The sequence below is a fragment of the Entelurus aequoreus genome, linkage group LG17 (genome assembly GCF_033978785.1).
Source record: "Entelurus aequoreus isolate RoL-2023_Sb linkage group LG17, RoL_Eaeq_v1.1, whole genome shotgun sequence".
In the NCBI taxonomy this organism is placed as follows: Eukaryota; Metazoa; Chordata; class Actinopteri; order Syngnathiformes; family Syngnathidae; genus Entelurus; species Entelurus aequoreus.
This window is the reverse complement of record NC_084747.1, coordinates 38,407,660-38,529,555: the sequence shown is the minus strand read 5'-3', so window position 1 is coordinate 38,529,555 and position 121,896 is coordinate 38,407,660. Positions and strand designations below refer to the sequence as shown.

The 121,896-nt window shown below is 40.0% G+C and overlaps 4 protein-coding genes and 1 long non-coding RNA gene across 21 annotated transcripts in view; 2 read left to right on the top strand and 3 right to left on the bottom strand.

Annotated features, from left to right (window-relative positions):
• Nucleotides 1–1,780: 1,780 nt before the first annotated feature.
• On the bottom strand, nucleotides 1,781–71,745 carry adamts12 (ADAM metallopeptidase with thrombospondin type 1 motif, 12). 11 transcript variants are annotated; one of them, XM_062025673.1, is made up of 27 exons: nucleotides 71,612–71,745; nucleotides 70,046–70,238; nucleotides 69,850–69,969; nucleotides 64,618–64,828; nucleotides 50,670–51,028; nucleotides 30,880–31,057; nucleotides 29,806–29,996; nucleotides 29,654–29,737; nucleotides 28,764–28,888; nucleotides 27,629–27,778; nucleotides 27,309–27,452; nucleotides 24,096–24,240; nucleotides 23,929–24,021; nucleotides 23,691–23,836; nucleotides 23,443–23,612; nucleotides 23,209–23,342; nucleotides 22,688–22,808; nucleotides 12,699–12,943; nucleotides 12,428–12,569; nucleotides 10,790–10,916; nucleotides 10,501–10,711; nucleotides 9,461–10,435; nucleotides 6,257–6,409; nucleotides 6,003–6,179; nucleotides 5,792–5,938; nucleotides 5,556–5,709; nucleotides 1,781–5,494 (listed from the first exon to the last, which is right to left on the bottom strand). In XM_062025673.1, the coding sequence occupies exons 1-27, from the start codon at nucleotides 71,689–71,691 to the stop codon at nucleotides 5,379–5,381; spliced, it is 5,091 nt and encodes a 1,696-aa protein (XP_061881657.1). In that variant the 5' UTR covers nucleotides 71,692–71,745; the 3' UTR covers nucleotides 1,781–5,378. The 11 variants fall into 11 exon arrangements, 8 of the variants coding, with proteins under 8 accessions (XP_061881657.1, XP_061881658.1, XP_061881659.1 ...); XR_009821719.1 differs by lacking the exon at nucleotides 1,781–5,494 and having other exon boundaries at nucleotides 5,577–5,709; nucleotides 6,003–6,083; nucleotides 6,155–6,179; XM_062025674.1 differs by lacking the exons at nucleotides 69,850–69,969; nucleotides 70,046–70,238; nucleotides 71,612–71,745 and adding exons at nucleotides 54,835–54,928; nucleotides 55,004–55,066 and having other exon boundaries at nucleotides 64,618–64,791.
• Nucleotides 8,813–33,523, top strand: LOC133632883 (uncharacterized). The gene is made up of 3 exons (XR_009821722.1): nucleotides 8,813–8,918; nucleotides 31,281–31,366; nucleotides 33,400–33,523. It is a non-coding gene; the product is annotated as an uncharacterized LOC133632883 (long non-coding RNA).
• A 521-nt stretch (nucleotides 71,746–72,266) lies between the features above and the next one.
• agpat9l (1-acylglycerol-3-phosphate O-acyltransferase 9, like) lies at nucleotides 72,267–90,278 on the top strand. Of its 2 annotated transcripts, XM_062025682.1 has the most exons (14): nucleotides 72,267–72,424; nucleotides 72,607–72,774; nucleotides 72,849–72,915; nucleotides 76,843–76,991; nucleotides 77,073–77,218; nucleotides 80,504–80,578; nucleotides 80,685–80,774; nucleotides 80,850–80,943; nucleotides 81,025–81,140; nucleotides 81,984–82,039; nucleotides 83,152–83,237; nucleotides 84,913–85,041; nucleotides 85,167–85,246; nucleotides 89,723–90,263. In XM_062025682.1, exons 2-14 carry the CDS (start codon nucleotides 72,631–72,633, stop codon nucleotides 89,829–89,831), a joined length of 1,341 nt encoding a protein of 446 aa, XP_061881666.1. In that variant the 5' UTR covers nucleotides 72,267–72,424; nucleotides 72,607–72,630; the 3' UTR covers nucleotides 89,832–90,263. The 2 variants fall into 2 exon arrangements, with proteins under 2 accessions (XP_061881666.1, XP_061881667.1); XM_062025683.1 differs by lacking the exons at nucleotides 72,267–72,424; nucleotides 72,607–72,774; nucleotides 72,849–72,915; nucleotides 76,843–76,991 and having other exon boundaries at nucleotides 77,193–77,218; nucleotides 80,504–80,600; nucleotides 89,723–90,278.
• A 12,482-nt stretch (nucleotides 90,279–102,760) lies between these two features.
• myl7 (myosin, light chain 7, regulatory) lies at nucleotides 102,761–105,970 on the bottom strand. 2 transcript variants are annotated; one of them, XM_062024244.1, is made up of 7 exons: nucleotides 105,904–105,970; nucleotides 105,729–105,830; nucleotides 105,578–105,653; nucleotides 103,504–103,608; nucleotides 103,368–103,446; nucleotides 103,242–103,290; nucleotides 102,761–103,171 (listed from the first exon to the last, which is right to left on the bottom strand). In XM_062024244.1, the coding sequence occupies exons 1-7, from the start codon at nucleotides 105,904–105,906 to the stop codon at nucleotides 103,067–103,069; spliced, it is 519 nt and encodes a 172-aa protein (XP_061880228.1). In that variant the 5' UTR covers nucleotides 105,907–105,970; the 3' UTR covers nucleotides 102,761–103,066. The 2 variants fall into 2 exon arrangements, with proteins under 2 accessions (XP_061880228.1, XP_061880227.1); XM_062024243.1 differs by having other exon boundaries at nucleotides 105,578–105,830.
• A 5,814-nt stretch (nucleotides 105,971–111,784) lies between these two features.
• Nucleotides 111,785–121,896, bottom strand: part of gck (glucokinase (hexokinase 4)) — a 40,355-nt gene continuing 30,243 nt past the window's right edge. For 4 of the 5 annotated variants that reach the window (XM_062025666.1, XM_062025668.1, XM_062025669.1 and 1 more), the window contains exons 8-10: nucleotides 121,574–121,729; nucleotides 113,151–113,384; nucleotides 111,785–113,077 (exon numbers count right to left, since the gene is read on the bottom strand). In XM_062025666.1, the coding sequence (XP_061881650.1) occupies nucleotides 112,930–113,077; nucleotides 113,151–113,384; nucleotides 121,574–121,729 (538 nt within the window). In that variant the 3' untranslated portion in view covers nucleotides 111,785–112,929. The remainder of the gene's footprint in view (nucleotides 113,078–113,150; nucleotides 113,385–121,573; nucleotides 121,730–121,896) is intronic. The other variant, XM_062025667.1, reaches the window with a different exon arrangement.

Below are 121,896 nucleotides of genomic sequence, written 5' to 3'. Positions count from 1 at the left end.
CAACATCTATTTAATAATACCACCTTAACATTTGACAACCAAACAATTACACAAGGCGACTTGGTAAAGAATCTGGGTATTATCTTCGACCCAACTCTCTCGTTTGAGTCACACATTAAGAGTGTTACTAAAACGACCTTCTTTCATCTCCGTAATATCGCAAAATTTTGTTCCATTTTGTCCACTAGCGACGCTGAGATCATTATTCATGCGTTCGTTACGTCTTGTCTTGATTACTGTAACGTATTATTTTCGGGTCTCCCTATGTCTAGCATTAAAAGATTACAGTTGGTACAAAATGCGGCTGCTAGACTTTTGACAAAAACAAGAAAGTTTGATCATATTACGCCTATACTGGCTCACCTGCACTGGCTTCCTGTGCACTTAAGATGTGACTTTAAGGTTTTACTACTTACGTATAAAATACTACATGGTCTAGCTCCAGCCTATCTTGCCGATTGTATTGTACCATATGTCCCGGCAAGAAATCTGCGTTCAAAGAACTCAGGCTTATTAGTGATTCCCAGAGCCCCAAAAAAGTCTGCGGGCTATAGAGCGTTTTCTATTCAGGCTCCAGTACTCTGGAATGCCCTCCCGGTAACAGTTAGAGATGCTACCTCAGAAGAAGCATTTAAGTCCCATCTTAAAACTCATTTGTATACTCTAGCCTTTAAATAGACCCCCTTTTTAGACCAGTTGATCTGCCGTTTCTTTTCTTCTCTCCTCTGCTCCCCTCTCCCTTGGGGAGGGGGAGTTGCACAGGTCCGGTGGCCATGGATGAAGTGCTGGCTGTCCAGAGTCGGGACCTCGGGTGGACCGCTAGCCTGTGCATCTTGGGGACATCTCTGCGCTGCTGACCCGTCTCCGCTCGGGACGGTTTCCTGCTGGCCCCACTATGGACTGGACTCTCGCTGATGTGTTGGATCCACTGTGGACTAGACTTCCACAATATTATGTCAGACCCACTCGACATCCATTGCTTTCGGTCTCCCCTAGAGGGGGGGGGGGGGGGGTTACCCACATATGCGGTCCTCTCCAAGGTTTCTCATAGTCATTCCCATCGACGTCCCACTGGGGTGAGTTTTTCCTTGCCCGTATGTGGGCTCTGAACCGAGGATGTCGTTGTGGCTTGTGCAGCCCTTTGAGACACTTGTTATTTAGGGCTATATAAATAAACATTGATTGATTGATTGATAGACTCCAGCACCCCATGCGACCCCGAAAGGGACAAGCAGTAGAAAATGGATGGATGGGATGGAATTTGTCACCTTATGTTGAATCCTATAAAGACAGCTTTAGCAAACACTTTACCACTCAATTTTGAAATGTACTGTAATTAGTATTTGGTACACTGTATGAATGTGTGTAAGCTAACTCTTCTACGGCCCATTGTGCAAACAGTCAGATGAAGCAACACTCTGACATAACATGACAAGAGCTGTGTTAAACATGCAGCAGGATGGGTTCACCGTGACAACACGCAAACACATTCACTGATTGGAAGAGTTGATGCTCCACGTTGACCAAGTAATGTGTTACTACTTCCATTAGTGCTGACCAACTCTTGGTGTCTGACTTGAATAACAGCATGTGCATGATGCTTGTTTTAATCCGTCTCTGGTTATCTGGCACAGAGGAAACCTGGGGAAAATGTTGGCCAGATGAACTTGATCCCTGAACCTGAGCTTTGTGCTGCTGAGGCTGATGTTACACATCCTGCATCAGCATTGGGCATTCTGAGTTGTCCTGGTTGGAATGACCCGTCAAGGATATTATGTCATAAATGGTAAGCACAAACATCGTATACATTTATTGATAGAGAATATATGTACAAGATCATACAAAAACAGTAGCCATCTGGTTTTGGGGGACCTGAGAGGGATGACCCGCAACGCCTCTTTTTTTTAATTGGTCACTTTCACACCTGAGGAGCATCACAGATTCAACTACAGAGTTCTGCAGTTCACTTAAAGTGACTGTTTGCAACCCTCACATGGCTGCCTACAGAGTGCTAACTTTCGAAAGTGCTGTGGATTGTGAGCGTTATATTTCTGACAACATAAACTACGGCCCACTAAACACACACGCATTAATTATGTTTGTTCTCATGATAGCGATTTGGCAAAGTCCAGCTACTCATACCAACTATCATTAAATGTACTGTATTTTTCGGACTATAAGGCGCACTTAAAATCCTAAAATGTTCTCAAAAATCGACAGTGCGCATTATAACCTGGTGCACCTAATATACGGCATAATTCTGGTTGTGCTTACCGACTTCGAAGCAATTTGATTTGGTACATGGTGTAATGATAAGTGTGACCAGTAGATGGCAGTTATACATAAGAGATACGTGTGGCACCAGTAAACAACACCAAAACTTAAATGTTCCATTTATAATATAGCAGTGGTTCTCAAATGGAGGTACGCGTACCCCTGGGGGTACTTGAAGGTATGCCAAGGGGTATGTGAGATTTTTTTTAAATATTCTAAAAATAGCAACAATTCAAAAATCCTTTATAAATATATTTATTGAATAATACTTCAACAAAATAAATGTTTAGAATTAAGTTCATGAATCCAGATGGATCTCTATTACAATCCCCAAAGGGTGCACTTTAAGTTGATGATTACTTCTATGTGTAGAAATCTTTATTTATAATTGAATAACTTGTTTATTTTTCAACACGTTTTTAGTTATTTTTATATCTTTTTTTCCATATAGTTCAAGAAAGACCACTACAAATGAGCAATATTTTGCACTGTTATACAATTTAATAAATCAGAAACTGATGAAATAGTGCTGTATTTTACTTTTTTTTCTCTTTTTTTCAACCAAAAATGCTTTGCTCTGATTATTGGGTACTTGAATAAAAAAAATGTTCACAGGGGGTACATCACTGAAAAAAGGTTGAGAACCACTGTAATATAGAACCTTACACACAACGCTCAAAACTCTGTCCAAATGTTTTTAGTACGACTTCAGTAAGCTATGAAGCCACACCGCTTGATGGATTGCCGGCGCATTAAACATACGAGGACCGCAAAATGGCACCTATTAGCAGACATATTACCTGGTGTTTTGTTTCACAAAATTATACAAGACCTTCTGGTATCAGCTGATGTGTATTTGGGATCTGCATAAGTCCTGAAAATGTGCCCGCGTCCGCCATTGTAGTCATATGCTTCTTCTTTTTCTCTATCTTCTTACAGTATGTGGCATTCATCTTCCGTTGTTGCTATTTCTAATATAAAGTAGCGTAAAGTTCTTACTTATGTCTGTCAGTAGACTGGCTATCAAAGCGCTAAAAATGGTAGTGGGTTTAGATAATTCACCCACTGAATTTGAGCTATTAGAAGGTTCCGGTCGGACACATTTCTGAGCCACGGATGAGAAGTTCCATTCATTCATCCATTTTGATGCTTCGTTATTGATTTAAGTAAAGTCTGAACGTCATTTAAACAGTTAGCTCCATCTTTTGACACTTCTTCGACTCCCGTACTTGCACGCTACAAGGCTACAACAAAGATGATGGGGAGAAGACGCTGTTGAAGGTGAGCCATGTAAATAAGACCGCCCACAAAACGGCGCATCCTGAAGAGACGCTCAGAAAGCTACCACCATCACTTATGTAGACCAAAAGATAGTGTTTTAAATTTAGAAAAAAATCATAATATGACCCTTTTATCCATTCATCCATTTTATACCGCTTGTCCCTTTCGGGCCGTCATCACATGGCCAACACAAATAGACCCCTTTAATGCGCCTTATAATCCGGTTCGCCTTTTGTATGAAGATAAACCTGAATAGACCAGCTCATTGGCACTACGCCTTTTAATCCGGTGCGCCCTATGGTCCGAAAAATATGGTATAGCGTATCAAAATGACAACATGACTGCAAATTGTTAATTGCTTCAGAGCTCCAGGTATAGCGGTGGCCAACAGCCATTAACACCAGCCTTTTTCTTGGGCTGACAAACAATTTTTATTCCATATAATTGTCAAAAATATAAACTTTTTTAATGTTTTCTTTTAAACCATTAATGGTAACATAAGATAGCCGTGGGGTTCTTGTTGTGTTTTGGGGTTTGAAAAAAGTAACTTTAAACCAATTGCAAACAGTCACTTTAAGAGGAGTTGTTGAAACTTTCCCTCTGATTGATGTAAACACACAGTCCCAGCGCAATATTTGAAAACACAATGAGAACAATGTCTACCACACTAAATGCTACAGTATAAAAAGACAGATACAAATGTGATTTTTACATGCTTTGCTCTGCTTTTGCCAGTTTAAAATACACATTCAGCACCAGTACCGGTTAAGGCAAAGCACATTTGACGCACCAAAACATTTAAATGAATAAAATACGTGTACATCATCCAGTTTATGAGTAAGTAAAATTTGTGCTTGCGGTATTGCTATGGCATTCTAAAGTGCACCCCATGTAGTGTACAGTTTGCACCCTGCTGAGGAATCAGCCTAAACGTTAGTGCTAACATCATATAGTGTTCTCAGTGAAATACAGTAGAACCTCTAAAGTCAAATGGGTCTGCAGTTAATACATATGGGCAAGATTTTCAGAAGTTGTCAAATATTTCAGAGTCAAAACTGTCAACATTGTTACGTTAGATACCAACTCAGCAACCACCTAAAGCCAGCCAGTTAAAACAAGTGACTTGGGATCCAACTATAGAAGATCAGACTGACCCGCAAGTAATTTCTGTTTACACTTACAGAATTTTTAGTTTTTTCTTTTTTGCAGAATACCTTAAATAAGCAGTATAGCCAATGCATGTTTCTCGCAGTATATAATTTTTTTTTACTGTAGACTCCTTTGGTAACTTTTCTACTTCTGACCAGGTGAATCAGTCCTGTGCATTTTTGTTGACATTAATGTGTCTTTAACGTATCTTACTGTTACTAGTAAGAAATACGCTCGTTATATAGACAACCTTTGTTATTAGTATTGCTCTGTTAAAAAGACAATGAGTTGGCAGGACAATCCAATACCGGCTTCTGGTCCTTTGCTTTAAAAAAATGTGGTCCCCTGAACCATTGTGTTGAACTGCCCTGACCAAAGAGTTACTTTCATAACTGTGCTTTGTGTCACGTAAACAACGATGGCTGTGAAGAAAACATTTAATGATGGCCATGATTTGCCAAATGTTTACATTTTAAAACATTTTCTGTGCAAAAACTGAAGGCAGCCTCCTGCGGAACAGATAATTTTCACGATATGAGAAAGATTGCAAATCCAAACAAATGGGAAGTCGACCAGCATCACTGACTTTAGAGGTTCCACTGTCGGTCAACTATTTCCTGTTCCGCGTTGACGAATAACAGTAGCTGGGAGGTGCAGTGAGAGGATATACCCGTCTATGACCTACAGGTGACACAACACTGTCGTTGCACCGACCTGAAAGAGCAACGACCTAGCAGCTTCAGCTTGTCGCAGAAGCGAGAGGACATTGTGTTCTTTCTGCAAACTGGACCTGTTAAAGAGGGAATATAGCTAATTCAAGGCCAACTGAAAGCAAGATCTTTGTAACCAACCTGTGGTAGTGCGGCATTCCTGCGTGTTACACTTCCTGAACACTTCTGGTTTGGACATCTTCTCACAAAGGCTGTCTGGCATCACACTAGAATCCTCAGCCCTCACGCAGATGACGTCACGCAGCTGCTGACCTCCTCCGCAGCTTACAGAGCACTGTGGAGTCATAATATACACTTTTTGCAGCCTCCTTTTTATGACGGAAAATGCACATTATATATGATTGACTGTCTTAGACCTGCTCCCACTCTTCTGTCGTCCAAAGGGTACAGGACTTCAGGCTGCATGTTTCGGTGCTATTTGGCCTCAGTGTGGCGCCGCAACCATGAGGCACTGGACAGTACACCAGCCGTTCCCTCATACCCACACCACAGCTCCCGGTGCACTGAGTTAGAGAAGTAATTAATTAACTGTATTTGTGTACACATATGCCATTACACAGGACATACTGGTGCCCAGGGTGACACGCTCCAGTCTACACAGGCCTTTAGGGGGCAGATCAAAGCACTGACAGGTTTGCTCGACACCGCCTGACAATGGAAGGGTCGAAGAGGACGGTGACTCTGGGAATCAACGCACTGGACATCCCGGTACCGCTTACCCACTACCGCACAATGATCAGGACACTGTGGACAACATTGATCAGATACTGTATATTGATAGATTGGAGTTTTTTAGTATTTTAAGGACCAGAGGATGTTACCTTGCTCCAGCTGCCACTTTGCCACGTGGCACATGGCTGTAGATGGCAGGTGCGGGCAGGCTCTGGTTTTTTTGTGATTTCACAATCCTTGTCCTTCTGGGAGCTACAAGTGACAGTCCTCCATATTGCACCAATCCCGCATGTTGTTGAACACTGGAGTGGGACAGACAAAAACAAAGGGTTTCATCCACCATTTATTATTTATTCATTTAGTTTTACCGTTTGTTCTGTGCATTGGAAAGCTGGAGCTCATCCTAGCAGGCTTATGCCGCTTTTCCACTGCATAGTACAGATACGGCTTGACTCAACTCACAACCGTACAATGAGAAACTGTGAAAGCTAAGCTATATTAAATGCATTATTCAGAATGAGATATATAATATGGAATTGGAAAATTGTATCCAAGTGGAGACTGAAGGCATCAGGATAAATGGTCCACTACAGCAAAGCGAAGACTGAGGAGTACAGTATAATATTGCAGCGTCCAGACTAGCTAAGCACAACAACTGGGTAAACTAATGCCAGCAAGTGTGGAACGCCGAAGGACCAGAAATAATACAAACCTCGTTTCCATATGAGTTGGGAAATTGTGTTAGATGTAAATATAAACGGAATACAATGATTTGCAAATCCTTTTCAACCCATATTCAATTGAATGCACTACAAAGACAAGATATTTGATGTTCAAACTCATAAACTTGATTTTTTTTTTGCAAATAATAATTAATTTAGAATTTCATGGCTGCAACACGTGCCAAAGTAGTTGGGAAAGGGCATGTTCACCACTGTGTTACATGGCCTTTCTTTTTAACAACACTCAGAAAACGTTTGGGAACTGAGGAGACACATTTTTTAAGCTTCTCAGGTGTAATTCTTTCCCATTCTTGCTTGATGTACAGCTTAAGTTGTTCAACAGTCCGGGGGTCTCCATTGTGGTATTTTAGGCTTCATAATGCGCCACCCATTTTCAATGGGAGACAGGTCTGGACTACAGGCAGGCCAGTCTAGTACCCGCACTCTTTTACTATGAAGCCACATTGATGTAACACGTGGCTTGGCATTGTCTTGCTGAAATAAGCAGGGGCGAACATGGTAACGTTGCTTGGATGGCAACATATGTTGCTCCAAAACCTGTATGTACCTTTCAGCATTAATGGTGCCTTCACAGATGTGTAAGTTACCCATGTCTTGGGCACTAATACACCCCCATACCATCACACTTTCTGGCTTTTCAACTTTGCGCCTATAACAATCCGGATGGTTCTTTTCCTCTTTGGTCCGGAGGACACGACGTCCACAGTTTCCAAAAACAATTTGAAATGTGGACTCGTCAGACCACAGAACACTTTTCCACTTTGTATCAGTCCATCTTAGATGAGCTCAGGCCCAGCGAAGCCGACGGCGTTTCTGTGTGTTGTTGATAAACGGTTTTCGCCTTGCATAGGAGAGCTTTAACTTGCACTTACAGATGTAGCGACCAACTGTAGTTACTGACAGTGGGTTTCTGAAGTGTTCCTGAGCCCATGTGGTGATATCCTTTACACACTGATGTCGCTTGTTGATGCAGTACAGCCTGAGGGATCGAAGGTCATGGGCTTAGCTGCTTACGTGCAGTGATTTCTCCAGATTCTCTGAACCCTTTGATGATATTACAGACCGTAGATGGTGAAATCCCTGAATTCCTTGCAATAGCTGGTTGAGAAAGGTTTTTCTTAAACTGTTCAACAATTTGCTCACGCATTTGTTGACAAAGTGGTGACCCTCGCCCCATCCTTGTTTGTGAATGACTGAGCATTTCATGGAATCTTCTTGTATACCCAATCATGGCACCCACCTGTTCCCAATTTGCCTGTTCACCTGTGGGATGTTCCAAATAAGTGTTTGATGACCATTCCTCAACTTTATCAGTATTTATTGCCACCTTTCCCAACTTCTTTGTCACGTGTTGCTGGCATCAAATTCTAAAGTTAAAGATTATTTGCAAAAAAAAAAAAGTTTATCAGTTTGAACATCAAATATGTTGTCTTTGTAGCATATTCAACTGAATATGGGTTGAAAATGATTTGCAAATCATTGTATTCCGTTTATATTTACATCTAACACAATTTCCCAACTCGTATGGAAACGGGTTTGTAGTATTAATAGTAATTTTCACATCTAATTTACATTATTCAGTTAAACTAGTTTTATAATGTGCGAGGACAAATCATACACAATATCACAGCTAAACATAGAAATTGGACATTTTGAATACAACAAGCATTTCCTTTTTGATCAAACATTACTAATAGTGTACCAATAAAGTACCACAACAAAATGTTACAGTTTTCCAGACCTTTACTATTAAAAGGGCTGTTTGTAAACTTGACACAGATGCATAGAGGGTGCTAACTTTCTAATGTATTGTAAGCATTGTGTCCCGTTCACTTACGGCTCTTAGGACGTAATAGTGTACAGCATGTACGTGCATATGTAACACGTGCATGTGAATTAGCTTTGTGTGTTGTCAGCCAATGATAGCGACTTTGTTAGCTGATGTTACATATCCTATTTTGCAGTCACGTTGTTGTTATGATAGAATATACAAATTGTTCGTTGCTTCTATTGGACTGCATTTGTGTCTGTGCACGTGCTCTTTGCACATACATATTGGCAAGACAGGGTGAGTGATAAGCCTGAACGCCAATCAAATTCATCGGGCTGACATGTTTTTTTTATTCAATTGAATTAGCAATTGTGAAAAATAGAGATATTTACAAAATTATGTATGTTCTGGTCAACCACTAATGGTAACAAAAGTTTGCCGGTGGTGTTCTTATATTTTTTGGTATGGCAAATTTAACTATGAGCAAGTTGCAAACAGCCCCTTTAACTATCTTCAATTATTATTATGCTTTCATGCAAACTACACTCCAATAATTATGTGGGGTTTTATGAATTACCATCGTAGTAAGTTGAAGTTGCTGGTAGGATCCTCAAATTTGCTTAGCGTCTTGCTGTGTACTTTTGAGGAATTTCAATCTAAAAACCCTACCCATGTAATATGCAGACCTCAGCTTACTACAGTATGATAATTAATTATAACAATATCAATGGAGTGTGGTCAGCATTAGAACATAACAAAAATGTTTTTAAATGCTTGGAAAATAATGGCATCGCACTTTCTTGGTATAATATATGATGGCCCTAAATGTCTGCACCCACCTCACTCCAGTTTCCTACGACCCAGAACACTTCCATACTGACTGGCCCTCCCTGGTCCTGGGAGGGGCTGCTCCTGGGATTTGAATCTGGCTGATTCTGGCTGTCAGAGCGGTTGCCTTTGGAATGGGTTGGGGTTTCTTTGGCAGAGTTGCTTTTCTTGGTAGTCACTGTGGGCTTCTTCACTTTAATAACCTTAATGGTAATCTGGGGGAATGGTGCAGTACTGGAATGGAATGGAGCTTGTGTTGTGTTGAGACGGGTTTTGGGTGGAACCGAATGCAACTTCAACATGGGAGTAGTTAGAGGAACCCTGTGCATCTGGGGGCTGTATGAAGAGATGCGTGGGTTGCTGTCATGAGTGATCTTGGTAGTGACATGTGAGGTGAAGAGGGAGGATGTGGTGGCTTGTGTGGTTGTGTGCATGCAAGGAACACTTGTTTGTAAAGTGGGTGTGATGTTTATATGTGACACTGGTGTGGTTGATTTAAGAGAACTTTTGACCCAAGTAGTACCAACGTCCAGATCGATAATTCCCTCCTCCTCTCGTGGCCTATCATCTGTGATGTAGTCATAACCAGGACTGTTCATCACCACGTTTGGTGTGCTTCCATCCTCAACATCCACTCTTTCCTCTGTTTCTGTATTTTCCATACTTGTTGCTTTCCTCTGATTTTTCTCGACAACATTAATGTCATAATGATCGGTTGATGGGATCTTAGAGGTTGTGGCAATAACTGCTGTGGCTGAGGTCCTTGTGAGTGGGGGAGAACGCTCAGTAGGGTGGCTCTTAGGCAGGTAAATGCGGCGGTATTTAGGTGGAGGCCCAGGACGTCGTTGAAGCCTTGAATTTGGGCAGCTCTGCAGAGCGCACAGAGACCGGGTTCGTGGTTTGGTTGCAAGGTCGCACTGCTTTTTGGGTGCCAGAATACATTTCACGGTGCGGGAGCGAACTCCTCCTCCGCATGTCACTGGACACTGGGAAGAAGGCCGATTATGATATGATGAGAAAATTATGCTACATAATTCTGAAGAGAACTTACATCTTCCCAGAGTCCAACATCCCAATCTTGTCCACAAGGTACATCTCTGTTGCACGGCACAACAGGTTTAGGTTTGAGGAGGTGCTTGCACTCCACTGGATGGAGCACCCTTTCCTCACCCAAAACTGTACGGACACAAAGAACCGTACGCTTCCGCAAGCTGTCCGAACCACACGTGGCCGTGCACTGCTGCCAGCGACCCACCCACCACCTTAAAACAAAGGGAGAAGTGAGACAGAACGGCCAAAAGATTGATGAAAAATAAAACACTAATCAGGAAGATTTGGACCTGGCAGGACAATCTGTGGTCTTGCACCTTCGGTGTCTATCTTCTGGACGACTCTCTGGGTCACAGAGAGATTCGTCTACAACACCCAAATCCAACTCGAAGCAACGTGCAGGCTGGTGCTGCTCACCTAAGACAGACAGAAAAAAGGTCTAGCACCTAAGTCTGTAAAACTATAATCACAATCATCTTGTGATTATAGATCATATTATAGATCATGAGATGGTTTTATAAATAAAACCATCTCAGTAAAGCAGAATGAAACCAAACAGGAGCACAAACGCAGCGCATACAGTACCCCCACTAAGGCCTAGCAGTATCCCATGGCTAGGGTACTTACTTAGGGTGCTTGAATCTTAAATGACATGCACTATAGATTGCGAAAAGGTAGAAGATCATGATCAAGGTATACTATCTGGGATCAGAAAGAATCATTACCCTGAAATGTATATCAAGTAAGTGCTTTTTCCATGGTGATGCTGCAAAATACAAAGTAAGATAGAAACTGGATGTTGCTCTGCGTATCGCAATGACCAGTATTTCTAATCTTACACTTGCACTGCAGTCACAGTGGTAGATATCTGATTCATAGTTTAAAAGAATACATTTGAGTCACTTAAACCAAATAGTGTAAATCCAGCCTTTGTGCAAATGCTGAGAAATGTGATTGCTGAGTCAAAATATATAATATACAAAATATTGTAACTAAATAAACTGGTAATTATAACGCTAGTTAATACATTGCAGCATATTACATTACCGTATGACCTGAATATAAGATGACCCCTCTAACTTTAAGAAAAAAGTAGAGCCAAATTAGGTCCAAATTAATCTTAATCTTTTGAATATCAGTGAAATACCAACTGATGGATTCAAAAAAGCAATGAAAAATATGTCATATTAACTGCTTGACACTTGTTTGATGAGCCTCTGGTATTCGCTAACTTTCGAACAACATTTAAGACACTTTCAAGTGGTTTTATTTGTTGCCAGTTACTGGTGTGTGTGAGTGACAGGAGGAAATGCTCTGACTTGCTTGGGGATAAGTCATTTGGTGCCACTTGTTTGCATGTACTGTATAATACATCTACATAACCCAAAGATAAAAAGATGGGGTTTTTTTTACTTCTTTTTGAAGAAAAAATATTCACTTATATTTGGGTCCATACGGCAATACCCATATACAATACAAAAGTATGCCACCCAGAGAACCTGACATTAAATCCAATCAACATTAATAATCTAATTTGACTGCAATGATTATTCTGGTAATGTCAACATTATTTTAGGTGTACAGTAACATTCATGTGAAAAGGATTTTAACTTATGAGCATCATCACAACAATTCAGTCCTTAACTGATGAGGTAAAAATCCTAATTTGTGGCACAAGAAAGCACTATCGAAAGGCGAAATGTCTGAAAGGGTCCCTATTATTAAAAAAAACCAAAAAACTCCTTACCTATTTATAACTGTTTTTGTGTATCTTGGATCCCCATAAGTACCGAAAATCACGGACACATGTCGGAGATATTTATAGAACAATCTTATCTTCTTCCAAACTACATGTTGTGTATACCACAAGGAAGTGTTTTAAATGTAAGGAAAAAATCATCCCTTTAAACATCAAACACAGGACCCACCTAGTCCACAGGTAGTGCTGCAGTCTGTCCATGCGCCATGTCTCCACCAGTACATGGGTTTGACAACATCATTTTCTGTTTCTTTGGTCTTTTTAACAATGTACTCGTACTTAAGGCCTGGGTTCTTCTCCTGAAACAACAACTGGACAACAGCATGGATTATCATGCAAAGGGTCATAATGCCTATGATGGGCTTAGAGGCCATTCTTTATTACAAAGTATTACTATAATGTTGACATCCTTCAAGCAAGGAATCCTTAGGTGGGCATACCTGGAGCATGACTGGCTCTCTAGTGGGTCCAGGTGCGGTGAGGTTCTCCATGTTCCCACTACGTTCATAGTAGAAGGTGGTCCCACCAGCCTGGTACTCCCCATTCCATTGGATGATGTAGTTGCCGTTGAGAAAGTACTCCTCAGAGCCCTGTCTTCTCAGAGCCAGGAAGTTACCTGCCTCCTCAGTTTCCTTTACCAGGATGTCCCGCGCCCCCTCTGGTATCACCCCCACATCCACGTACCCTGTCAAAATCAGTAAGTGGTGTGGGAGTCACGGCAAGGTAATACAGTATATGGACCACCATGGCTTGTGGTGCACGCACATTCAGACGACTACAGCTTCACTTTGATCTTTAATAGAGGGTGGGCTCTGTCTGCGGGATTGGTTGGCATGTGTGTGTTCGGCGTGGGGGGCACTGCCCTGTCCCTGCTTTTTATTTTGTTTGGATGGGAGGGGAGATGGCGGAGAAACAAGCAACTGTGAGTGGAGTCTGTGGAGTTTAATGATGTTTGTGGGAAGGTGTGTGTGCGTCTTTCTATTTTTGTGCAGCAGGGGAGTTGCGGGGTGGGGGGTGTTGCACTTATGTCTAGGCCTTTTGAAGTGTTACACATTTGGGAAGCTGTGGCGAGCAATAGAGGGAGACAACATGGGTAAGAGCGACAGCTTTATTGTTTTTGGCTTTTTATCGTTTAAGCTGCATTTGCTCAATGTTAACCAATCAATCAGTCAATGTATTTCTATTTGAAACATGTTAAAACTTGACAAGCAAACATTTTTGCTCAAGTGTTCAACAGCCCAAAAGGAGTGGGAAGAAGCAGAGCTTGTCTGATCCCACCCATGTGCCCAAGCAGCATTCAAAAAAGAAAACAGAAAAGTAACCGAAGCAAGCAAAAACTACTCTGTGGGAAGAAACCTTGGATAAAACTCAGGCTCTTTTGGGTGGCCGTCTGTCTCAACCAGTTGGTTAGAGAGAGAGACAGTAGAGGGACAGAGGGTAGCGAGAAATAAGAAATAGCAATGTTCAAAAGGAATAGGATAAAGCAGAGCCTATTTGATTGTACCCTTATGATTTTGTCCCATCATGAGTATCTGATAGTGATATCAAACATTTTACTTCAAATCTTCTTTTGTATACTTTGTGAACACCATCTGCTTGTACTGTTTCTTGCTCATATCAGTACATTGTTTGAGTTCTTTACTTAATCCATTCCATAGTTTAATCTCACATATAAATGCTTTCAAAGTTGTGCATGTATATAAATGTTTTAGGTTCCTTCTATTCCTAAGATTGTATTTTCTTTTGTTGAGAAGTACTGTTGCATATTTCTGGGCAGCCCTGTGTTATTGGCTTTGTACATGATTTACTGTGTAGTTAAAATTAGGAGGTCAGCCGTTACAGCCAACCTCCAGACCCTATCTGTACTGTAAAGTTCAAATTTGAATGAGCAGTCACGCACGGTTCACCGTGCGTGACTGCTCGCCGTCTGTTCGCTGTTGCGAAAAAGCTAAGTAGCGCTCTATCTGTGTGCTTTTAATTGTTCTACAGCTTTCTTTATCACTTCTCAAACATTTTTAGTGGTACTATTTAACTTGCAAATCACCCGATCTCTGTCCCACCACCCTTTCCTCAGCTAGCTAGCTGCTAAGCTAGCGCGGAGAAAGGCAGCGCCGGTCAGTAAGAAGCTACTCCTACAGACCGCGACCACTTCCCTGAGGACAGCAGGAACTTCACTCGGTGACAGAAAACACTGTGAGTAATGGCTTCCTGCGCGTCTTGCACCATACTCACGGAGAGGGTGGCTCTGCTAGAGGGCCGTGTCCGCCAGTTAGAGCAGAGTAATGTCGTAACTTTAGATGTTGCGGACACATCTGCTAGCGTTAGCTGTAGCGAGCTAACTAGCCCAGCTTGTAGCAGTCCTAAGCGGCCTACAAGCTACGGTGTACCGGTTGAGACGCATAATAGATTTAGCTCTTTAGCTAGTCCTACACCCCAGTCTACCGGGCACCACACCTTAGTTATAGGGGACTCCATCACCCGAAACATAAAGCTTAGCAAACCAGCCACAATAAAGTGTATCCCCGGGGCCAGAGCACCTGACATTGAAGCTAATCTTAGGGAGCTAACTCGCAACAGGCCTAGTAAACACGTACGACAGGCTAATCGCACCACTAATTATGCGAATATAGTTGTACACGTTGGCTCCAATGACACTAGAATGAGACAGTCAGAGATTACAAAGAGAAACATAGCCAGGACTTGTGATCTCGCCAGAAAGATGTCCAGGCATCGAGTAATTGTCTCTGGCCCCCTGCCTGCGAGAGGCAATGATGAGAGATATAGCAGATTAGTCTCGCTTAACAAGTGGTTGGCTAGCTACTGTAGGCAGCAGGGACTAACGTTTATTGATAACTGGCCCTCTTTCTGGGGCAAACCAGGCTTGCTGATGAGAGACGGCCTTCACCCTAACCAGGAAGGCGCCATCATCCTGTCTAGAAACATAGACTACTATTTAAGTCTCACTTGACTGACTACACTAGAGCAAGCCCGGTCACAGGCAATTACAATGTCTGTTAGTCCGGGTGAGGAGTCAGTTAAGCTAGAACTAGCCAGCGCCAGGCTGGATAATCCATGTACGCATAGCAATTCTCTTAGAATAATACACAATTCACATAATGTTTTTTCTGTTGTGTCTGTGTCAGGGGTGGACATGCATTCTACTGAGGTGGCAAATTATGATATGTCCAGTCTATTGCAGCACCAAGCAAACAATCGGAAAATTCCCGTCATATCAATTCCTAGATATGGTCGAAACTATTTAAAGTGCACTACGCATAATAAACGCAACATAGTTAATATTGCCACTACGGATAATCTTAACAAAAACTCGTCAAAACAGCCCAATACCTATAATATGGGCTTTTTAAACATAAGATCATTGTCTCCCAAGGCGTTATTGGTTAATGAGGTCATTAGTGACAACAATCTTAACGTCATTGGTCTTAGCGAAACCTGGCTCAAACCGGACGAATTTTTTGCGCTCAATGAGGCATCTCCTCCTAACTATACGAATGCGCATGTTGCCCGCCCTCTTAAAAGGGGAGGGGGTGTCGCACTAATATACAATGAAAATTTCAACCTTACCCCTAACCTAAATAATAAATATAAATCGTTTGAGGTGCTTACTATGAGGTCTGTCACACCGCTACCTCTCGACCTGGCTGTTATCTACCGCCCCCCTGGGCCCTATTCGGACTTTATCAGTGAATTCTCAGAGTTCGTTGCTGATCTAGTGACGCACGCCGACAATATAATCATAATGGGGGACTTTAATATCCATATGAATACCCCATCGGACCCTCAGTGCGTGGCGCTCCAAACCATAATTGATAGCTGTGGTCTTACACGAATAATACATGAACCCACGCATCGCAACGGTAATACAATAGATCTAGTGCTTGTCAGGGGTGTCACCACCTCCAAAGTTATGATACTTCCATATACTAAAGTAATGTCTGATCATTACCTTATAAAATTTGAAGTTTTGACTCTTTGTCAACAAGCTAATAATAATAATAACTGCTATAGCGGCCGCAACATTAATGCTGCCACAACGATGACTCTTGCTGACCTACTGCCTTCGGTAATAGCACCATTCCCAAATTATGTCGGCTCTATTGATAAACTCACTAACAACTTTGACGATGCCTTGCGCGAAATTATTGATAGTATAGCACCGCTAAAGCAAAAAAGGGCCCCTAAAAGGCGCACCCCATGGTTTACAGAAGAAATTAGAGCTCATAAATTATCATGTAGAAAACTGGAACGCAAATGGCGCGCGACTAAACTTGAGGTTTTCCATCAAGCATGGAGTGATAGTTTAATAACTTACAAACGCATGCTTACCTTAGCTAAAGCTAAATACTACTCAAATCTCATCCGCCTCAACAAAAACGATCCTAAATTTCTGTTTAGTACAGTAGCATCGCTAACCCAACAAGGGACTCCTCCCAGTAGCTCCACCCACTCGGCAGATGATTTTATGAATTTCTTTAATAAGAAAATTGAACTCATTAGAAAGGAGATTAAAGACAACGCATCCCAGCTACAACTGGGCTCTATTAACACAAATACGACTGTATATACGACGGACACTGCCCTCCAAAATAGTCTCTCTATTTTTGATGAAATAACATTAGAGGAATTATTACAGCGTGTAAGTGGGATAAAACAAACAACATGTTTACTTGACCCACTTCCTGGGAAACTTATCAAGGAACTGTTTGTATTATTAGGTCCATCAGTGTTAAATATTATAAACTTATCACTTTCCTCCGGCACTGTTCCCCTAGCATTCAAAAAAGCGGTTATTCATCCTCTGCTCAAAAGACCTAACCTCGATCCTGACCTCATGGTAAACTACCGACCGGTCTCCCACCTTCCGTTTATTTCCAAAATTCTCGAAAAAACTGTTGCACAGCAGCTAAATGAACACTTAGTGACTAACAATCTCTGTGAACCTTTTCAATCCGGTTTCAGGGCAAATCACTCTACGGAGACAGCCCTCGCAAAAATGACTAATGATCTATTGCTAACGATGGATTCTGATGCGTCATCTATGTTGCTGCTTCGTGATCTTAGCGCCGCTTTCGATACCGTCGATCATAATATTTTATTAGAGCGTATCAAAACACGTATTGGTATGTCAGACTTAGCCTTGTCTTGGTTTAACTCTTATCTTACTGACAGGATGCAGTGCGTCTCCCATAACAATGTGACCTCGGACTATGTCAAGGTAACGTGCGGAGTTCCCCAGGGTTCGGTTCTTGGCCCTGCACTCTTTAGTATTTACATGCTGCCGCTGGGTGACATCATACGCAAGTACGGTGTTAGCTTTCACTGTTATGCTGATGACACTCAACTCTACATGCCCCTAAAGCTGACCAACACGCCGGACTGTAGTCAGCTGGAGGCGTGTCTTAATGAAATTAAACAATGGATGTCCGCTAACTTTTTGCAACTCAACGCTAAGAAAACGGAAATGCTGATTATCGGTCCTGCTAGACACCAACATCTATTTAATAATACCACCTTAACATTTGACAACCAAACAATTAAACAAGGAGACTCGGTAAAGAATATGGGTATTATCTTCGACCCAACTCTCTCGTTTGAGTCACACATTAAGAGTGTTACTAAAACGGCCTTCTTTCATCTCCGTAATATCGCTAAAATTTGTTCCATCTTGTCCACTAGCGACGCTGAGATCATTATTCATGCGTTCGTTACGTCTCGTCTCGATTACTGTAACATATTATTTTCGGGCCTCCCTATGTCTAGCATTAAAAGATTACAGTTGGTACAAAATGCGGCTGCAAGGCTTTTGACAAAAACAAGAAAGTTTGATCATATTACGCCTATACTGGCTCACTTGCACTGGCTTCCTGTGCACTTAAGATGCGACTTTAAGGTTTTACTACTTACGTATAAAATATTACACGGTTTAGCTCCAGCCTATCTCGCCGATTGTATTGTACCATATGTCCCGACAAGAAATCTGCGTTCAAAGAACTCCGGCTTATTAGTGATTCCCAGAGCCAAAAAAAAGTCTGCGGGCTATAGAGCGTTTTCTATTCGGGCTCCAGTACTCTGGAATGCCCTCCCGGTAACAGTTAGAGATGCTACCTCAGTAGAAGCATTTAAGTCCCATCTTAAAACTCATTTGTATAATCTAGCCTTTAAATAGACCCCCCCTTTTTTAGACCAGTTGATCTGCCGTTTCTTTTCTTCTCTCCTCTTCTCCCCTGTCCCTTGCGAGGGGGAGTTGCATAGGTCCGGTGGCCATGGATGAAGTGCTGGCTGTCCAGAGCCGGGACCCCGGGTGGACCACTAGCCTGTGCATCGGTTGGGGACATCTCTGCGCTGCTGACCCGTCTCCGCTCGGGATGGTTTCCTGTTGGCCCCGCTGTGGACTGGACTCCCGCTGATGTGTTGGATCCACTGTGGACTGGACTTTCACAATGTTATGTCAGACCCACTCGACATCCGTTGCTTTCGGTCTCCCCTAGAGGGGGGGGGGTTACCCACATATGCGGTCCTCTCCAAGGTTTCTCATAGTCATTCACCGACGTCCCACTGGGGTGAGTTTTTCCTTGCCCGTATGTGGGCTCTGTACCGAGGATGTCGTTGTGGCTTGTACAGCCCTTTGAGACACTTGTGATTTAGGGCTATATAAATAAACATTGATTGATTGATTGATTGAGAATAAAAAGGAAGTCTAAGTCTAAGTCTATTGATGTGTGTACTGTACCGTGAGGGAGATATGTATGCTTGTGGGGACTAATAATGCGATTAAAATTGGGGGACATCAAGGCCATGGTGGGACCCTACCATCCCAAGCCCCCCATACCCTAAGTGTCTAACATGTAGCTAAAATTGAGGGATGGACGAGCAGGGGACAAGTAGGAGGACTGGAGCCCCATAGAGGCATCCTCATCCCCCCGCCATATCTTCCCGCAGGACAATCCCTCGAAGTCTTATGTGTGTGCGTGTGTGCTATAATTAGGAGGAGCAGAGTGCGTGCGTGTGTGAAGTGAAGTGAAGTATATTAATATAGCGCTTTTTTCGAGACACTCAAAGCGCTTTACATAGTGAAACCCCTTCTACAAATCCTTTAAGCTACATTTAAACCAGTGTGGGTCGCACTGGGAGGAGGTAGGTCAAGTGTCTTGCCCAAAGACACAACAGCAGTGACTAGGATGGTGGAAGCGAGAATCGAACCTGGAACCCTCAAGTTGCTGGAACGGCTGCTCTACCAACCTAGCTACACCACCCCGTGTGTGTGTGTGTGTGTGTGTGTGTGAGTGTGTGTGTGTGTCTATGCTTGCGAGGGGAAGCGTAACAGCAGCCAGTTTGATATTAACTGTCAAAAAAATCAATCATTATTGGTGATGTCCTCATCGTCCTATGTATAGCGCCTGATAGACGCTACATGTATTTTCGATGAAATAGTCACTTAGTAAATAATGGCCTCACGGTCCAGCCGAAATCTTTGTATGTGTTGAACGATTGTCCAAATGCGGCCGATATGCGCAGGATATGTGCGAGAGTGGGAGTGGTGTCAAGTGAAGCAGAAACACAGCCTGGTAAATGAAGTGCATTTTGATTTTTGATTGTTAATTCGGAGCGGTATTATGGTCCTTTATTCCTCCAATGGATGTTGAAGGTGGACACCAAAACAGATTTTTTTTCCCTCAAATGCTTCAAATCTGATATTTTTGCATCAGATTTGGACCACATCAGGAGGTAGTCCAAATCCGTTTGCAATCTGACCTTTTCAAATGTGACTGCAGTCTAAACGGCAATTCACCTGTTTGGAACTTGTAAGTCATCTTTGGTTGAGGTACGTTATTCGTGTATGCCACACGATCACTTTCCTTTTTACAATTCTCTTCCTCCTCCTCCTGCAGTTGTTTTCCAATATCTGCCTACTTCCTATACACAACAGCCACCGCACAAACCCACTAACATGCTGATCTGTGGCGCCGATATTTTTCTCTGGTAGTAACGACTTCCTTGTTCAATTACAAAATCCAGTCAATATTCTTTGTTTTCACTTTATCGAACTGCACATTCAAGTGACGTCGAGGACACATTGGGGCCTGTGCGCGTTTATAATGGAGTCTGATAAAGATCACATTTTACTTGTCACCCGGAAAAAAATCTGATTTCGAAAAAATCAGATTTGGTCCACTTTGACCTGCAGTATAAACATAGTCCAATTGAAGCGATCAGAAGAGATTTGAAAGCTTTATGGAAGTCTCTTTTACCATTGTGTTACGTGTGGAGTAGACTACATCTAAATGCAATATAATGTTTCGCCTTCTCGGGGCACTGGACTTATTGCAGCCACAGAAGCACGTTGAGGCAAAAGTACTTAGGTCAATGAGAAAATACAGGCAATGCAGGATTTGACAGGGAACACCCAAATTTCAGGTTTGTTCCACCAAGAGTGCACACCTTAGATAAAGGCGCGCAGTGAAAGACTTATGTTTGCAACTGCAAAGTCTTTCTTCTTAAGCACATGGTAGAATAGCACCTGTGCTGTGCATTCGCGTCATGAGACATTTGCTCATCCCATCACTTCTATTCTTATGTATCTAATATCTCTAACTTACTGGACTATTTCTTATTTGGATTCATTCTGACTATTCACTTTGTGCTAGGTTGCCACTGTCATTAATGTTTGCGAGAGGAGGGAATAAATTAAATGATACACACACAAATTTAGTCACAGGCAAGCAAACTTGCGGTGATTTTTTGATAATTTTGAGTCTTTGTATTTTATGTATATTATAAATTGTGTCAGTAACCATCAACAAATCTGCTTTAACATACTATAATTTCGCTCCATGTGCATAGAATCATGCTGGGACGTAGAGCACATGCGATTGGCCGAGTGTGTGTACACCTTTATAGTACGAGTATAATGGAAAGACAAGTTGCCTCTATATTATAGGGATTGTCATATATATCTGATTTATAATACTAAAAGACTCACAAAATCCATCCACATATTTTCTATCGCAGGGGGGCTGGAGCCTATTATCCCAGCTGCACCCTGGACAAGGCACGGCCTCATCGCAGGGCCAACATTTCCGCATAAAAATTTATGATAAAAAAAATATCAATTTCACAGAGATTCCTGAGCCATTTGAGAGTCAATGAAGAAGCCAATCACATGATCTATGACGTTTACTTCAACAACCTACTACTCACGACATATTTCATCAGAGCCTACAGCGACTACTTTGGGACTAATTATGATCCAGAACCTTATATTTTTTAGCCTGAACACAAGGAGGATGAGCAACAAGTTTTAGAAGCCAAGTGCTAAACGGATGCAACTTGAGTGAAACACTTGATTCAGCTGAATTGCTAAGGGCTAAACATACAAACTAACCATAATACACCATAATAAAACAAACAGTTACTGCACAAGGTCCGCTCTCGCTGGGATAACGACCGACGGCACAATCACATAATCCTGTTTAGATGAATAAGTAGTCACAATCTTCACGAAGAGAACACAGGTGCCGCAACAAGCGTGTTTTTGTGTCTTTTTCGCCATCTCGGGGGATGTCAAAGTCAACCAGCCTCTCAGTACATAGCCACATTCATCTACTACTAGGTGAGAGGCATGATTTATAATCTAGAATTAACTTTTACAAGTTTTGAGACGAAGCGTGTCAGTGTGTCAACAATATAGCAGCCTAAACTAGCTGTTAGCTCACTGCCATCAATGCGCTGCTAAAATAAGCTGTCTGGGTTGGTGCTTATGATAACAATATCACTAATACAGTACTTGGTTAATATTCAGGTCACAACATGTAAATGGAGTATTGTTGGTGGTTTTTGAATGGTTATTTAGAGGGTTTTATGAGCGCATTAGAGTACCCTCAATCCGTTGACTCAATTATTAGCTATTTATTTATGATTTTGAATGTATAAAAAAAGAAAAACAAACATGTTATTGCCTTACATAGGGATTGTGAATGATACACAGCACATCTCTTTCCAATTTTTGCATATTTTCAGTATCACTAATCTGTGCAGTACGAGTCTCCCATGTGATGTCATTTTATCCCGACTCTCCAGAGATTGCAGAATATTTTGCCAGCGGAATATTCAAAATGGTCGTCTGAAGTTATGGTGTTTTGTGGATGGTATTTTCAAATAATCTGCAGATTGCAAATATAATTGGAGTTTAACGGACACATAAAACACAATTCATAATATGAAGTCAACTCGTTTTTTCATTATACTAATATTTAAAACACTGCAAGGTTTTATTGTATGATGGCGACAGCTTGACCCTGGAACTGGTTAATTTCATGATTAGTATTCTGGAACTGACAGTTTTTAAACTGGGAGGTTTCACTGTAGTTTACACTTTTACTTGCTCAAATATAATTTCCGGTGAACTCACCGAAGCCGTCTCCCTTGTCAAACGACCTATAGACAGTCTCACAGCTTTTGCCATCACCCAAACACACGCCACAACGATCCTCCACTGCATTGGAGTCGATGCCATAATCACAGCCCACCTCCTTAAGACAGAAACACACAACCATAAACACATTAGAGACTCACACATGGGTTACTTAAAATCAGAAGTATCCGTAATTAAGGAGTTTATTAAAATATTTTTATAAAATGAAATGATATATGAATGGAGTATCGCAGACCCCGACTAAACAAGTTGCAAAACTTACTCAGGTGTTACCATTCAGTGGTCAATTGTACAGAATATGTACTGTACTGTGTAAACTGTAACGATTCATATATGTATTCTCTTCCCTCACAATGTGCTGATAAAATTTGTTTGGCCTTTTTGATTTTTCAGTTAACCCTCAGTGGAAAAGGTTTGGACACCCCGGATTTATGATGTAAGATGTTTCATAGGTACATCCACTCTCTCTCTCTGAGTGTCTTACCCAGCCACACTACCTTGCACACTCCGTTGACACAGATGTTCCTTGAGTTGTTGTTCATGAAGCACGGTGTTCCGTCCGTCACAGTGTCGAGCATCTTCTCCGAAAAATACTCATTGACAGGTCGGCAGTGGAGCTCACAGGGATTTACTGCAGTAAAACGGGGGGCATATTTTTTTGTAAATGCTTCCCCCTACTGGAAGACATAAAAGTTCATAAATGGGCTTAGGGGATGTGTGGCAACACTTACAGGGGTTCGCCACAGGAATCCATTTGTAGAGCTCGTTGTGGTAGGGCACAGTGTCAAACTCACTACACAGCATTTCTCTAAAAGTCGGATTATTCTTCTGGCAGGGTTTAGTGTTACAGGTCCGATAACGCTTCCTCTCACCCGTACAGTACTTCCCTCCGAACTCCGGTCTGTGGAGGAGAGCCAAAGTATTTTGTAGAAGGCAGAACTATAAAACGAGTGCTACAAAGAGTAAAATTAGCTCTTACTTGGGGTTGTTACATTCTCTCTCAGCTGACTGAACTCCAGTGCCACAAGTCCTTGAGCAATAGGACCAAGTACTCCATTGTCCCCAGCCTCCATTCACCGTCTCAGGCAGTTTGCCCACAATGACACACTCTCCAGAGATACACCACTGAGGCAAAACCAAATTAAGTCTTTTACAGCCAGAGCACAATACAGAAGCATCATGTTAGGTCCACTTTTAGGGTTTGGCACCCAATCTACCTTCTCTGGTCCACAGCGCGTGCCATCAATAGGTGCGTCCAGTTTAGAGCGACAAGTGCCATTCACAGAGCACCAAAGAATCTGGCAAACATTCTAAATAATGACACAAATCTCCAGATATGAGACTATTATCATGCTTTCTCTTTAACTTGCTGAGTAATACTTACATCCACCTCTGTGCAAAAGGTGGCATTCTGACCATACTGGAGCTGACATTGATGGTGCGTGGTGTAGCGAACACCGAGGCGTGCCAGTGGGGTTGTCAGGTCTCTTTTGGAAGGACGATCATCCAGGCAGAAGCCCCATCCACGACTGAAAGACATAGAAAGATAATAAGATGGTAAACAAGAGACATTTTTGACTATTTTATTTATTTGTATGGCAGACTTCAGGGAGTCCCAGCAGCTTGGGAAAAATTAGGAAATGCAGGTAAAACTCAAAACATTTGAATATTGCGCAAACGTTCGTTAATGTCAGCAATTCAACTTCAAATATGAAACTAATATGTAATATAAACTAATTTCATGCAAAATGATATATGTCAAGCCTAAGTTATAATTTTGATGATCATCGCTTACAGTTTTTTTTAAACCCCTACATTTTCTGAGATTTTCAATTCAGGGTTTCCATAATTTGTAAACCATAATCATCAAAATTATACCAAAAGATGGCTTGAAATATCTTGAGTTGCATGTTTTGAGCCAATCAGTTTCACCTTGTAAATCTAATTGCTGGAATAAACAACTCCTTGTGTCATGATCTATTGTCCCGGGCCATATCTTTATTTATTTATTTTTGGTTATTATTGTCAATTTAGTGTTCTGTTTTGTCCTCAGCAGTCATTCCTCTGTTTACTTTTCCTGTTGCCTAGGGCACTGAATGGACACACCTGTCTTTAGTTAATGATTTGTGGTCCCACCTGTCACATCCCCTTTATTTTCTTTGTTCACCCAGCCTTAAGTTGCTGGATCAATGTTCGCCACTTGCGAAAAGTTACATTCATTTGCCACCCTCTGTCATTCCTAATGTAAGTTTGCTAGCGACTTGCTACGACACTTATGCTAGTTCTTTGTGTAGCTTTGCCGTAGCTCAACCATGCTAGCGGCATGTTTATCTTTTGTACTTTTGCCTTCGTCATTGGGATAAATCTTACTGTACGCTGCTTCTGCCACTTCCTTCTAATCCTTCCACATCCGTGAGAACACCACCCTCGCAGCTATGCGCCCCCACGATCCCAATACTTTTGCACGATATTCATATTTTTTGGGTTTCACCTGTATATTTTTTTCAAACAGGCAAAATAGATAGCAATATAAATAATATTTTCAATTCCTACGGTGACAGAGTACTGTAAATAGAGCGGAAAACTGTACTCCAAAAACAGTTGAGCCTGAGTAGACCCACACTTTAAAAACCCCTATGTTGCATGTTTCCTTGTCTTTCCTTAAAATTAAATACGTCGACAATTATACAATTAGATAATTGCATGGTTCTCAACTTATTTATAAGAAAACAGTGGCAGGCAAGAGTGCAGTAAAAAAAATGTAATCCAAAACTCAAGTAAAAGTAATGTATCACTTTACAATAGAATACACTTTTTAAATTTAGTTATATATTACCTCCACCAGGATGTTATGTAATCATGGCCATTAGTTTGTTGGTTGGTCTGTTAGATAGCAAAATAACTCAAAATGTTATTGGGGGCTTTTCATTAAACAAGCCGCCATCTTATTGCAGGGCCAACATAGATTAGCAGACAAACATTCACACTCACATTCAGACACTGGGGCTAATTTAGTGTTGCCAATCAGCCTATCCCCAGAAAGCCGAAGAACCCGGTGAGAACTGCATTCGGGATTTTGTTACTATTGGGTGGTAGGGCCTGGTGTAGGTCTGCGCTTTCCGAGTGCTTTTGTGGTAGGTCAATAAACACTTTATAAATCCTTAACAAACTGCTGTAACCCATATGTGATAGTGAGCTGCAGAAGTGAATTATACTTATAATTATAACTTATAAGTTATACTTATAATTATAAGTGAAGTGAAGTGAAGTGAATTATATTTATATAGCGCTTTTCTCTAGTGACTCAAAGCGCTTTTACATAGTGAAGCCCAATATCTAAGTTACATTTAAACCAGTGTGGGTGGCACTGAAAGCAGGTGGGTAAAGTGTCTTGCCCAAGGACACAACGGCAGTGACTAGGATGGCCGGAAGCGGGGATCGAACCTGAAACCCTCAAGTTGCTGGCACGGCCGCTCTACCAACCGAGCTATACCGCATTGATTATTTTATTTATTTATTTATTTATTTATTTATTATAATTATAAACATTGATTATTTTGAATATTAAACAAATATTATTATTGTGCATACTTGATCTTAATTTAAGCTTCTCAACAATAATTGTTGTCTCTTAAAAACTGGAAATAATGAGTTAGATACAAAACAACTTAAGTAATATTTATTGGGTTGTAACCGTAAATGTCAAAGCCTTATTATAGAGTGAAAAATATATCAACATTTACTAATATGTTATTTTAATCCTGCAAAACAGTAATAAAGTTACCGTTATTGTACCGTGATACTAAAATCTAAGCGTTTTTTGTCTAAGAAAATGTCCAATAGACGTCTACTGAGCTCCTAGTTATCAATATTGTATGTAACAGAATTTCCGGTTTTGTGTTTTTATTTTGTCACATCTGTTTCCTGTTTGGATTATATCATTACCTTTAAGGCTCTGGTAAGAAATTGCAAGGGAGCACACCTATGTCTATGATTTGTCATTAGGGATTGGTGTTTTATTTAGCTCAGCTGGGGCTTAAGCTAGTCACCGGAGATTGGACACTATTTCATTTTGTATTTAATTTTTATATATAAAACGTAGTATCATAGCACATGCTACATACTGTAGTACAGTTGGTGGTGGCTTGCACCTTCGGGTGCACCCTGCCTTTAAACCAAAAGAAGAAGAAGGAGCTAGTCGCTGGTTTATTAATTTTCCTGTGATTCTTGTTCTCTGTGTTCGCTTTCTTTGTTCCATGCTTTCCATTGCATCTCCAATAGCTGTTTTCCTTGTATCATTCCCCTTTTGGGGTGCATTCCTGTTTCCTCCTCCCATTGTGAGTTTATGTTAGCCCAAGCTGCTTTGTTATTTTGGTACGAAATGTTGGTCTCTCACCATGTCCTTCCTGGGTTAATGCTTCACAAAATGGGTTATGAAACCTGACACTGTTTGGATAAAGATGATAGCCTCTAACAGTCCGCAATGAGTCGACGTTTAGCTTCAGATATTGTAAACATGGTGGGCCAGTTTTTTTTCGAATCAAAAACTTTGAAATAAGACAACCAAAGGACCACAAAAGCTTGAATGTGGACTCACTCAAGGAAGCGTGTGATGTACTCCTTGGAGCAAGACGACCAAGTGAGAGGTGAACTGTCATACATCAGCTGTCTTGACATGATGAAGGGGTGCCTCCCTCCCAGCTCACAGTCGTTCCCCTGGCCGTCGTGATGAATTCCAAAGCTGCGCTCATACACATTCAACAATAAGAAGATCTGCTCTCTTACAAGAATAGCTTTCATTCTCTCATAGTGTATTGTATGTTGCTATTAACAAATTCTGAACAATCGCGGGAAAGATAGTTGCAAATGAAGCCCCCACATTAGGACGTACAGCTAACAAACCATTTTGACACTGACCTGTGACCCATCTCATGGGCAATGGTGAAGGCGACAGGTAAGCCTGAATCCTCGTTAATGTTGCAGCTACGGTGCGGTTGGCACATCCCCGAAAGGTGAGACAGGCCTAAGGTCTCACATGGTTGGTTCATCCCAGCACAGATGTCCTTCCTGATAGGATCAAGGCGTATTGAAGTAAAATATATAGTTGGAGTGAACACACTGCAATTCCTGTCTAAAAACTGGCAACTCAAGTACGTACCCCTCACAGAGAATGTGTTTAAATTAGTCTGGAGTGTGAATATTTAGTGTGAGCACAAGAGGTGGGAATCTTTGGGCAAATCATAATAAAAACTTTTCAAAACAGGTTACATTTAACAAAATCTCCTCCTGGCTGCTGACATACTGTACACGCAGTGTTGGCCACATTTTTTATTTTTTTTTAAATGTATTTTTTAAATTTTACCTACAAACAATCACAGAATGTTAATAAGTCTAATAAAAGGAAAAAGAACAACCCCAACTCCAACCCAATCACAGCTTTACAATAATTAGGATAGAAATTTACAAAGCAATTAAGAATATATACAATAATTAAATGGAATACAATAAAAAATAAAATAGAACAATGTATTAACATTATCAATAATAATAATAATAATAGTTGTTAAATGTTTTAATCAAAAAAGGGATCCTTAAAAAAATTACAACAAAAAAATACTTAATTTTTTTAATCGATTCTCGAAATGATAAATCGATTTAGAATCTTAATAAGTAGAAATCGCAGTGCACGTTAGACACCATGGGCTCCTCCACCTTTCTTACACTTGAGGATGCCCCAGAGGTGCCTAATTTGGTTCAGGTCTAGAAGAGACATACTTCATCATCTTCATCTTCTTAGCGTGTCATCTTTGAAGGCTTATCATGTTGGTAAGCTGCCTGTTGGAATTCATGTTCCCTGTCCATTCATGCATCCCCAGAATATGATGTTACCACCGCCACCAGCACTGTGCTTGAGTGTGTTACTTACTTGTGTTACCAGCTAATGAAACAAGTCAGTGTGTTAGGTCATGTTTAATGGAAAGTAGGACACATACTGTATACTCTATATACAATTTTATAAGCAAGTGTGCCTGTGTGTGCGTGGATTACTTACCTGGTGACCAACACAGCCACGTCATGATGGGCAGGATGCGTGTCACTCTGTGGATTTAAGTTCTTTTGCCAGGCACAGAAGCTGGACAAAGTGGTGTCTGCATGGTGAACGATCTTCAGTCCTTTCTGGGACAGCCAGCAGAGTTAAAAAATGCCATAATACCAAACATCCATGACAGTTAAGCTCAAAGGTCAAATATAATGTGTCTGTCAAATCATTTCATTATTTTTTTTCTGTACATTTACAACACTTCCTTGTGATCTACATAACATGTAATGGTGGTGCTTTGGTCAAAATGTTGCAGAGATTATGTTTACATACCACCTTAAAGGCGCTTTTCGGACTGTCTTAAGAATGCGCTGTTTTGCGGGAGGTCTTATTTAAGTGCTGTACTCCAGGCTAAGCCCCTTTCAACTGAGTCTCTACCCCGTCAACCATGTTGTAATTTTTAGCGCTTCCATATCAAGTCTATACTGACAGATGTAAGTTAAAACTATACGCTACTTTTTATTACAAATAGCATGTGCATTTACGAACCAGTCTGCCCCACAACAAGAGGATAGAGAAAAATAAGGAACTTAGCGACTACAACTGAAGAAAAATGTCGGACTCACGCAAAGCTCTGCGAGTAAACCATATATGGAGATATCCGCTGCCGTAGCTAACGTAAAATAGTCACTAAAGTCTCAAATTCCAAACGGCTTGTTTGGAGCAAGTTCGCAAGAAAGCAAGACTGTTTTATGAATATCTTCGCCATGCCACCAAGTTCACATTTTCAGGACATGTGGGGTTCCCAAATACACAAAAACAGGTGCTAACAGGTAAAAAAAAGTTGGTTTTGCATAATAGGACCCATTTAATGCAAAAAAACAACATAAATGTTTCTTTACCTCTTCTTCTTGTAGTAAAATCAGTCGAACCAAGATGACGTGGATGGCGTTCCCAATGCTGGCGTCATGGAAGATACCTGCCACCTTTCCAATATAAAATGAATTGAGTTAACAACAAGTGAGATATGAATGTGACAGAAGTATAGCCTCACCATGTTCATAATGGTGAAGATGTAGGACTCCACATTGTCGCTGCCATGATATTCAATGAGTTTGGAATCCGCCACTACCATGGTCTCCACCCAACGCTCCCTGCTGACCGAGCGCTGGGAGCGGGACTTCATGGGACGGTGTACCCTCTCCCATTCCTCCCGCTCTCTATCCACTTGTACATATTTGGCATCTGATGGACAAAAACATTAAATTAATTACAATTTAAATTAATTTAATTTCATTAAGTCATGAACGAAACAAAAGGTCACACGCACAGTGGACGCCCAAGGAAGAACACATTAAGGTTTGGTGAAGATCTGGATATAGGAGCAGTCACATTATTTCATCAATGAAACAGTTCACTTACCAGATCATAATGGTACTATATGTCTTTAAGTCATCCTCTATGAACTAAGATATAGCTTGCCAATTGCTGTAACCAACTAACTGAATAATCTCACTTTATTATCAAATTACAAGGTAAATTCTAATATTGCAATACAATTGGTTAAAAATGTACAAACTTTAAACCTTGTCATAAAACTAAGACTTTTTTCTTGAAAATATAACATTTTTGTCTTTAAAATATGCCAGATGTTTTATGTGCAACTTTTCTTTTAAAAACATTCTACTTGGTTTCTAAAATACGCAATTTTTTTTAAATGTGGAACTTTTTTCTCATAAAAATTGATTTTGTTCTAAAATACAGATTTTTTGAGGGGGGGAAATGTGCAACTGGTTTCCTTAAAAAATACATACAATTTCCTTTTCAGGCAAAACATTTTTTTAGAAATACCTGTCTTTAAAAACTACTTTTTTTTTTTAAATGCCTTGTTTCATGAAATGATATGTTTTTTTTCTTGAAAATATGCAAACTCATTCTCAAAAATATATTCAATTATTTAAAGAAAAAAAAAAAAAAAAGACTTATTTTTCCCAAAAATATACAACGTTATTTTCATAGGTTTATGACTTTATTACCGCAGTTTATACTAATCGGACACACACACAGCTTCTGCTGTTGCTAATGGGGATCGAAATAAATAAACTAAACTAAACTAAAAAATACACACCTTGAACTCCGCATGAACTACGTGCATGTCTGCCCTCCGGACTGCGTTTCTCCCGGTGTGTTGCCGTGGTAACTCTTGGGAGGATGATGTGGGGCTCTGGAGACCCTTCAAGATCACTTGGAGATTTGGGGAGTGGCTCAATAAAGAAGTGTCCCTCAGGCAGGGAGAAGAAGCCTCTCTGTTGAAAAAAAAAAGAGTAGATTATTGAATATGGGTAGAACTGATATAATGTACAAACGTATTTACAACAAGTAATAATCATCCAAGATTGTGGTGCTCATATTAAACTTAGACATTGGCTTGAACTACCTGCAGATTTCGGCCGTGTTAGAATTGTCAATATTCATCTAATGAGCTTATAACATCCTTCCATGTCTCCCTTTCTCCTTTCCCCCCTGCAGGCACCTCCTGTCTACAGTCATAGCAGCAATAAAGTGACTTCTTGCCAAGTATTCGCTACAAGTTCTTACTGGTGAAGCGCACAAAAGTACGTAGACACACGCCTTCAAGCACAAACACAGACAATTATTCAGGCACACAAAAGATGTTCTGGCTAGTTTTCTTTGGGGTTGACTATATAGACAACTTGGTGTTATGAATGTTCCACCGCTGACCCTGGTTCAGGGTCATCTTTATTAACTTGATTTTGAGTGCATATGTGTGCGTTACTGTGTGTCTGTGCGTGTGTGTGACGTTTTAAAGTCCAAACAAGCCTGGACTGCTCAGGGTTGAACTCCTCCCTCTCTTTATAAAAGATGACTGACTAGTGCTCTACACAGAAACAGCCAATCAAAAATAATGGTTTTATTGACACTTTCAGGAATGATTGTGGTGCAACGTGGCATCATACGGAAAACTGTGTCCAATAGTTTTCCCCTTGGTAATTAAACAAGGTGGCTAATCCGAGCCAAAAGCAGTTGCGAGAAATGAGGCCATGTGTTTGACTATAGTCTTGGTTTCATCTGTCCTGCTATTCTGCACTTTTGCACACTTTAGATGTATAGGTCAGTTTCATAAGCATGGGGGGAAATCAATAAAACATTTCATTCAACTTTTTGCACAGTATATCATGTTTCCTCTCGGGGGTGTTAATCCACCTGCTATACTTTGCAAAGAAGAATAGTGCCAGGCAGCTATTTCAATTAATTTATAAGTGGGATTTGATATGAGAAAGGGGCAGCAATCACTACAGTACAGGGGCAGGCTACTACAGTACTGCACATTGTTTTGCTGCTGTTTAAAAAAAATATATGCTGCTTACTCTAACATGATGTCTAAATATACTTTTTCCTTTGACTAATTCAAACGACTTAATCTATACTGGACTGTAGTAATTTCTCTTATTATATTCTACATACCTTTGGAAAGAAATGTGTGGGTCCTCTGAACAATGTTTGACACCTTTTTTTATTGATCAGTATTGATTGATGGTGTGAATAATAGAAAATCCTTTTTACATATGTCAAAAAAAAAACAAAAAAAAATCTCTGCATACAGACTGTTGTAAATATTTAGCATTTCATGAGACCATTTAACAGTGACTAAGTGGTACAAAATGGATGAATTGATGGATGGATTTAGTTTTTTGTATGTGATGACAGTAATGGCGGAGAAGAAAAATACAATAAACACCAGAGATGTGACTATTGGAGAAACATTCATAATCACAATCTATAGCATAGCCTTGGGTTTCATTGTTTTTTGTGTATATATTTTTTGTCTGAGGAATGGTAGAGGAGTTTTATGAATTATCAACTTATGTTAAATGCCAGTGTTGTATTGAATAAATCTAATGCTGCCTGGGGATCTGTGTGGCACTTACTGTAGTTTCACCTTAGCCATACTTGCCAACCTTGAGACCTCCGATTTAAGGACGTGGGGGGTGGGGGTGTGGTTAAGAGGGGAGGAGTATATTTACAGCTAGAATTCACCAAGTCAAGTATTTCATATATATATATATATATATATATATATATATATATATATATATATATATATATATATATATATATATATATATATATATATATATATATATATATATATATATATATATATATATACATCCTGAAAGTATGCAAACAAAACTGTGTTTAGATAATTGATACTTCAAACTTGCATAAATAAATCTTAAGGAATATAACATAACTTGGCTTCTGAGAGCTTCAAAATGTAATGAATAAAATGCTAAAGTTGTTGATAAACAAGCAATTATTTTAATAATTAAATATGGTAATTTTAAATGAATTATTATGATCATTTAAAATTAATTATTTCAAATGTTTATTTTAATGTATAATTCTATGGCTGGATGTAATAAGGAGTCAGAAAAAATACAAATAAAAATACAATTAATGTTTATGTTTTTAGCAAAATATAGTAAAAATGTATTTCGTTTTTGTTTTTTTAATTAATAAATATGTTTATTTTTAGGTAAGATAAACATAATAATACAATTTATCTCTAGTCTGGATGATTTAGTTCTTGTCACCCTGTTGTCCTTCACGTCTCTTCCCCAAGGATGGCTCCATGAGCTGGGCAAACGCCTGGAGATGCCCTACGTCAACAACACGGTCGGCGGCCCGTCGGTGCACAGCTCGTACATCGCCGCCCTCTACTTCACCCTCAGCAGCCTGACCAGCGTCGGCTTTGGCAACGTGTGCGCCAACACGGACGCCGAGAAGATCTTCTCCATCTGCACCATGTTCATCGGCGGTATGCCGGACGCCTCTTATGGAATAACGTGATTGGGCAGGCACACTGTTTATATCGTGGGAAAGAGGACGTGAAAAAGGGCTGTCCTCACTCAGGTCTGCATGGAGCTGGAGGGGGCGTGGCCTCCAGCTCCGGCTGAAAATCGGGAGATTTTCAGGAGAACATTTGTCCCGGGAGGTTTTCAGGAGAGGCGCTGAATTTCGGGAGTCTCCCGGAAAATTCAGGAGGGTTGGCAAATATGCCCTTAGCAGACACCAGTTTGTAATTGTTCAAGAGCAAACTGAATCAACAGCGCAACTGATGGTTTCGACGATTTTGCCTCCATTTCCTTAAGATTGTACGAGCACAACAAGATACATATTATAAAAAATCAACAATGGCTAATAATATTGTTATTTTAAGTACCGAATGTACGCAATGATTGAGATAACTACAGTTAAGGACGACAGCGCCTATATTTGGTTTGATCCTTTATGTAAATTAGCCTTGCGGTCATTTGTCCAGTACGTGCATTATAGGCTGCTCAGCACAATATGGTTAATTCAACTATAAGCCGACAATAATAAGAAAGAAGAAGAAATAAAAGTACACTGCAAAGAAAAAGTAAAGAATGGTTTAACAGTGGTTAACTTATTTTTATATTTGTGTGAGATTTGTGTGACTGTGGAGAATGTTAGAATATTATTTAAAACACTGATTGTACATTTATTTAAAGGTCATGACTCTTGATTAGAGAGATTAAAACCATTATAATTGATGTTTTGCGAAGAAAGTTTTGAACCAAATGGTCAAACAGTGTCACAGAACATGTGTTTGACCTTGGTGGGTCCGCTGGATTGTTTTTTGCATCAGATATGGGGAAAAACTTGACTGTTGATTAGGAAATTGTTCTTTGGTTACAAGCTCTAATGGACTCATCCACAAGGCATGCAAGCTGAAAATTCCCCTGCCATGTGGGGTGGGGGCAGTTCCCAGACGCTGTGTGCAGCACAAAACACAGCTGATTTCACGATGCTCACTCTCTCTGTGTGAACACATTCTCATGTCAGCAAATAAAGCTATACTCATTCCCCTTCCAAGACAGAACACACAATGCAGTGCATCCGGCAATTATTTACAACACTTTTTACACATTTTGTTACGTTAAAGCCTTATTCCAAAATGGAATATATAAATGTTTGTCCTTAAAATTCAACACACAATACTCCATAAGACAATGTGAAAAGTTTTTGTTTTTTTTGCTAAATTATTAGAAATTTAAAAAAAATAATCACATGTACATAATATTCACAGCCTTTGCTCAATACTTTGTTGATGCACTTTTGGCAGCAATTACAGCCTCAAGTCTCTTTGAATACAATGCCACAAGCTGCGCACACGTATCTTTGGGCAGTTTCGCCCATTCGTCTTCGCCAAGTCCTCTTTGCAGCACCTCTCAAACTGAATTTGTTTTTCAACTAAGATGTCTCTGAACATTGCTGCATTCATCTTTGTCAAGTCAGGAGGGTGATCAAAAACCAAATGGTCACTCTGTCAGAGCTACGGCATTCATCTGTGGATAGAGGAGAACCTTCCATAAGGACAACTGTCTCTGCCGCAATCCACTAATCAGGCCTGTATGGTATCGTGGCCAGACGGAAGTAATTTCTTAGTAAAAAGTTTGCCAAAATGCACCTGAAAGACTCTCAGACCATGAGAAATTCTTTGGTCTGAAGAGACAAAGATTGAACTCTTTGGCGTGAATGTCAGGCTTAATGTTTGGAGGAAACCAGGCACCGCTTATCACCAGGCCAATACCATACCTACAGTGAAGCATTGTAGTGGCATCATAGTGCTGTGGGGATGTTTTTCAGTGACGGGAACTGGGAGACAACTTAGGATAGAGGGAAAGAAGGTGACTTCCGGGTAAGCATGGTCGGTGCAAGACATGCGTAGCGATGGCTCCATGAAAATGTGACCTTTTTTATATCTTATTGCCACTTTTACTAATTCCAGCCGTCAACGCTACCATACTTTTTACTGACCTGTTGTATGTAGCTTATTTTTTTTGGATTGTGCCTGCGAATTCCGCGATGTCTGGCCGAAGGAAATCCGACAAGCCAGGATGTACATCTCCGGATCCAGATACCATGGAGAAGTCGGTCATCGACTCGGCCCTTTGTAAATGGATAAGTCAGAAGATGGACAAAATGCCATCCGACATCCTTGACAATTTTAAATCCGTTGTCAGAGAGGAGATACTAACGAGCTAATTGAACTCCGCACTAGCGTCAACAAGCTAACTGCCACCGTGGATCTCCTCTCTAAAAAAATGCGATGATCTAGAGGGCCGCTCGAGGTGGAATAATGTCTGAGTGGTGGGCCTCCCGAAGGGCTGTGAGGGCCCCCGTACGACTGAGTTCGATGCTCAGTTCTTGCAGGAGGTTCTGAAACTTGACAACAAGGCTATGTTGGACCGTGCCCACCGGACCCTCCGTGCCAGGCTTAGAGACGCCAAACTTTCACGGCTACTTGTTGTACGAGTGAATTTATTTCAAGTCTGGAACCAGATTCTGAGAAGGGTGGGTGAAGCTTCTCTGCTATCCTATATGGGCAAGAGGATTTACATTTTCCCAAATTTCCCCCGGCTGTGGCTCAGAAGTGAGCGGCCTTTTGCTGCGGTGAAAAAGAGGCTACATTCATGTCCCAAAGTGAGGTTTGGTCTACTCTTTCTGGTGACTTTGCGGATCACTTTATCCAACGGCCAGACTCACAGATTCGATGATCCAACAAAGGCAGTGGACTTTGTTGACAAAAACATTAAAATTGGAGTTGTCCCGGATTTGATCTAGCAGGCATGCTAGCAGGCCGTTGCCATTTTGTACCAAAAAAATACTTAGCAGTCATCCCAACAGAACACAGGAACTATACCATCTAAATAAAGTAGAACATAATTGATAAGAAAGGCAAGATATCTCACGCTTTTGGTATCTGTAGTCTTTTAGCTCCAAAATGGCAACGGCCTGCTAGCATGCCTGCTAGATCAAATCCGGGACAACTCCCATTTTAATGTTTTTGTCGACAGTCTTGTTGACTATTTTGCCGGTTGTATATCGGTCTTCTTCATATATATTTGCACACTCGATTAAAGGAATAGGTTTTGATAGTAAGCTGTAATTAAACAGCCTCTTTCATCGTATTCAAACATATACCTTTGTCCAGTGGTTCTCAACCTTTTTTCAGTGATGTACCCCCTGTGAAAATTGTTTTAATTCAAGTACCCCCTAATCAGAGCAAAGCATTTTTGGTTGAAAAAAGAGATAAGGAAATAAAATACAGCACTATTTCATCAGTTTCTGATTTATTAAATTGTATAACAGTGCAAAATATTGCTCATTTGTTGTGGTCTTTCTTGAACTATTTGGAAAAAAAGATATAAAAATAATTAAAAACTTGTTGAAAAATAAACAAGTGATTCAATTATAAATAAAGATTTCTACACATAGAAGTAATCATCAACTTAGAGTGCCTTCTTTGGGGATTGTAATAGAGATCCATCTGGATTCATGAACTTAATTCTAAAAATTTCTTCACAAAAAAAGAAATCTTTAACATCAATATTTATGGAACATGTCCACAAAAAATGTAGCTGTCAACAGTGAATGTTGCATTGTTGCATTTCTTTTCACAGTTCTTTTTGACAGACATTTAAAAAAAAATCTCACGTACCCCTTGGCATACCTTCAAGTACCCCCAGGGGTACGCGTACCCCCATTTGAGAACCACTGCCTTAGTCCATCTTATTTGCTAACTTCATGTGACATTTTGGGCGCCGACCGCATTGTTTGTCAGTGTAGAACAGGTGCAATGGTTGTTTTTTGTGAGGCAGGAATGCTTCTGCCAGAGCTTCGGGGCGGGATTATGGAAGCCACTGTTTGGTTTTTCTTTTTTTTGCATCACTCAAGCTTATTTTGTTTTGTTTTACCACAGACTTGCATTTTTGTATACTGTATATTTGATGTTTGCATATTTTTGCTATGACCCAGCAAAATCGAACAGCGACATCCGGCAGGTGTGGCATTAGGTTTGCCAGTTTTAAATGCTAAGGGCTTAATAATTCTATAATAAGCAGTAATTTAATACATTATCTCCGTCATGTGGGCGCCCAGTTAATCTTCTTGCAGGAGACTCACCTTAAACCTTCTGATCACTTCAGGCTGAGTATAGGATGCATTGGGCAGACCTACCACTCATCATTTCCAGGCAAATCGAGGGGAGTTGCTATTTTACTACATAAATATTTTCCTTTCGTACACTCAAATAGTATGCCTGATGCCAATGGGAGGTATGTTATCGTCACTGGCCATATTTCAAACACCCACAGTAGCCCTTCTAAATGTTTATGCTCCCAAGTATGACGATGACATCTTTTTCAGACCGCTTTTTCTGAATCTCCATGACTTGTCACTGTACTATTTAATACTAAGAAAAGACTTTAACTGTTGGCTTGATCCTCGGCTTGATCGCTCATCACCCAAAACTTGCCCACCGTCAAGGTCCGCTAAGGTAATTCAGTCTATTATGGAAGAATTTTCTGTTTCAGATGTCTGGCGCTTTTTTTATCCCTCGAGAAGGCTATATTGTCACGGCGCGGTCTCGAACCCACAATCCTCCCGCAGCAAGTTCCAACACTCTGTCTGGCAGCCTGCCAGGACACGCCCCCGCACGCACCGAGCGCTTCACGCTCACGCTTCACGCTCACGCTTCACGCTCACGCTTCACGCTCACGCTTCACCGCAGCTGCAGACTGTCAGCAATCTGCGCACCTGGCAGCAATCAGGAGGACAGCATAAAAACCAGTCACTCCTTGGAACCTACGCCGGAACGTCGTTAACTCTCTGTAGTAAGCATTACGTCTCTGGCTTACCTCTTGTTGTCCTCTGCCTTGTTCTCCGTGTCCTTTTGTCTTGTTGTCTCATGTCCCTTGTCTCCCTCGCAGTGCCTGCCTTGTTCCGTATGCTCGAGCTCTGTACCTCAACCTCCATCCAGATTTTGGACTGCCTCCCTCGATCTTCGACCCTTGCCTGGACACGGACCTTGTCGCTTCTCTCCTGCTCTCAACCTCCTGCCTGTCCCCGGACTTCCTTTGTGCCTCGCCCTCTTGGACTGACGAAGATTCCATCCGTCACGCACGTACAACATCCTCTTGTATTATTTACATGGTTAATTTCACACTTAATCCTGCAACCAACACATAGAGTAGCATAGACCTCCCACACAATCATCAAAGGTTACAATAAACCTGGTAACCTGAGCTTCTTCGTGGTGTCGTCTCCTTCCACCCCTCATGTACATAACAGATATTCCTTCTTCTCTAACGTTCATCACACTTTCACCAGCATTGACTACTTTCTAGTTGATAATAAATTACTTTAATTTACAAACCCCGTTTCCATATGAGTTGGGAAATTGTGTTAGATGTAAATATAAACGGAATACAATGATTTGCAAATCATTTTTAACCCATATTCAGTTGAATATGCTACAAAGACAACATATTTGATGGCCAAACTGATAAAGATTTTTTTTTGCAAATAATCATTAACTTTAGAATTTGATGCCAGCAACACGTGACAAAGAAGTTGGAAAAGTGGCAATAAATACTGATAAAGTTGAGGAATGCTCATCAAACACTTATTTGGAACATCCCACAGGTGAACAGGCAAATTGGGAACAGGTGTGTGCCATGATTGGGTATAAAAGTAGATTCCATGAAATGCTCAGTCATTCACAAACAAGGATGGGGCGAGGGTCACCACTTTGTCAACAAATGCCTGAGCAAATTGTTGAACAGTTTAAGAAAAACCTTTCTCAACCAGCTATTGCAAGGAATTTAGGGATTTCACCATTTACGGTCCGTAATATCATCAAAGGGTTCAGAGAATCTGGAGAAATCACTGCATGTAAGCAGCTAAGCCCGTGACCTTCGATCCCTCAGGCTGTACTGCATCAACAAGCGACATCAGTGTGTAAAGTATATCACCAAATGGGCTCAGGAACACTTCAGAAACCCACTGTCAGTAACTACAGTTGGTCGCTACATCTGTAAGTGCAAGCTAAAACTCTCCTATGCAAGGCGAAAACCGTTTATCAACAACACCCAGAAACGCCGTCGGCTTCGCTGGGCCTGAGCTCATCTAAGATGGACTGATACAAAGTGGAAAAGTGTTCTGTGGTCTGACGAGTCCACATTTCAAATTGTTTTTGGAAACTGTGGGCGTCGTGTCCTCTGGACCAAAGAGGAAAAGAACCATCCGGATTGTTATAGGTGCAAAGTTGAAAAGCCAGCATCTGTGATGGTATGGGGGTGTATTAGTGTCCAAGACATGGGTAACTTACACATCTGTGAAGGCACCATAAATGCTGAAAGGTACATACAGGTTTTGGAGCAACATATATTGCCATCCAAGCAACGTTACCATGGACGCCCCTGCGTATTTCAGCAAGACAATGCCAAACCACGTGTTACATCAATGTGGCTTCATAGTAAAAGAGTGTGGGTACTAGACTGGCCTGCATGTAGTCCAGACCTGTCTCCCATTGAAAATGTGTGGCGCATTATGAAGCCTAAAATACCACAACGGAGACCCCGGACTGTTGAACAACTTAAGCTTTGCATCAAGCAAGAATGGGAAAGAATTCCACCTGAGAAGCTTAAAAAATATGTCTCCTCAGTTCCCAAACGTTTACTGAGTGTTGTTAAAAGGAAAGGCCATGTAACAGAGTGGTGAACATGCCCTTTCCCAACTACTTTGGCACATGTTGCAGCCATGAAATTCTAAGTTAATTATTATTTGCAAAAAAAAATAAAGTTTATAAGTTTGAACATCAAATATTTTGTCTTTGTAGTGCATTTGCAATTGAATATGGGTTGAAAAGAATTTGCAAATCATTGTATTCCGTTTATATTTATATCTAACACAATTTCCCAACTCATATGGAAACGGGGTTTGTATATCTATATGCAAATATGATGCAATTGTTATCTCTAATCATGCTCCAATGTCAATGGATTTATTCTTTAAAAACCTGACAATCACCATGACATCTAAATATACGACTACTTTTAAATGAGAACTTTGTGGATTTTGTTTTGCATCAAATACATTTTTTGTGCTCTTGAACAAGACTCCTGGTATGTCAGCCTCTGTACTCTGGCAGGTGCACAAGGCCTACATTAGGAGGGAGATAATATCCTATAAAAGTTATGAGGAAAAATTCAGGAAGGAAATACATTGACTAGTTCAGCCACCCACTCCACCCTTACCACCTGCCTCACAGACATAAAAACCTGGATGCAAAAAAACTTTCTAAAACTCAACTGCAACAAATCTGAAATAATTATAATTGGCCCCGACTCCCTCACTCGCTCCACTCAGGACTTTTCATTAAACATCGACGGCTCCCTTGTCACTACCTCCACCCACATCCGCAATCTAGGTGTAATCTTCGACCCTACCCTCTCATTCCTCCCCCATGTAAACCACATCACCAAAACTGCATTCTTCCACCTCAGAAACATTGCCCGTCTCCGGCCCTCCCTCACACCCTCTGCTGCCGAAACCCTCATCCACGCCTTCATCTCATCCCGGCTAGACTATTGCAACAGCATCCTCTATGGCATCACTTCCAAAACCCTCAATAAACTGCAATATGTCCAGAACTCCGCTGCCCGCCTGCTCACCGGAACCCGCTCCAGAGAGCACATCTCACCTGTCCTTCATGACCTCCACTGGCTGCCTGTCAAATACAGAATCCCCTTTAAAATACTCCTCACCACCTACAAGGCACTCCATAACCTGGCTCCACCCTACCTCTCTGACCTCCTCCAGCCACACGTTCCGTCCCGTTCCCTCAGGTCTAGTGATGCTGGCCTCCTGGAGGTCCCCAAGACCAGGCGCCGAACCTGGGGCGACAGGGCCTTCTCCGTGGCTGCCCCCTCTCTCTGGAACGCTCTCCCCAGGCACATCAGAGAAGCCCCCTCCCTCCCTACCTTCAAAACCACCCTAAAAACTCACCTCTTCACATTAGCCTTTCCAAACTGACCCTGCCCTTGGTGCTTCTTTATTATTATTTTTTTCTTTTTTTTTTTCTTTTCTTAGTTTCTTTTCCTAATAAAGTTGTTTTAATCCCCCCCCCCCCCCCCCCACACACGTGTAAAGCGACTTTGGGTATTTAGAAAAGCGCTATATAAATCCCAGGTATTATTATTATTATTATTATAGTTTGACACAACACATATCTCTGTTAGATAATTTGTACTTCACCTCTCAAAATCTAGACACTTATAAGGAAAGGCTCTCTCTACAGGCAAAACTGGATGTCTTTGTGACAGACCGTGCTACTGAACAAATACTTTGTTTAAGATCTCAGTTATATGGAAATGGCGATAAAGCTGGTAAACTATTAGCTCATCAACTACACCAGATATCAGCATCCCAATATTTTGTATTCCGCAGATTCAATAGTTACAAATAATCTTGAGATCAAATAGTGTGCAAAACCCAAAACCAGTGAAGTTGGCACATTGTGTAATTCGTAAATAAAAACAGAATACAATGATTTGCAAATCCTTTTCAACTTATATTCAATTGAATAGACTGCAAAGACAAGATATTTAATGTTCAAACTGAGAAACACATTTTTTTTTTTCAAATAATCATTAACTTACAATTTAATGGCAGCAACACATTGCAAAAAAGTTGGCACAGGGGCATTTTTACCACTGCGTTACATGACCTTTCCTTTTAACAACACTCAGTTAACGTTTGGGAACTGAGGAGACCAATTTGTGAAGCTTTTCAGGTGGAATTCTTTCCCATTCTTGCTTGATGCACAGTTTAAGTTGTTCAACAGTCCGGGGTCTCCGTTGTTGTATTTTACGCTTCATATTGCGCCACACATTTTCAATGGGAGATAGGTCTGGACTACAGGCAGGCCAGTCTAGTACCCGCACTCTTTTGCTATGAAGCCACGCTGTTGTAACACGTGTCTTGGCATTGTCTTGCTCAAATAAGCAGGGGCGTCCATCATAACATTGCTTGGATGGCAACATATGTTGCTCCAAAACCTGTATGTACCTTTCAGCATTAATGGTGCCTTCACAGATGTGTAAGTTACCCATGCTTTGCACAGATGCTGGCTTTTGAACTTTGCGCCTGTAACAGTCCGGATGGTTCTTTTCCTCTTTGTTCCGGAGGACACGACGTCCAGTTTCCAAAAACAATTTGAAATGTGGATTGTCAGACCACGGAACACTTTTCCACTTTGCATCAGTCCATCTTAGATGACCTCGGGCCCCGCGAAGCCGCTGGCGTTTCTGGGTGTTGTTGATACATTTATTTCGCTTTGCATAGTAGAGTTTTAACTTTCATTTACAGATGTGGCGACTAACTGTAGTTACTTACAGTGGTTTTCTGAAGTGTTCCTGAGCCCATGTGGTTATATCCTTTACACATTCATGTTGGTTTTTGATGCAGTACCGCCTGAGGGATCCAAGGTCACAGGCATTCAATGTTTTGTGCAGTGATTTCTCCAGATTCTCTGAACTTTTTGATGATATTACGGACCTTAGATGGTGAAATCCCTAAATTCCTTGCAATAGCTCGTTGAGAAATGTTGTTCTTAAACTAAACTGTTCGTCAATTTGCTCACGCATTTGTTCACAAAGTGGTGACCCTCGCCCCATCCTTGTTTGTGAATGACTGAGCTTTTTTCATGGAAGCTGCTTTTATACCCAATCATGGCACCCACTGGTTCCCAAATTAGCCTGTTCAACTGTGGGATGTTCCAAATAAGTGTTTGATGAGCATTCCTCAACTTTCTCAGTCTGTTTTGCCACTTGTGCCAGCTTTTTTGAAACATGTTGCAGGCATCAAATTCCAAATTAGCTAATATTTGCAAAAAATAACAAAGTTTTCCAGTTTGAACGTTAAGTATCTTGTCTTTGCAGTCTATTTTTTTTCTTTTTCTCAAGATGGTGCCGCTGTAGTGGCTGCTGTTGGTAGGAGGTCTGTGCTCTTGTGGCATCCTTTTGTATTCCTGATGTTTCCCTCTTGTTTTCATGTGTTTTGTGGGGGTTTTTTTTGCCTTTTGGTTCGGGACCCTTTGGGACTGTGCGACAAGGGGTGGCAATTTCGTGACTTCTGCTGTGCTTTTTTGTGAACTTTTGGACCTGCCTCCCGGGAGCCTTTTGGCCAAGGAGACCAGCTGCTCTGCCACACCAGAGTCTGTTTGGAGAGACTGGAGGAGATGTGGATGAAGAGACAGGGCTGCGGAGCTGGCGCTGAGCGCCGGGACGGACAAGCTTCACAGTGTCTTGGCTGAATGAGCAGGTATCGGACACCTCGGTCTCCTTAGACGTATCCTCGCTCATCCATGCGGACTGGACACTGGCCGAAAGTTGGTGGGCGGCCGAGGTTGGAGTCGGCTCTCTTGGTTGCTTTGTTGGGTCTGCTCCTGTCTCTGGCCATGCTTCTCCCCCGCCCCCCAGCAGACGATGGCGTGGAACACCGCAGAGGCCACCACAGTGTATATGTTTTTTTTTTGTAGTTGTTGTTTTACTTTTGTGGCTGTGTGTAGAAGTGGCTGTTTGCTCTGCTCTTTTAATGTCTTTAATGTCATTCCCTCTTACACACATGTTTATGTGTGCTATGGCTATGAGTTTTTTTTCCCTTGGCCTCAGTCTGGACCCCCTCTCCAGGGGCCCAGGCTTACACCGAATATTTTTTTCTCTCTCATCCCCACCACCTCCCCAGCTTTTACCTGTTTCTCACCTTTTTTGTAAGGGGCGCCGGAAGTTGGCAGACCCGTCAGCGATCCTGTTCTGTCTCCCTGTAATGTTGGTCTGCTCTTCAATGGGATTGTGCTGAAAATCTTAATTTCCCCTCTGGGATTAATAAAGTATTTCTGATTCTGATTCAATTGAATATAGGTTGAAAATTACTTTCAAAGTCATTGTATTCTGTTTTTATTTACACAACGTGCCAACTTCACTGGTTTTGGGGTTTATATTTAGGAATTTTTATGCGTCGTCGTACTCTACTCATTTCATTGTTCTACTCCTGAGCTTGATAATTGATTTTGCCGATCAGGAGATTCCCTCGGTTGATCAGTCTGCTGCTGTAGAGTTAGACAGACCAATTACTGCTGCGGAATTAAATGCTGCAGTGTTATCACTATAAAACGGAAAATCCCCAGGAGAAGATGGCTATCATCATGAATTTTTCAAAAATGTTTGGCATAAGCTATCCCCCCTATTATTGGACATGTACAATCGTTTGAATCTGGCCGACTCCTGCAAATGCTCAACCAAGCTTCAATTTCTCTCCTCTTGAAAAAAGGCAAGGACCCTTTGTCGTGCACTTCGTATCGCCCTATCAGTCTGTTAAATGTGGACTTAGAATCGTTATCTAAACTGCCGGCTTTACGTCTGGATACTATTCTCCCTTCTATTATTAATGCGGCTCAAACTGGGTTCATTCGTAATAGGCACTCCTTTCCTAACCTTTGACATTTTTCAATATATTGTAAGATGTGCCTGCTCTTAATACTGAAGAGGCAGTGATATCTATGGATGCTGAAAAGGCATTTGAATTTTTTATGTAAATTATCTATTTTATGTCCTAGAGATATTTGACTTTGGTAACCGTTTTACTTCATGGATTAAGATCCTGGGCAGCATTGTGTCACAGGGTATAGTGCGTGTGCCTCACAATAAGAAGATCCTTGGTTGGATACCCGGGCTCTGAGTCTTTCTGTGTGGAGTTTGCATGTTCATTTGAAGCGCTATTTTGTCCTACAGACTATTTCTAGTCTTGCACCCATCACTGCTAACCATGTTTTCCCTCTCTCTCTTGCCTTTTAAAGATAGTCAGGTCTGGGGATAAACAACATTAAAGATGTATACATTGACAACATTTTTGCTTCTTTCCAGCAACTTTGTGATACATTTTCACTCCCTAATCAACACTTTTTTAGACATTTACAGATCCACAGTTTTGTTCGTAATGCTTTTCCCGGGTTTCCAAACTAACAGACAGACAGTTTTAGATGCTTTTTTGACACCACATCCGACATTAAAAGAATCAATTACACGTATTTACAATCAAATTTTTTATTTACGCCCTGAATCTCTGAATTCAATGAAGTCACTTTAGGAGGGTGACTTAAGAGTGACCCTATCTGAGGAAAGCTGGGCAGAGATTTTAAGTAGAGTTCCTAAGTCTCCTACTGTATTTGTGTTAGACAATGCCTTATTCAATACAAGCTAATACATCGTACCTATTATACCAAAGTTCGGCTGGCTAAAATGTATGACGGTATCGGTATCAGTATTATCTGATCAGTGTCAACAGTCTCCAGCTAACTATGCATATGTTTTGGCTTTTCCCATCCCTGTGCAGTTATTTGACAGAAATGTTTAATACTTTGTCTTTAATAATTGGCAAAAAGATCGAACCGAATCCTCTAAGCGGACTATCGGGGGTAACTCCTCGGTCATTTTATCTGAGCAAATCCAAAAATAACTTGGCACTAGCGTTTACTACTTTGTTGGCTCGAAGACTCATTATGCTAAATTGGAAGGCTGCAGCGCTTCCCTGCCACACCCGCTGGATTAGAGATATTGCTTAAATTGGACAAAAGTAGGCTGACATTGAACGGTTGTCCTTTGAAATTTCAGGAAGTATGGGGTGGTTTCCTAAAATATGTAAAAGACACTGATCTCAAATTTTATCCCTGAGTGAAAAGTAATTGAAAGGTAGATAACTGATGAGCCTTTTGTCTGCTTTTGTGTATTGCTGCATCGTGTTGAGGACATTCAGGAATGCTGACATACATTAGTCACATAAGTACGTATGTGACTAATGCATGTTTTTTTTATTTGAATGTATGTTTGTGGGTTACTTGTTTGGGGGAGGAAAAAAAAACATTTGACATGTTTTTAATTGTATTTCTGGACTGCATATGTCCAAAATCCAATAAAAAAATTTTAAAAAAAGAAACAGGATAAATGGAAAGATTAATGCAGCAATGCACAGAGACATCCTGGATGAAAACCAACAGTTTTTATCCAACCCGATGAAGCTTGAAAGATGCTGCAAAGAGGAATGTGAGAAACTGCCCAAAGATAGGTGTGCCAAGCTTGTGACATTGTATTCAAAAAGACTTGAAAGGCCTACTGAAATGATTTTTTTTTATTTAAACGGGGATAGCAGATCCATTCTATGTGTCATACTTGATCAGTTCGCGATATTGCCATATTTTTGCTGCAAGGATTTAGTATAGAACAACGACGATAAAGTTCGCAACTTTTGGTCGCTGATAAAAAAAAGCCTTGCCTATACCGGAAGTAGCGTGACGTCACAGGAGGAAGGATTCCTCACAATTCCCCGTTGTTTACAATGGAGCGAGAAAGATTCGGACCGAGAAAGCAACGATTACCCCATTAATTTGAGCGAGGATGAAAGATTCGTGGATGAGGAACGTTAGAGTGAAGAACTAGAGAGGCAGTGCAGGGTGTATCTTTTTTCGCTCTGACCGTAACTTAGGTACAAGGTCTCATTGGATTCAACACACTCTCCTTTTTCTATTGTGGATCACGGATTTGTATTTTAAACCACCTCGGATGCTATATCCTCTTGAAAATGAGAGTCGAGAACGCGAAATGGACATTCACAGTGACTTTTATCTCCACGACAATACATCAGCAAAGCTCTTTAGCTACTGAGCTAACGTGATAGCATCTGGCTCAAATGCAGATAGAAACAAAATAAATAAATCCCTGACTGGAAGGATAAACAGAAGATCAACAATACTATTAAACCATGGACATGTAACTACACGGTTAATAATTCTCAGCCTGGCAAAGCTTAACAATGCTGTTGCTAACGACGCTGAAGCTAAGTTAGCAACTTAGCAACCGGACCTCACAGAGCTATGATAAAAACATTAGCGCTCCACCTATGCCATCCAGCCCTCATCTGCTCAAACACCCGTGCTCACCTGCGTTCCAGCGATCGACGGCGCGACGAAGGACTTCACCCGATCACAGATGTCTGCTATCCAAGTAAGTCCTCTTTGTTGTGTTGCTACAGCCAGCCGCTAATACACCGATCCCACCTACAACTTTCTTCTTTGCAATCTCCATTGTTCATTAAACAAATTGCAAAAGATTCACCAACACAGATGTCCAGAATACTGTGGAATTGTTCGATGAAAACAGAGCAGTTTGTATGGTGACACATTGGGTACGAATACTTCTGTTGCCGTCGTGACGTCACGCGCATACGTCATCATACATAGACGTTTCCAACCGGAAGTTTAGCGGGAAATTTAAAATTGCACTTTATAAGTTAACCCGGCCGTACTGGCATGTGTTGCAATGTTAAGATTTCATCATTGATATATAAACTATCAGACTGCGTGGTCGGTAGTAGTGGGTTTCAGTAGGCCTTGAAGCTGTAATTGCTGCATCAACAAAATATTGAGCAAATGCTTTGAATACTTATGTACATATGATTATTTTTTTTATATATTTGCAATTTTTTTTTTTTTTGTAACTTTTTCACATTGTCATTATAGGGGATTGTGTGTAAAAATTTAGGAGAAAATATATTTTATTTCATTTTGGAATAAGGCTGTGACATAACAAATTGTGGAAAAAGTGAAGTGCTGTGAATACTTTCTGGATGCACTGTACGTTTGGTGCTATCATAGTTTCATGTCATCTCCTATATATGTTTAACTTCCACGAGCAAAGCAGGGGGTGGAGTGCAGATGGTGCAGGAAGGAATGCTACCGGGAGGCCCATCCAAACATTCATCGCTATGCATGATTCATATAATCTGTAAAGCTAATGAAAGTCTGGGCTTGTGCCCACTTTTATTTGCACTATGTATGAATGCGCTTAAGTACTGCTAGCTTTAAATGTATTATATGGTGAAATAAAGTTTTAACATATTGTATGGAAGCACTTTGCATTGACATTGCAGTTTATTCAGTACAAAATAAGAATGAAGGAAGAAATGTAGCCCGCAGTGCGTATCATGAAACGTAGTAAAGTGCCTTGCTCTAAATTATGAGGCAAGACCTATCAAACACCCTCTGGAGCCCTTTAACCTGAGAGAGGGTGTTTTGGTGCAAAGTGAGAGAACCACAGGTCTGGTTAACAAAGCACAGATCTTTGTTGTAAATACAGAGACCATGTGGAACTGCTTTATGGCCATTTCCTGCTTCTGTGGATTGGTTTCGTTGTGCAACTACAGGATAAAGTCCCCGCTGTTGCCAGTGTGTGACCTTAACTGCAGTTATTGGTGGGACATAGGTTGCTCATTAGAGTACAATGGCTACCTTTCATCTTTCTCCCAACCAGACTGTTGAAACTAATACATTTGTGATGTGATCATCGGATGTCAGCCTGAGTAAATTCTTTCCTTACAGGTCAAAAGCATTTGTCTACGTGTCAGAAGGCGGGCCTTTAATTGAGGTAAAGAAAAAGTGGTATAATAGGTCTGAACTTGTTTGTTCTCGTTTGGCGGTGTGCCTCAGGAAACGACCAAGATTCCGTGCAAAACGCTTTTAAATGAAGTGAGAATTATCCTACATAATTTTACCAATTTCCCCCAAAAGTTGTGACGGATTTGTCAGAAGTTTTATTCTTCATTCATTTTGTGTGAGCATTATGCCTCCTTTTTGAGGCTGCAGCTGGAAGAGATTCCACCTACCCATCTGCCTATAAAGTCGACTCGCTAGGGTTTTTAAAAACAGTGCAGTTTTGCTGACCTAAAATTCTGGGTAATACTGTATATCAGAATAGGTTCTCTGAAAGAAAAGAAAAAAATACATTTTAAGATATGAGGTCTATATTATGCTACTGCATAATATTTTTGTTATACACTCCACAAGATGCCAGTTGATGATTTTGAAGTTCATTATATGATCATGATTGGTGAGCATCTAGCAGCTTTAGCTACGTCTGCATGCGCTTTAAAATGTCGGTCACGCTACTCTACTGTTTGTGTGGGACTCATGCGTGTTACACTTGCCGTACTGTGGTTTACAATGAACTCATCAGCGGTATTAATGCTGACTGAGCAGATTTGTACTTTCCGTTATTATAACATTGGCTCTGTTAGTGGGTTTTTTTCCTTTCCGCTTTTTTATGCACTCCAAAACATGATTAAAGTTTAAAAAAGGAACTTGACAGACTGGAAGGCAAGTTCAGCTGCTTTGTACACTGCAAAAAAGAGCTGTCAAAATATAAGATAAAAATACTAGATTTTAGGAAATTAATATTAAAAACTAGTAAAATAAACTAGCTGCATGGACAGATAAATTTACTTAATAAGAAATCCTAAATTTAGATTTTTATATGATGGGGATAGGTTGATTGGCAACACTAAATGGGCCCCAGTGTGTGAATGTGAGTGTGAAAGTTGTCTGTCTATCTGTGTTGGCCCTGCGATGAGGTGGCGACTTGTCCAGGGTGTACCCCGCCTTCTGCCCGAATGCAGCTGAGATAGGCTCCAGCACCCACCGCGACCCCAATAGGGCCAAGCGGTAGAAAATGGATGGGGATGGAAAATGTTAAATCTTGGCAAGTGGCAAATAATTGGCAGTGTATTGTTTTTGTTTGGGTATGGTTTCTTGATCATCTTTTAGAACATGTTTAACTTGTACTTTTTACATTTTAAGATGTCAGCCTGCCTAACCAATTGAGCTGAGGGTCCACTGTACCGAGAACTAGTTCAGTAACAGGTAGAAGCTGTTTAAGTGATGGTGATTGACTAAAGGGTCTCATCGCAGCAGCCGTCAGCAAGTCTGTGGCGCGGCCATTCTGCAAATAGTGTCAGGAACTCTTTGAAGGGAAAACCAAAACAGACAGGATACTGTCATATTTAGACAGTTGTAGCCTGACTGATGACAGCATCATCAGGCCAAAAATAGCCCAGCAAGCAGTGGATGATTTTAAACGTTTCCTATATGAAAAGCTATAAACAATACCACGTTTTCGGCATAATAACAGGATTGCTTACCAGTCCATTACATGTGCTGATGGCAGCAGTTCCTTTCACCCCTGAATCCACCACGGTGCCAAGCAGATGGCAGGACATCCCAGCAGAGGGACGATCACTCTCAGTCCTTTTGGTGCCTCCATTACGCCTCTCCAGGATATAGTCGCTCGAAACGAGCCGATTGTTTGCGGTCAAATTGAACATTAAAGTGCGACCCGTGTAGTCTAGCTTGTAGTAAACCTGAGACTTGGAGGCGAAGGGTTGTCGGTTGTTTCTGACTTGCCCATGCTTGTAATTGTGAGATAGAGAGTGGGACAGGAAGTCTCCATCAGCGTTGGTTCTCACTGGGTGGGTGATGGACCCTGGCTGAGGAACATGACCTGGAGAATTGAATGCAGTACAGTTGGAATGGGACTATATGGTAAATGAACTACAGTGCAGTGTAGTGAGTGCAGTGGCTTATTAATATAATATAGGAAAGGGCTATTCAATTGTTCAACATTTTTCCTATTACTATTATTCCTACGTTTTATTATTCCCGAAAACTAGCATTATCTGCTTGGACATTTGATTTGTGTCTATTTATTTTGTTAGCGTTACTGAATTCAAAAGAAAAGCAATTGTGCGTGCTTCTGTTTTTAAACACCTACTGCCAAAAAGCTAGTTAATATGACAGCGCTCTATTGTTTTTAGGAATCTGCTGCAAACATATTAGGGTCTTTCAAGTATTCCTAACTGAACACGCTGGCCGCCAGGCCTACAGTTGATTACCCTGATTTAGGGCATGGAAGTACTCTCTCTTAACATCTGATGTATAGTACCTTTTACTAACTAGCCTGTTTGAAGGAGAAACTAGGGGGTTTTCGTATTCAGTTACGTTAACAAAATAAATAGACACAAATCCAATTTACAAAGCATGGAATGCTAGTTTTTTTCCGGGCGAGAACCATGGACTCTGACTTGGAGGTGCTGATTCTCATCCCAGTCGCTTCACACTCAGCTGCGAACAGATCCAGCGAGAGCTGAAGATCCTGGCCAGATGAAGCCATCAGGACCACATCATCTGCAAAAAGCAGAGACCTAATCCTGCAGCCACCAAACCAGATCCCCTCAACGCCTTGACTGCGCCTAGAAATTCTGTCCATAAAAGTTATGAACAGAATCGGTGACAAAGGGCAACCTTGGCGGAGTCCAACCCTCACAGGACAAGATCACGGGTACAAGCGGCCAAAATGAGTTTCCTCCGCCGGGTGGCGGTGCTCTCCCTTAGAGATAGGGTGAGAAGCTCTGCCATCCGGGGGGGCTCAAAGTAAAGCCGCTGCTTCTCCACATCGAGAGGAGCCAGTTGAGGTGGTTCGGGCATCTGGTCAGGATGCCACCCGAACGCCTCCCTAGGGAGGTGTTTAGGGCACGTCCGACCGGTAGGAGGCCACGGGGAAGACCCAGGACACGTTGGGAAGACTATGTCTCCCGTCTGGCCTGGGAACACCTCGGGATCCCCCGGGAAGAGCTGGACGAAGTGGCTGGGGAGAGGGAAGTCTGGGTTTCCCTGCTTAGGCTGCTGCCCCCGCGACCCGACCTCGGATAAGCGGAAGAAGATGGATGGAATGCTAGTTGCCAATAGGAATGTGCCGATCGGTGTCGGCCAATTTTCGTCAAAATGCATGTGATATATATATATGTATATATAAATATTTACATGTACAAACCCCGTTTCCATATTCGTTGGGAAATTGTGTTAGATGTAAATATAAACGGAATACAATGATTTGCAAATCCTTTTCAACCCATATTCAATTGAATGCACTACAAAGACAAGATGTTTGATGTTCAAACTCATAAACTTTATTTTTTTTTGCAAATAATAATTAACTTAGAATTTCATGGCTGCAACACGTGCCAAAATAGTTGGGAAAGGGCATGTTCACCACTGTGTTAAATCACCTTTTCTTTTAACAACACTCAGTAAACGTTTGGGAACTGAGGAGACATATTTTTTAAGCTTCTCTTTCCCATTCTTGCTTGATGTACAGCTTAAGTTGTTCAACAGTCTCCGTTGTGGTATTTTAGGCTTCATAATGCGCCACACATTTTCAATGGGAGACAGGTCTGGACTACAGGCAGGCCAGTCTAGTACGTTGATGTAACACGTGGCTTGGCATTGTCTTGCTGAAATAAGCAGGGGCGTCCATGGTAACGTTGCTTGGATGGCAACATATGTTGCTCCAAAACCTGTATGTACCTTTCAGCATTAATGGCGCCTTCACAGATGTGTAAGTTACCCATGTCTTGGGCACTAATACACCCCCATACCATCACAGATGCTGGCTTTTCAACTTTGCGCCTATAACAATCCGGATGGTTTTTTTCCTCTTTGGTCAGGAGGACACGACGTCCAGAGTTTCCAAAAACAATTTGAAATGTGGACTCGTCAGACCACAGAACACTTTTCCACTTTGTATCAGTCCATCTTAGATGAGCTCAGGCCCAGCGAAGCCGGCGGCGTTTCTGGGTGTTGTTGATAAACGGTTTTCGCCTTGCATAGGAGAGTTTTAACTTGCACTTACAGATGTAGCGACCAACTGTAGTTACTGACAGTGGGTTTCTGAAGTGTTCCTGAGCCCATGTGGTGATATCCTTTACACACTGATGTCGCTTGTTGATGCAGTACAGCCTAAGGGATCGAAGGTCACGGGCTTAGCTGCTCACGTGCAGTGATTTCTCCAGATTCTCTGAACCCTTTGATGATATTACGGACCGTAGATGGTGAAATCCCTAAATTCCTTGCAATAGCTGGTTGAGAAAGGTTTTTCTTAAACTGTTCAACAATTTGCTCACACATTTGTTGACAAAGTGGTGACCCATCCTTGTTTGTGAATGACTGAGCCTTTCATGGAATCTACTTTTATACCCAATCATGGCACCCACCTGTTCCCAATTTGCCTGTTCACCTGTGGGATGTTCCAAATAAGTGTTTGATGAGCATTCTTCAACTTTATCAGTATTTATTGCCACCTTTCCCAACTTCTTTGTCACGTGTTGCTGGCATCAAATTCTAAAATTAAGGATTATTTGCAAAAAAAAAAAATGTTTATCAGTTTGAACATCAAATATGTTGTCTTTGTAGCATATTCAATTGAATATGGGTTGAAAAAGATTTGCAAATCATTTTATTCCATTTATATTTACATCTAACACAATTTCCCAACTCATATGGAAACGGGGTTTGTATATGTGTATGTAAATATATATATATATATATATATATATATATATATATATATATATATATATATATATATATATATATTGTATGCATATATATACATATATATATGTGTGTGTGTGTGTATATAAATATATATACAAATATATATAAATATATATGTATATGTACACACATATATATATATATCTATATATATATCTATATATATATAGATATATATATAGAGATATATATAGATATATATATATATATATATGTATGTATACATATATTGTATAGATATATATATATATATATATATATATATATATATATATATATATATATATATATATATATATATATATATCTATATATATATATCTATATATATATATATATATATATATATATATATATATATATATGTATGTATACATATATTGTATATATATATATATATATATATATATATATATATGCATATATATGTATACATATATTTGTATATATATATACATACAGCATATATAAAAACACATATATATTTACATACATGTAAATATTTTAAATATTTATATATATATACGCACAAATTTACAAACACACAAACAAATTAGTTTGACTCAATGTGGCCCCCGAGTCGAAAGGTTTGGTGACCCCTGCTCTACAGTTTAGTCAATTTAAGTCCCCTGTCTACAATTTACAAACTACAGTAGTAGTGCTATCTCTGTTAGGATAATCCATTTCTACCACCTGTCCCTTTTGGGTTGCCGGGGGGCCTGAGGCCTATCCCAGCTGCACTTGGGCGAAAGGCAAGGTACGCCCTGGACAAGTACTGTTCAGGTTTAGGATAAGTTCATTTGAATATTGCAATGAATCTGATCTCCTGTTCCTGTCGCTCAATGAGCATATTCATCTTTTGAAGTCATGCATTACATTTAGGTATGCAGAGAAATGAATGAGGTGCACACTGACCTTGTCCTGCAAAGTGAGGGAAGTCCAGCCCTTCATGGCCGGCTGCCAGGGTGAAAACAGAGTGTAGTAGCAGCTGAAGAGGAACCGTGCACTCCTGCGACCATCGCATATTTCATGGAAACAAACTGAAAGTTCTACAAAAAGAGTGGCGTCAGGAGCGACTGCTTACATGAAGCGACACTGGGTACTTGGTCATGACACGGACAGGCTCAGCCAGGAGGAATGTGTCCTGCTACATCAGGGGAACCGAGCAAAAACTGCAGATCAGAGACACATCATTATGCTGCAGGGAAGGAGTAAGCTGCGGCTCTGAGGCACTGAGGGGAGGAAGGGAGGGAGGAGTGCTGTTCTTGTAGCCGGTGTCTGCTTTCCTCCCAGGAGCAATGTAGAGGGAGAAGAAGCAAGAGGCTTCGTTGGTTCATACTGTACAAGGAGAGACGATGAACTGTGCCTCAACTTGCCACTGACAGCTCCGCATCATCAGACTTCTTTAGCACTGCCTACCTGCCCACCCATGAACCTTACTGTTTGTGGTGCACTTTACTGCAACTCCCCATATCACATGATTACGAGAGGATTTGGGAGATCTCATAAAAGTTTGCGCTATTTCGCTGTACGCCGTAGCCACAACACTGCGCATTAAATGGCGGTGGGGATTGTTGAACAGCGGTTGGCAGAAACGTTCCGTGGCGGCGTTGTTTAGCAGTGGTTACGCATCCAGTGAAAATCTGGGGTGAGAATGAGGGCGGACAGGTAATAATACCAAAAACACAGGAACATGAAACATAAATTCTACCTGTCGTGAGGGATTCTGACACAGACTCCCTTGTTAAATAAAAGCGTCTTATCGAGTTATAATTTAGTTTTAGTCTGGAAATCAACTATTTGGAATTTAGGATGATTGCAGCTGGTTATTTTTTAATAACAATGCAGATTTGGTTGCACATAAAGATGGTTGGATAATGGGAAGGCGGTTTTCGTATAAATTTAAAATAAGATACCGAAGGACATTGAGAGAAAAAAATACTTTGAGTTCATCTTGTGACTTCATGGCCTCTTCCTTGTTGTCTATAAAGACAACAGTAACCACAATAACAGATCCAGATTAAATTTATGCAATAAACTTTACAACAATATAAAACATTAAATATCATTATCAAGAAATCTCACTTTAAAAAACAAATAATGCTCTGTTTTAATTTTACAAGAGTTATTAAAGTAACAGCGCTTGTTACTATTTATTTATATTTTACCCCTCTAACTTTGCTTGTCAAAGGGACCAAAATATAAGAAACAGCTCTAGTATGATGCACAATACTGCAAAATACAACGACAGCGTCATTCAAAACTCAGCTTGGAAGTTATCTTATTTAATTATGCCCTCCTTTCATGCCCACATACCGTACATGACTCAAATGCTCCTCCAGTTACACTCATGTGCAGCAGACCGTGAAATGTCTAAACCTAGAAAATAATCATGAGTTTTGATTATTTTGTTCATCTTAGGTGGGACAGAGGCAGCTTTCATATTTTGTTCTCCCACAAGGATCTTGTGGCTGCATACCTTATTAAGACATCTGTGTTGTACTAGTGAGTAACACGTCTTAGCGGTTTGGGCCATTTCATCAGAATTTGTCACATGCAGGCACGAATTAGGTCAGCACTTCTTGGGTTCAGTGTGCATACACTCACAGGACATTAGGTAAGCGCTACGGGTGTGTGTTTAGTCTCAAGAGACATTTAAAAGCAAACATGAAAGCTTGCAGAACTTTTACACTCAAGATTTACTTTAATCCTGTGCTATACAAATACAATCTTTGTGGTGTCAATCTTATGACAAATAAAACAGTATATGCATATTTGTACGTGTCCTTTATAAAAAGGATAATTTTGCCTTTTACTACCCTCTGCTGGCTAGAAGAACAACCGCAGGTTCAAGGTATTCCTGTCATCTGATTGTGGAGCTTTATCCATCCATCCATTTCCTACCGCTTGTCCCTTACAGGGTCGCGGGGGGTGCTGGAGCCTATCCTCTTGTTTTAAATAGACTATTCAAGTTTTTGTGACAGGGCTTGGTTAAATATCTTAACTGCTGCATCATTTAGGTTATTATGTTATTTTGAAGCTCTCATGTCTTCTTCTACTTCTTCACTCTTTTCCAAAGTTGAGTCAAGGTCAGGTTTGGAGACCAAACAGTTTCCCCACCGTTGTGAACAAAAAAAAGTATTGGTTGATGTTATGTTTGTTTGTGTTTTATTAATTAGAGTCAAAATTAAATACCTTTGCAGTGTGTGTGGATGTGGAAGGTGAAGATGGAGAGATTTTCTCAAGTAGTTATAAGTCTTTGGACCATGTAAGTGGAGGGTGAGGACAAACTCCCTCTGGTCTTTAGTGCACTCACTGCTCTGTTTGGACAAGAGGTGGACTGGAAGGTCTGAAATTTTGTTTAGACATGTTCATGTCAGTGCTTTTGGAACTGTGGTATCTCACATAAGGTGAGTACACCCCTCATATTTTAGGAAACATTTTTACTGTACATTTGAAAGGACTATAGTACAGAAATGATGTATACATTTAAAACATTGGGACATCGACACATTTCTAATCCTTTTTTCTCTAAACACCACCACAACGATAAAGTCAATCAATCAAAGTTTACTTATATAGCCCTTAATCACAAATGTCTCAAAGGGCTGCACAAACCATAACGACATCCAGATCCCACATCAGAGCAAGAAAAAAACTCAACCCAATGGCAATAACGAGAAACCTTGGAAAGGACTAATGGGACAAATTAACGATCATTAAAGTTAAAGTACCACTGATAGCTACACACATACGGTGTGGTGAAATTACCCTCTTCATTTGACCCACCCCCTTGTTCCACCTCCTGGGAGGTTAGGGGAGCAGTGAGCAGCAGCGGTGGCCGCGCTCGGGAATCATTTTGGTGATTCAACCCCCAATTACAACCCTTGATGCTGAGTGCCAAGCAGGGATGCGTCCCATTTTTTTAGTCTTTGGTATGACTCGGCCAGTAATGTATTGTCCAGACCGATGCACAGAGTCTAACACTATTTCTAAACTTTATTGCCGGCCTTAACACACCAACAGCCACTCTCATAATCCTGTTAGCCGCAGCACAAGCCACTGTAGCCTCGACGACAACACAGAACTTCCTCAATATGCACCGGTGACAACTGCAGCAAGCAAGGCTGCGTTCACGAAACCCAAAATGATGAGCCTCCAACATTACCACCCAAGCAAGTTGTTTGTTGCTGCAATGATTATGACAATTTGTTGTGGATTCTAGTTCTTAAGTAATTTTAAAATGTATTGCTTAATTATAATCTAATTATATGATTGACTATTTTAAATCACTAGTCTGTTTAACTTAATTGTCACAAAATTCCATTGAAATAAAAAGGCATCGTTTTTGTTCTTTTAACATTAATTTGTACACTTTCCATATTTTAAGTACCGGCACCATTTTTATAGTACCGATTTGGTATTTATTTATATATATATTTGGTGATGTGCATCTATCTATTACACATACTATGGAGAAATGGTGTCACTTCTGGGTAAGAAGCGCACTGGAAAGGAAAAAATACAAACAAAACAGTAAAATAAATAAAAGTCCAAACCTGTCATGACAGTCATTACTAACATCTCCTCCATCCATTGTCTACCGCTTGTCCCTCTTGGGGTCGCAGGGGTGGCTGGAGCTATCCCAGCTTCATTTGGGCCAACACAGATAGACAGACAACACTAAGGCCATGTCCACACGAACACGGATACTAAATAAACGCATACTTATGTCTGCGTTTAGGCCTCTTGTCCACACGCAAATGCATAATTTTGTCCTTAAAAACGCAGACTTTTGCAAATACTGGCCAAAGTGTAGAGTTTCAAAACCCTCAGCGTATGCGTATACACAGCTCAAACAAAGACATGTACTCCTCTGATGACGTTACGACTGTGCGGCGTCATTTCCAAATCCCAACAACACTGCCTCACTTTCTTTAAACACATGGACTTACTGTATGTTTTGAAAGTGAACATTCTGCTATTTTGAGACAACACTGATAAAAAAAAAGATGCATTAAAATTAGCCTTGCGACACTCCTACCAGCGCCAATGACAGTCAGCTGTTTTGAATACAATCGCTGTCGAACCTCCAGCTGATGGAACAACTTTGACAAGCAAGACTTTTTGCTTTGTGTCATAAGAAAGGTGCAACATTTTCTCATGCTTTTAATCCTTATTTAACGACAAATCATTAAGTTAACTTAAGTGCGTTGCTTCCATTTGTGTCGTTATGCGCGACTGTGTACGCGCATAACGTGCCTGAGCGACTAAAAAAAACATGATGTATCCTTCTTTATTGTTGGTGTGTACTGATGTTAAAAACAATGTACACTTCATTGAGCATGTAAGATATCACTTTATGGATGGGAATCAGCACCTCCAAGTCCGAGTCCATGGTTCTCGCCCGGAAAAGGGTGGAGTGTCATCTCCTGGTTGGGGAGGAGATCTTGCCCCAAGTGAAGGAGTTCAAGTACCTCGGAGTCTTGTTCATGAGTGAGGGAAGAGTGGATCGTGAGATCGACAGGCGGATCGGTTTGGCGTCTTCAGTATTGCGGACGCTGTATCGATCCGTTGTGGTGAAGAAGGAGCTGAGCCGGAAGGCAAAGCTCTCAATTTACCGGTCGGTCTACGTTCCCATCCTCACCTATGGTCAGGAGCTTTGGGTTATGACCGAAAGGACAAGTACAGGCGGCCGAAATGAGTTTCCTCTGCCGGGTGGCGGTGCTCTCCTTTAGAGAAAGGGTGAGAAGCTCTGTCATCCGGGAGGAGCTCAAAGTAAAGCCGCTGCTCCTCCACATCGAGAGGAGCCAGATGAGGTGGTTTGGGCATCTGGTCAGGATGCCACCCGAACGCCTCCCGTACTACACGTGCCCGTGTTTCGGGCACGTCCGACCGGTAGAAGGCCACGGGGAAGACCAAGGACACGCTGGGAAGACTATGTCTCCCGGCTGGCCTGCGAACGCCTAGGGATCCCCCGAGAGGAGCTGGAAGAAGTGGCTGGGGAGAGGGAAGTCTGGGCTTCCCTGCTTAGGCTGCTGCCCCCGCGACCCGACCTCAGATAAGCGGAAGAAGATGGATGGATGGATGGATGGATATTAAATGCTTTATAATTCTCCCAGAGTTTTGCAGGGGCACGCACGTCCGTGTGCTTTAGGCACTTAACTTGTCAAGAGGTTTCCCTTAGTGTGCGCTGATTTTAGAAATAATGGACACTTCACTGCGCATGTAATATATCACCATGTTGCTGAATAAAATGTGTTATACTTTCACAAGTGTTCAGGGCTCTTTGTAAGTGCAGTAAAGATACTGTATAGTACATCAAAATAAGCTTAATAATACTGTTGAACGCATCATAATAATCCCTTCAATTACCCTAAAAAACAGATTAACTATAAAGACAATATAACATACATCCATAAACGTGGATGCATATGCAAAAGTTCAATATATGTATCTGTACAGTAATCTATTTATATATGCACCTTCTTTTGTAAATGCAAACACTCTGCACCTTATTGGTCTTGTATCCTGCACTACAATGAGCTAATGCAAAGAAATGTTGTTCTTATCTTTACTGTAAAGTTCAAATTTGAATGACAATAAAAGGAAGTCTAAGTCTAATAACAGAGGTTTAATGCCACCAAGTCAGCTGTGGTTGCTTTTCCAGGCTTTTATTGGACAACATTTGTGCATAACAGCACTTGTATGAATTTGTGTGTAGACAGAGACAATTTTGAAAGTACACTTTTGTGGACAGGGATCGTTTTAACCCCGGATATGTGTTTTTGTAACTGTCTGTGTTCGTGCACGTGGACATGCACATGTCACATTCACACACTAGGGTCAATTGTGTTGCCAATCAACCTAGAAATGTCTTTCAATCTGTGGCAAATGTTTTGCAAAGTGTTCTTTTTTCAGATGTATTTTATTGATTTACAAAATATACAATATCCTCCGAACACTTTAATATCCTCTCAGATAGTCACTCAGCTGACTATAATTCACCTTCTACAAAGGCTGGGATATTGGGTATACATGTCCCAGAGAACATCTTCAACTATGTTTGTCTTGAAAGTGAACGTTTTACAAAGTTTAACATCTAATTGTGACAAATATTATATTATTGTTAACATGCTAGCACTGTGATGGATGGGTCTGTTTTATGTATTGTAGATTATCTGAAGGAGATGAAAGAGCAATACGTTTGACAGTCAACACTTACATACTGTTTTTTGTTACGTTAACTTTAGCACTTTATATAGACCTGTTGTTTTATTTAATAAAACAGACTGCATCAGTTCAAGTCTGTTAAAAACAATAATTTTATTTACACTATTTTTGTTACACATCTATTTTCATTAAAATGTAATGGGGACCTGTGATAATTCTAACCTACATTTAACACACTTCCTTGTGGTCAAGATCAGGGGTCCCTAAGCCTTTTGTCACCAGGGACCGGTTTAATGTAGGCATTATTTTCACAGACCGGCATTCCACGTGTGACAGATAAATACAACCAAAATAAGTGCATGCAAAATACAACTCACCATAACACTGAATTTGTGGGAGCCCTGGGCTTGTTTCTTTCCGGTGAGATGGTCCTACATGCAATGGTACTATACCATTAACCTGCTGGGGTTAATTGCTGGGGACTGCAGATGGAGATTAGCTTTTGGCTAAAATCTGGCACATTTCCAATGTATATGTTCATTAAAGTGCATTGTCCCATGTACAAAGATAACAAATATGAAAAATGGTGACTTCCTATACAAAGTTTTATTATACATCTATGAACAAGCTTAGTGGTGTGTCGAGTGGGACAGGTAAAAATTAAAGTCAGAGAAAATGCTGCCGTTCATAAAAAAATGTATGTTTCTATGTAGCAAATTCTTCACTGGTCAGTTCTGCATGGTCTCAGGACTGGTGGATGGAGACAACTGGTCTAAATACTATGTATTAGATATGGTTTGGTGTAAATGTGGTGTAAATTTTGCTAAAATGCACACTGTTAAATATATATCTTAAAGACAAACATTTCAGTGATGGTCGATATACGTAAATTTCATAAAACAATACTGCCTGTCAGACATTCTGTAACAGCTTCTTCCCTCAGGCCGTAAGACTCTTGAACGCATCATAATTAAATTATTCCCTCAACTCCCCCCAAAATGGATTAACTCGCTGGAATAAAAAAGACAATATAACATACATCCATAAACGTGGACGCATGTGAAAAAGTGCAATATATTTATCTGTATAGTAATCTATTTATTTATTTATATATATTTATATATATTTATTTATTTTATATATATATATATATATATTATTTTTATATATTTATTTATTTATATATGCACCTTATTGCTTTTTTATCCTGCACTACCATGAGCTTATGTAACGAAATTTCGTTCTTATCTGTATTGTAAAGTTCAAATTTGAATGACAATAAAAAGGAAGTCTAAGTCTAAGTCTATAAGGTACACAACCCAACCAGGATCAATACAGATTTGCATACAAAAGCTATCATTTATCTTACTGCATGTCACATGTCAATGATATTGTGCACATGCCACGATTAGATGAAAATAAGGATGGGCAATATGGACCAAAATGAAATATCCCAGTATTTTGAGGTTGTTGTTGCGGTACACGATGTAAACTGTAAATATGTCATATGCAGTTGAGAGAAGTTTCATAGGACAGCAGCGTGTGCATGCACGTGTGTAGAATAGAATAGAATAGAATAGAATAGAATAGAATGTCTTTTATTGTCACTATACACAGGTACAATGAGATTAAAAGCAACTCCAGTATCAAAACATAGGAAGAAAAAAAAAATAGTGCAAAAGGAGGTAAGGTGCACAGTCCAGTCCTGAGAACGATTTATGTTCATGTCTTATTTACAGGAAATAAATATTATACTATATACATATATACAGAAGCATTCAGATTGTATCTTTAAAAGGCAGTGTCTGTTACCAATCAACGAGTGATGTCAGCAAGGGTTTTACTGTATTTGTTAGCTTTAGCAGTTAGCGCTGCAGCAGCTTTTTGTCGGCTCTGACAGCTGTTCTGTTAAATCTTTTTACCGGCTTGTGTTACCTTTGGTTAATAAAAAGGTAAGGTGTGCGAAGGTGAATGTGGCAGGGGGTTAGTGTCGGCAATGCGTGGTAGACCCTTCCCGCCCGCCGGATCCTACTGGGCACCCCGGCGGCAGCGCACCGCACCGCACCGGCCGTAACAAAGGCACATCAAAAGGCGGTATGGCGGTATTGTCTCAAATATATACCGCTTTCTAAAATATACCTCTATTACCTATAATACCGGTATATCGCCCAACCCTAGATGAAAATAATATGTTTTTCCTACCTTCTTTTGTGTTTTCTCAAACCAAGTTGTAATGTCACAATGGCACTGTCTTTTTCGCCTGACTTTAGCACTAATCCATCGTCTACTTACTGGTCCAGTCCCACGTAAATTTTATAGATATCAAATCAGGTTGGAGAGCATGAAACGGCAAGGAATAACACCGGACGCTTCAAACATCAGCACAAGAGAGCATTCGAACATCCATCAATCTGTGACATGACCCACGGTTACAAAAAGATTGCAAAACATAGCATTCATAGGCATCCAAAACATTTGTAAGTCAGAAAAAAGGAAAATAATCATAGGTCATCTTTAAATGAAAATACATAAATTCGTTAAGATCTGATAGCTCAGTTACAGCTCATGTTATTACCTGTTCTGTGTTATATGTGTTTTATGTTGCACGATTGCGCCAAGTAAAATTTGTGAACCTGTTCTCAAACAATGGCAATAAAAACTCTTCTGATTCTGATATCAAGTTGAGTGCTTTTCTCACATTTTTAGGTGGGATTTAAAAATAGATTCAATTAACTAATTGCAGATCATATTATTTAATCGCTCTTTTTTTTTAAGTTTGACAGCACTAACTGAGAGCTGACAGCAACAGATTCCAAATACAAGTCACCCTTGAAATTAGCTCTAGACCTTATATCTGCTCCATTTAAATGTGATAATGGGGGAATAACACACACATGGCAATGGAACAGCTGAGCAGCCATTTGTCCCATTAATTTTGGTCCCTTAAAACACGTGAGGCACATTTATAAACTGTTGTAATTCACCTATTGCAGGATTTGTATGTAAATACCCTCAAATTAAATCTGAACACCTGCAGTTAAATCACATTGTGTTTGTTTCATTTTAAATCCATTGTTGTGGTGAATACAGCCAAAACGATTAGAAATGTGTCACTGTCCCAATATTTATGGACCTGACTGTACTTTAGAGTAGTCAGTGTACATCTTGTATAGCAAGTCTCTAACGGTGGTCACACTAAATATTGACACACATTAGATATGTTCACTAACTTCACTATGAGGTGTGCTCGTTTGTGTTTTACCGGCTAGCTATTCAATAATGGCTGTCTTTTGACTTATTTTCATTGAATAGTAAATCAACACTGCTATAGTATAGGTTTTCTGTTCTCTCTGACGCGCTTTGAGTGTCTAGAAAAGCGCTATAAAAATCTAATACAGTAGACCTAGGTTTCATTTGTACAGTATTGTATTGTATTGTACCTTGAAAAGATTTTACAAAAATGGTTGCTGTAATGGAGGGATGGTGTGCTCACTTTCGTGAGCTACTATATAAGTGTGACTTCACCTGAGTATGAATGCAGCTTCTCTTTGAGATCTTCATTGATAAGGTTTTTGCCCCTCATATCCTCCAGAAGACAAAACACAGTGTTCTTGGACCTCCGTTCTCTGTCCTTAACAATCCTCAACTCGTGCTCCAGACTCTCCACCCTCGCCAAGGCTTCAGTCAGTCTGGCCTTGACATCGGCAGGAGAAGCAGGCAGCGCATAGCAGTGATCCTAGAAAATTGATTAAAAAATAACTTTTTAGGTGCTAAAAAATGTATAAATCAATCACCATCTGAAAAAAGTACACTTGCAGTTTTAACTGAAAGTCAGTGAGTTATCACCTACTAATATGCTTAGTAAGTTAGATACAATTGATGTAAATGTTAGTTGCTTTTTCTTTGGCATTTTTGACAGACAATACACTACACAACTTAATAGGAGCAACAACTATAAAATGCCACTAGATGGCGGTGTCGCACTGCAGACGCCTTCCTGTCAACTTTCTATTAGAGCCTCTTTTAGGTGAGCGTCTTAAAAAATCAGTAGCTTTTTCTTAACAATTCTAGTTTTATTTACCGGTAGTTTAATTATAAATATAGCACCTTTTACTTGTATGACAGTTAGTAAAATTAACTGTAGAGTCATTATAATTTTATGATGGGGAGTTTGCCCATGGAATTAATTAATTTTACTGTTAAGTTCATCCATCCAGCCATCCATTTTCTACCGCTTGTCCCTTTCAGGGTCGCGGGGGGTGCTGGAGCCTATCTCAGCTGAATTCGAGCAGGAGGCGGGGTACACCCTGGACAGGTCGCCACCTCATCGCAGGGCCAACACAGATAGACAGACAACATTCACACTCACATTCACACACTAGGGCCAATTTAGTGTTGCCAATCAACCTATCCCCAGGTGCATATCTTTGAAAGTGGGAAGAAGCCGCCAGAGTACCCGGAGGGAACCCACGTAGCCACGGGGAGAACATGCAAACTCCACACAAGAATGGCAAAATATTAAAAACAGCCCTAGTGCTGAGCAGTGCAGTTCAAGTACAAACCCAATAATAAACATTTTGCTAATTTAATAGTTTCCATAACAAGTGAGTATAAATATTATCTTGTAAAGGCAGAATTATTGATACAGCGTACATTTTGATATCATCAGCTTGTGCAGGTGTACCTAAAGACAACTCCCGTGAGTTGAGTCATGCTACAGCACCAAGTATTCCCACATAAGCTCCATTAGAGGCGAACTGCACTTTTTTGGGAATTTTGCCTATAATTCACAATCCTTAGGAGAGACAAGAACACAATTGTAATAATATGCAATTGCTTATAAAGGAACCAATGGCAGCCATGACGCCACTGCGTCTCTTTAGACCATAAAACCCAATAAATAACATTTCAAAAAGTGCCAACAATACTCCATTTACATTTCGTGACATGAATACTATCCATCCATCCATCTTCTACCGCTTGTCCCTTTTTGGGTTGTCCCTAGTTGGTGAGCTGCGTTCTCGCCTCGGAGCTCGTGAAAGCTAATTCTAGATTTTTTATTTTTTTTGTCCTGTCCAGCTTCTCAGGCAAATCATATAGTTGATGTAGATGCCCATATCGGCTGTTCAGATTTACTTTACAAAAGAGAAGTGTAGGATTCTTCTCTTGTTGCCTTATTTGTATTTGACTTTATTAAATGTATTTATATTATCATTTGGTGCAGCCGGGCCAGAGCAGGAGAGGCTGGAAAGAGAAAAAAAGAAAGACAGAGGGGGGAATTGTGGGGACAAAAGGGGGATTAGACAGAGAGACAAAAACAACAACAGCAATCACAACAACAACAACAACAATAGAGCAACATCAGCAAATACGACATGTACAAATATGATGATAAAAGTGATAGCAAATAAGCAGTTAGCGAAAATAAAAAATAATACAGAAATGACAATGAGCATTATTACACTAAAAATGGAGCAATACAAATACCAATAGAAATAGCGCTATTGATAATGAACAATACCAATACTTTACCTTTATTATCAACAATACAGTTGTTCAAATGCAACAATACATATACGTAATGATAACTTGAGATACGAAAGAATGCAGAAAAATGGAGGGGAAGAAAGAGAAGCAACCTACATTAACCTTGTAGATTGTTATAGTAACAATAGGTTAAGCTTTGTCAGAGGGCACTCTCATGGCAATGTGTTATACCCAGTTTACCCTAGGGCAACAACATTAATATATGTTTGATGAAACGTGATTATGTGCATGAGTGTATGTGTGCATATGTACTTGTATATGTACAGTATGTGTATATGTGTGTTTGTACAGTGAATGTATATGTACAGTATGTGTATGTGTGTATTTGTACAGTGAATGTATATGTACAGTATGTGTATATGTGTGTTTGTACAGTGAATGTATATGTACAGGATGTGTATGTGTGTATTTGTACAGTGAATGTATATGTACAGTATGTGTATATGTGTGTTTGTACAGTGAATGTATATGTATAGTATGTGTATGTGTGTGTTTGTACAGTGAATGTATATGTACAGTATGTGTATACAGTATGTGTGTCTGTACAGTAAATGTATATGTACAGTATGTGTATATGTGTTTGTACAGTCAGTGTATATGTACAGTATGTGTATATGTATGTTTGTACAGTGAATGTATATGTACAGTATGTGTATGTTTGTATAATGAATGTGTGTGTGGATGTACGTACTTTGAGTGTGAAAATATGTACTGTATTTGTATATGTATGTGGGAGCGTAGGTACCTATGTATGTGTGTATGTATGTATGTGAGTATATGTGAATTTGTATGTACAATACATTTGACTCCCAGTGTGTGTGGGAGCCAGAGTACGGCCCCAGCCTCCCCGAGAGCCCAACCCACAAACAGTAGGTGTAGTGCCCAGGGAACCAGTGACCACCGCCCCCACATAGCCAAGCCGGACAGCGACAGGAACCCCAGAGCCCGGCCCACAAGCAAGGGCCAGCAGCAGGCCGCAGACAGACGCACCCAGCAGAGGACAAGGCACGAGAAAAGCCGGGGACAGCCAGACCCCAAGCCAGCGAGAGACCACACCCCACACAGGCAGAAAGGCAGGATGCCCCGCCCGAGGGGCCCGGAGACCCCCCGCAACCGGATGGGAAGACCGCCCCTTCCCCACCGGCAACCGGGCCCCCATGAGCCCCCCCAACCCCCCCCCCCCCCCCCCCCCCACCCTTGGAGAGCGCAGCGAGGCCAACCCCCGGCCACTCCACCCAAATCGGCCACCACAGGACCACCCAGCACGGGGCCACGGGAACCACCCACCCCACCCGCAGGATAGTAGATAGATAGTAAATCATGCCTCTCACACTGATAGTAAAACGATGTGGACATAAACTGAGAAATTGGTACACTTTGATATCCAACTTAGACCTGGAAATGGCAAAAAAGACCTGAAAAGACGCGTCGTTCCGCCCCCTTTTTTCTTTGCGAGTCATTCTTCATCTAAACGGGAATATATCAACATCCTAACAGTTGGCATGTCAGTGAGAGCAGACATTGTACAGTAAGTGATGTTTAATTATGTTGTCTTTCATGATGTTTGCAGTGAGTAGTAATCAGTGATGTTGTTGAAGGAAAAAGCAAATATTATGATGTTTGTGAAAGTAATGTGTCGCCATATGATTAAAATGAGCAAAATACATAAATATTACATGTTATTATGAATGTGCCTGTTACTACATTACATATATACTTACAGCATTTATATAAAACATTGATGGAAGTGTTTAAATGTTTTTTTAAGTGCTTTAAAGGCAGAATAGAACGACTTCCATAGGCTCCATTGCTCGTATTTATTTACTAGTTAGAGTGTATAAAAAAAGAAAAACATATGTGTGCTGGTCTTACATTAATATTGTGAATGATAGGCAAAGTTTTTTTTTAAAATGATGTTCCACTTTAAACATTTGTGCATGTGAATGTGACAGGTTGGAGCAGATCTGGGCAAAATACGGCCCGCGGGCCACATGCGGCCCATTAAGATTTTCAATCCGGCCTGTCGGATGTTCTACATAATTTTTTTAGAACCTTTAACATCAAATTGTAGCCGCCATTATGATGTGCAGTGGTTTTTATATGACCGTAAGTCTTGAACTATAGAAAGTATTTCAATGGGTGAAATCTGCGCTTTTGGGTGTTACACGAGTTATTACGATAATCTACGTCACAGCAGCTCAGATGAGGAACAAAGCAGAGTGGGCGGGGTTTGTTTTCAGAGCAGCCAGCCCCGAACACGTGTGTCAGAAACAAATGTGGAAGCAAATTTTTACAACAAATTTCTGCATAAAAGTGATAATATATGCATCGATATTTTGCTGTTTGTTACATTTTAGTTGTGTTTTGCTTGATTGTAAAAGATGTCTATGGAGGAGCTGGTCTGAGAAGTAAAAGAGGAGCGATGTTCATGTTGTTAATATTTAGTGTTTTATTGTACATAGTTAATATTGTAAATCCCACTTTCTTTATTTTAATGTACATTTTGGGTGTCCCATTCAGTAAAAAAACGTAAAATTCCATTCTGTATTTTTTTTAGGTGGTCTGTTATAACTTTTTTAGAGTTCTATCAGACATTGTGACTTTTGGTATTAGTGTTCCTGAAAAAAGGGACCCAAACATACTGTACAGCAGATTTTTACAGCTAAATGTGTATATATCAGGGGCGGTATGGTGTAGTGGGTAGAGCGGCCGTGCCAGAAACCTGAGGGTTGCAGGTTCGCTCCCCGCCTCTTGACATCCAAATCGCTGCCGTTGTGTCCTTGGGCAGGGCACTTCGCCCTTGCCCCCGGTGCCGCTCACACTGGTGAATGAATGATGAATGAGTAGGTGGTGGTCGGAGGGGCTGTAGGCGCAAACTGGCAGCCTCGCTTCCGTCAGTCTACCCCAGGGCAGCTGTGGCTACAAATGTAGCTTACCACCACCAGGTGTGAATGAATGATGGGTTCCCACTTCTCTGTGAGCGCTTTGAGTATCTAATAATAGAAAAGCGATATAAAATCTAATCCATTATTATTATTATTATTATTATTATTATATCATTTATACACACATACACATTGGCCCCCAGACACATTTTTTCTCTCAATGTGGCCCCTGAGTTAAAATATTTGCCCAGCTCTGGGTTGGAGCATGACCACCACGAGCATTAGGCTCACAAGCATTTCAGTCATAGCAAACGTAAATACTTACTACGCTAGGAAGATGTAATGATGGTGGTTTAGCCTGTTGTAAATTTCCTGAACATTCAGACTCCGCTTTCAATCTCTCTTGAGCCTTTTTGGAGGTTTTAGTAGTCCTGGTAAACACATGCTAATGTAGAGGGAAACATACTTGTTAAAACCTTGAAGACTTGAATAAAACCCATTTTGTAATATGAGACACATACTTTTTGTAGAGGGTACTGGAAGTTGAAGACAGATGGTCTGGCACCTTCTCTTATTCTGACAGTCTGGCCGGTAGCATCAATGTCATGTGGTTTAAAGTGCTCACTGCACAGGACGGTGGACTTTGTGGCGGAAAAACCTTTTTTTCTCGCAGCCACTTCCCACTGCTTCCTCAATTCTTTTTCTTTAGGAAACCTGCAGGGGCGTTAAAACATATCACATCCATAACATGCCAGGTTAAGTACTTATGTCAGGGGTGTACAAACCTTTTTTACCGAGGGCTGCATAACGAAAAGTCAAAGTATACGGGGGCCATTTTGATATTTTTTTATTTTGTAAAAAAATACATGTCTCACATATTATATTTAAAGGCTAAACTTAGTGTCAGCTTTGTGTTATAGGGAAAGTGTACAATCATTAGTTATTACAGTGGTTTCTAAAGTGTGGCCAGGGGGCCATTTGCAGACCAATGCCCTAGTTTTGTTGGCCCGCAACATATCGTCGAAAAAAACAAGAGTAAAAATGTGAGGAAAAAAGAGCATAACAAAAGATGTAATGTATTGACAAAACGCTGAAGTTTGTATACTATTAACTAATAATGACACAATTTGTCACTTATAACAAAAAGCTGAAACTAAGTTTTGATATATAATGTCTATAGCATTCTTTCCCAAATTAAAAAATATCAAAATGTCCTCTACATATTTAGACTTTCAAATGTTGTATTATATTGTCAGATTTTTTCCCATTACATTACATATTTTTGCCTTTTTTTTCTTAAAATTTTTACTGTTGTTTTTTTTCCCGACAACATGTTGCAGGCAAATAAAACTTAAGCTGGTGGCGGGAAATGGCCCCCAGGTCACACTTAGGACACCCCTGACTTAGACGGTTGAGTAAATCATTACATAGTTAGCTGTTCTATTTACAAATCTTCGTATACACGTTTCATAATTCATAGCTATAGAAAAAATGAAATCTATTTGAAAGAAAGAACGCCTCATGTACACTACTCGTCCAGTCTTACCTGAGTGTTGATGAGTGCATCTCCATGCTGCACATTTTGAGATAAAGATTATTTATGTATTTAATATTTGTTTACTTCCTAAGGTATAGTATGTATTTATTCACTGTTCTGTTACAGAGAACAAGGCAATTGGATAAAAATTACTATGGTATGAAAAGGGGTAGGATTATATAAGCTCCGCTTCTTCCTACTCCTTTTCGGACGCGCTGTAATGAAACAACTGGAAATATGTGATGCATTACATTGTATCGTATGCATGTTAAAAATAAACTGAAACTGAACTAAACTGAAGAGCCGGGCATATTTGTTAATGTTCATCCATAAAGTCGCAGTCTTGTTTATTATGTGTATTTTGTTTTTTAAAAAAAATGGACAAGATAGAGTTTGAGATGACAAAAACACAGTTCCTGAGTTGTACCTTTGGCGGATATTTACAAAGCTTTAGCTGCCCCGAAAAGATATTTGTCATAGTACAGACCAAGTATATTTTATCAACTGGAATTGTTGTTTTTTTAATATACATTTCATTGTTTGTACTTACTTGTGAAAGGTAATTCTCTTGGTTTTTGTGTCCGCTGTGCGCTTATTCACGCACCCCAGAGCTGCACAGTATTGAGGCATACTGTCATTTCTGCTCACAAGCTAATACCGCTCCAAAATGGCGGCGGCGTAGACAATCGCTCGATAGACATGTCTAGAAGAAGGCCGGAGGAAACAGGATTTTGTGATTTTGTTTTTAATTTTCAATCATGATGTGCGAATAAAACACATATTACAACGACTTTTGGCAAACATAAATATTTGTATCCATAAACAAACGTATTTGTTAAAATTCCTCAATATATAGATTGAATCAAGAAATTATTCAACAATTATTTATCTTTCTTTACATATAATTGTTCAAGAAAAACAGCGCAATTAACTAAACAAAAGCAAAAACTTTTGACACGCTAGCATTGATATAGTGTTGATAATATATTATAGTATTGATAATATCATTGCTATTTGATTCGGCCCAGCCCACTTTTTGTGCAACAACCACCAGTGAACGGATCATGTGAACGCCCCAAAAATGATTTAAATTGAATGAACTTGCCCCTCATAACTTTTCGTAAAACATGACATCTCATTTTAGTGGTAATCGTTATAGTATAAGTCATTTTATTCACTTATGTCTTGGAGTCAACGAAGTTCTTGTTGTGCTCTTGAACGCAACTTGTTGACCTTTAGTCCACTGTAGTTACAGGGGCGTGGCGTCAGTTCAAGGAGCTTGAGTTGAGTGTGGGAAGAAACAAGACTCGTTGGTGTAAGCGTAACAATAATGATGCCTTTTTGCTGCTGGGGATAAGCACAGGTAGGACACATTTAAAAGCTCGTCGGCCTTTTTCTAAATTGTGTTTGTTCAATATTTTTCGTCGGTGGAATCATGTGATCTTGCTCACATGTGTCGTAGGGTAGCTCAAGTTGCTAGTCAAGTGACGTCATGCATGGCTGCATAAAATGACACCTGACAGTGATGGGTATGCATGCACACAGGGAATAGGGTGGGAAAAGTTGGAAATGGAGGACTTCTGGGCTCTGGTCGTTTGGGCTGTGAGGATATGGCTGTGTCTCATTGTCAGCCTCATCGTGATCCCGTCTATGTTTGGCTTCTCGCTGGGTGTCTCTGAAACCTACATGAACATCCTGGTGAAAACATTGGAGGTACAGTACTTTCTTACTTGTATAGGCATGACAATCAGTGAAAAACCTGCCTAACAGTCTGTATGTTTCTATAGTGGGCTACACTGAAGTTACAGAAGGCAAGCACAGTTGAACAGGCACTTAAAGCCTCTGCATCTAGTGGTAAGTGCATAGATGATACACATTGTGAAAGATTGAGGTTAGGTGACAGGCATGTTGCAAAATCAAGTTCAAGTCTGGACAAGCATGTTGCAATGAACCCGTTTTGAAAGTCACCAAACAAGATGCATGTGTAAAATATAAGTGTGTCTGCAGGTTTATGACAGGCAACAAGGCAAAGCTGCTGAGGGAACTATCTTGCAAAAAGCAATTACTCGATAACCTAACACGCACAGTAAGAAGAAATCATACATTAGCGTCAAGTGGCTTTTGCAAATTGGGTCGCTATGACATTCATTGTTCCATATAATGCACGCTTCAAACAATATGGGTTGTGCATAATAAGGCAGAATGAAGATGGAAAAGTACATGTTTCAAATGGATATTTTAAACAGGCCCTTATCTGTAATCTTGGATTTTGCCCCCTGTGTTATCAGATAATGTCAAGTTGAAACTGGAATAACGGTTTTAATGGACTGTCACTCATGCAAGGGTTTAGTTTGAGTTTTAGCAAGCTTATCAGTTAGCCAAGAAAGGTTTTTTTTGTAAGCAGGCATGATGCTGGCCATCATGCAGTGCATCCGGAAAATATTCACAGCGCTTCACTTTTCCACATTTTGTTATTTTATAGCCTTATTTTAAAATGGACTACATTCTTTTTTGTCCACAAAGTTCTACAAACAATTGCTGGCATGTTACTGACGTCACGTCCGGCTTATGTCCCACCCAATGAATACGCGTGGTACTTTTCAATGGGTACTTGGCGCCATTTAGCCTTTGTCAAAGAAATAATGCCCTAAGCTTGTGTTGTTTTCGGCTGAACAGATGGTTCAAATCGCAAAAAGGATAAACGTTTCTTCAGAGTTCCTGGACAGGTAATTAAAAAGGGAGCAAGAGTGCAAGATTTTACGAAATGACCAGAAAAGCAGCACATACTCCAGTCCAAAGGATTGATTGATTGAGACTTTTATTAGTAGGTTGCACAGTGAAGTACATATTCCGTACAATTGACCACTAAATGGTAACACCCGAATAAGTTTTTCAACTTGTTTAAGTCGGGGTCCACTTAAATTGATTCATGATACAGATATATACTATCATATATACTATCATCATAATACAGTCATCACACAAGATAATCACATTTAATTATTTACATTATTTACAATCAGGGGTGTGGAGGGGGGGGGGTAGGATATGGACAGCAAGTAGTGGACATAGAGAGAGAGATCAGAAGGCATAAGAAAAAGTATCTGCATTTGATTGTTTATATTTGATTATTAGCAATCCGGGGAGGGTGTTAGTTTAGGGTTGTAGCTGCCTGGAGGTGAACTTTTATTGCGGTTTTGAAGGAGGATAGAGATGCCCTTTCTTTTATACCTGTTGGTAGTGCATTCCACATTGATGTGGCATAGAAAGAGAATGAGTTAAGACCTTTGTTAGTTCGGAATCTGGGTTTAACGTGGTTAGTGGAGCTCCCCCTGGTGTTGTGGCTATGGCGGTCATTTACGTTAAGGAAGTAGTTTGACATGTACTTCGGTATCAGGGAGGTGTAGTGGATTTTATAGACTAGGCTCAGTGCAAGTTGTTTAACTCTGTCATCCACCTTGAGCCGGCCCACTTTAGAGAAGTGGGTAGAAGTGAGGTGGGATCTGGGGTGCAGGTCTAGAAGTAACCTGACTAGCTTGTTCTGAGATGTTTTGAGTTTAGATTTAAAGGTTTTGGAGGTGCTAGGGTACCAGGAGGTGCATGCGTAATCGAAAAAGGGTTGAACGAGAGTTCCCGCCAGAATCCTCATGGTGCTTTTGTTGACCAGAGAGGAGATTCTGTAGAGAAATCTCGTTCGTTGGTTAACCTTTCTGATTACCTTGGTTGCCATTTTATCACAGGAAAGGTTAGCCTCTAGAATGGAACCTAGGTAGGTGACCTCATCTTTCCTGGTGATAACAATTTCACCCACTTTTATAGTGAAGTCATTGACTTTCTTAAGGTTGATGTGGGACCCAAACAGGATGGATTCCGTTTTACCCAAGTGTATGGATAGCTTGTTGTCAGCGAGCCAGGTGCAAGTTCTACAGAGCTCAGCACTGAGGATTTTCTCTACCTGTGACTTGTCCTTGTCGGATACCAGCAGGGCAGAGTCATCCGCAAAGGAGCAGAGTTGAAGAATGCACGATGCGTGATTACTTTGTTAAAGGTTTGTTTGATATACTTTTAACGTTTATTATTTCCCATTTAAGTATTATTATTTATGTTTCTTAAACACGTTTGCTACGAGTGCTTCGAAAAGCACCAACTCTGCGAGTCTAAAAAATAAAAATAAAAAGCAAATGCCAGCAAAACGTAAAAGAGTTAAGATTTTACCAAAGACAGCGATCATAAATGAAGCTTTCAGCACATATACAATGTTGACATCTATAGTTATATTTGTTAAAAATAAGGTAAAACACGCTATTCGTAAAAAACGGCGCGTGCAACAGCAACAAACTTGAGGCAAAGTTAAATGCAACCTTACCCGAGCAAAAATAATGGATATTTATCCGGGAGAGTCTTGATACAAATTTCCTTGACCTAGCCACACACAAAGAAGTGGTAGACCACCATGCTTTTCCAAATTTCCATCTGTTTTGTCATGTAGAATGGCATCTGGAACACAATACTTTGATATGTCTAAGAGTGCGACCGACATATATCCCTGATATCACTCAACAAATATTTTTTTGATAAAGTATAGGGATCTATTTCATGGCATATTTATATATTTTTTTGCTGATATCTGCTTTTAGCAAGAAGATGTAAGCCTCTGCTTGCTGTACAACAGCCATTTTGGCTTGGTTGACCACCACTGGTTTTCACTTCCCGGAAGAAGTCACCTGTCAGAATACCAGCTTACACCATATTGACAATGTGAAAATATATTTTTTTCTTTTTTTAATATTTACAAACTTATTAGAAATACAAAAACTATACAAAAAAAACAATCTGTGTTGATAAATATTTAAAGAATTTGCTAAATACTTTGTTTCTGCACCTTTGGTAGCAAATACAGCCTCAAGTATTTTGAATATGATGCCACAAGCTTGGCACGCCTCTCTTTGGGCATTCTCGTCCATTCCTCTTTGCCCATTTCTCTTTTGTAGTACCTCTCAAGCTCCATCAGGTTGGATGAGAAGCATTGGTTTTTATCCAGGATGTTCTGTACATTCCTGCATTCATATTTCTCTTTATCCTGACTAGTCTCCCAGTTCCTGCCACTGAAAAACATTTTCACAGCATGATTCTGCCACCACCATAATTCACTGTAGGGATGGTATTGGCCTCTGGCCAATATGCCATACAGGCCTGATTGGTGGATTGCTGCGGAGATGGTTATCCTTCTGGAAGTTTCTACACCCTCTACAAAGGAATGCTGTAGCTCTGATAGAGTGACCATCGGGTTCTTGGTCACCTCCTTGACTAGACTCAGATGAATGCAGCAATGTACAGAGATATCCTGGATGAAAACCATCGCTTGCCATCCAATTTGATGGAGCTTGAGAGGTCCTGCAAAGAGGAATGGGCGAGACTGCCCAAAGATAGGTGTGCCAAACTTGTGGCATTGTATTAATAAAGACTCAAGGGTGTATTGCTGCCAAAGGTGCATCAACAAAGTATTGAGCAAAGGCTGTGAATGTTTTTAATACATTTTCCCCAAAAAAAAAAAGTTTCACTTTATCATCATAGGGTGTTATCTGGAGAATTTTGAGGACAAAAACGAATGTATTCCATTTTGGAATAAGGCTGAAACATAACAAATAGGAGAACAAGTGAAGCGCTGTGAATACTTTGTGGATGCATACTTTTTTTATTGTGTGTATGTCTTATTGTGTGTTTGTGTGTGTGTGTGTGTGTGTGTGTGTGTATGTGTGTGTGTTTGTGTGTGTGTCACAGGTCTCATTCAGAGGGAAGATGGCTCCATGGAGAAAGAGCTCGAGGAACTAAGACGGAGTCGACCCAAACCATCAGTGGGCGGTGATTTTACGCTGAGCGACAGTTTCTTTTTCACTCGCAGAGGAATTGAGAGCATTGTAGAGGATGAGGTGCACTATCTTAGCTTATTTCACATCAGTAATAGCACACATGTGTATGGTATTGTAATGCATTTCAACTTTTTAATAAAGGTGACACAGAGGTTCTCTTCAGAGGAACTAGTGTCATGGAACCTGCTGACCCGCACAAACAATGACTTCCAGTATATCAGTCTGAGGCTGACTCTGGTATATGGCCTTGGTATATTTGTGAGATACTGCATCCTGGCACCACTCAGGTACACACACAATGCTTTTCATACAAACCCCGTTTCCATATGAGTTGGGAAATTGTGTTAGATGTAAATATAAACGGAATACAATGATTTGCAAATCATTTTCAACCCATATTCAGTTGAATATGCTACAAAGACAACATATTTGATGTTCAAACTGATAAACATTTTTTATTTGCAAATAATCATTAACTTTAGAATTTGATGCCAGCAACACGTGACAAAGAAGTTGGGAAAGGTGGCAATAAATACTGATAAAGTTGAGGAATGCTCATCAAACACTTATTTGGAACATCCCACAGGTGAACAGGCAAATGGGAACAGGTGGGTGCCATGATTGGGTATAAAAGTAGATTTCATGAAATGCTCAGTCATTCACAAACAAGGATGGGGCGAGGGTCACCACTTTGTCAACAAATGCGTGAGCAAATTGTTGAACAGTTTAAAAAAAACCTTTCTCAACCAGCTATTGCAAGGAATTTAGGGATTTCACCATCTACGGTCCGTAATATCATCAAAGGGTTCAGAGAATCTGGAGAAATCACTGCATGTAAGCAGCTAAGCCTGTGACCTTCGATCCCTCAGGCTGTACTGCATCAACAAGCGACACCAGTGTGTAAAGGATACCACCACATGGGCTCAGGAACACTTCAGAAACCCACTGTCAGTAACTACAGTTGGTCGCTACATCTGTAAGTGCAAGTTAAAACTCTCCTATGCAAGGCGAAAACCGTTTATCAACAACACCCAGAAACACTTCGCTGGGCCTGAGCTCATCTAAGATGGACTGATACAAAGTGGAAAAGTGTTCTGTGGTCTGACGAGTCCACATTTCAAATTGTTTTTGGAAACTGTGGACGTCGTGTCCTCCGGACCAAAGAGGAAAAGAACCATCCGGATTGTTATAGGCACAAAGTTGAAAAGCCAGCATCTGTGATGGTATGGGGGTGTATTAGTGCCCAAGACATGGGTAACTTACACATCTGTGAAGGCGCCATTAATGCTGAAAGGTACTTATAGGTTTTGGAGCAACATATATTGCCATCCAAGCAAAGTTACCATGTTCGCCCCTGCTTATTTCAGCAAGACAATGCCAAGCCACATGTTACATCAATGTGGCTTCATAGTAAAAGAGTGCGGGTACTAGACTGGCCTGCCTGTAGTCCAGACCTGTCTCCCATTGAAAATGTGTGGCACATTATGAAGCCTAAAATACCACAACGGAGACCCCCGGACTGTTGAACAACTTAAGCTGTACATCAAGCAAGAATGGGAAATAATTCTACCTGAGAAGCTTAAAAAATGTGTCTCCTCAGTTCCCAAACGTTTACTGAGTGTTGTTAAAAGGAAAGGCCATGTAACACAGTGTTGAACATGCCCTTCCCCAACTACTTTGGCACGTGTTGCAGCCATGAAATTCTAAGTTAATTATTATTTGAAAAAAAATCAAGTTTATGAGTTTGAACATCAAATATCTTGTCTTTGTAGTGCATTCAATTGAATATGGGTTGAAAAGGATTTGCAAATCATTGTATTCCGTTTATATTTACACCTAACACAATTTGCCAACTCATATGGAAACGGGGTTTGTAGTTAAATGTCTCCCTGGGGATATTAAAATGCACTGCAACCTTTAAGGTATAACCCAATAGAACTTCTCATCAATCATGTCTTGTTCCAGGGTCAAGCTGTCCCTGTAATAAAACATTTATTTACTGTACAAGCCATGTGTTAAGTTACATTACAAACATTTTTAACACTTCCTAACTGTTTTGTAAATGATGATTAGAAAGTCACCCAATTGTCAAAAGAAGCCAACCATATAACAAAAACAAAAAAGTGAAAACAGAAAAAATAAAATAGAATTTGAACTTTAGGGTTGACACCCAATAGAAATTCAGCACATTGCAATTGGTATATTAATAACTAGTTATTGCGGCATTGTTTTTTAACTCTGTCATGCACTTTTAGGTTGAATTTTAACTTTATAAAACTGCCTTACAAATTAAATTTGATTTGAAGTTTGAATAAGATAACTATTAGGGGTGTGGGAAAAAATCGATTCGAATTCGAATCGCGATTCTCACGTTGTGCGATTCAGAATCGATTCTCTTTTTTTTATAAATCGATTTTTTTTTTATTTAAAAAAAAAAAAAAATCAACCTAACAAAACAATACACAGCAATACCATAACAATGCAAACCAATTCCAAAACCAAACCCGACCCAGCAACACTCAGAACTCCAATAAACAGAGCAATTGAGAGGAGACACAACACGACACAGAACAAACCAAAAGTAGTGAAACAAAAATGAATATTATCAACAACAGTATCAATATTAGTTACAATTTCAACATAGCAGTGATTAAAAATCCCTAATTGACATTATCATTAGACATTTATTAAAAAAAAAAAAAAAGAACAATAGTGTTACACTTGCATCGCATCTCATAAGCTTGACAACACACTGTATCCAATATTTTCTCAAAGATAAAGTAAGTCATATTTTTGGTTCATTTAATAGTTGAAACAAATTTACATTATTGCAATCAGTTGTCAAAACATTGTCCTTTACAATTATAAAAGCTTTTTATAAAAATCTACTACTCTGCTTGCATGTCAGCAGACTGGGGTAGATCCTGCTGAAATCCTATGTATTGAATGAATAGAGAATCGTTTTGAATCTGGAAAAAAATCGTTTTTGAATCGAGAATCGTGTTGAATTGAAAAAAAAAAAATCGATTTTGAATCGAATCGTGACCCCAAGAATCGATATTGAATCGAATCGTGGGACACCCAAAGATTCACAGCCCTAATAATTATAGTACAATTATTTTTAAAATAAGTTGGTTTTTAAATGTTTTTGAAACAACAACATATTTCGCTCATCCAATAAATTAAATAAAGCAAAATTAATTTAAAGATAAGACAGCATGCATAATCACAATATTTTAGACTGGAGCAGTTTAGTTAATTGTTCTTGGTGTTAATGGAATAAACGACATTATCAACATGAATTGTTGAGTTTTGGCAATGCTGACTGTGTTAATATAGTTATAATATTACCAGAGAAAGCTTTGCCAAACTCCTTTTAACCCTTAATGGCTACTTTACACATGAAAATAAGGAGCACAGGAAACTTAATAATCTAGCAAACGTACCTTCTTTTTGTTTTTAAACAGTTCCACCTAAAAAATCTGATATTTTCCTGAAAATGTGGATCGGCTTCTAAAGGATCCAACCATTTGAGTCAGAGTTCCAAACCTTATGTTGCGCTCTCTCCCTAGAATAACTCTGGCCTGCATCGGCCTCACCTGGCTGGTCATCGGAACATCTGCAGTGGGACTTCTCCCCAACTGGAGGTGGCTGCATGCAAACTGTGCTGTAACTACAATTTTACAACTTACTTTTCTTATCCACTAACCTGGTTTTCATGGCCATTTTCTGCATCTTCGTCCGTCTTTTCAGGATGAAGTTCTGGCTCAGCGAGTGGGTGCATGTCATGTGCTATAGGATCTGCGCACGAGGGCTGTCTGCCGCCATTCGCTATCACAACAGGTCCTTCCTTAAAATTTATACACACCATTTAAAAAAAAAAAAAATCCTTACATTGCTTTTGTCTTGGTTCATCAGGGAAAACAAACCCCAAAAAGGAGGAATCTGTGTTGCTAACCACACTACTCCTATTGACATTGTTATACTCTGTAATGATGGCTGCTATGCGATGGTAGGAAGAGGAACGGTAGACTCTTTATTAGTACAATCCACACGTTTTGTCAGTGACTTTAAAAATAAACACATGTGTCAGGTGGGTCAGGTGCACGGAGGATTGATGGGGGTCGTCCAGCGAGCTATGGTTCGATCTTGTCCCCATGTTTGGTTTGAGCGCGCTGAGATGAAAGATCGCCATCTCGTAACTAAAAGGTCAGTTGAATGCATTTGGCCTTCCAAGTAAGTGCAGGTTTGACATGACTGTCTTTCCACACCTAAGATCAAATTGGGTTAATTATGAATAAAAAAAACAAGGGAGTTACTCTACTTATATCAGAGGTTGTCACATGATGTTCAGGTGACAACCTCTGAGGAAGGCAACAGTTGAAGCCGAAACAGGTACGGAAATAAACATACAGGTCTGGCTATAAGAATGACACATTTTATAGCTAACAATATACATTACCGTTCAAAAGTTTGGGGTCACCCAAACATTTTTGTGGAATAGCCTTCATTTCTAAGAACAAGAATAGACTGTCGAGTTTCAGATGAAAGTTCTCTTTTTCTGGCCATTTTGAGTGTTTAATTGTCCCCACAAATGTGATGCTCCAGAAACTCAATCTGCTCAAAGGAAGGTCAGTTTTGTAGCTTCTGTAACGAGCTAAACTCTTTTCAGATGTGTGAACATGATTGCACAAGGGTTTTCTAATCATCAATTAGCCTTCTGAGCCAATGAGCAAACACATTGTACCATTAGAACACTGGAGAGATAGTTGCTGGAAATGGGCCTCTATACACCTATGTAGATATTGCACCAAAAACCAGACATTTGCAGCTAGAATAGTCATTTACCACATTAGCAATGTATAGAGTGTATTTCTTTAAAGTTAAGACTAGTTTAAAGTTATCTTCATTGAAAAGTACAGTGTTTTTCCTTCAAAAATAAGGACATTTCAATGTGACCCCAAACTTTTGAACGGTAGTGTATACTTAAATTGATTAAGCAATATTGAAAAATGTATTAGTATTCTCCATGATCTTTTTGTATGCCTTCAGGTTGAAAGATCACGTTAATGACAAAGAAAAACTCCCTATATTAATATTTCCAGAGGGTAAGTAAACACTTCAGTTTGATGTGTTTTTTTCATTGTCATTGCCACTTAAAGGGGAACTGAACTTTTTTCGAAATGAAGGACATATTTTTTTTAATGCATTCTAACTCGTGAATAAACTTAAATGAAAGTCTGCTTAGAACAGAGCCAATGGGAGGTCCTCTATTCCGCCAATAAAACACAATAAATAACCATCCAAAAACCGCCACATTCAAGTTGCATTTTGTGACTTGAATGTTAATCAAGTATTAGGGACAAGCGGTAGAAAATGGATGGATGGATAGTCATATGGTTATTATAAGTGCTAACACAGACAAACTGTAGCATGTTCACAAGCTTGTGTGCCTATATTGACATCGGGTGGTAAGCTGCTTCCTTGGTCATCAAACTTTATTGTAGATCATAAATCAAGCCTCTTACCCAGCCAATTTAGACCCGATAATGGCGAGAACGACACGAAAATACTCTTGGTTCCATCCTCCTTTTCTTTGCGAGGATTATGAGTCATTCTTCATCTCAACAGGACTATAACAAGATTCTATCAGCCGGCATCCTAATGACAGCAGACATTGTACAGTAGGTTATGTTTTATCATGTCTATTGGCTCTCACAAAGTCTGCAGTAAGTAATAATCACTGATCTTGTCAAAGGAAAAAGCAAAGGTTGTGATGCGTTTTTTAAATTAATGCGCCAGGTATGCTTAAAATGAGCAAAATACGTAAATATTAAAATGTTATTATAAATGTATTTTTTACTACATTATATATTTACTTACAGCATGTATATAAAACCTTAATGGAGGTGTTTGAAAGTTTTTTAAGAGCTTTTTCATAAAAGCTCTTAAAAAAAACTTTCAAACACCTCCGATTAGAACAACTCCCTTTGGCTCCATTGTAAGCAGACTTTTATTCGCATGTATTTACTATTTAGATTGCATAAAAAAAGAAAAACGTGCTCTTGCCTTACATAAGGATTGTGAATGATAGGCAAAATACCAACAAAAGTGCAGTTCCCCTTTAAGAATAAGATTGTTTTTCTAGCTTCGAGTGACGACAGGTGCTGCAAGATTGTACTCCTGTTTTATTTGATATGTTGCTCTCTCATTTCCATAGGAACCTGCGTCAACAACACTTCGGTCATGATGTTTAAAAAGGGGAGTTTTGAAATTGGAGGAACAATTTACCCTGTTGCTATAAAGGTAATCTCAGCCGTGTTTTTACCCTGTTTTTAGTTTGGCTCTTTTATGAATTTATTATGGGTCTACTGAAAATGTGACCAAATCTGCTGGGTCAAATGTATTCATACAGCAATGTTAATATTTGGTTACATGTCCCTTGGCAAGTTTCACTGCAATAAGGCGCTTTTGGTAGCCAACCACAAGCTGCTGGTTGAATTTTTGACCACTCCTCTTGACAAAACCAACAGAGATTCCTGAAGAGTTTGGAGGTAATCCTCCTTTTTCATTGTCCCATTTACTCTCTGTAAAGCACCAGTCTCATTGGCAGCAAAACAGGCCCAGAGCATAATACTACCATTAGACGGTAGGTCTGGTGTTCCTGAAATTAAAGGCCTCACCTTTTCTCCTACAAACATATTGCTGGGTATTGGGGCGGCGTGGCGAAGTTGGTAGAGTGGCCGTGCCAGCAATCGTAGGGTTGCTGGTTACTGGGGTTCAATCCCCACCTTCTACCATTCTAGTCACGTCCGTTGTGTCCTTGGGCAAGACACTTCACCCTTGCTCCTGATGGCTGCTGGTTAGCGCCTTGCATGGCAGCTCCCGCCATCAGTGTGTGAATGGGTGAATGTGGAAATACTGTCAAAGCGCTTTGAGTACCTTGAAGGTAGAAAAGCGCTATACAAGTATAACCCATTTACCATTATCATTATTGTGGTCAAATAGCTCAATTTTTGTTTCATCTGACCACAGAACTATACTCCAGAAAATCTTATCTTTGTCCATGTGATGTCAAATGAAACAAAAATTCAGCTGAAAAATATGTTTGGAGGAGAAAAGGTGATCTGTTTTGACCATACTTGACGGTAGGTTCCTGGGATTAAAGGCCTGGGACAATGCAAAAGGAGGACTACCTCCAAATTCTTCAGCATAACCTAAAATTATCAGCCCCGGAGGTTGGCTCTTAGACTCAGTTGGGTGTTCCAACAGGACAATGACCCCAAACACATGTCAAAAGTGGTAAAGGAATGGCTAAATCAGGCTATAATTAAGGTATTAGAATGGCCTTCCCAAAATCCTGACTTAAATGCGAGGACAATGCTGAAGAAATAAGTCCATGTCAGAAAAACAACACATTTAGCTGAACTGCACCAAATGTGTCAAGAGGAGTGGTCAAAAATTCAACCAGAAGCTTGTAGATGGCTACCAAAAGCACCTTATTGCAGTGAAACTTACCAAGGGACATGTAACCAAATATTAACATTGCTGTATGTATACTTTTGACCCAGCAGATTTGGTCACATTTTCAGTAGACCCATAATAAATTCATAAAACAACAAAACTTCATGAATGTTTTTTGTGACCAAAAAGTAATGTGCTCCACTCACTCTATCACAAAAAATAGGAGTTGTAGTCACAAAAAATAGGAGTTGTAGAAAGTATTGGAAACTCAAGACAGCCAGGATATTATCCTTCACAAGTGTATGTAAACTTTTGACCATGACTGTATATATACACGTGTGAATACAGTATGTATACGTGTGTGTGTATATATATATATATATATATATATATGTATATGTATATATGTATATGTATATGTATATATATATATATATATATGTATATATATGTTATTTTATTACTTAAATTTAATTTGATCCTAAAATGTTGTTTTTATATTGATTTCATGCCCCAGTACGACCCTAAGTTTGGCGATGCCTTCTGGAACAGTTCCAAGTACAGCATGGTGAGCTACCTGCTGAGGATGATGACCAGCTGGGCCCTCGTCTGCGATGTGTGGTATCTACCGGCCATGCTTCAACAGGTCTGTGCAAATGGTTGATGAGGGCATGCATGCTGCGTGTGCTCGCCCTCACTTGAACCACCTCTGCCAGTATACAAACACACACGTCATTGGACTGAGATGTTGGTTTAATTTAAAACTCGCAGGAAGGGGAAGATGCCGTCCAGTTTGCCAACAGAGTGAAGTCAGCCATCGCTCACCAGGGAGGACTGGTAGATCTACAATGGTAAGATGGACTTTGAACACTTTTATTTCAAATGGAACACACACTTTGCAAGTATTGTATTGACCTGAATATAAGACAACCCCACTTCTTTAAGAAAACACATTAAGACAAAAAAGTGAATTGATTTGATGACTCTTCTTCACCTGCGATGAGGTGGCGACTTGTCCAGTGTACCCTGCCTTCCGCCCAAATGCAGCTCAGATAGGCGCCAGCCCCCCCACGACCTCGAGAGGGATAAGCTGTAGAAAATGGATGGATAGACGGACTATTCCTCATTGATTAGCATTATCCTAAAATTAGCATGTTAACTCCTCTGTAGTTTGCTAACTTGCCAACAACCTTTTGAGACACGTTTGTCGGTCTCTCGTTTATGGATGCATCTTTCCATGACATAATTGGGGCAGTTCAGCTAAATTGTTAGTTTTCTGACATGGACTTCTTTCTTCAGCATTGTCCACATGTTTAAGTGAGGACTTTGGGAAGGCCATTGTAAAAAGTTAATTCTAGCCTGATTTAGTCATTCCTTTACCACTTTTGACATGTGTTTGGGGTCATTGTCCTGTTGGAACACCCAACTGCGCCCAAGACCCAACCTCCGGGCTGATGATTTTTGGTTGTCCTGAAGAATTTGGATGTAATCCTTTTTCATTGTCCCATTTACTCTTTGTAAAGCAGGCCCAGAGCATAATACTACCACCACCATGCTTGACGGTAGAGATGGTGTTCCTGGGATTAAAGGCCTCACCTTTTCTCCTCCAAACATATTGCTGGGTATCATGGCCAAATAGCTAAATTTTTGTTGCATTTGACATCAATTGGGCAAAGATAAGAACTTCTAGAGCAGGGGTCACCAACGCGGTGCCCGCGGGCACCAGGTCGCCCGTAAGGACCAGATGAGTCGCCCGCGGGCCTGTTCTAAAAAAAAAAAAAAAAAAAAAAAAAAAAAAAAAATTAAATCTACATAGAAAAAACACAAGATACACTTTCAATCAGTGCATCAACCCAAACAACCTCCCCCATGCACACTCATCCACACCCACTCACACAAAAGGGGTTATTTCTTTCTGCTACCAATATTCTGGTTCCCACAACATAGACAACACATCTGCAAGGGACACAGTCCCTGAAGCACACATGATTGTATAGGCTGCTGGTCCACTAACATTTTCATTAATTACTATTTTTTATGTAATTATTTTTATATTGTTTTGCTTTCTTTTTTATCCAAGAAAATGTTTTTTATTTATTTATCTTATTTTATTTATTTTTTTTAAAAAGGGCCTTATCTTCAACAGACCAGGTTGTCAATGAAATTAGATTTGTTTAAAGGGTTTTTTAAACCAGGCCCAGTCCAGATAATGTCCAAGTCGGACTCAGCAACACACACCTTCATTCATGTACACAGAAAAAAATTAGGGAACACAACAGATTGCATATAATTTATAAACAAAATTACATTTTCAAAATAAGCATTTATGTACAGTCCAGATTATTTCCAGGTCACTCAAATTAGGGAACACAACAACAGATATCATATAATCTATAAACATAATTATACTGTCAAAATAAGCCTTTGAGGACTTCTCATCTTTTTTTTAATGTTTTTTGGCATCATTATCGTTTTCAACCATGTAACTGTCTAAAGTTAGAAAATACTGAATAGATGTTTTAAAGAAAGTAATACTAAGTGAATATCTGTTTTTGGCCTTAAAAATAAACATTTTACAGAGTACTATAATTAAATTGACTAAATCATGATTGTCAATGAACTCTCCTAAAATAACAGAAACCACATTAAGCTTCATAAACAAACCAATCCTTAAACACATTTTTTCAACTTCCACCCAAAACAATAGATTAGTTTGAATATGGCATCCCATGGCAACGGGCAGTCAAAAAAGTCCTCCCATTTTCCATTTGTGTTGTATGAGGCAGCCTTCAAAGATTTCTTTATTAAATAAAAATTATATATTTTTCTATTTATTTTAGTTCCTTTTTGCCAACTAGAATTTCTTATTAGAGGTTTACAAACTAATAATTTAGTAGTTCCATAATTAATTATTTGTTTCCATCTTTTCCCAATTACTCCAGTTAGTTGATAAAATGAAAAGCTTGAGCAAGCATCACCATACATAGCTCTAAATTCATCATACTTCATAATTTTACCATTCTCATTGATAATATCATTGACAAAAATGATTCCTCTTTCAAACATATTTTTCCAAAAGAAAGGCTTTCCATCTATTACAATATTAGAGTTCATCCATATTAACTGCTGCAGAATATCGTCTCTTTTTTCTGGCACATAAAATTGAAAACACCACTATGAGTGGATTGTTTCCTTTATGAACCCCGCCATGTTTCCCAGCAGACTCTCTGGGAGGGGATCACTTGTAAAAAAGGATACAATTTCTTTTGATACAGTACATGTTTTTTGTCCAACAGGACATTTGTGTACCACTCAATGTTTAAATACATCTTTGGAACAATTGATGCTTTTAAAGACAGACACATAGCTTCAAGGTTGAGAAGTTTCAGGCCCCCATATTCATACTATTTGTACAAAACCTTTCTTTTAATCTTTTCTGGTTTGCCGTTCCAGACAAAATCGAAGACCCTCCGCTCATAAATCTTAAAAAAGTTTTGTGATGAAGCTGGTAATGACAAAAACAAATAAATAAATTGAGGAATAATTAACGAGTTGGCAATAGACATTTTACCATACAAGGTTAGGGATTTACCTTTCCATAATTGCATAATTTTGTCCAGCTTTCTTAGTCGATTATCATAATTTACTGAGCCTAGATCTTCCAGATTTTCTGGGACAACAACACCAAGTATGTTAACTGGTCCATCTGTCCACAAAACAGGCACTTTGCATTCCATTCGAAAGGACGTTCCCTTTAGATTTCCGATCCTTAACATTTTACATTTATCATAATTAAGCTTAAGGCCAGATTGCTGTGAAAATATGTCCAAAAGATTAAGAAGGTTCCGCAAACAATGAGGAAAAATCTTATCTTTGTGAATCAGCCTTTTCTGACATGAACTTCATCAAGAACAAACACAGAACACGCCTCACTGATGCACATCTGCAAGACTCACTCAGAGTTGCAGTGTCAAGTTACACACCAGAGTACAACACACTAGTTAACAGCATGCAATGCTAGGCTTCCCACTAACTGACAAAGAAACAGATAACAGATTTGGTGTCCAGTTCAAAGTGTGACATGATTTAAAAATTTGAGAGTTTACTTTTGTATTTTACATGAGTTATTATTTGTACAAACATGGTGCAAAGTAATTCATGATTTGTTAAAAAATGTTAGTGGCTAACTAGTTAAAATGGGATATTGTGATTTCACAAGACTGTCTTAGAAGTGATCATTTGAAAATGTTCATTTTGAAAAATGTGCACTTAGAGAAAATATAAAAATAAAGTGTTGCATATTGATATTTATCTGTTTCTATATATATTTATTGTGAGAAATCATTAAGATGATCAGTGTTTCCACAAACATAAATATCATTAATTATTAATAATAACAGAGTTAAAGGTAAATTGAGCAAATTGGCTACTTCTGGCAATTTATTTAAGTGTGTATCTAACTGGTAGCCCTTCGCATTAATCAGTACCCAAGAAGTAGCCCTTGGTTTCAAAAAGGTTGGTGACCCCTGTTCTAGAGGAAAGTTCTGTGGTCAGATAAAACAAACATTGAGCTGTTTGGACACAATACCCAGAAATATGTTTGGAGGAGAAAAGGTGAGCAATTCAATCGATTGCCACTGGACTGTGCAGAAGACGTTTCGCCTTTCATCCCATCAGTTTGCGTGAAAAGACTAGAAAAGACAGCTTTAGTCTGTTTCTGTCAAGAGTTATCCTACTTAAACGTTTACCCTCTCATCTGAGCAGGCTTCATCAGTTCACGCTCAGACTAAATGGGTAAGCACTAGTCTATATCTGATTAGGGCTGACTTATCCACACGTTTCACCTCACATTCAAGCAGGTTTTACATCTCCCGAGCAGGCTACACCAGTTCATGCGCAAAGACTAGGTATGGCAGGTCGAGTCTGTATCCGACAGGAGCTGTCCTATCTAGACATTTTGCCTGTCATTGGAGGAGGCTTTATTAGTTCGCAGTAAAAGACTAGAGAGGACAGCTCTAGCATGTATTTGACGACAGCTTTCCTATTTACACATTTCCTCTCTGATCAGAGCATGCTTAAGCCGTTCACTTGCAAAGACTAGGTAGGACAGCCCTAGTCAGTCTAGACTAGATAGGGCCGTGAGGAAATTGTTTCTGTTTCTTTCTTCTAGGGAACAATTAGTGTCTTATTTGGGTCAATACAGTACTTGAGACAGTGTTTGTTTTGCCTTTTGGGAAAGTTGGGTGTCTCAGTCATGATGCAAAACCGGCTTACAGGGCCACAAAAATATGTCATGGCTGATGTGTTTTTTTGACGTCCTTCTGCAGGGACGGGGGCCTGAAGCGAGCTAAAGTGAAGGAGTCGTTCAAAGAGGAGCAGCAGAAGCAGTACAGCAACATGGTGGTGGGAGACGACAGCAGCAGTAACAGCGACTGACAGTTCTACACAAGCTCCTAACCGGAAAGTGTCTTATCCTCTTTAGTTGGACCTTTCACACTGTGAAAGGAGAATTGACTCTGAGCCACAAGTGCAATAGTGAACTTTAATCATGAGGTCGCTGCTGCTATTTTTTGATGAAATGTCGACTTTAGTGTATAGTGATGGCAGAGAAACTATCAGATGCAAACAGTGAATTTATCTCTTTACTGATTACATGTTCATGTGCAGCTCAATTGTTTAAAAAAATAAATAAATACAGTTAGCATGAATTGTAGCTATTTCTGACTATTACATGCCACACGACCTAATAACTATTTATTGATTAAGGAAGAATTTTGTGGCACTAATGGGGGTCTTGAATTTTTTGGTTGATTATAAATACCCTTTTTTATATTCTACCCGCAATTATTTCACAAATGTACAAACCCCAAAACCAGTGAAGTTGGCACGTTGTGTAAATTGTAAATAAAAACAAAATACAATGATTTGAAAATCCTTTTCAACCTATATTCAATGGAATAGACTGCAAAGATAAGATACTTAACGTTCGAACTGGAGAACTAAATTTTTTGCAAATATTAGCTCATTTGGAATTGGATGCTTGCAACATGTTTCAAAAAAGCTGGCACAAGTGGTAAAAAAGACTGAGAAAGTTGAGGAATGCTCATCAAACACTTAGTTGGAACATCCCACAGGTGACCAGGCTAATTGGAAACAGGTGGGTGCCATGATTGTGTATAAAAGCAGCTTCCATGAAATGCTCATTCATTCACAAACAAGGATGGGCCGAGGGTCACCACTTTGTGAACAAATGCGTGAGCAAATTGTCAAGCAGTTAAAGAACAACATTTCTCAACAAGCCATTGCAAGGAATTTAGGGATTTCACCATCTACGGTCCGTAATATCATCAAAAGGTTCAGAGAATCTGGAGAAATAACGGTATGGGGGTGTGTTAGTGCCTAAGACATGAGTAACTTACACACCTGTGAAGGCACCATTACATACAGGTTTTGGAGTAACATGTTGCCATCCAAGCAACGTTATCGTGCTTATTTCAGTAAGACAATGCCAAGCCACGTGTTACAACAGCGTGGCTTCATAGTAAAAGAGTGCAGGTACTAGACTGGCCTGCCTTTAGTCCAGACCTGTCTCCTATTGAAAATGTGTGGCGCAATAAGCCTAAAATACCACAACGGAGACCCCCGGACTGTTGAACAATGGGAAAGAATTCCACCTGAAAAGCTTCAAAAAGTGGTCCTCAGTTCCCAAACATTTACTGAGTGTTGTTAAAAGGAAAGGCCATGTAACAGAGTGGTAAAAATGCCCCTGTGCCAACTTTTTTGCTATGTGTTGCTGCCATTAAATTCTAAGTTAATGATTTGCAAAAAAAAAAATAAGTTTCTCAGTTTGAACATTAAATATCTTGTCTTTGCAGTCTATTCAATAGAATATATAAGCTGAAAAGGATTTGCAAATTCTTGTATCCTGTTTTTATTTACAAATTACACGACATGCCAACTTCACTGGTTTTGGGTTTTGTAATTGTTTTTAGACAGACATTAACAGTGATCAAACACTGTAGTGTTGTTTATAAAAGGCAGTGGCATATTGTATGGCCACCCTACCTTGCAGGTTTAAAATAAAAACATTAATACATAACTATATTATTATATTCATGTTAGCGTTTAAGATAGCTAGCAACTAGCGGCACTATACTGTATTTTTTTAATATCGTAGCATTGCACAATAACAATGTATCTTTTAGTACTAGTTTAATTTGAAACACATTATATACAAGATATATACTGTAAGTATGGGGCCCTGCTCCATCTTTCATCAGTTTGAAGACCCCTGCAATAAGGAATGAATTAAACTATGTAACATGTTTTACCACTACCACAGGGGTGTCAAACATACGGCCCGAGGACCGGATCAGGCCCGCGAACAGGTTTTATCCGGCCCGCGGGATGAGTTTGCTATGTATAAAAATTAACCTGAAATTTTTGAATGAAAGAAACAGCTGTTCTAAATGTGTCCACTGGATGTCGCAATAGCAATTAATCATCTTTGTAGATCAGGGGTCACCAACGCGGTGCCCGCGGGCACCAGGTAGCCTGTAAGGACCAGATGAGTAGCCCGCTGGCCTGTTCTAAAAATAGCTCAAATAGCAGCACTTACCAGTGAGCTGCCTCTATTTTTTAAATTGTATTTATTTACTAGCAAGCTGGTCTCGCTTTGCTCGACATTTTTAATTCTAAGAGAGACAAAACTCAAATAGAATTTGAAAATCCAAGAAAATATTTTAAAGACTTGGTCTTCACTAACTGACAAAGAAACAGATAACAGATTTGGTGTCCAGTTCAAAGTGTGACATGATTTATTTAAACATTTGAGAGTTGACTTTTGTATTTTACATGAGTTATTATTTGTACAAACATGGTGCAAAGTAATTCATGATTTGTTAAAAAATGTTAGTGGCTAGCTAGTTAAAATGGGATATTGTGATTTCACAAGTGATCATTTGAAAATGTTCAATTTGAAAAATGTGCACTAGAGTTAAAGGTAAATTGAGCAAATTGGCTATTCCTGGCAATTTATTTAAGTTTGTATCAAACTGGTAGCCCTTCGCATTAATCAGTACCCAAGAAGTAGCTCTTGGTTTAAAAAAGGTTGGTGACCCCTGTTGTAGATGATGCTGTATGTACAAAATTAACCACATGATGTTAGTACATCAGTCGAGGAAAATGATCAAACTACATAAATAACATACTGTAATTTGATTTTGATATTTTTTATCTTGATAGATTGAAAATTAACACCAATGAGCTGACTGATGAACATTTATTCAGAAAATATAAATAATGACAAATAAAGTATATATACTATTAACCGCAACAGGTAATTGTAAAAAAACAACAACATTATGATTTGTACATTTTCAGAATGTTCTTTTTCTATTTTTAAACAAAGAAAACAATCTGAAGTTGCCTTTATTTTTAAGTTATCGTGCCTTGATTTTACCAGTCCGGCCCACTTGGGAGTAGATTTTTGTCAATGTGGCCCCAGATCTAAAATGAGTTTGACACCCCTGCACTACAACCTACATCAAGACCAAGTGTTTGGCACTGAAGTAATACACAGCCTAAGTAGGAAAGGCAATTTTACAAAACTGATTAAATATTTCAAAGGAGAACACACAAGTGCGACTTTTTGGTCGACTCTTTAAGAAATGCTTTGTCCTCACTCTCTCCCATCTTGTGTTGTTTTGCGCCGTCATCGCCTTAAAATAGGAAGAAATGTTGTTAGTTTGATATGTTGATACATTCCAGCAGAGATGTTTTGACTTACTCGGTGGATCCGTGATGCCTTCTGTTTCCTGCATACACAAAAAAAACATTTCCTATGTTCTTAAAACATTTCAATAATTTTACTTACTTGACATCTCTCACCTCTGTTAAGTTACTTTTGTTTTTCTTTCTCTGTTCCAAATATCTGTGAATATGATAGACACTGACAATGACTTCATGCTGCATTCAATGACATCTTTACCAACGACAGTGTTTGGTACAGTATGATTTGTATTTTATTATTTCTCACACTATTGATATTGATAGATGTTTTACAAGCACTTGTTTGATTAATGAAGCAAGGCCCGTGTTGGTTTTTAATATGCTGCAATTAACGGACAACATTGTCAAATGAATACATGTTCTTCTTTCAAACACATGTTTAAAATACCAATATTGTCTATTGTTTTTTAATGATATTACAGTTCAAATTAGATTTTTTGGCGTGGTTAAAAAAAACATAAATTTTTTTAAAGAATGTTTTGCAAAGCAAGAACCCTATTTGAAAAGAAAAAATATCTGAGGTATGATGGCTGATGTAGCCTGGGTCAGCAGTCACCTTAGTCCATTTAAAATTCCCATTTCAAAGAGTAAAAAATCAAATACAAGTTTATTTTAGGTCAAAGCAAGAATGCTATTGATTTGGTTGACTGATGTGGTCAGAGGTCAATCGCTACATTGAATCTCTAATGTTCAAACAGTTATCTTCAACATTTTAGGAAATGTTGTTCGAGGTTAGCACAAGATCGCTATGTTTTTTCAATTAATACAATATAGACAAGGTATGTGGGATCACAGGTGGAACAAGTATGTTTCATATACCAAAAGAGCAGAATGTTCCTGTTTTTGAATGGGCTCCAAACTTAAAGGGGAACTGCACTTTATGGGGGAATTTTGCCTATCGTTCACAGTCCTGAATTCTAACTTGTAAATAAACGTAAATAAAAGTCTACTTACAGAGGAGCCAATGGGAGGTCCTCTATTTTGCCTATAAAATCCAATGAATAGCCATTCAAAAACCGCCAACAATGCTCCATTTACAATTTGTGACTTAAATATTAACCAAGTATTAGTGATATTGTTATTATAAGCGCTAACGCAGACAAACGATTATAGCGGCGCCATGATCACTACCGTGTGTGCCTGTGTTTACATTATCGATTGGTGTGCTGTTTTTTTGCTTCCTTGCTCCCTTTAAGTTTATTGTAGATCATAAATCATGCATCTCACTTGGATAGGAGAAATATGAGGGGGTATTCCGACAAATTGGCAAACGTTGTGATGCATTTTTTAAATGTATGCTTAAAATGATCAAAATACGTAAATATTAAATGTTATTATAAATGTGCCCGTTACTACATTACATATATACTTACATTGTGTACAAAACCAGTGAAGTTGGCATGTTGTGTAAATTGTAAATAAAAACAGAATACAATGATTTGCAAATCCTTTTCAATCTATATTCAATTGAATACACTGCAAAGACAAGATACTTAACGTTCGAACTGGTAAACTTTATTATTTTTGCAAATATTAGCTCATTTGAAATTTGATACCTGCAACATGTTTCAAAAAAGCTGGCACAAGTGGCAAAAAAGATTGAGAAAGTTGAGGAATGCTCATCAAACACTTATTTGGAACATCTCACAGGTGAACAGGCAAATTGGGAACAGGTGGGTGCCATGATTGGGTATAAAAGCAGCTTTCATGAAATGCTCAGTCATTCACAAACAAGGATGGGGTGAGGGTCACCACTTTGTGAACAAATGCGTGAGCAAACTGTCCAACAGTTTAAGAACAACATTTCTCAATGAGCTATTTCAAGGAATTTAGGAATTTCACCATCTACAGTCCATAGTATCATCAAAAGGTTCAGAGAATCTGGAGAAATCACTGCACGTAAGCAATGATATTATGGATCTTCGATCCCTTAGGCGGTACTGCATCAAAAAGTGACATCAGTGTGTAAAGGATATCACCACATGGGCTCAGGAACACTGTCAGTAACTACAGTTCGTCGCAACATCTGTAAGTGCAAATTAAAACTCTACTATGCAAAACGAAAGCCATTTATCAACAGCACCCAGAAACGCTGAGTCCACATTTCAAATTGTTTTTGGATATTGCGGACGTCGTGTCCTCTAGAACAAAGAGGAAAAGAACCATCCAGATTGTTATAGGCGCAAAGTTCAAAAGCCAGCATCTGTGATGGTATGGGGGTGTATTAGTGCACAAGACTTGGGTAACTTACACATCTGTGAAGGCACCACTAATGCTGAAAGGTACATACAGGTTTTGGAGTAACATATGTTGCCATCCAATCAGCGTTATCATGGACGCCCCTGCTTATTTCAGCAAGACAATTCAAAGCCACGTGTTACAACAGCGTGGCTTCATAGTAAAAGAGTGTGTGTACTAGACTGGCCTGCCTGTAGTCCAGACCTGTCTCCCATTGAAAATGTGTGGCGCAATATGAAGCCTAAAATACGACAACGGAGACCCCGGACTGTTGAACCACTTAAGCTGCACATCAAGCAAGAATGGGAAATAATTCCACCTGAAAAGCTTCAAAAATTGGTCTCCTCAGTTCCCAAACGTTTACTGAGTGTTGTTAAAAGGAAAGGCCATGTAACACAGTGGTAAAAATGCCCCTGTGACAACTTTTTTTCAATGTTTTGCTGCCATTAAATTCTAAGTTAATGATTATTTGCAAAAAAAAAATTCAGTTTCTCAGTTCGAACATTGAATATTTTGTCTTCTTCAATTGAATATAAGTTGAAAAAGATTTGCAAATCATAGTATTCTGTTTTTATTTACCATTTACACAACGTGCCAACTTCAGTGGTTTTGTAAATAAAATCTTAATAGAGGTGTTTGGATGTTTTTTAAGGGCTTTATAGGCGGAATTGCACAGTTCCCATAGGCTCCATTGTAAGCGAACTTTTGATCGCATTTATTTAATATTCAGAATCCCCCAAAAATTATAACAACATCCATCGTCATGTCTCTCATGTTTGTGAAGGATAGGCGAATTTTTTTTAAAAAGTGCAGTTCCTCTTAAAAGGCCATTGTAGCTGAGGTCAAGAGCGAATGTTTATTTTTTCAAGCTATTATTACATTTTTAAACCATAGTCAAATATTTAAGTTGTATTTATATAAGTCAACAGTAGGACTTTATTGTTTTAAAATGGCCTACGAAGTTGGGTTCAGAGGTCAAGTTAGTAAGTTTGCTTTGCCATTTTCTGTCAGCCTTACACATAGCGTACATGTATCCACAGGCATCACTTCACTCAATGGGACTTGATCAGTAGCCTTCCTACCGTTCCAGATAGGAGTCACAGTTCCTGGTGATCTTCAGTTTGCCCACTCGGCCCGATGCTCCAGATGCAATCGGCATCTCCAACCGTACAACCGCAGACAGAAGATACCTGGAATCAAACTCACGGGCATTTGTATGCAACCCAGGTACCAGAATTTCAAAATATCTCCAGGCTTTTTGTTCTTTGCTTTTATTGGTGAACCAGCAACAAATAGTGGCTGCTCTGAGTTTATGTGAGGGGTTTGTTGGTGTTTCTATGGCAACAGTCAGGGGCGCTCAAAAGGGGTGGGATGAAATTGGGGAGATGTTAAGGACATGAGCAGGCCAGACCAAGGACCTCAAAACTTAGTAATGTATTTTATTAAATGGTTGATGGTGGACAGAATATTTGTGCCGACACAGTGACCAAAATCTTCACATGTTGGAATCACTCACTAAGAATGGTAAATATGATTTTGACCAATAATAATAAACAGCCAAAACATTGGCTGTTTAATTTGTGTGTATGTCTACTATGTGGTCAAAATAGGGATGAACATTCTAATTAGTGGATAAAACCTTTTTTTTTCACCAAAGGAGCCTGCATGGTTATGGTTATTGTTTTAATCCAGGGGTGGGCAATTAATTTTCACCGGGGGCCGCATAAGCAACCCGAGCACTGCTGGAGGGCCACACGACAATATTTCAATTAAATTTTGCTCAATATTATTTTTGATATACCGTAAGATAAATAATAATGATGACAATAATAATAATAATAATTAATAATAATAATAATAATTTAATTTAACCTAACTTAACTTAACTTTATACAAAAGCAGATTGCTTTTGATGGTCACTTTATCCTGCATTATTTTTCCCCATCAGATTTGGACAACCATCTGTTGTTAAAAATAGTTTTTAATCATATTTATTTTATATTGTTTTTTATATTGGTTTTATATGTAATTGTTTTTTCTTTTTATTCAGTCATTGGTGGAGCTAAGGATAATAGTTGAATATTGTTTTTAATATTGTTGTGCAGCACTTTGGAAACATTTTGTTGTTTAAATGTGCTATATAAATAAAGTGGATTGGATTGTCACACCTGCCAGCTTGTCCCATTTCAGTCCTAACATGTCCAAACACACATTTACCTATGTGAACAAGTCATTACCTGTGGTTGTCTCTTTAATTGACTGCATGGCTGCTAGCTACTCCGTGATTTGAAAGTCTGCAGTTATCCCACGTAAGAAGAGCAGCTGGGCGGTGTAACGTACATCATTCACAGCTCTCATCCAAAGTTAGCGAAAAACAGTCCATGTCTCCGGGCATACAGCGCAACAGAGTCCAATAAGCACTCCTTAATAAACTCTCCGTCAGAAAACGCCTTACTTTTTCTGGCGCTTTTGTGAGAAATGACGAAACTTGTCCTGATGGCTGCATCTCTGGGGGTGTGAAATATGGCAAAAAGTCCTTGTTGGGTTTGCAGTTTTACCATCAACGCATCGGCCTCCCTTGCGCGCGCTTCATCAGACAGATTCCGGTATTTTCCCTCGTGTTTCTTCGTGTAGTGGCGATTAAAATTATATTCTTTAAACACAGCAAGCTGTGTACCACAAATTAAGCACACGGCTTTACCATTAATTTATGTAAAGAAATACTTGCCAGTCCATGTCTTGTTGAAAACACGCCATTCGTCATCAACTTTTCTTTTTTTAGCGTCTCATCACTTGTCACTGTGCACCTTCCCTCACAGGTTCCCCCCGGACATACGGCATAAATAATACATTTCAAAATAAAAGCAGCACAGTTGTATTGCGCGCACGACATAGATGTTTTTTAAACTTTATTTTGTAATTTGTGATTGCGCCGTTCAATTCACTCACAATCGCACACGCGCATACGTCCACACGGAAGTAATACAAATAACGCTTTTCAAAACAAAAGCAGCACCGTTGTATTGCACACTCGACATAGATACTTTTTTAAATGTATTTTGTAATTTATGATTGGCCTCACGCGGGCTGGACAGGGATGCGCAAAGGGCCGGATGCGGCCCGTGGGCGTACAATGCCCAGGTCTGTTTTAATCTATTCGGAAAATGCATACAGTTACAATATATCAGAGGTGGGACCAAGTCATTGCTTTGCAAGTCACAAGTAAGTCTCAAGTCTTTGCCCTCAAGTCTCGAGTCAAGTCCCGAGTCAAGACAGGCAAGTCCCGAGTCAAGTCCAAAGTCAAGACTAGAAAGTCTCAAGTCAAGTCCCAAGTCCTGCATTTTGAGTTTCGAGTCCTTTCAAGTCCTTTTAACCACAGACTAATATTTTTACACAGATTGTGTATGCTTTTAAAACGCTGTATTTATTTATTAAAACAAGTGCATTTGAAATTGCAGGGAAAAAAATGGTGCTGACATTGCAATTCATAATAGCACTATTAACCAGTCATTTTAATAGTTTAAACAATTTTAAACATTTAACTCATTCCTTTACAGAATAAACACATTTGCAAAAACAAACATTAACATACTATTGGTTGTATTTCATGAAAATAACATTACCACAAAGTTGAGAAGGAGCAAAGATCTTCAATATTTGTATGTGAGAATCACAAAGAAATCTTCTGGGGGAGGATGACCCCCCTACAGGGGTTTGGTTTACAAACTTTCAGCCCCACCTAAAACAAAATTCACCAGCCGCCACTGATTATGATGCATTCTCATTTTAGGCAAAGTATAAGACAATACTTTCTTAACAGTATAATTGTAACCAGGAATAAGTCTTCAAGTAACAATATTCAAATACTAACATTGTTGGGTAAGACAGCATTTGGTTTTATTCTGAATCCAGTGAAACAGATTGGTGGTTTTAGCTGATATAAAGACTTTCAGGTGTTTATATATGTTTAAGTATTTGGCATACGCTTTTATCCAAAGCGACATACATAAAACATAGATATAAAACAATCACTGTAAACATTATCATTTAAGGGAAGAATGTAATACAAAATATCAATACAAAGTGTCAAGACAGAATAAACTCTCTGCTGCTGCAGCAACAGAGTTACAGTCTATAGGTCCCTAAAATGTATAGATATCTAATGTATTCATACATTGTTTATGTAGGATATACGCATGTATATATAATCTAATCATATTGTTTCTTCAACTTAAAAATAGCTGACCGTTTTTTTCCCTCTTCTCTGGGATTATATTCCCAGTTTTGATCTCGGACGTCTGGTCATTTATAGCGTATAAGAATATTATATTACTGTTAAGCAAACTATGAATAATAAAAACGCCAAAACATGTGTCCGTTATCATAGCTACACGTATGACAAAAAAACGCGTGAAAATCAGTGGTATTCAGTGAGGTAAGATTAATTAAATTTGCTGACAGTTCATTGCTCCTGCCAAATGAATTGCACTGAGTGGAGCGGATCACCACTCCAAGATGGCGGCTCCGCGTCTCGTCTGCGCCAGTAGGCAGTAGCGCTCAATGCTGTGTACCCTTATAAGATGTCTATGGTTATAACGTTAGCAGTGAGTTTACAGCCTCACTGATTTAACTACACCGCAAATAAAAGTCATGTTACTTAGCCAATAAACGTTATCTTACATTCAAAACTTACCCTTCTTTGTGCAACTTCAAATGTCGAACGAAGTTGGAAGTTGTTGCGTCTCCGTCTGTAATATTCGAACTGCGTGATTTGCATACGGCAATTCGTTTTTTGTTGACCAAGTCGTAGTTTTTATACCCGAACGAAACCAACTTTGGCATAATTGTTTCTCACTGCCGCATTGTTTGACAACTCATGTTCGGTGGTTGTCCTGCAATTGGATTGGATGAGAGCTGTGTGATGAAAACAACGTAGATTTAATTTGATTGGCTGTTGTACTGAGAGCGCACACGCTGACAAGTAGCACACACGCTGATAGACACAGACGTATAAAATGAAAGATACAGAGCGCTCCCAAATAACTTTTTAAGGTTTGGGTTTTGGGGAATCATGTCAAGTCAAAAGCCTCAAGTCCAAGTGAAGTCACAAGTCATTGATGTTAAAGTCTAAGTCGAGTTGCAAGTCTCTTTACATTTTGTCAAGTCGAGTCTAAAGTCATCAAATTCATGACTCGAGTCTGACTCGAGTCCACACCTCTGCAATATATCCATCCATCCATCCATCCATCTTCTTCCGCTTATCCGAGGTCGGGTCGCGGGGGCAGTAGCCTAAGCAGGGAAGCCCAGACTTTCCTCTCCCTAACCACTTGGTCCAGCTCCTCCCGGGGGATCCCGAGGCGTTCCCAGGCCAGCCGGGAGAGATAGTCTTCCCAACGTGTCCTGGGTCTTCCCCGTGGCCTCCTATCGGTCGGACGTGCCTGAAGCACCTCCCTAGGGAGGCGTTCGGGTGGCATCCTGACCAGATGCCCGAACCACCTCATCTGGCTCCTCTCGATGTGGAGGAGCAGCGGCTTTACTTTGAGCTCCTCCCGGATGACAGAGCTTCTCACCCTATCTCTAAGGGAGAACCCCGCCACCCGGCGGAGGAAACTCATTTCGGCCGCTTGTACCCGTGATCTTGTCCTTTCGGTCATGACCCAAAGCTCATGACCATAGGTGAGGATGGGAACGTAGATCAACCGGTAAATTGAGAGCTTTGCTTTCCGGCTCAGCTCCTTCTTCACCACAACGGATCGATACAGCGTCCGCATTACTGAAGACGCCGCACCGATCCGCCTGTCGATCTCACGATCCACTCTTCCCTCACTCGTGAACAAGACTCAGAGGTACTTGAACTCCTCCACTTGGGGCAGGGTCTCCTCCCCAACCCGGAGATGGCACTCCACCCTAGTACATCACATATTTCACCATCTCCGAAGAAGCAGAGTTTATTTAATCCTTTCCCTTTTCCGTTTCATAGCAATTTCTGGTCCATTTGTTTGTTCACTTCCTGTTGCTAACTACATTGAAAATATGATTAATCGGGATAATTATGAGTTAACTACAAATAAAAAATACAATTAATCAATATAATTATGAGTTAACTATGGATAAAGTATGATTAATTACAATATGTGTAAGTTAACAATTGACAAAATTGTATTATTTGCAATTAATTATGAGTTAACTATGGACAAATGGTGATTATCCCCATTAAGTATGTGCTAACTCCATCCAAAATGTAATTAATCTGATTAATTATGAGTTAACTACATCCAAAATGTAATTTATCTGATTATTCATGAGTTAACTACATCCAAAATATGATTAATCGGGATAGGCATAAATAAATGAGTTAACTACAGTAAAAATACGATTAATCGGGATAATTATGAGTTAAATACGAATAAAATACAATTAATCAAGATAATTATGAGTTAACAAAGGACAAAGTATCATTATTGGGCTGAGTTTTTTTCTTGCCCTGATGTGGGACACTTGTGATTAAGGGCTATATAAATAAACTTTGATTGATTGATTGATTGATTGATTGATAAACAATTTTTGAAAATGCATAATGTAAAATAAATTGCAACTGTGATTTATTTTGTCTAAATCTACATTTTCTTACTTGCCTGTATGCATTTTACTATGTCATAGGAATTGGACACAAATTGTTTTAAAAAATAACAATACAATATTGTTTAAAAATATTTTTTTACCGAATCGACAGAGACTTTTTGACATGCTTGTATATAACACTTATAGTATTTATTCTGTCATACACATTGGATAAACATAAAAAAAGATTATACTTACCGGTAATTAAAATTAAATTGTAACATGATTTATCCTAAACTACACAAGTACTGTATAATTTTCATACTTACCATTGAAGAGTATTTCTGGTCTTGTCATCCTCGTCCGGACAGAAGGATGTCACGGCAGTGTGGCTGGATCAAAAGAGACGCCGGAGACGCTTTACTGAACCAAAATTTGCTTTATTACAAGCGAGTGTCATTATACAGGACTGCAGCACCCGGTGGAACCTAGGTAAAAAAAAATGAAGGACTCCTCAACTGGAGAAGCCAAACCACCAGTCTGATATTCCTACCTCCTGTGTGTGCGCTGGGTCAGGAGAGCACATACAGTACTAACCATAAAAGGAGATGTTTGCGTGTAAGTGTCTGGAAAACCACTGCTTTAAGTCATAACTTAAATGTTGACGTTGAGCGAGACAGGTAGTCTCCTCTCAAGGATATGGTCATCATTTTTGCCTTAAGAAGTCACAATTAGGGCCTCTTTCCTACGAGAAGTGATCCAATCCACCTGCGAATATCAAACTAAGGGGCCTTATCTTATTATGTGCTCAAACTGAAATACCACTGCTTACTTAAACTTGAACGTTTGATTTCTCCAAGATGAATATGAACATTCACCATATGTTGAACATAATATGAGTTGATTAATTCACTTCACTACGTAAACAAAGCCCACAATAAATGTGCTCAAAATTAGATTTTCACTAAATCTAAAGTGTTGTTTGTTCCAGAGATGACAAGCTATTAGTGAGTAGAAATCGTATTTATCCCAGATATAATGAATGTATTGAAACATGTAGAAGATGATGGTGACAGCAATGTTTAGGACTCCTCCTTCTCGTCTCCATGTGTGATGATGTAGCAGAGAGACTTGTAGTCGATGTTCCCGGTAGGGTCGATGGGAGCCAGAGCGAATGCCTGATCCACCTTGAAGTAAAGACCGTAATAAGATGAGTGGGAATGTTATTGATAAATCTTAAATATGAGCGGAACTAACCTCATCTGCTGTGAATTTATCTGCCTGGTTCATCAACAGTCGCCTAAATCTGTGCCAGAGGACAGAGAAAGTAATGATGGAGCTTGGTTGGAATCCAAACAGGACAAGTTCATTGTCACAACCTACTCTTCCTTGTTGACAAAGCCTGTCCCATTGGGGTCAAAGAGCTTAAAGGCAGCAAGGATTGTGTCTTCTGGGTCGGTCCCTGTAGGGCAGTACATCAAAAATCATGGAACAACTTTCCAGGGTAAGGTTCCCTCACCGTTGAGTTTCTCCCCAAAGAGCGACAAGAAAACGGTGAAGTTGATGGGACCTTTGCCCTCATTCAGCATCTCATCCAGCTCCTCTTCCTTCACATTCAGCTTTCCTGCCAAACATTGACAGAGGGAGGAGTATTTTTAATTAAGCATTCAGTAAAGTGCAGGCCTGGGCAATTATTTTGACCCGGGGGCCAAATTTAGAGAAAAAAATGTGTCTCCATTTTTAGGAACACTAATACAAAACCTCACAATAATGTCTGATTTAATGCTAAAAACGTTGTGACAGACCGCCTGAAAAAACGGAATGGAATTTTTTAATTTTTTTTTCTGAATGAGACACCCAGAATGTACATTAAATTAAAGAATGTGGGATTTACAATATTAACTATGAACAATAAAACACGGAATATTGACAACATATGAATGTCACACCCCTCTTGATCGACATATTTTACCATCAAGCGAAACGCAACAAAAATGCAACAAACACCAAAATATGAACGCGAAGGGTAGAAAACCCCCCACCTACTATCTGATATATCGGATATATCACTAAGCTTTAGAATTTTGTTGTAAAAATCTCCTTCCGTGTCTGTTCCTGACACCCACATTTCAGGCTGGCCGCTCTAAATAAACACTCTGTGGAAACGCTCCCCACCCACACTGCTTGGTGCCTCGTCTGAGCTGCTGTGACGTAGATTACCATAGTAACTAGTATATCATGCAAAAGCGCAGGCAGATTCCAACCATTGAAATATTTTGTATAGTTCAAGACTTACGGTAATTTGAAAACATCACTGCACATCACAATGGCGGCTACAGTTTCCATCTTAAAGATCTAAAAAATGTCCGGCGGGCCAGATTGATAAGCTTAACGGGTTTATCAATGCCCCTGGGCTTAAGGCCCAGGGGCATGTGGCCCCTGGGCCTTAATTTGCCCAGGTCTTGTATAGGCTATAGTATATGCAGTATTATGTTTTATATATATTAGAGCTGTCAAAATTAACGAGTTAATTACAAAAAAATATTGTGATTATCATGTACACACTTAGATTAATCATGCAATTTATTTTGACCGCACAAGCTCTTTTATCTTAACCACTATGTGGCCAGTGATCAGAACAATACATTAGTACTAAAATGAGTGACGAGACTGTAACGGGTGTGGTCACTGGCAAATTTCATTCCAGAATACAACCTGAAAGAATTTGAGATAAAACAGTTACCAGGTTTTGTACACATAAATTACATGCATTTAAGTAAAACATTTAAAAACGTAGATGGATGACATTCTGACAATAAAATTGCCTTTGTGTACAAATATTGGGGTCTTTTCAGACACACACACAATTAAAATTTTTATAATTTATAATTTATTCAAATCAGTTTTCTTATTAAATTCACTGTGTATATTTGTCATACTTACAATGTGATGCAAATATGATTAAAATTATGGAAAAAAAGATACATAAAAAAACCTGCATGGGCTTTTTAGGCTTACACAACATGTTATGACAAATTTGTTATTTTTTTGTTTATTTATATATCAGAACTTCATTCGAACTATGCATTTATGTATAAAATTGAAAAAAACAATTGTATATTAACTCACAATTTCAACGACATTATTTTTACAAAACAGATTTTTGACCTGTTTTCCTATTTACTATGTGCAAAGTAATTGATGTCAATGTAATAAAATGTTCCAATCATTCTTACAAATCCCTGCTGATTCCTTTTGACACATTTTCTTCTCTTTGAAAATGTATTTTCGTCAACACTGAGTTGAATAATTATAATTAATTGTATAATTTAATTATAAGTGAGAAAAAGTGGACAAAAAAAATAAATGTAATATTTGAAGACTGTAATGTATAGGAGGTTTTGCAGGGTTGGTCACAGCAGCTTAAGAAAAAAAAAAAAGCATCTCTTTATAACCTGCTGAGCTGACGTCCGTTATGTTTAAAGACAAAATTATTTAGATTTTTGGATCGTAAAGTAAGACAGTAAATAGAGTCTGGAGAGAGCAGAAAAGGCCACACTTTTAAAACTTGTGATAGAAAGTCAAAATGTAACCTAGTTGTGCATAGGTCTCCTTCAGGTCCTGTTTCTTGATGACCCCATCTCTGTCCTGGTCAATGCAGCCAAAAGCCTGCAGAAAAACAACAAAGATCACTTTGATGAGACCACTAAGGGTTCCCGTTGAACCACATGCAGAGGTCCATGCCTCCTTGAATTCTTGGATTTGTGACTGCTCAAACATGGAGAAGACATTGGAGCAAGACTTCTGTGCTCCCCTCTGTCTCTTATTGGAGGCTTTTTTGCTGGCCTGAGCAAAAAATTAAATGAAATCACAACTTTAAATATACATTTTCTCTTTTATGGATCACAAAACCACTTACCATGTCTGCTGTGTGGACTCCCGGCAGAGGTGTGAGGCCAAGGTGGGTTTTATATGCAGCTTTTGTTATCTCCTGCTCTCCTATAATAGTAACCTGTGGTGGGAGCCCAGACCCTTACATGGCAACAACTGCTGTGCATGTGTCACCAAAGAGAACTGATAAGAGGACATGCAAGATTCCTCCGGCCTGGAAAGTCCAGATATGCTTGTCAGGGGTGGGCAATGAGAGTGCCCCTTGACATCTGACAGTCCTCAATAACTTTCTTTCACTGTGTTTTATACCAAAACTTATAGTTACTTCTATTATTACTGCCACCAGATATTGACTCCCCACGTCTGGTCCCTTGCAGGGTAGCTGGGGGTACATGGTTGTGTGCTTGTGTTTATGTGTATGAGTGCAATTGAAATTGTGGGAAGTAGACCCACCCAGTATGGGCACCTGCAGTAATGTCTTCTTCCCTCTGTTGCACAGAATTAACGAAACGTAAAGGGTATTATTTGAACGAGAGCAAGTGGGGAATGGTTAGGACTAGGAAAGTTATCAATGAACTGTTTGTAATATTAGGTCCATCAGTGCTAAATATTATAATCGGAGTGTTGCTGGTTACTGGGGTTCAATCCCCACCTTCTACCTTCCTAGTCACGTCCGTTGTGTCCTTGGGCAAGACACTTCACCCTTTGCCTCTGATGGCTGCTGGTTAGCGCCTTGCATGGCAGCTCCCTCCATCAGTGTGTAAATGTGTGTGAATGGGTAAATGTGGAAATACTGTCAAAGCGCTTTGAGTACCTCGAAGGTAAAAAAGTGCTATACAAGTATAACCCATTTATCATTATTTATTTACTTTCCTCTGGCACTGTTCCACTAGCATTCAAAAAAGCGGTTATTCATCCTCTGCTCAAAAGACCTAACCTCGATCCTGACCTCATGGTAAACTACCGGCCGATGTCCCACCTTCCCTTTATTTTGAAAATCCTCAAAAAAATTGTTGCACAGCAGCTAAATGAACACTTCGCGTCTAACAATCTCTGTGAACCCTTTCAGTCCGGTTTCAGGGCAAATCACTCTACGGAGACAGCTCTCGCAAAAATTACTAATGATCTATTTCTGCATGTTGCTTCCTGATCTTAGCGCTGCTTTCGATACCGTTGATCATAGTATTTTATTAGAGCGTATCAAAAGACGTATTGGTATGTCAGACTTAGCCTTGTCTTGGTTTAACTCCTATCTTACTGACAGGATGCAGTGCGTCTCCCATAATAATGTGACCTCGGAGTATGTTAAGGTAACGTGCAGAGTTCCACAGGGTTCGGTTCTTGGCAGTACACTCTTCAGCATCTACATGCTGCCGCTAGGTGACATCATACGCAAATACGGTGTTAGGTTTCACTGTTATTGTAAGGCTTGTCACTGACAGTTTTGGTTATGTTTTAGTTTTACCTCTGTTTGTGTTTTATTTCCTTTCAGCGCTCTTATTTTTATTCAGTTTCCTGCTTGTTCCCCTCAGCTGCGATTGATTGGCACCTGGCCACACCTGGTGTCAATCAGTCAGCTGCTATTCATACCTGCCTTGCCCTCCAGTCAGTGCTGGAGTATTGTTTGCTGTATGCTGTGGACTGCCTGTTTCTTCAATGCTGTGAGCTATTCCCTGGATCCTGACTCCTGTCCCTGTTTGCTGTTTCCTGGTTTCTGGTTCGTGTTTTCCTTGCTTTTTTTTTAACATTAAAACCATGTTTTCTTGTACACCGCCAGTCATCTCTGCATCTTGGGGTTCGTCACCACCACTTCATGACAGTTATGCTGATGACAGCCAACTCTACATGCCCCTAAAGCTGACCAACACGTCGGATTGTAGTCAGCTGGAGGCGTGTCTTAATTAAATTAAACAATGGATAACCGCTAACTTTTTGCAACTCAACGCTAAGGAAATGGAAATGCTGATTATCGGTTCTGCTAGACACCGACACCTATTTAATAATACCACCTTAACATTTGACAACCAAACAATTACACAAGGCGACTCGGTAAAGAATCTGGATATTACCTTTGACCCAACTCTCTCGTTTGAGTCACACATTAAGAGTGTTACTAAAACGGCCTTCTTTCATCCCCGTAATATCGCTAAAATTCGTTCCATTTTGTCCACTAGCGACCATGAGATCATTATTCATGCGTTCGTTACATCTCGTCTCGATTACTGAAACGTATTATTTTCGTGCCTCCCTATGTCTAGCATTAAAAGATTACAGTTGGTACAAAATGCGTCTGCTAGACTTTTGACAAGAACAAGAAAGTTTGATCATATTACGCCTATACTGGCTCACCTGCACTGGCTTCCTGTGCACTTAAGATGTGACTTTAAGGTTTACTACTTACATATAAAATACTAAAGGGTCTAGCTCCATCCTATCTTGCTGATTGTATTGTACCTTTTGTCCCGGCAAGAAATCTGCGTTCAAAGAACTCCGGCTTAGTGATTCCCAGAGCCCAAAAAAAGTCTGCGGGCTATAGAGCGTTTTCTATTCATGCTCCAGTACTCTGGAATGCCCTCCCCGGTAACAGTTACAGATGCTACCTCAGTAGAAGCAGTAGGTCCCCTCCAAGGTTTCTCATTGTAGCCCATTGGGTTGGGTTTATTCTTGCCCTGATGGGGGATCTGAGCCGAGGATGACGTTGTGGCTTGTGCAGCCCCTTGAGACACATGCCGCAGTATTTGCCCGCGTCCACCTCATGTTTGATGTGGTCGGTCAGATAGAGAAGGCATGTGTCAGTGGAGTGGTTAGTTCTGAAGCCGGATTGGAATGTGTACATGAGTTTATTAGTGGCAAGGTAACTATCGACCTATTCATAAACTATTTTCTCCATTACTTTCGAAATGGAACTGAGAATAGAAACAGGTCGGTAGTTGCCAGGATCCAATTTGCTTCCTTTTTTTAAAGAGGGGAGTTACTCTTGCTATCTTAAAATCTTTTGGTACTTGGCCTTGTGTAATTGATAGGTTTATTATGTGCGTGATGATCGGGGCAATGATGGAGGCAGAGTCCCTGAGGAATCTGGAGGGAATATTGTCAAGGCCGGTGGCCTTGTTTGGGTGGAGCGCGCTCAATTTTTTAAACACCTCATCAGCTGTGACCATTTCTAATTTGAAATCATCGTTGGATACTCCTAGCTTTCTGTAGAAGGCTTTAATGTGTTCTACACCAAAGCGACCAGAGTGGACAGCTTGTTGACAAGAGTTGCGGCTATGCAGGTGAAAAAGGCGTTAAGTCTGCTAGCTACCTCCATTTTGTCCGTAATGAGAGAGTCACCCTCCTTGATGCTGAGGTTGGTGAGTCTGGTTTTAAGTTTCTGGCTGCAACCAGGAAGCTGGTTGTTGAGAATTTTCCAGAACTCACGTGGCTTATTTGTGTTTTCCTCTATTTTGTCGTTAATGTAATTTTTTTTCAAGGATTTAGTCAGGTTGGTTGACTTATTTCTTAATTTATTGCATTGCTTTTTGAGAGTTGAAAGGAGTGATTTGAGGTTGATATTATTGGGTTGTTTATCTACTTCTGTTTTACACTTTTGGTATTCGGAGTATTTTCTGTCTCTGTCTTTTATGGCAGCTAATAGGTCCGGATTCATCCATGGTTCCGAGTGGGCTTTGATGCTGACTGTTTTCACGGGAGCCATGTCATTTAGTATCTTTAGGAACGCCGTTTTGAAGCGATCCCAAGCAACATCGACCAGGTTGCTCGCGAGCACAGGGGACCAGTCCCACTCATCTAATTTTAAATTGAAATTATCACTGGAGTATTTTTTAAGGGATCTGGATTGGGCTGTTATGTGGCCATTGGCTTTGGGTTTAGCTATTTTGCGGGTGCAGAAAGTTAGATAGTGGTCGCTAAGACCACAGATCATGACCCCACTATTTTTTATTTTAGGCCAGTCTGAAGTGAGAATGAGATCTATGGTTGATTGGGTGGAATCACACACCCTTGTAGGTAGTGCTATTAGCTGGGAAAGACCGTGTAGATTACAAAACTTGCTGTAGGATCTGAAGACAGGCGCATCTCTGCGTTGAATATCTGTGTTCAGATCCCCAGTTATAATTTTCTCCACGTTGTCTGTCCCAGCCAAGCACTCCTCCAGAGCCCCATAGAAATCACTCTGATTAGGGGGTCTATAAACAGTCCCTATTAGTACCGGCTTAGCGTTTTTAAATTTGATTTCCGCCCACACAGGTCATTGTGGTTAAGATCAGTGCGAGTTATGTATTTAATATCTTGGTGAATATACATACAAACACCCCCACCGTGTTTATTCCTGTCCTTTCTGATAACCAAAAAGTTTTCAATTCCTATCTCTGAGTCAGAAATACTTTGATCAAATTTGGTTTCAGAGAAACACAGGATTTTTACCTTCGTGATGAGGAACATTTCTCTGATTTGGTCGAGTTTGGTTCCAGAGAGGCTGTTCACATTAAGGTGGATGTGTGTAGTCCGCTGGAACCAAAAAGAGCATCAGAGTCCGCTGTGTTGTGGTACTGTCCAGAAAAGTTGTTGGTTATTATTGCAGTTGAAGTTGAAGAGCGGGAGGGAGAGAAGGAGAGAGAGAGAGAGAGAGAGAGAGAGAGAGAGAGAGAGAGAGAGAGAGAGAGAGAGAGAGAGAGAGAGAGAGAGAGAGAGAGAGAGAGAGAGAGAGAGGCATATTGATCTTCATCCAGGTGAAGGTGGAGGGGCGGAGTTGGAGAAGGGGAGGCCAGGTAGGGTGGGCGGGGGTGGGGGTGGATTTCATTTTGGCGGGGTTTTGTCCGTTTGAAGACAAAGAAAACAAAGAAAATGAATGTATGAAGGCGCCTCTAAATCCTGAGTATGCCGTGGGTCCAGACGCCGCGTCCTCGACCGTCAGGGACCGGGGAGAGGCCGCGTGGACCCCCGCCACACCGTCTCCACTGCAGACCGGGGTGTCGATGTCCACAATCACCTCGTTGACCGCCGCCGCGCTGTTCGTCTCGTGCAGTTCGCCGCCATCACCGATGTCTGGGTCGTCCTCCGCCGCGCTGCTCGCCGCGCTGCTCGCCGCGCTGCTCGCCGCGCTGCTCGCCGCGCTGCTCGCCGCGCTGCTCGCCGCGCCGTTCGCCGCGCCGTTCGCCGCGCCGTTCGCCGCGCCGTTCGCCGCCGCTGGGTCGTTGCCTTCACCGATGTCTGGGTCGTCCTCCACCGCCGCCGCCGCCGACCGTGTCGATGAACGGGGCGAAGTCCTCCGTCGAGCCGCCGATCGCTGGAGCACAGGTGAGCTTGAGTTGAGATGAGCCGATAGCTAAGTTAGCTTCAATGAGCTCATACTCAAACAGGCTCCTTCAACTTTGTTCCCACAGTGTTCGATTCAAGAACTCCTTCATTCCGCACTCCATCCAGCTGTATAATCATCGCCATACAGCAACAGATGATATTTGTCAATTACTTGACCGCTTCTATATTAGCTACCTGTCTTTGTTTATAACTTATATTTTCTGCTGGAACTACTCTACTTTATGCTGCCCTTTCTTTGTTGTTGCTGCAACTGTTACTGTAGTATTGTACCTGGTAATTGGGATTTGTTATGTATATATGATATACAAATTAATTATATTAATATAATATCAGTATATATTATATACTGTGTATATATAATATGTAAATATTACATATATGTTATATTTTATATTGCTACTATGGTACATTTTTAGTCTACTTTATACCTGCAATATCCTTACCCTTTCTATCTTCCGTAACTGAGCTGTTGTGTGGAACAATTTCCCTTGTGGATCAATAAAGTTTGTCTAAGTCTAATACGTGAACAATAATGTGAAACACAGCAGTGTATAATGAAGCAGTTTTATTTACAGTACAAGCGTATCCACACTAGTAAAGCACATCTTATTATGTACATTTGGAATCGACAAGTTAGCAAACAGAGGAGTTCGGATGGTCATAAAGGTAATGCTGATCAATAAAGCTGAGTCACCAAATAACTGTTCAGCAAGTAAGAAATATACTGTCCTTTTTTTTATTGCAATCTACAAATCGTTATCTTAAAAAATTATTTTTCCATAAACGGGTCTTAAAATGAGCTGTCGTCTTATATTTAGTGTTGTCGTTTATTGTGTCCTTATGGGTGATTTGTCTATGCCTGAGGTCCCCAAACTACGGCCCGGATATGTCCAAAGTCCGGCCCGTGGGAAGTCCCAAGTTATAAAAAAATATTTTTTCTTTTGTTTTAACTTGGGACTTCACGCAGACATGTTTGCATGTTTGCAAAAAACAATAATTTTTTTTTTTTTAATTTAAATTTTTTTTATTTTTTTTAAATATGTCCTTTGTAATCCATTTTCTACCACTTGTTCTCTCGGCGTCTCCTAGCCACTCAGGCAAATCATATTGTCTAAAAATGCATTTTCCCATCAATAACGTGACATCGATAACGTGTCGGGCAGCGAGCGGCAAGTGCACGCTCTTTCATTCAATTGTGTGCGCGAGGAATATATATATATATATATACACACAGCCCGGCTCCAGGCCAAATTTTTTAAACCCAATGCGGCCCCGAGTCAAAAAGTGTGGGGACCCCTGGTCTATGCTCCCAACCATTACTGGCCTACACTCTTCTATCATTTACTCTATGTTGCAATCTTTATTCCATCACATGTCCAGAGCAAATTTTCTTACCAATTAATTTTTTTCACTATGAAGGTAAAGATACATTTGTTGCCTACATCCCAACCCACAAAACAATAAAGCAACACGTTTGGTTTAAGACATACAGAGTGATACACCATATTTACAAAGTAGGAATTGTCTACCTTGCACTATACACTCTTATAAATATTCATCAATGCCAAAGGACAAATTAGAAAATGATTTTGAGCAAGCTTTTATGCCTAGATGATGGTTATAGGTGCAAAATGTAAATGTATTGAGGGTGCCTTCTAAACAAATATGGTGAAGCGCACTTCTTTATGTCATGCAGTCAACAGTCAAAAGTTTAGTGGCGAGCCTGCTCAGTCTTTCACTGTGTTAGCAAACAAGCCGCCATCTTGCAGGCTACTGCTGAGATGAGAGCCGCCCCTCGCCCGCTGCCCTCCTCTGATTGGATGAAGGTGATCTCACAATGTGGCGTGAGCTCCCTGACAATTTTGTGGAACCTGTCTCGAAAACTGGACAAAAGAAAAGATGATGAGTAACAGCACCGTTCCGTGAGTCATCAAGTTATCAATTATGGTTCGTCACCACGGGTGCAGCTTGTAAACAGAGCCGTCCACTCCCACTGTGATCTTCAGGGCATCTTGGCTGCGTCGCTCCCTCATCAGGTTGATGACAGCCGCCAAGCCCGCGCCGCACATGTGTGCCGAACGAGTCGAAACGCTCTCGCAGACCAGATGGACAATGTCGCAGTCCAGCTCGGAGGGCAGCACGCCCAGCGAGGACAGAATGTTGAAAATGTGCTTCCTATCCCCCGAATCGCTTAAAAAAAAAAATCATAAAGGTGAGGTGATCTTGCAGGTGTTATGACTTTGAGTGATTAAAAAAAATAGTAGTGTAGCATTCGAGTGTGGTGGTATGTTTTTAATTAATAGCAACAATGCAATTGAGAAAATTAAAGGCCTACTGAAATGAAATTTTCTTATTTAAACGGGGATAGCAGATCCATTCTGTGTCATACTTGATCATTTCGCGATATTGCCATATTTTTGCTGAAAGGATTTAGTAGAGAACATCGACGATAAAGTTTGCAACTTTTGGTCGCTGATAAAAAAGCCTTGCCTGTACCGGAAGTAGCGTGACGTCACAGGTTGAAGGGCTCCTCACATTTGCACATTGTTTACACCAGCAGCGAGAGCGATTCGGACCGAGAAAGCGACGATTACCTCATTAATTTGAGCGAGGATGAAAGATTCGTAGATGAGGACAGTGGGAGTGAAGGATTAGAGTGCAGTGCAGGACGTATCTTTTTTCGCTCTGACCGTAACTTAGGTACAAGGGCTCATTGGATTCCACACTTTCTCCTTTTTCTATTGTGGATCACAGATTTGTATTTTAAACCACCTCGGATACTATATCCTCTTGAAAATGAGAGTCGAGAACGCGAAATGCACATTCACAGTGACTTTTATCTCCACGACAATACATCGGCGAAGCACTTTAGCTACGGAGCTAACGTGATCGCATCGTGCTTAACTCCCGATAGAAACAGAAGAAATAAGCCCCTGACTGGAAGGATAGACAGAAGATCAACAATACTACCAAACCCTGGACCTGTAACCACACGGTTAATGCTGTCCAGCCTGACGAAGCCTAGCAATGCTGTTGCTAACAACGCCATTGAAGCTAACTTAGCTACGGGACCTCGACAGAGCTATGCTAAAAACATTAGCTCTTCACCTACGCCAGCCCTCATCTGCTCATCACGACCCGTGCTCACCTGCGTTCCAGCGATCGACGGAGGACTTCACCACGATGATCGGTGCGGTCGGCGGCCCGGAGACGGAGGAAGTCAACCCAGACACCGGTAAGAACAGCGGCGCGGCGGCGGACGGCGTTGTAGCTTTCGACGACACCCCGGCCGCCATCAGAGTCGGCAAGAAACATATACAGTATTTCCCCAAAGTTACGTACGTGACATGCACATAGCGGCACGCACGTACGGGCAAGCGATCAAATGTTTGGAAGCCAAAGCTGTACTCAAGGTAGCGCGTCTGTTATCCAACTCAAAGTCCTCCTGGTTGTGTTGCTGTAGCCAGCCGCTAATACACCGATCCCACCTACAGCTTTCTTCTTTGCAGTCTCCATTGTTAATTGAAAGAATTGCAAAAGATTCACCAACACAGATGTCCAGAATACTGTGGAATTATGTGGTGAAAACAGATGACTTAAGCTGGCCACCGTGCTATTCCAAAATGTCTGCTTCAACCCGTAACGTCACGCGCAAACGTCATCATACCGAGACGTTTTCAGCCGGATATTTCCCGGGAAATTTAAAATTGCACTTTATAAGTTAACCCGGCCGTATTGGCATGTGTTGCAATGTTAAGATTTCATCATTGATATATAAACTATCAGACTGCGTGGTCGGTAGTAGTGGGTTTCAGTAGGCCTTTAATGTTTAGAAACCAACCTGTCATACAGTTCTTATGATTTCATTTCCTAAGTCTGGCCTTCTGTTGGTGCCCACTCTCCCTGTTCTTTGTCTGCTGTGTGGGGCAACAGAGATCTCTGCCCCAATACCTGTTTCACACAGCTTATCTGGCAAATTCACCATGTAAATATTTTCTTTCTTGTATATATATCATAGTAGAGGGGTGTCAAACTTGTTTTCATTGAGGGCCACGTTGCAGTTTTGGCTGCCCTCAGAGGGCGGGCCGCATGCAACATTTAATAAAAGAAACATACATGTTTAAGGATTAGCCGCATGATATTGTCACACCATTACATTTGATTATTATATATTACCTACACTGTAAGAAAAAAAAATATCTGTGGATTTGGCAGAATGTTACCATAAAATGTACAGTAAAATGGTCACACTCTAATTTACTGTAAAATTCTGGCGATTGAGCTGCCAGTTTTTTGTTAGTTGTTTTTTTGCATTCAAAAATATGATTGCTGTTTTCACAGTGTCTTACTGTAAATGTAAAATTGGTACGAGAGTTTTTTTCTTCCGGTAGAATTCTGAAGACCGAGCTGTTTAAAAATAATATATATTATCATGTTTACAGTGTACAATTTGATGGATAACTTGCTTTGAAATCATAAGGCTAAGTAGATATTTACGTATGTTTTTACCCCAAAATGTTTCGAATGTAGGATAATATAATATCTGTTGCATTATTGTATAGATCAAGTTTAAAATATATATAATTGCATGCAGTACATGTCTTTTTCCCCTGTCAAAATAAAAAAAGAGGGGGCCTTGAGTTTGACACCTGTGTCAAAATACTTGGTACATTTGTTTATTATTGTATTGCTTATAGTATTATATTGCTTTTTTTATTTTCTCTATTTTATTTTCCTAATATGTATACATGAAGAAGAACTGTGACACCCAAATGTACCCCCCTAAAGTTTGTAAAAGTAATCATGATTAGTGAATAGCCCTGCCATTTTTGAAATTGGGCTTTTGGTCACACATCATTCTGCCCTTTTATGAGTTTAGAATTCTTACAGTAAATTGATTTTGTATAGTAACAAGTTGCCGGATAGAAATAAATATTAGGGACAAACTGAAATTTGTAAATACTTTACACATTTTGTTGTTACAGCCTTATTCCAAAATTATAATCACATCATTTTATCCACACAATTCTACACCAAAAACCTCATAATGACAAAATGACTCATAATGACAAAATGAAAAAGTTTTTGGGACATTTTTTTAGACATAAAAATAAAAAAAAACTCTGAAATTACAAGGAAGTACATAAGTATTCCCTTTGCCATGAAGCTCAAAAGTGAGCTCAGGTGCATCCTGTTTCAACTGATCATACTTGAGATGTTCCTACAGCTGAATTGGAGACAATCGGTGGTCAATTCAGATTTGGAAAGGCCAACACCTGTGTGTGTGTGTGTGTGTGTGTGTGTGTGTGTGTGTGTGTGTGTGTGTGTGTGTGTGCGTGCGTGTGTGTGTGTGTGTGTGTGTGTGTGTGTGTGTGTGTGTGTGTGTGTGTGTGTGTGTGTGTGTGTGTGTGTGTGTATATATATATATATATATATATATATATATATATATATATATATATATATATATATATATAAATCAGTGGCGGGCCGTGCGTTTCCCACCTAGGCCTTCAGTGATCTCCGACTTCAATGATTACCTCTCTTCAATGATTACCTCTCAAAATACTATCATTAATGTCACCCCAAGATCATTGCAGGAGAAATACTATACAGGAACACATTTACGCTCTACTGGGCATTGGAATCATATCAACAGTATACAAAACGGGTTATTTTCTGGCGCATTTAAAAATAAATTAAAACGCATCAGCAATTAAAACATATACCGTAAATTTCTCTGCTTGGCTTATGCAACTTCTGGTCAATAAAGTTTGATTCAAAGTACACACTTCTCAAAGATATATTAACTGCCCTGACCACATGATGGCGACAAATACACATGTAACAATGTTAATTAAATGTCAAGCATGACACACTTTTACAACAAGAGTTTACAACTACTGCTACTGTCAACAACTTGCAATCTGATTGGCTATCGCAACTGTCTCTGAACTCTATGTGTTCTCAAATGCATCGGCTAACAGTTCCGATGAGTATCCAATCACAGGACGTGTAAATGTCACGTTCAACGTGAGGCCATCTAGAAGGCCTTACTGACAACAACTCGTGATCTGATTGGCTATTGCAACTGTCTATCACCTGTATGTCCCCACGCACTGACGCCCGTATTGTTGACTCTGAAGGCGTCTGGCAGATTTGGTACAGTATGGCAACGTAAGCTAGCTGAATTCTGATTGGATACAAACTGAAACTAAAAACAACAGCACTGGAAGAAGCATAATTTGACATGAAAATAATATGAATAATTTTAGATATTTAGGCAATATAAATAAAAAAATAATTGTATCTTTAATTATGATCATGATTTCTGGTTATGTTAAGCCAGCAGAGAAGGCCTTGCTAGCCCTGACGGCACACCACTGATATACATATATATATCATTATATATATATGGTCTCACACTTGACTGTGCATGAAAGAGAACAAACCAAGAGAAAGGAATTATCTGTAGACGTCCAAGTGTCTCAAGGCACAAATCTGGGGAAAGGTACAGAAAAAATATGTCCTACCTTCCATCCATTTTCTACCGCTTGTCCCTCTTGGATTCACGGGGTGGCTGAAGCCTTTTCCAGCTGTATTCAGGAAAAAGGCAGGGTACACCCTAGATAAGTCACCAACCTAATCACAGCTGTGCTGCCTTGAAGATCCCAATGAGAACAGAAACCTCCATCATCTGTATACGGAAGAAGTTTGGAACCCCCAGGACTCTTCCTATAGTTGGCCGGCCGTCTAATTTGAGTGATTAGGGAGGTGACCAAGAAGTCGATGGTCACTCTGTCAGAGTATTCTCCTGTGAGGAGAAGAGAACCTTCCAAAAGAGTAACCAGCTTTGCAGCAATCCACCAATCAGGCTTTTCTGGTAGAGTGGCCAGACGGAAGCTATTTTGTCACGGTTGTGAATGGGGTGGCTGGGTGAGGAAAACCCAATTGCAGGGAAGCGAGGCGAAGTTTAAGAAGTTTATTCCAACAAGGTGCGAAGGACATACGATGATCAGACAGACAAAGACAAGACAGCCAACAGAGAACTAAATACACTGACTAATTCGAAAACTGAATACACCTTGACTAGACACAAAGAGGAGGAGAGAGCGGATTGGAGGAAACCAGGGCAAGATGCAGGTACAACCAATAGCACTAACAAGCACATGGGGAGCAAAACTAGACTTATACTGTACACTTAACATTAACATAAAGGGCAGATTCCAGACATCCCTAAAACTATAATGAAGAGAGTCCAAAGTCACAGGTGGGCGGAGGGAGAAGTTGGCGGCAGGTCACCAGGCCCAGTGTCCCCAAAGCCAGCGGGGATGAGTCAGGTGGCAGCGGCGAGTTGCCACCTGAACTGGCGAGGCAGGCGTCCACAAACTGGTCACATACGTGGTCCACACCCAATTCCTGGGCATGGCTGCTGATGGCGTCCATAAAGCAGCTATCTTTGCGGCCGACGAGAAGGAGTGCGGGCGCTTCTGCAGCAGACAAGCTGGCTGCCACCATCCTGGTGGCACGGGCCCCACCTGAGATGAGGATGGTGGCGGCGGCCAAGATGGGTGTAGCACAGGAGGTGGCGGCCGGGCTGGGCATAGCGCAGGAGGCGGCGGCCTCGCTTGGCGTAGCGTAGGTGACCTCGCAGTAGTCTGTTTTTCTGCTGGAAAAGACGCAATGGGTGGGAGGCGGGAGGTGTGCAGGAGAGTTGAAAATTCTTCCTGCACTGGAAAACTGGATGGGAACCATGATGTTTAAACCCCCTGTAACCAAGGAGACACAAATCTGGAGGTCACGGGAGGATGGCTGCCATCAGCCTGCTGCCGTTGGGTCAATGAAGCCTTTTCACTGAAAAGGAAAAGCCAACAGGGGAGAATCTACCCGTTGGGACTTAGGAACATGTGAACAGACCTGAAGCGGAAGCTTGTGAGATTAACAGTAGAGACAGGCTGGGAGGTGAACACGACCATGAGTGAGACTACTTGGGCGACCGCCAGGTATAGATGGCCAAACAAGTACCCAGGTAAGGGTCAATGGTCAACTCATGGGAACAGGAAAAATAAGGGGAGAAAAATCTATTGGTCAGAGTGGTAGGGACACAAGAAATATCAGGCTGACGACGATTAGGGCGGTGGTGAAGATGCTGGCGAGGACGCTGGTGCCATGTGCTTCCCGCTGGGTCCATCTATTGGTCCGATTGTACTGTCACGGTTCTGTCACGGTTGTGGATGTGGTGGCTCGGTGAGGAGGACCCAATTGCAGGGAAGCGAGGTGAAGGAACACTTTGGGGCTGTTTAACATACAACATGCAAAAGACATATTAAAGATTAAAGATTAAAGTACCAATGATTGTCACACACACACTAGATGTGGTGAAATGACGATCGGACAAAGACAAGACAGCAAACAGATAACTAAATACACTGACTAATTGGACAACTGATTACACCTGGATTAGACACAAGCGGGAGGATAGTGCAAATTGGAGAAAACCAGAGCCAGGGCAACACAAAGGTGTAAGCAATAACACTAACAAGCACATGGGGAACAAAAGTAGATTTAAACATAGGAAGAATGACAACGGGTCATGACACATTCCTTTGTAAAAGTTTGCCGAGATGCACCTGAAAGACTTCCGGACCAAGAGAAAAAAATTCTCTGGTCTGATGAGACAAAGATTGAACTTTTTGGCGTGAATGCCAGGCATCATGTTTGGAGAAAACCAGGCAACAATCATCTCCAGGTCAATACCATTCCTATAGTAAAGCATGGAGGTGGCAGCATCATGCAGTGTGGATGTATTTCAGCGGCAGGAACTGGAAAACGAGTCAGGATAGAGGGAAAGTTGAATGCAGAAATGTACGGAGACATCCTGGATGAAAACCTGCTCCAGGGTGCTTTTGAACTCCGACGGGGCGACTGTTCATCTTTCAGCACGACAACGACCCTAAGCACATAGCCAAGATATCAAAACAATGGCTTCAAGACAACTCTGTTATTGAGTGGCCCAGCCAGAGCCCAGACTAGAATCGATAGAACATCTCTGGAGAGATCTGAAAATGGCTGCAAACCAACACTTTCCATCCAACCTGATGGAGCTTGAGAGGTGCTGCAAAGAGGAATGGGTGAAACTGCCAAATGTGGCATCATATTCAAAAAGACTTGAGGCTGTATTTGCTGCCAAAGGTGCTTCAACAAAGTATTGAGAAAAGGCTGTGAATACTTATGTACATGTGTTTGTAAAACAAAAGAAAAAAACTTTATATTGTGTTTAGAATTTTGAGGACAAAAATGAATTATTATTCCATTTCCATTTTGGAATAAGGCTGTAAGATAACAAAATGTGGAAAAAGTGGAATGCTGTGTGTGTATATATATAAATATATATATATATATATATATATATATATATATATATATATATATATATATATATATATATATATATATATATATATATATATATATATATATATATATATATATATATATATATATATATATATACACACATACACATAGTACAGGCAAAAAGTTTGGACTCATTTCAATGTGTTTTCTTTATTTTCATGACTATTTAGAATGTCACTGAAGGCATCAAAACAATGACACCTGTGAAGTGAAAACCATTTCAGGTGACTACCTCTTGAAGCTCATCGAGAGAATGCCAAGAGTGTGCAAAACAGTAATCAGAGCAAAGAGTGGCTATTTTGAGGAAACTAGAATATAAAACCTGTTTTCAGTTATTTCACCTTTTTTTGTTAAGTGCATAACTCCACGTGTTCATTCATAGTTTTGATGCCTTCATGAAAATAAAGAAAACGTATTAAATGAGAAGGTGTGTCCAAACTTTTGGCCTATATATACACATATATACACATATATATATAAATATATATATATATATACATATATATATACATACATTATATATATATATATATATATATATATATATATATATATATATATATATATATATATATATATATATATATATATATATATATATATATATATATAAAAATTAGAAAAAGATGATAATATATAAGAATACAACTTGATTTTATCAAGAAAAAGTTTCATAAAAAATGTCAGACAATGTATTTTTAATTTTAGAAGAATAAAGCAAATGTTCTCATGTTTTAAATGAAGGGTATTATTGAAAATGTTTTGCCTCATTTAATACACCTCAATATGGGCACCACTAGTTGCACTTAGCAGATCAAAGCTGCACTCGACTTCTTGCCATTTTCGCACTAGCATTGCCTCATCAATAATGGCAAGGACATTAGTCCTCCGTTGCTTCAGAGCGTTAATGACATTTAAAAATTTTCTGTTGGTGATCTTGTCATTGAGCGTGTGATCCTCACCTTTCCACCTGCGAGACGTAGCGCGTCTCAAAGCTGCCACGTGTCTTTAGGATCTCCGAGGCCTCACCGTTAAACATCAGGTTCTCGTTAACCAGCTTCATCGTGACCAGCCTCACCAGCTCGCCCATGTACTTCCCACTGATCAGCTTTTCAAAACTGTAAGGGAGTTGCAACACAAAGACACGTATTAGTAACATTTTAAAAAAAAGAAGACAGGTTTAACACAGCAGGGATAAACGAGTCAAGCTGGGCACTCGTCCGGCATCAAAAGTAAACAGCCATTAGGCCAAGATCATTAATCTGACACGTTCACCATGAGACCA

Coding starts and splice junctions, on each gene's coding strand:
- adamts12 (XM_062025673.1), bottom strand. CDS start 71,691: ATGCCTCAATACTGTGCAGCTCTGGGGTGCGTGAATAAGCGCACAGCG. Junction 5,710..5,791: donor CGACAGAAGAGTGGGAGCAG/GTCTAAGACAGT, acceptor ATGACTCCACAG/TGCTCTGTAAGCTGCGGAGG. Junction 5,495..5,555: donor GGAATGCCGCACTACCACAG/GTTGGTTACAAA, acceptor CCTCTTTAACAG/GTCCAGTTTGCAGAAAGAAC.
- agpat9l (XM_062025682.1), top strand. CDS start 72,631: ATGGAGGACTTCTGGGCTCTGGTCGTTTGGGCTGTGAGGATATGGCTG. Junction 72,775..72,848: donor TCCTGGTGAAAACATTGGAG/GTACAGTACTTT, acceptor ATGTTTCTATAG/TGGGCTACACTGAAGTTACA. Junction 80,944..81,024: donor ATGATGGCTGCTATGCGATG/GTAGGAAGAGGA, acceptor CACATGTGTCAG/GTGGGTCAGGTGCACGGAGG.
- myl7 (XM_062024243.1), bottom strand. Junction 103,447..103,503: donor CTTTGGGGAGAAACTCAACG/GTGAGGGAACCT, acceptor ACTGCCCTACAG/GGACCGACCCAGAAGACACA. Junction 103,291..103,367: donor GGCTTTGTCAACAAGGAAGA/GTAGGTTGTGAC, acceptor CCTCTGGCACAG/ATTTAGGCGACTGTTGATGA.